General features: G+C 40.8%; 10 protein-coding genes across 20 annotated transcripts; 5 read left to right on the top strand and 5 right to left on the bottom strand.

Annotated features, from left to right (window-relative positions):
- The first annotated feature begins 26,311 nt into the window (after positions 1–26,311).
- Positions 26,312–38,290, top strand: sncb (synuclein, beta). The gene is made up of 6 exons (XM_034598007.1): positions 26,312–26,472; positions 27,566–27,699; positions 31,415–31,444; positions 31,734–31,819; positions 35,886–35,972; positions 37,507–38,290. Exons 2-6 carry the CDS (start codon positions 27,579–27,581, stop codon positions 37,534–37,536), a joined length of 354 nt encoding a protein of 117 aa, XP_034453898.1. The 5' UTR covers positions 26,312–26,472; positions 27,566–27,578; the 3' UTR covers positions 37,537–38,290.
- Positions 38,291–40,614: 2,324 nt separating this feature from the next.
- Positions 40,615–43,643, top strand: LOC117769223 (G protein-regulated inducer of neurite outgrowth 1). The gene is made up of 2 exons (XM_034598006.1): positions 40,615–40,988; positions 41,422–43,643. Exon 2 carries the CDS (start codon positions 41,452–41,454, stop codon positions 43,606–43,608), a length of 2,157 nt encoding a protein of 718 aa, XP_034453897.1. The 5' UTR covers positions 40,615–40,988; positions 41,422–41,451; the 3' UTR covers positions 43,609–43,643.
- A 2,030-nt stretch (positions 43,644–45,673) lies between these two features.
- cdhr2 (cadherin related family member 2) lies at positions 45,674–60,578 on the bottom strand. The gene is made up of 31 exons (XM_034598009.1): positions 60,445–60,578; positions 58,871–58,927; positions 58,722–58,781; positions 58,473–58,612; positions 58,325–58,372; positions 58,154–58,243; positions 57,871–57,960; positions 57,659–57,781; positions 56,951–57,097; positions 56,502–56,577; positions 56,300–56,409; positions 54,608–54,817; positions 54,380–54,529; positions 54,113–54,274; positions 53,970–54,031; positions 53,614–53,857; positions 52,442–52,681; positions 52,269–52,338; positions 51,599–52,183; positions 51,402–51,473; positions 50,016–50,065; positions 49,762–49,913; positions 48,657–48,753; positions 48,467–48,555; positions 48,312–48,383; positions 47,943–48,078; positions 47,082–47,203; positions 46,831–46,944; positions 46,584–46,655; positions 46,183–46,246; positions 45,674–46,097 (listed from the first exon to the last, which is right to left on the bottom strand). Exons 2-31 carry the CDS (start codon positions 58,923–58,925, stop codon positions 45,942–45,944), a joined length of 3,858 nt encoding a protein of 1,285 aa, XP_034453900.1. The 5' UTR covers positions 58,926–58,927; positions 60,445–60,578; the 3' UTR covers positions 45,674–45,941.
- A 2,333-nt stretch (positions 60,579–62,911) lies between these two features.
- Positions 62,912–75,668, top strand: rnf44 (ring finger protein 44). 4 transcript variants are annotated; one of them, XM_034598249.1, is made up of 11 exons: positions 62,912–63,281; positions 66,985–67,177; positions 67,646–67,868; positions 68,080–68,247; positions 68,707–68,880; positions 68,962–69,123; positions 70,367–70,482; positions 70,786–70,873; positions 71,295–71,416; positions 71,506–71,605; positions 71,696–75,668. In XM_034598249.1, exons 2-11 carry the CDS (start codon positions 67,071–67,073, stop codon positions 71,756–71,758), a joined length of 1,323 nt encoding a protein of 440 aa, XP_034454140.1. In that variant the 5' UTR covers positions 62,912–63,281; positions 66,985–67,070; the 3' UTR covers positions 71,759–75,668. The 4 variants fall into 4 exon arrangements, with proteins under 4 accessions (XP_034454140.1, XP_034454142.1, XP_034454139.1 ...); XM_034598251.1 differs by having other exon boundaries at positions 62,914–63,281; positions 68,080–68,199; XM_034598248.1 differs by lacking the exon at positions 62,912–63,281 and adding an exon at positions 64,843–65,282.
- Positions 75,669–76,963: 1,295 nt separating this feature from the next.
- faf2 (Fas associated factor family member 2) lies at positions 76,964–81,497 on the bottom strand. Its single transcript, XM_034598451.1, has 11 exons — positions 81,347–81,497; positions 80,493–80,561; positions 80,230–80,364; positions 79,903–79,979; positions 79,683–79,821; positions 79,489–79,574; positions 79,155–79,246; positions 78,573–78,750; positions 77,891–78,062; positions 77,631–77,774; positions 76,964–77,383 (listed from the first exon to the last, which is right to left on the bottom strand). The coding sequence occupies exons 1-11, from the start codon at positions 81,407–81,409 to the stop codon at positions 77,201–77,203; spliced, it is 1,338 nt and encodes a 445-aa protein (XP_034454342.1). The 5' UTR covers positions 81,410–81,497; the 3' UTR covers positions 76,964–77,200.
- A 737-nt stretch (positions 81,498–82,234) lies between these two features.
- On the bottom strand, positions 82,235–84,672 carry pin4 (protein (peptidylprolyl cis/trans isomerase) NIMA-interacting, 4 (parvulin)). Of its 2 annotated transcripts, none has more exons than XM_034598629.1 (4): positions 84,515–84,672; positions 84,287–84,354; positions 83,195–83,314; positions 82,235–82,659 (listed from the first exon to the last, which is right to left on the bottom strand). In XM_034598629.1, the coding sequence occupies exons 1-4, from the start codon at positions 84,549–84,551 to the stop codon at positions 82,501–82,503; spliced, it is 384 nt and encodes a 127-aa protein (XP_034454520.1). In that variant the 5' UTR covers positions 84,552–84,672; the 3' UTR covers positions 82,235–82,500. The 2 variants fall into 2 exon arrangements, with proteins under 2 accessions (XP_034454520.1, XP_034454521.1); XM_034598630.1 differs by having other exon boundaries at positions 82,380–82,659; positions 84,287–84,348; positions 84,515–84,653.
- Positions 84,673–85,691: 1,019 nt separating this feature from the next.
- Positions 85,692–90,661, top strand: nek12 (NIMA-related kinase 12). Its single transcript, XM_034598391.1, has 2 exons — positions 85,692–86,949; positions 89,711–90,661. The coding sequence occupies exons 1-2, from the start codon at positions 85,851–85,853 to the stop codon at positions 89,917–89,919; spliced, it is 1,308 nt and encodes a 435-aa protein (XP_034454282.1). The 5' UTR covers positions 85,692–85,850; the 3' UTR covers positions 89,920–90,661.
- Positions 90,662–100,027: 9,366 nt separating this feature from the next.
- Positions 100,028–103,759, top strand: drd1a (dopamine receptor D1a). The gene is made up of 2 exons (XM_034598390.1): positions 100,028–100,495; positions 100,797–103,759. The coding sequence occupies exon 2, from the start codon at positions 101,148–101,150 to the stop codon at positions 102,264–102,266; it is 1,119 nt and encodes a 372-aa protein (XP_034454281.1). The 5' UTR covers positions 100,028–100,495; positions 100,797–101,147; the 3' UTR covers positions 102,267–103,759.
- Positions 103,760–109,406: 5,647 nt separating this feature from the next.
- On the bottom strand, positions 109,407–120,656 carry LOC117769483 (homeobox protein MSX-2-like). Of its 2 annotated transcripts, XM_034598389.1 has the most exons (4): positions 120,026–120,656; positions 118,858–119,155; positions 116,473–118,175; positions 109,407–109,419 (listed from the first exon to the last, which is right to left on the bottom strand). In XM_034598389.1, the coding sequence occupies exons 2-3, from the start codon at positions 119,144–119,146 to the stop codon at positions 117,727–117,729; spliced, it is 738 nt and encodes a 245-aa protein (XP_034454280.1). In that variant the 5' UTR covers positions 119,147–119,155; positions 120,026–120,656; the 3' UTR covers positions 109,407–109,419; positions 116,473–117,726. The 2 variants fall into 2 exon arrangements, with proteins under 2 accessions (XP_034454280.1, XP_034454279.1); XM_034598388.1 differs by lacking the exon at positions 120,026–120,656 and having other exon boundaries at positions 118,858–119,323.
- A 10,435-nt stretch (positions 120,657–131,091) lies between these two features.
- LOC117769481 (cytoplasmic polyadenylation element-binding protein 4-like) lies at positions 131,092–142,022 on the bottom strand. Of its 6 annotated transcripts, none has more exons than XM_034598381.1 (12): positions 141,838–141,971; positions 139,812–140,931; positions 139,601–139,699; positions 138,830–138,923; positions 137,069–137,119; positions 136,344–136,367; positions 135,774–135,950; positions 135,429–135,518; positions 135,171–135,289; positions 134,484–134,598; positions 134,217–134,398; positions 131,092–134,059 (listed from the first exon to the last, which is right to left on the bottom strand). In XM_034598381.1, exons 2-12 carry the CDS (start codon positions 140,871–140,873, stop codon positions 133,832–133,834), a joined length of 2,241 nt encoding a protein of 746 aa, XP_034454272.1. In that variant the 5' UTR covers positions 140,874–140,931; positions 141,838–141,971; the 3' UTR covers positions 131,092–133,831. The 6 variants fall into 6 exon arrangements, with proteins under 6 accessions (XP_034454272.1, XP_034454274.1, XP_034454273.1 ...); XM_034598383.1 differs by having other exon boundaries at positions 138,830–138,920; XM_034598382.1 differs by lacking the exon at positions 141,838–141,971 and adding an exon at positions 141,379–141,820.
- Between the last annotated feature and the right edge of the window lie 1,109 nt (positions 142,023–143,131).

Genomic DNA, 143,131 nt, shown 5'->3' with positions numbered 1-143,131 from the left:
CTAAATATGTAATAGGCTGGCTATCTGCACAAGCTCAGGAAATTAAGAATGGATATTTAATGAACTGGTTGGAGTTCAATATATCACTTCAACATGTGCACATGTGTGGGAGGGAGAAATGGATGTAGAAGACAAATGCTGTTGGTTATGAAATGAATGTGCTTTATCTCATCATCAGAGTCTTAAATTAGACCATTGACTCTATAATGTCAACTCCTACGTCGGAGTTGTATGCAAAAGAAAAGTACTTTACATCTTACAATTTATCAAGCACTATCAAGGAGGAGTGAAATTAATGCATTACTGTATGTGCAAAGATAAGATTTCAATCCGTTTCTTGTCGGATACTGGAGTTGTGTGTGTATATGCTCCAAATGGTATTAGTCTGAAACAGCTCATTTAAAGCTATAATTCGCATGATTTTCACATTCTGTAGCCTAAATTTAGATAGTCGTAGCTGGAGGCAAAGGAGATGAGATTCTCTTGAAAATGTCAGCGAGACGACTCTGAGGACCGGTAGCTACAGTGACAGCTGACAGTGAATGGTTTGCTGACATTGTGCACAAAATATCAGTATCACATATTATGGTGATGCAAAATGAAATTAAAATTTCATGAATTATATAAACTATGATTTATCACCATAAATCTGCATTTCACGTCATCATGCTCCAGATATATCTCGGAGTGCTGCAGCCGCGAGGTTTTTAGTCTCTACCTTTTCTGGGTTGAATTGCTCCTGTTCATTAACATTGATTACGTGCGGTAGATCACAATTGTAACACGTTTTCACCCGAGCACCGCTGCTGTACACATTGAACTGCATTACTGGTGGAATGTAGGAAGCGAGACTGTGTGAAGAAATGGCATCAAACAAGCAATGCTATGGCAGGAGAGAAGATTAATGCATCTGCTTCATGTAGACATAATGTACGTTTGGCTCGGTGCGGGACATGAAACAAAAATAGTCACACTTTAAGTTACAAGGCTTGATTGATGATCCAGACAAGTTTATGCCACTAAATGCTTTAACTCCCCAAAGATGCAGCTCTTTGTTATTAGCATGACAGCTCATGGACTGTACTCCTTCAAAGGCAAAGGTCTGATAGGAAACTAAAATATCAAAGAGAGACCAAGGCGTTTTGTGAATTCCTCCTCCACACTCAAGTGCTTTCCCTTGTTGCTGAATAGAAATGCTTTTGATCTAAAACTTAAGGCCGCTGTGTTCTCAGCTGACAATGAATATTACATGGAAACAGCCTTGAGATGCAATTCAGCTTCCTGTCCTCCACAATGATGTCGCATTTGTCAACAGGAGCGGAGACCACAAGCAGAACTAGGGGAGAAAAAAAAAAAACCCGGAGAACGGTGAAGACTTTCTCAGGATTAGTACTGCAAATAGTTTAACTAGCCCGGGTGACAGCTGCTGTCACCTAATTGAATTCAGTAATTCATCATTCATTGTTTTTTGGCACAACAAGTGACAGCCTGATGAGGCTACAGCGAAGAATTGATTGATGAATGAAACCTATCGCTACTATCAAAGCGTGTGTGTGGGTGTGGGTGTGGGTGTGTGTGTGTGGGTGTGGGTGTGTGGGTGCTGTGGGCTCCCTAGCTGCCAGATGACAGGATGTCTGTAATTTCGGTTCCATCAAAGTCATGCTGAAATCACAGGTTGCAGGTGAAATCGCACACATCTTTTGAAGCTAGTAAATATGCTTTCCATGCAGTCTTCATTACCTTTCATATTGCAAGAGAAAGGAGTGAGGAGGAAGAAATAACCATTATGAAATGCAATTACAAGATGCTCAGGGGTCTGAACACCCACGCTGTGTATTGCATTGGGCCAAATTGTCTTTTTCCGCTGTGAGTGGATGCTCATACATATTGCACTGAGGAGAGATTATGTCAACTCATTTCCACCGGGCTTTGACATAATTTTGTGTAGTTTTGTTAAGTGTTACCTTTAAAACATTGATCCAAATCCAAACCAGCTCAAAAGATCATTTCAATCTGGCACTGCAGTTTACCATGTTACACAATCAGTCTCTCAATGCAGACACTGGTGCACTTACTTGTTCTGTTGTCTCAGATTGAATATGGCCATTGTTCACATCCAGAAATGATGATGCAACTTGTGCCTGCAGTTGCACGGAAATATTCCCCACCTTCTTCGCTCACTTGACATAAAAATAATGTCAAATGCAACATGTAAATTACACGCCATTGGTGTCTGCGCGGTGATCGTATTTGAAAACTATTTGGGGGTCCCTCCCCTACCTCAAGATAGTGACTGTTAAGGGTGAGAAGTGTCAATTTCGCCATTAACTTTTTGACCATTTTATTGCAACATGCGGGTTCTCACTGTACAGTACATGTTACCATTATTCCCTCTGCTGAGGAGGGTTTGTTTTCATCTGCACTTGTGTGTCTGCCTGTGTGTTAGTTAGTAGGATTTTGCAAAAACTATTGAATTGATTTTCATCTAATTTTGTGGAGGGGTGGGGCATGACCCAAGGACGAACCGATTAGCTTTCGGAGCGGATGCAGAAATTCTTCTTCATTTTCTTTAACACAGTGAGATAGGGTGTTAGCCTTGGCGGAGCTATGTGCTGTAACTGTCAGCGGTTGAATGCACTAACACAGTCTGTGAAGCAGGTGGGGGTTTGAGACAAGGTAAACGTTTTCTCACAGAGGCACAAAGAAATGACACAGTTTGCATTGCTGAGCTGCCAGTTATTGATTCGCTGGGTTACATTTATGAATGGGTAAATAAGATGGAGTGATGCTGTTGTGACGCTGTATTGACAAAGTATTAGCACTTATTCACATGGCTGTGATACATGAGCTCACTGTGCTGTTATAAGTCTTTTACAGTGACAATATGAGTAGCTTGTAAACTTTGTATTTTAATGCTGGATTTCCACCTTAAATCTTTAATTCAGAGTTATCAAATAAATCCTGTTTGGAGTAAAAAAAATAATTTCTCTTAAACTATGAGGAAGCAGTTCCAGCATCTTGAGAGCGTCTGCAGATGCAGTGGCACCTGATTACTTTCATCAACTCTTCATTAGTTATGCTTTAATCACGGATCAGAGCAGCTGATGCACCTGGGAGGGAAATGGTCTTAATATGGCTGCTGGCAGAGGAGCTCTCCAGCTGTTTGCTGCCCTCCAAAGCTATCAGCCCTCATTTGAGCCAATTGCCCTGCGGAACTAAATAATCATACCTGTAATAACCTCACGCAACCTCGAATGCAGCCGTGTGCTCCCCCAGCTTCGGCTGTCCTACACATTCTCTCCCTGTCTCTTCTCTGGCCCAAATCTTAAAAGTGCTGTGCAGGTCTGTGTGGAAACGGCAAATGAGGATGATTAATTTCTGACTCTGATCCGCATTTTTCAGGTTAGCTCACATGGTTTGTCACTGCAGTAAAGTAAGCATTTGGGAATCATTCAAATTTGTACTTTATCTTGAATTTTGGTTTCACCGCAGGACATGAGTAACTCAGCTTTCTCGCTGTGATGGACAGTAGATAAATCATTTTACACAAAATGAAACATTAACTCGGATCTTCAGGACTGACATTGTTTACAGCAGCAATATATATTGATTTGTGTGCCTGTACAGGAAATATATTTTGTGAATTATGCATTAAAAAGATTTGATTATCTTCAGAAGGGGTTTCTCGTAAAACTTTACCCATTAACTTCAAAACAGATGCCATAACGTGTGTTTTCTCAAGCAATAAATTTGACTGGTTCCTCTGTCAGCAAAGTGAGTTATAAAAATTTTTTTTTTTTCCCTGAACAATGCATTTTCATGTGCTCGGAGTGAGAGTTTACTACACTGACGATATAAAATGTTATGGTGTAGACAGGAAATGGCATGCTGGGAGTGTTTTGGAAAGTGTTTACTTAATTATGATTTACGTGCAACATAGTAAGCTCTCACACTGAGGAGCCCACATTTCGTTACATTTAAAGGAAGCTGAGATTAGCATACTGGACCTGTGTGTGTTGATTGCAACGACAGGCTTTATTAATTACAAGAGTTTCACGTAGAGATCCTTTTAGATGTTGATTATATTAAGGAGCATCTTTTTAATCCTTGATAAGTGCACAGCATAATGTTGCTCTCAGAGAGCCGCAGTCTGGTCTATCACATGACTTCATGACTCGGATGCACCGCCTGGCTTGTCCAGTGGCGTTCTTAATGAAAAGAGTTTAAAGCTTAAACTTTTCTGGACAGCTTCCCCTTTCCTACTTTGCCTAACAAGGTTGGTATTCATTTCACTTGGGAGCTTTCAGATACATTTTGGTCTCTGTGGTGTGATGAGGTGCCAAATCTACCAGGGGAAGGTAACTGTGTGCAGAGTCTGTCAGTGTGCGAAGGATCAAAGCCATTTGTAAAGAGCACACGCACATCAAACACAGCCCTGCAACGTGTTACCTAGCAACCCCAGACCAGGTGTTGCAGAGAATAGGAAATATTGAAGCCCACAGTCTTCCTGTTTTCTGCAAAGACAATTTTAAAGGAAATCGATAAAGCCGTGAATGTGAACTGCATGTGAGAGGAGTGAAGGAGCTCTCTTTTTTTCTGCACTACGGAGACAACAGGGGCGCCAAGAAGATAAGAGTGTAATATTAAAGACTGAGGCGGGCAGAAGGAACATATGAAGGAGTGACGCACATCCTCTGATGGATCACAATAATAATGCCCGTATCCTGACTATGTAAGGAAATGCACACTGAAGTGAGCAACAACAAAAAAAGTGACAGACACACACACACACACACCCTACTCACCAAAGAGAGGAGTGTGATAAGTGAAGCCAGCAAGGCCCAATTCCACTGAGTGGCCATGTCAGAATAGAGTTAGGCAATTAGGTGTGATGCAGCAGAGTACTGAAAGGGTGCAATGCTTTGAGCTCCAAGGTGAGGCCACTGGGTCCTCATGCAGCACAGGAAGCCCTTTATCATGATTAGAACACAGCTGTCATATTAGAGGGAAATTAAGCCGCACTACAGTCACAGGGATTAACAAGGCCGAGCAGCAGGCATGGGCTCCTGCTGTTAGCGGCAACAACTGTATCAAACCCCTGGCACTTTGTGAGGTCACATCCTCCGCGGTGAAGTCAAGCATAAGGGATGATGATGCCGTAATGTTGTTTGAAGTGCATCACTAGCGCCGCGATGCGGGTGAATTTATGATTTGGGAGCGCTAATAACGACCGCTCCCTCGCCTCTTGTCACAGCGGGGCAGGTTAGCTTTATTTACCTGCAAATGGTGATGGTCATTGCGGGGAGCTAATGCGAAAAGCATCAGGAACAATGTGTGCGCACAGCCCCCTCAGGAACACTTGAGGGAGAGACCACAGCGAGTGATGTGGCAAACGCGGCCGTCCCAGCTTGTCTGTCTTCGCCAGCAGAAACAGGTGTAAGCTGTGAACGTGCTTGATGAATGTTCTCTTTAGTGCCGGTGACTGACTGCCCTTATTCAAACAGCAGACAGCTCCTCTGGCTAAGTACTTTGGGAGCAGATACTGTACATGGCTCACACAGGCATACGGTGCAACCAGGCAGACGCACACACACAGGAACACGTGTGCAAATATAAATACATGCGGATATTTTTAAAATGCGACTGCATCACACAAAGCCCCAGTTTACCTCACTTTGATAAGAGGATGCAAACTGGGAACATGATCACTGATTGATTTTGTTTGTTGATGATAAGAGACGTGAACACCCTACCTGCAGCCTCCTCTGGGGGGAGGGGGGGGTGTGTGTGTGTGAGAGAGAAATAAATGCATCGATTTTGATAATAATTCCGCTGTGATTAGGCTGCAAGAGTAACAGCCTCGCACACGACAACTTAATCAAGCCAGACGAGGACAAAAATAGGATTAAAGACAGAGAGAGAGAAATGTGAAAGACATCTCTCTCTTTTCATGATCTATGAATAGAGTGTGAAACAAAAGGACAGCGGTAGATGGAAGGCCTGCGTGATGGAGACAGACTGCTCCCCTCTGGGCTGAAGGGATGACTGACGGAAACAAGGGGTCGCGATCTGACGTCCTCCTGACAAAGGAAATAAAGAGTCACATTTAAACAAAGACCTCGCCATCTGAACGCGGCTTTCATATCACTCAGTCTGACTATGAGAAGCATCAAAGGAAAATACACTCGCATACACATCAAAAGCCCGAGCAAACAAATCCGCAAACTCCGTGATTTAGAACAGTGCATGCGTTATTACTTTTAGGTTATTGCTTTTTCTTTTCTCGTCTGTCCTCTGACCCCATCTGCACTGAACTTTTATTTTGTTTCCTTTTGATCTTCTTTTTTTTTATGGTATGCACTTAGATAAAAAGCTAAAAGCAAAAGTTAGAGCAGAAATGGAAGGGAAGTTTCCAGTAGTGTAGTATCTGCAGGCATTCATTTCCTTCAAGCTACCAGGTAGCTAAACTGATATCGATGAAATGATAAACAAGATGTGAATGGGAGATAATGAGGCATTCATAAAAATTGTCTCTGGTGTTGTGGGCTGGGGAGCTGCATGTCTGGCGGCCTCTTGTAACCTTTGCATTGACACCCTGCCACATGTCCCAAAGAAACCAATTACTCCCTTGTCTGAAGCTTCTCTGCGGCTTAATACGCCAACTTTTATCCAAGCAGGCGTTGGTCCGGGGCAGTCGTCGTTATTCACTATTTAACTACTTATTCTTCATATTCCTTCTTTAATCTCACACATTTAGTGGCTCATACATAACAATGTTGCTTGCATTCTTTTTTTTACTCCTGCACTGCTGAATTAAAGATCCTTGGATTTTTTTAAATAATAAGCAAGTTAAGAAAACACTCAGGGTTTGTGGAGTGCAGAGATGTGAAGCTAATTCGGTTAGTGTGCTACATTGCTGCAAAAACAAACTAACATAGTAACATGACTGGTTCACTTGGTTCAGCAGGACAGCTGACAGGAGACTACACCTACAGTACGAAACCCTGCGCACAGTCAACCCAGCATTCTCACGCTACAGTGTATCCATGCAGCACGTTACATAATGAAGACTAAGCTTCATTAATCTTTGTTTTACCATGTCAGTCTTTATATAAAGAAAAAGTTTGTCCTCTAGGTTTTAATGGATAATACAATAGTAGTAGTATTTCCACAGCAAATAAAGCGCTGCACATCACAGAAAGAATACTATACTCACTTTAGTTGCCTTTAAAAGCTTCTCGTGGTCTGCAGCATGAAACCCTTTGAGAGAAGGACTCTTCTTGATCTGCCTCCATACAACTGAGCGTTCAACTGGGGGAAAACTCTGGATGCATATTTAGCTTTGGTTGTCACAAATTTCACAATTTTGAACCAGCCAGCAGCAGCGTGGTGTCTGGCAGGACGGTCTCAATGGGTGTGTGAGCATGAATGTGATTCTCTGTAATATTTTATCTTTATAGCGGATATATTTTTATCTTTGTTAAGCAGCGCTCCGTAAGACTTTCATTGTTGCTGTTATAACGGTCATTTTGAAGTCAGCTTGACATCATTACATTTTTTAAGATAAGGACTAGACCTTAAAAAACACTGGGCCGAAACTGACCCAGTTCACATGATAGTGGGGGTGTAACTTCACAAGAAAACCACACAATACAAGCAGCTCTTTTGTTCCTGTAGCTCAACAGGTCAAAACAACCTATTGGTACTGGGTGAACTAGTCTATTGGTGCCATATGGGTTCGATTTTTACCACTGCCATAAAAGTTATGTTTCTATAATGGCGATGGCTCTGGAGGAAGATTGGGTTGTTCTCAAACCATAAGTCAGGGATTCAATCCCCAGCTCCTACCTAACTTTCCCCTGACGGCTGTTCTGTTAGAGCGTGAATGATGTGAGATAGAAAGGCAAAGCATAAAGAAGCACTGTATGAATGTTTGTGAATGGATGACTGTGAAGTGCTTTGAGTGGTTGTTACAACTAGAAAAACCCTATATAAATGTTGTCTGCAGGATTAGGGCACGGTCACACATACGTAAATGTAAAGCAAAGCAAAGGGTCACCAAAGTTCGCCCCTCTCTTGCACTGATTGGAAGTAAAAAGGAGGAAAAGGTTCACCCCTTAAATATTTGCATATGTGTGACCACTGCCTCACTCAGAAACTACTGTACAAAGGGGTGGGGCTTGACCCCAGGAAGAACCCATACAAATTTGGAGTGAATCTGGTTAAAGGGGGAGATCTGGTTCACTTTCTTTAACATGGTAAGATTGTGCGTTGGCCTTGGTGGAGTTATGGGCTCTCTGAGGACCTTTCTAGTTATCCACTTAGTGTTCGTATTCTCATGCAAGCCTTAAACAGGGATGGCCAGTATAAATGAAAAAAACTCCTCTATCCATTATCTATACCGCTTATCCTTTGAGGGTAATGGTGAACCCTCTTGCTGTGAGGCAACACGAATAATCACCACACTATCATATTAATATTTATAATCTAATGCATTGTTGTTGTTGTTTTTGGCTTGTCTAACAAAGTAAACAAAGTACTTTGTCACATCTTCACACCAACACGAAAACACAATAATATGAAAACAATCAAACAGCATCTTACATTGCCGACCACGGCCTCATACAGGGCAGTGATGTTAGCTGGAGGCACAGAACCACAGTAGGGACAGTGGTGCTGGTAGATAGATTTATATGTCTGACAGTATATATCTTGAGACCGAGAACGTCTGGCACCTCAAACACTCAGCAGCCTTGTATCAATATACAGCCTAGCAGGATTGTATAATAATGTCAAGCCTAGCAGGACTGTATATTAATGCTGTATGAAGAGCTGTTCTCATAAGGAAAACATACATACGGTATGCAGGCCATCCTAATGTGATTCAACATGTCGAGTCCTCTCATTTCTCATTCACTCTCTCGCTGTCATACATCTCTGTTCTGGAGGATTCTTCACCTGAAGCACAACATGATTGAAAGCTGTTAAACTAATTCTCAGGTCCACAGTAATAAACCTGCTTCTTATTCAAAAATGTTCCCTAGATTTCCATTAAATTAAATGAGAAATGACTTACTGCTAAATGCATTTAAAATGCACATTTGTAATACAACATGCCATGCTCTCATTTACATCATGGCGACTGCATGGAATAATCGTGTACTTTGCTCCAGAAGAGACGGCTGCTTTGAGTTCTTCTACTATTTTCAAACCGCTTAAAATACTTTTTGTGTCACTCGGGCATAGGGACAAGTGCAACAAGGTCTAAACAACATCTCTGCTTGTGAGCAGATTCTTGCTTCATCAAACTTTTATCACTCCCAAGTGGTGTCGTCCTCTAATCGAACACACTCAGGACTCTGCCAAGTTTGTCACAGAGAAGGTGGATAAAGTAGAAATGTGAAGGTTTATCCTATTCGAATTCAATCTTATTGTGAGCAGCATATATGATATGACATGACAGGTAATGTTCCTTGTGACTCCTTTGTCATAAATGATCACGTACTCTGCTTTTCCATGATAAGCTGTCACCAGCAAATGATATTAGAAAAAAGCAACATAACAACTCATCCATGCTATGAAAATCTATTGAAGATAAGACAACCAAGAAGATGAAAACTATTCTGATGGATGAGGTTGTCCTGCTCATTCTGATTCATTTTGTATCCTGTGTTTTTCCTTATATCTGACCTCACAAAGTACATTTAACATTCAACCCCCAGCGGAGTCTGTAAAAGTGCATCAAGACAAAATATTTGGAGAAACTTATTTGTCTGTGTTGGTTATTGCATGAATGCAAAGCAGAAGCTCAGTTGTTTGTACTCTCGCCTCACAGCAGGGCCCGACCTGACCAGCTGGGGCTTTACTGTGGGGACTTTCCGTGCTCTCTTTGTAGCTGCGTGGGTTCCATCCTGTGGCTCCTGTTTCCTCTGGCAGTCCAAAATATGCAGGTCTTGGGAATTGTAACCGTGTGGGTGTGTGTGTGTTTGTGTTTCTGTGTGTGTGTTTGTGTTTCTGTATGTGTGTGTGTGTGTGTGTGTGTGTGTGTGTAGTATGTGTGAATGTGTTTGCCTATATGTGTTAAACGGGTGACCTGTGCCTTACAGAGTGTGTAACACCTATAGGCTGCAGCCCCAAGAGACTCTTAGCAGGATGAGAGGCGATGGACACAGGTTGGATGGATGTAACATGTCAATCGATTTGATCAAGAGTGTAAGAGTCACACTCAAGCTGTTTTTCACCTTTAAAAGAATGTAAAAATAATCTATAATATTCAATGTTGATATTGAATATTTACAAAAAATAAGTGTCAAGCCTGAATAAGTCATAGTAGACAGAGACCACTTAAAGTGTTAGATTGATGTAATGATCTGATGAAGCAGCTTTTTAATGATGTTGGTTTTTATGATTCTATACTGACGCAGCACTTTAATTTTCAAAGTAAGAATCCAGGTTGTGTGTTTTACTTGTAAAATTTTTACTTTAACCATCATACGAAAAGAAATAAAGCATCTCTGTCATTAATGTAGATCATTTGATTTGGAAAGTTCTTCTGCACAGATACAGTGAGTGCACAACTTTTCAGATGGAATTAGTTTAAATTCAATTTTCATGGGCACTAATGTTCAAGATGGATATCAAACACTAAACTATATCCTAAATGTTTCCGGTTCGATTCTGCCCAGTGACCACTGTTGACACCAACCTCACTCTCTATTTATGTCTGTGTGGTATTTACTGTGTATGTGTCTTAATTGTAAATGGGTGAGTGTTTAGGACACAAAGGCGCATAATTGACACCCGTGTTCCTCCCCCCAGCCCCGCATCCCGCCACTGCGGCTGCACCGAGGGAAAACACACCAAATGGCCACTTGTGACCGCATAACGGCATCATACAATGTCAACAATCACGTCTGAATTATGCAAAAAATTGGGTAAACAACAGACTGAGGGGCACAAATTGGCTCAACACCAGCTGTCTAATTAGCTTTGTGCTGCTCTTGAAAAGCAAATAAACAGTGAAAGCGGTACGGCCTGAAAGCCGGCCAGGCATCGGTTCGAAGTGTTCTGTTCCCCCCAGATCAGATGGGGCTCTCCAATTCTGCTTGCACAGAGAGAGAGAGAGAGAGAGGGGTTTCAAATAAGACACACAGATTAGATCATACGTACAAGTCCCCAGAAGGCCTTTGTGCAGTTATTTTGGTAGCACTGTAAAGACTCACAAGAGACTCGGGTGGAATTTACATTTTAATGAAGCCTTAGCTGATTGCTATTACGTGGCGTTCGCCGCAACTGCCTCGTTTAAGCTTACGTGGAGCACATACGCAGGAAGACAGCCTGGTGCACATTTGCTCACACAGGCCTGAAAATACACACACACATACACACACACACGCCCCACTAATTTAACACACTCCTGCTGAGAGGTTGTTGCAGAAACAAACTGTCCTGTAAACACAAGGGGAGAGCAGAGAGCGTACCCAGGAGTACATTACATGACAAAAACACTATTCTCTCCGAGCACAATGTGGCTGTGAAAAAAAAACATTTGCAACAATTTGCCTGTATTAGAAAAATAGAGGCCTTTTATATTATCTAGAACAGGAGGAGATCCAGTTAGAAAAAAAAATTGTGAGGAACGGGAATTGGGATCATTATTTTTGTCCTTGTTGTAACAGTGCGTTGACAGGCACAGCGATGAGTAGCAGGAGCTCCGTGACAAGTGGCACAGTGACGAGTGTAACTGACGAATTTTGCTCGACATGTATCATGTCAGAATCGTCAGGACTCGTCACTTCACTGTCATTTAGCAGCAGCCCGTGTGGGAGTGAGGACAAATCCCCATTCCTGCGTCGTTATCAGGCACCCCGCAGTCGGAGGCGTAACGGTTTAGTCACGTACAGGGGTGGCTGCTATCCACTAAAAAAGATGGTAGTGATGGCAACTCAAAAATTCCGGCCATCCATTACATTTTTGTAGGGTCACATCAAAACAGACTACAAAGGCTATTTCCTGCTGTGAGTAACAAATGTGCCGTGTGCTGTGGAACAAGAGTCCTGGCACTGTTTTAAAACAGTGATCAGCGCCTGCCTTGTAAATGGCACATGCAGGCTCGTGGCTACAGCCAGAACGGGAGACATCTTATCTGCAGCGCTCCCCCTCTTATCGCTCAGCCCCAGTGGAAACTATTGCCAGGTAGCAGGTTGTCATATGACACACAGCGCTGTGACAAGCCAAAGCTCAGCGTAGTGTGCCACACCACTGGCAGCTCCCATGTGATAATACAAAACAAAACAGCACCGCAGGGTCTCAGATAGCACCGAGGGGAAATGTGACCCAGTGGTGATTTGTATCTGCCTTATTAAAGACCTGACCTTGACCATGGGGAAAACTGGATTAGTCCGATTATTATTTTTTTTTATCTTTAACAATTTGTCGAGATGATGTTATGCTGTTGAAATGAAGAGCCTCTTCCTTTTCGTGACACTATTTTCTCCCTCTACGCTTTCTCTGTCTTGCATTTACGAGCATCCAGTGTTCATTGTCCTGTTAAACAAAAGGAAAAGCTGATGCAACAGTCTGTGGCCAGGCGTCTCTCCTTGGCACAACATAAACACAGCAGACACTGACTCGGCACTCGCTGTTGGGTAACACCGCTTGAGCAAACAGCACACACGCGCCAGCCATGCTACCTCGGTCGTAGACAAAGCCTTGCAAAATGTGATTGAGGGGATAAGTGCATCCCTCAGCCTGCAGCTCATGGCAGGTATAAATCCTTTTTTTTTTTCTCAAAAAGAAACACATGAGCATGTAATTTTTGACTTTTGGAAGACGAGTGCGAGGAGGCGTTTTGTCGAGGACCGTAATCATTTTGGATAGGCTTACATTTCCCCCGCTGTAAAGGGAATTTAATAAACATAATTAAACTTAGGTAGAAGAACCCCTTGGCTCATTTATCTGAGCAATTTGTGATATTTCTCAGATATCACCGAGCTACAATAAGCAGAACAGAGAGAACAAATCCTCACTTCTTGCAATAACCTTGGTGATGTTGACCGGGGTTCGGTTAAAACCCATTTTGAACACTAGTAATTGTAGAATGAGAAGTGATAGTCTCAAAGGATGAAGGCCATTTCTTGAACAAATGAATGGACATCAAATTGACCTTACATTATGAGGTGACTTCTCTCCTTCCTCTTCTCCCACATGGAACATTAGCGCTCCTTTTCTTTCACCCTCTTCATCTCCTCCCGTCCCCCACTTTTCTCGCTCATTTCCTCCTGTGCTCTCTACGTGGCTGGCTCCTTTTTCCCTTACCGCTAGACGGTATCTCAAAGGCCAGATCACCATGGCAACAATTAGTCACATCGTCATCACCCACACTTGTGTTTGATGGCTGTTTTTATTTTGGAGGGTTCTGTCGATGCACCCATACCTCACTGGTGGATTGCCAAGTAACCTGTTATGGTGAAGAAGGAACAATGTTGCCATCTGTTGGATCCACGTGTTTGCACACAGCGAGCATCGTTCGAAAAACACCCCAGTGTTCCTGTGATGTCTCATGACAGCCAATCACATGCCAATTAAGATCCTCAGAGCTGAATGGCTCAATCTTATTTCACAAGTTTAAAACCCACCTAAGCCTCAGGAGCAGCTTTTTGAAATGCTCATCACGCACAGTATCACTCCTTCCCCCTTTTAAAATAATACTAATGGAAAACAAAGATCCTATCTCCCTCTGCTTTCTGATATAAAATGCAGCCATACATACATAATGGTGATGTGATACCAGGTGGACTCTGGTCAAAGTAGAGTAGGAGTAGCTTGATGGCAGCTTGGGTAATTTAACATGGAAAATATTTGGGCTCACGACCAGGACTTACATTTCTTCATCAGTGCCTGCCATATTGTATATCTCTAAATGAAAAGAGTGCTGTCTTGCAGTGGAGCACCGACTAATGTGAGAGATAATATATTGGCTGAGATTTTGGCTGAGTGTTACCCTTGAAATCTTGGATCTGTTTCTGCTCTCTGGAGGCGCTAATTAAGTATTTTTTTCCCTAAGTCTTACCGTTAAGTGATGTAATGCTTCATAGTCACAAATAATTTTTCATGTGGGACAGATCGTTGCTCACTCACATACTAGCCAAGAAAAGGATGTCAGAGTGTTTACCTTCTTTATCTGGGTTTCTTCTCCAGATAGACAGATACTTCTCCGCACTGAGGTGCAGGAACAAGGCTGTTGCTCAGAGAACGTGCAATAATTTAATGAATTAAGAAGGTAAATGAACTCAGGTCTGCTGGGGGCATTTCTGCTCTCTCACCACAGGTGGGGACCCCTGCTGAGACACAGTCCTCGAGTTGCATATTAATTATTATTCTGCAGAGCTTGTTTAGTGCCGGATCTCATTGAACCTCTTTATAGTCGCCTTTTCAATATGGCTTATCCTCTAAAGATAAATGACCATGTCGCACAGACCAGTCACTGGCACACACATGTGTTTGCTTTCAGGTCTCCACCAAGAAAAGACAGCAGCTTTCCAGTTCTTGGACCATAAAGCTCTGCTGTTGCTTGCCAGACACTGGGAAATAAAAAAGACAATTGGTCTGCAGACCTGCAGATGCTCAATGGTCTTCTGTAAATTCACTGAGAACAGTCTTCATCTGCTGTGCTGCAGGAAAGGAACAACAGTGTCACTATAGTGAAGTCATGAATGTAAGCAAAGGTGTCATATATAAATATGATGCATATATATATATATATTTATAAGGCAAGATATAGTTAAGAATAAAATACTCTTGTTTCTAAAACATATATATACATTTATATTACTAGCTTAGATCCTATATCTTAGATCCTATATTTAAAAACATACTCCTCTTGCTCCTCTTGGTTTACATTGGGATTCAGTACCAGACCATTAAAAATAAAAAGGTTGTAGAATGTCTTCCATTTCATTTACTGTCAAGTACACTGCATTTTTAAAGTTTCTTCACCAAAGTGCTGCTATATTTGGCTGCATATTGTAGCACGACACACGCCTTGAGGTAAATGATCCCCAAATTCCTTGGCTTAAAACTCTGTGAAAATTTCTGCTTTGCAAATTAATGCAAGCACCTCGTTTCCTTTCATTATTTATTCATTAGGAGCAAATGTTTTTCTCTGTATCCATGCAGAAGCTTTTTCCCTTTCATAGGACTAAGAAACAGTAACCCAGTGTTATTTTACTAAATAATAAAAGCACTAACACTTATTCGTGTTTGAAGGCCATATATGCTCTCTACAAATACCCAATTGAAAACATTTTCTTCACACAGAGGGTTAAAAATAGTTTCTGACTTGTTTTCCCTTATTGCTAAGTTTTCTGTGTCAGGCAAAAGGCTTATTTCTCTTTTTTTCCTAAGCAAGCAGATTTACATAAAGTTTTATGGAAATTACCAGTAAAAAATGCTTCGACTGTTGATCCTTTGCCAGTCAGTTATTCAGGGACCGGGTTCAGATATCTTCAGATATTCTAAATATTAGTCCAACATTACATAACCGATGGAAACTACTTCAAGACAGCTTTGAGTTTTATCTGATTTAGGACCCCACAGGTTATAAACATTCATTATGGCTCTTGTTTTTTAGTAGTATTGAACTAAATCTGATCTTTAGGAATAGGTTTTCAAAAATCGGTAGAAAAATATTGTTTATGTGCTTTTAATGAGCTCTTGGTTAAATTTGCATTCTTTAGAACAGCTGCTTTTGCCAATTATCTACAGTAACTCATCACACCAGTCGCCAGACCCTGCACAACCCCATTTAATTAAGCCGGAATGAGATCCTAACATAGACAGACTGCACTCATTGTTAAAGCCTTTCCCGAACCTTTAAATGTCTGGTGTGCTAGACGTCCTCGAGACTGCATTGATCCTCCCGGGTACATTAACCTATCAATGCAGTAGGCAGTGTGCATTATGATTAAGCACATGGAAAACATCCACGTTCCTCAGTCAGAGGTCAGAGAGAGGCAGCTACAGTAAACCACAAAGCACAGCATGCATGGAACAAAGCCCTGGCATTAATATTAATGAGATGGACTTCTATGCTGTATCTATCATGGAGCAAAAATACCCTGATTAAGTGTGGCCGGCAGTATCATGGGGACTATGAGCCTATGGCACATTTGGACTATATAAGTGGGTCCGAGGTATCGACAGGGACACATGGCTGGACGAGGAAATAGCCGGCTGCTGCGGCACGGTGTAATTAAAGTGCAGGGGGCGCTTGTGGCACCGGCGGGCTCCCTGCCACGTTTCCCATTGACTTTCAACTGGACGAGGAAGGTCACCAGCAAGGTGTTTAGAGCAATCTGCACAAATTGTTGGACTGAGGCTTGATAATCTCCAAGGCTTTAATGGATCTCAGATCTGTTTACCAAGTGAGTGCACCTTACAAAGTCATTTGGCAATTGTTTTACCCTCTAACACAATAATAGAACTGGAATTGGCTTTTTGATCAATGACATCAGTGGTTAAGTTGATATATTCAATAAGCACGACAACCTTGAGCCTCATAGAATTACTGCGTGCGTGTTTGTGTGTGTGCACCTGTGAATTACAGAGGGAGGTGGGTGGTCTGTTTGTATTGTACCAATGAACTGTACAGAAGAAGTCAGGCTTTTTGTTTTGACGGCATTTGTTTTAATTTTCTCTCCAATCACTCATTAAGCTGCTGCGATGATGTTTGACCTGCAGAATATGTGTGAGTAAATCTATTTACATACACAACACCGTGCATGATGTGCACTGTGTGTTCAGCGCTGTGTGTTTATCCCACACTCCTCAGACAGCTGATTATCAGATTGAAGGTTACTATAATTATCAAGTGCTGGGCATACAGTTGTGTTGAAATATTGAGGAGGATATGGAGAGGGCTCAGCACTGTCTTGCATGTATAAGGCTGAATTTTTACTGAGCAAAAAACAGGGAGTTTGAGGAGGACAGGGACTCTGGACTCGCTGCCTCTGACTTGATCTGAGGGCTGTAATGTTTCCTCTGGTCTACTCTCAGGCATTAACGGTTGAATGGATGGGATTGGACATGCCTGAAGACTAAACCAGCCTCTAGATCTGCTCCCAGCAAATCTCCACAGCCTGCATCTTAAGCTTAAATAAGCACTGTGGTCACTGCACTCCCAATAATTTCCACAACACCCAAGTGTAAAACCTCCTCCCTCATTTGTAGCTCATTTATCAGATAGTTATGCGGTTTGCTAAGACAGAGACAAACCAAAAGGGAGAGGGCGGGAGACAGGGAAGGAGGGAGGCAGCTCCACTACACAGCCAGCCTTAAATAATTTCACATCTGTAGCAAAATCTCTGACAGGAAAAATGAGACTGTAATATACACATTATTTGAGGAGCCAAAAGCTGATAGTTATTGATGGTTATTGCCTACAAGAGTGCAAGAGTTCAGTCTCTCAGGCTGACACAGAGGGGGGTGCACTATGGTTTCCCAAGTCCTAAACAAGAACCACTTATGACTTGTTACAACGCATTGCAGCTCAGATGCAGTTGTGAAGAATCCAGTCTTTGGAGCCTTTTAAGAGAGGAATCTTTTTATGTCCGCTGCCATTTCTTTGTGATTGTAATGTCCCTGCAGCAAAATCCATAATTCACACTGATTTCTTTCTGGCCTCCTTGTCTTTCCCATGTGAAAAAAAAAAAGTTGAGAAATGGATTCCCCCTAAGTTCCATGAAAAAGTGTCTGATTCTCAGGCGAACAATGTGAACACTATTACAAGACTTGGCACAGAAAAGCCTCAAAGGTCTTGGCACAAAAGCCTGTACAAATTGAGAAGATAGAAGTGCAAACTCATTAGCTTACCAGGTTCCCAATCACAGCATTTTTTTAATGCCGGATGTCTCAGTCTATAGAGCTCTTATCTGATGAGACCCCTTTTGCTCAACTTCAAAGAACTCGGCTCTGCCTCAGAACTAATGGCTGATGTTTTCAGCACTGATTTTGTCAGAACATATATGAGAGATACCTTAAAAGCGCCTTTGTTCTTTTTAATGTATTTTCCCCCGAGCTCCCGTCATCAGAGCATGACAACCTGCCTTGTGTGTGCATTTAGGTGAGCACATGAGATGCTGCATCGTTATGCATGTATGGCCACTGTTTTGTGCTACAGTGTGACAAACTTCCCTTACAGCACTTTCTTCAAGCAATTTTACGAGCATGAATCTGCACCCATCCAGTGTAGAGATAAGAGGCAGCCAACATATTTCCCAAATGACATGCAATACAGCACCGACTTTGTGTTGGGGCATAGGCAGCGTGAAACTCATGAATCCGCCAGTTTGATCTTGCTTCAACATGCGGGGTAAATTTGAAAAGGCCGAATCTGAAACAGGGAAGTGTTTTCAGCCTTGTACCAGGTTTATATTTTGACATCAGTATACCTGTTTTTCACATGCAGACACTATGCGACGTCTGAAGACACCAAAACCCCAACCCTCCTGTAAAATATGCTCTTTGTAATGCAAATGAAGCCCCTGTAGACACGTTTGACTTATGGCATGTGAGCACATTTGATATTTGCTCTGATCCTTGTTTTCTGCAAACCCAGCTGGATGCCTTTGCTCCCGCCGTACCAAGTATTTAATCTGCAGTTTGAATATTATGATTGCACTCAATCCTGGATTCATTTACGTAAGTGACTGGATTCAAAACTGCAGCCATACGCACATACATTCATTGCACCGCGGCTATCAATGTGCTCCACTTTTAATCGTCCCCCTGGGTACACCATATGGGAGATGTTGAAAGATATACTGCTGTCATTCATGATTCTGTCATTTTTTTCAAAATGTGCTGCCTTGCACAATGATGGTGTAGGTAAGATATTATCCTATTATCCCATTATGGTTCGTACCTTAGAATCTGCAGCGTTCATTTTCAGACAGCTCGTCTCCTGCACCATTTTCATCCTGTGCGGAAAGAAGTTCCTCTGCGATGCTGCACTACCATCTGCTGGGGAACCTATGGGCAGAGACAGCCGCAGCAAATGTTCACCTCTCCTTCCACTTTCTCTCTCTCTCTCACTCTCACTCTGTCTGTCTGTCTGTCTGTCTGTCTGTCTGTCTGTCTGTCTGTCTGTGTCTCTCTCTCTCTTTATCTGTCTGTCTCTCGCTCTCTTTCTCCCTCGCTCTCCATAACAGAGATTGATTTCTCTGTCTGTCACTGATGACATTGTACGACTGCTGTGTTTAAATTAGCGACGGTCTGATAAAAGAATATAAATTAATCAAATCTCCCTGGACTTAAAATCGTACAATTCATTGACAAAATATATTGAAGTGCTGTAGCAGTTACAAAAGCCCCATTGATATGGCTTAAAATTGACAATGACCTGTGACAGCTCCCATTTGTGATTAGGCTGTCGTCTGGCAGTGTATGAGAGCAGAGTGCTGGACTCGTCAGAGACAGCCAATAGCCACAGCTGTTTGACTCCTCTAAAACACAGCACAACACATTATGTAATGCAATTATGCATCAACATTAATAGCAGTCAATTGTGCAGGAAACCAGCCAGCTGGGGAGGGTTTATATAACTGCCAAAAATGAACAAATAAAGGAGAAATGGAAAACCTTTTCCTGTAAGGAGCAAATCCGCAGACAGACGAACACACACATGCAGCCGTGTGAAAACCATAAATTGTCCTTCTGTTCATGTGGTCAGCCCTAAGACAGTTTAACAGATTGCATGTCATAATTGTAATATTGCTTCCAGGATGTCATATTGTTAATCTGTATAGCTTGGCTTCCATTCAGGTGCTGTATATCGAGTTCAATCATTGGTTTAAGTGCTGTCACACAGATCCATTGAATTAAGTCTGCATGCATAAGGAAGATGGAGATATAGCTTTGAGCACATTGTATGTACAATTTGCATAATGCATTTAATTTCAGTACATGTAATATTATAGCCACAGGATAGTTCCATCTGCAGACTATAGACTTGCCCTCACTGTGTATAATGTATCCAGAGGATCATAAAAACAAATATGTTAACAACAAGCGTTACATAAATTAACACACATTATCAAAAGCGTGGGTGTATTCTTAAGAGATATGTAGAGGTCACGGCGTCACGTTAATGACAAATACAGACGTGTTCAATGACCAAAACCAAATGCCGCACAAATCCTCTGTGAGAGCGGCAGACATTAGGACAGTCAGAGTGACAATAGGCTGCAGTGTGTGTGACGGAAACACTTTCACATAGGCTACAAAATGTTCCTTTTTCTTTTCCTGCAGCGTCCTGATGGTGAGACAGCATTTCTTCTTGGGCCATTTTGGATGTGGATGCTGAACTTGTGCTGGTTGCACTCGTGCACACAGACAGACACACACCCCGAGCCGAGTCTGCTCAAGGTGATGACAGCAGCATCCTGCTACGTCTAATAACAGCCACTCTCGAGCTGCGGAGAAGTGTCATACACGAGTAAATATTTCATTCTGAGCAACCGTGGGTATACATTAAACTGAATCGATTCATGTACGTCCTGGGTTGATATGTACCCTGGTTAGTGCTGTGAATAGTAATCACTCTCCTCGAGGAGATAAACAGTCTCTGCTGCCACCTAAGGGTTGTCAGGGCTACTTCAGTTTACCGATTATTCATCATTCCTAAAAGTGTTGAGAAGGCTTTCTACTCGAGGACCTGCAGCAAACACACCACCCTCTCAGTTTATGGCCGAGTAAAGAGTATTAAAGTCGTCTGGTGCAGTAAATGTATGTCATTCATGATTGCTTCAAAGAGGGAGTAAAACTCAGATTTGAAATCTCTCGCAGGCAGGGTTTTATTTTCACTCAGCTCTCATATGCAGCGTGTGTATGCACATGCCACGGGGAAATGACTTGCAATCTAAACAGCTGTAAATTTCAGCTGTACCGCGGCCTCAGCCCATGTCAAGATTTTATAACTCAGATTGATTGGACTTATATAAAGCTTGCAGTGACTGACTGACTCCACTCAATGGATCTGTAAAAGGAAAAGCATCATGAAGGAGCTCGGGCTGTAAAGAAGCCATAATGGATAGAGCAGGTTCACCGGGGGCTGAGAGACCACCACCGGACTGACGCTGAGAAATCTGACTGTGTTAGCGATTTCGGAACTGCACACAGACATTTTATTTCACAATTTATTTCCCAGGGTATAACGTGTGATTAATTACCTTTATTTGGGCCTGCTGGGTCTGTGGAGCCTTCCTTCCACTCTTAAACTCCTGGGCAGCACAATCATCTTCTGATGTGGACCGCTGAGCTAATATTAAACAAAACAGACACAGATATAATTCCATTTCCATGAATATGCTGCAGTTTAGAGGCAAAGCTGTGTCCTTCAGCGTGTTGTGCAAATGAATGCAGTGTAGTAAAAGGGTATTTGTTAAATGGATTGGAAAATCAACTTCTCACAGTCTTAACCACCGACCATTATTAGCAGCAAACAGCGAGCTCCTCTAATTCAAATAAAGTGAACCTGCTGAGAGGAGGCTTTACGAGGGGCTGCTCATTACAACCCTGTTCACTGGAGGAGTGTGAGGATTCTCTCACTGAGGGGAGCCAATCAGGACCAAGACCAACTGTGATTAAGTGGAATTATAATGGACTTCTTTTTTTGAACAGGTCACTTTGCAGTTTTTTCACTGGAGAAAATACACATCTAAACAACACAAACATAAAGGCTGTCTTATTAAACCACATTTAAATTCACTAGATCTGGATTTTAAATTGTTTCTGCACCACAATGCACACACTCATCAATATCAGTCCTCTGAACCTGCTCAATTTCTTTTCTTTAGGATCCAGGAATTATTCTCTGAGAAATCAAGGAAAACGTCCTATCCTCAAGAAAGTGAAAACAAACCCTGGATCTGCCCCCTGATCCAAATCCACACAAAAAATGTATTTCTTCTCACCATACACACATCCCTCCACCCAGTTTTGTAGTAATGTGTTCTGTAATTTTTACATAAGCTTGCTTAAAAACAAACACACAAACATACAGGGGTGAAAACACAACCTCCTTGGTGGAGGTAAAAATATAAATGGGGAAACTACTCTTTCTAAATAATCTTATTTATTTATTCATTGACTCTTTTTTAAGTTGCATAAGTGCATAACCACTGAAACTGAAATTATTTTTATTTTCTTATTAAAATATCTACACACGTTTGGTTCAACCTACGTTTATATGTTCAAGGTTTATGATGGTTGTGATCAATATGAAATAATCTCTTTAAAATGAAAAAGTGCCTCGGGCGAATGATAAAAAGATTAATTGTACAAAAACACTAAAAAGATAAATAGAAACTAAATTAATTTATCCACTGTGACTTGCTGTGTATGCGTTTGGGTTAACACTACAGCTTAAATCTAGCTTTATTTAAAGGCGTGTGTGTGTGTGTGTGTGTGTGTGTGTGTGTGTGTGTGTGTGTGTGTGTGTGTGTGTGTGTGTGTGTGTGTGTGTGTGTGTGTGTGTGTAAAGCAGCATCCCAGGTTTTAAATCACAGGATCCATATCAGCATGTTTTCCCACAATCATTATTCACCTCAACCGCTGATGTGACATCGATGAAATTAATACAAGTCTGAATGTGGCTGTAAATGCTGTGATGATTAAGATGTGTAATAAACTAAACCTGGAAATCATGTTTGAGAGAATTTGTGTTCCTGTAAACCAAACCTGAAACCAAAGTGTGATGTAACAGTAGCTGGCTGAAGCTGATAATAATATAAGCTGTTAAATTGACACGGTGAGTTGGTGAGTCATTGTTAAAGTGTAGGAGAAGGAATGGTCTTCATTAAGTGACATAATGTTATTGGGCTGACGTGGAACACCCTTCACTTTTACATTTGTAGCAGAAATTCTTCTTGACACAAACATTATCTGACTACCCTCCGAAAGATCTGAGGGGCATCATCTGACGTAAACATCACTGGAATCGGTAGACGAGCTTCCAAATATAGGTGAGAAATATATCTGAGAAGTTTTTTACTTTGAAGAGAATGACCTGTGGTTCAGTGAATCTTTAGTCCTGGTGCGGCTGATTCTCCGAGATACCGAGATGTTTCTATTGCCCTTGTTTGACCTGTACGTTGGATAAATAATCTTCTCTATGGACACATCTATACTGTGATAGACTCGTGAATTCAAGTGAGGACAACTGAAGCTCATCTTGTTAATCATTTTATTCACCACTGCGAACACCGATGAGAAAAATCAGAAATCTTTTAAAACATCTGTTCTGAAGATTTTTCTTCACCACACAGTAAAAGAGACTGAACTTTGCTAGTTTTGTGTTAAGCTGAACTAGTTTTTTTTTTGTCTAAACTGAATATGCACCATCTTCTGTGAGTAAGAACACATGTACTGTTAATTATATTCTTACAAAAATTATAACCAACTTGTTAGTTCCTGAATATGGATATATCCCACCTACTAAAATGTCCAAAACATGTCCTCCTATTTAAAAAAAAAAGCTGTGTGTGGGAGAGTAACTGCTGCTAACGAAATGATGGAAAACTTTAAGGATGTTTTAAGAATATTATTGTTCCTTGAGTTCCTGGAATCTAATCAAGGTGATTTAATTTATACAGCACTTTCCAATGAAATAAATGTTTACATTAAATCGTTTGTACAAACACCCACTCATGTTGACAAGGAACTTTGCTGTAACTGCATTGTGTTTATTTAACGCTGGTGATATCGTTAGTGCTCCGATTTTTGGGGTTATGATGCTGTAAATATTCCAAGTTTTTCAACAAAAAAATGTTGGAGCTATTTATTGTTTTCTGTAATGTTTAATATTAAACATCTATTCATTTACTTTTTTGTTTAATTTAATACAAGTAATTTGATTATGCCTGTAGAATCATTACTTTTATTTGGTTTTGGTAGTTTATGCTTTCGTGTTGAAGGTACTGGTCTCCACCTGATTTTATATGTATGGGCGGGCATAGGCATTTCTTATTTTCACTCTTTTATTTCTTTTTTAAAATTTCTATTTTGTATATAACTCTTTTAATTTAGTTTTGAATGCTTATTCTTTGTAATGTCTTATATTGCTTTTACAATTTGTCATGATCCCTTTTATATTTTAAGTAGAGCATTTTTAATTCCCTCATTGTTGAAATGTGCTAACTTGCCTTGCTTTGGGGTTTAGGCACCGGGTTGGGTTCATGGTTTTGAAGAAAGACAGTAGAGACCATTGCCTTTTGTTTGTTTGTTTGTTTGTTTGCAAAAACTGAGAAACAAATCACACAAAACGTGACACTTGCCTGGACACTGGACCTATTATTCCCTGCGCAAGATTCACCCCTCAGGTGCCTGAGACGTAGATGGATAACTCCATGTTTGCTAGCAGCCATGAGAGCCTCTGTCTTTATAAGAACATGATCACATGGTCTCATTCATAAACAGCTCATGTATTTTATATGCATATGCCTGCCCACATAAACTGCCATTACTGGCAATACTTCTATCATTTCCGTTGTCATTGCGGCTCTGTCTTCCACCTCCACCACCTGGCACGCCATTACTACAAAGCACCACAAGAGGGCAGATGTGTCTTACAAGTACAAGCAGCAAGTTGGGAAACGAAGCCAGTGAATTCATCACCCTGAGCTGACAGCAGGTTTTAAAAGATACCAGAATGTACAGTATGTAAAGTATTCTAACAGAAGCTGATATGAACCCCATTCCTCCTGCAGCTTTCCCCGCAGAGCAGTGAAGTGTTGGCTGGAGCAGATCAGAACCATGGACAGAGTCAGGCCTCCGTTCAGCACCATGGACAGCTCCCGGCTTCACTAGATGAATGAATGTATGAGTGGCCCGCATGTGACACTGAGGAACACGTCACGGATGGAAGGATGGAAAATAAGGTCTTTGTGATTGTTTAACAACACAACACCCAGACGAAGCTGCATTTCACAGCTCTTTGTCGCACATCATGGTGGTCCTACACGTGTAGGTTACCTCCTCTCAGCACGATGACACATCCACGCCCACGGCCTGTCATGCCCACAGAGACCAGATGAGAAGGGACAGGAGAATTCAAGGGGATGTAGCTATCTGGGATTTCCTCAACTGCAGGGGAGGGGGGTTGGGGCGACGGGGGATTTCGCAATCACTCGCTCACTACAACGAGGATGACGTCACTGTACATACGTCAGACAGAGGAGGTAAAGAAAGAGAGGGGGGGGGGGGTTGTCAGTGAGACGTGGAGGGGACCTGTGGTATTCAGGGAGGACGTGGTGAGGCGCGTGTTTTAGTTCCTGCCCGTTTTTTACTTCAGAGAAAGCGACATCACGGAACGTTCGATACTCTCCTCCATCCTCTGCTCTGATTGGCCGAAGGTGCGGTCATAATAAGATAATACACGAAAAATCACGCGAATCGTGGCCGCATAGTGTGGAATTGGAATTCGACACGCAACGTAGAAATCGCCTTCTTTTCAGGCCAGCAAGGAACATTAAACAGCCTATATATTCTTAAATGATTGTTTTTCTTTAATTGTTTTTGTGATTATGTGTGAATCTGTTTAAAGTATTACTTAACTTGCTGGTCTAAAGATTTATACACAGCACAGCCTCACGTGGCTTCATGCTACATTAATCCACCCCCATCTCTTCCACAGAGTGGTATCACCCTTACATCACGCTCATGCAGTTGAGACTGTTACACATAGTAGTGATGACGGGTTTTTAAATGTATCCACCACAGACACAAGGGTCCGTTATTTCAGACAGTAAAATTAAAGATACATTAAACTATCAGTTACACAGCATGGGGATATTATTTCTTAGTGAAAGCCAATACAGAGACATACGAGTAACAGAAGCAATGTGTGGTGTCAGTAGCACATTTAGATCCAAAATGGAGTCCACAAGAACCCATCATGCAAATGGCCTAAATCAAATATAATATTCCTTCATTCAAAAGAAGTACATACAAACAGGAGATGATCATAATCGTAGATAATAGTTGCAGCTCCACTAACTGCCCAGATATACTGCTGATATGTAGGCTGACATCATTGCACACAATTGGATTACTGTAGTTTAGTAATAATCCTTTACAGTCACATTACACGTGGACACCTGGAATAAGAGTTACAGTGGGAAAATGAGGCAAAGTGGGTGTGATAATGCTTCTTCTCCCTGAACCAGTTGACATCTGATCTTAGGGTGATCAATAGTGGAGCTAGTGATGGTGACAGGAGAGAGAGGAAGAGGAGGGGAGGGAGGGGGCGTGATAGACTGAGCCGCACCGTGAAGGGGGCCGTCCCTGTTGGTGGAGATCAGCCCGAGGAAGGCCCACCTAGTGATCATTTGAAGATATCTCCCATTTAGACGATAGGGAAGACTCGACTGTGCGACGGAATCATAAGGGGACAAGTCGAAGGCAATTTGTACATAGGTAAGAGCTCCTCTGTTTGTATTTATACTCTATGTTCTTCTTATTTTTTACACATATAGAGGTCACCACCATTCGAGGACCATGGCATGGGAGCGTCGTCATGGGGAGAAGCTGCTTTAAAAATACATCTGAACCTGTATTGCAATATAAACGTACACTGTGGGTTATATCCGTGTTCTCGTCTGGGTGTGTTCGGGTTTCTGGTGGAACATGAGCTAAATGTATTCAGTCGTGCAGGCGCGGGTGCAAACGTGACAAATGGTGGGCATGTAGTAATGTAAAGTTTGACCTGCGACATCATAGGATGACAATGTGCAGGATCGATACCTGATGTTAGGACATGGTCCCAGCTGCTCCTCGGCAGCCGGGCGTGTTTTTTAGTTTTTAATCCAAACGTGTCCGTGCGTGTGATCGGACACGCTCCTGTCACATGCACATCATTCCACGTTAAAAACTGTGATGCGTGCATATATATATATATCTCTCTATATATATATATATATAGATATATTTATATGTTTTATATTATACATTATACATTATATATTTTATAAATGTGTATATATATGTATATAAATATATTACAGTGGACATCGTGCCTCCCTTCCCCCAGCGTCGCTGTGTGAGTGCCACCTTCCAGTCACACACTAACATGCTGTGGATTCCCTTCTTTAACAGAGGCCCAGGCGCAGTCCCGTCATGTCGCCGCCACCGAGAGTAGCATTACAGGCGAGCAATAATTCATGAGCACCCCCACAATTAACAAAATCATTCAAGTCTTTGTGCCTCTGAATATTTCATGCATTGACGGGGATGTGAAAAAAAGGGGGTTGAATGCATGAGTGAACGGGGGAGGGGGGGTTTACTATAGCCTGATGGACTGCAGCTGTCAGGATCTGCCACAGGGGGCGCTGCTGTCCCCTTCTCCCATAACGTATGGTCTCATGTCAGACTGAAATGCATGGAGCCTGGTAGAAGAGGGCAGTATTGAAAGAATCTACCAATAGTTGTGTATTAATCGTGTGAGCCATGAAATCCACATGTGCACATCAGCTGTAGTGACTGCTAGCTGTTGTGCTCCCTCTCTCCACAGTAGCTCGGCCAAGATGGATGTGTTTATGAAGGGTTTGTCTAAAGCGAAAGAGGGGATGGCTGTGGCTGCCGAGAAGACCAAGGAGGGAGTCGCGGTCGCAGCAGAAAAGACTAAAGAAGGAGTCATGTTTGTAGGTAAGACTATTTGCACACGAGCCAACCAAGACTGCTAATGTTCCCGCTTCATGCAGGAGCAGCAACAAATAAGGTTGGGTAATGATTCAGCTCGGGCAGCATTTCCATATGTCCTGAAACAAATGGTTAAATTATACAATAACTTCCTGCATTAGTTTGAAAAATAGCAGAATTCTGCAATAATCCTTAGCAGGCAGATCAAAGGTCTCAATAAATGGAGAAGACAGCACCAAATCATACTAGAATACTAAATCCTACCAATAACTAAAAGGTGACAATATACCTTCATGGTTTCTTCTGTATTAATATATTTATTTCATCCGACTAAATGTGCACATTACAATGACAGATATTTCCCAGTATATGGTAAAATAAATCACTGAATGCACTCCTTTGGTCAATTCAATATAGTTTATAATGGCATCATTGATTTTCATTAACAATGAATGTCCAAGTGTCCCAGTGAAACCGAAGCAGCTAAATGGAATTCAGCCATTATTCATTTTATCATAAAACCTGTGCTTTTCTTTCTGTGACATGTCAAAATGTCTGCCGTGAAAAATGCTGATCAATATCTTATCTTACTGATGCAGGCTGATGCAGCGTAGTTCATCATACCAGAATCATAAATGTTGGTAGTTTTAGAGAAGATACTCTGGGACAGGAAGTCCTTTTTTGACATAGATGATGTGATGTAAGGCTCCGAATGTCCCTATGCCCTCTCGCCCCACTTGACTAGGCCACAGGCAGGAGATGGGAGCAGGGGTGGGGGTGGGGCAGCGGGATGTTGGGAGCAGCTCTTGCCACATGTCCGTGCATTGGTTGGCAGCAGATTGTTAAACAGTCTAAGCCCCTGATCACCTCCTGGAGGCATAGGCTAAAGGCTGCCTAATTTGTAATCTAACAACATACACAGATCTACACGGATCAGTCTCTGTGTCCAGATTTTCAAAGTGCAGTTGCCAATTATGTGGCTGAGATCATTGATTCGAATCGAAGTGTCTTGCTTCAGATCGTTATTTTTAAAAAAACACACAAATGGTGTTGAGGTAGACAGATGCCAGAAAGAGCAGCTGGACAAGGTTAAAATAGAAAGTGACAAAAACCAGTATCATATACAAAAGATCCACCAGCCCCAGTTCAGTGTCTGTTTTGTTTCACTTGAAGGAAATGATCTGTGTTGCTGCCCAATAACTCAGGATTTAAAGGTTTCAAACAATTATGTTGAAGCCTTATTGTCTAATATTAAATAAATTTAAACATTGAGTCTACATCTGCAATTAAGGAATCTTTCAACTGCTGTATATATGAACATTAAGATTATTTGCTTGATTATTCACATAACCATTAGGGTTTTTAAAATGCTCACTACAGGTAAGAGTCAGACATCTTCACATGGCTTGTTTTGTCCAATTAACAACAGTCTACAATGTAAATATGTAATAATGTAAAGAAAATGAGGAAAAATCCAGCACAATGTATTCAGAGGCTGGGTTCAGGTGATGCTTGACATTAACACTTCAAAAACGCCAATTAACTAATAATAAATGATCAAAGATTGTTGCGGATTAATTTTCTGTTGAGCAACTTAGTGTTTTCATCGCTAAATATGTTGCGTACCACACATTTTTTGACGTTACTTCATATATTTCAGTAAATATATATTGATACTGACACACATCGCCATGTGATAAATATTTTCCTCTGTACTCGCTGTCTGTGCCGGTTACCCTGCAGTTGCTCTGTTGGTGGTGAGTTAGTGGTGGGTGGGAGGAGGGCCGGGTGGCTCAGGAGACCCAGAACCCGACAGAGGCCCTGGACCCTGCCAGGCTTTCATTTGCCAGTGGTTCAACTGGTGAACTGTCAGGATGGTGGGGGAGCAGCTTTCCAGTGACACCCCCTGCTGGTGGTTCTACAAGCTTGCCCCATTGATTTGTTGGCCGGTTGCTTTGGATGCATCCAAGAGAAGGATAATATTCCAGGTGATGTTGTCAGATGTGTCTGCAACAAGATGGATTCGTATTCCCCCACATATAGAGCACCACGCCGCTGCCACACGTCAGCTCAGTGTTTGCATCCCGTGCGTGTTACGCCTCATCTTGCCTTTTGCCTGTTTTACACAGAGAAGGGAACAGAGCGTCTCTAAGGCATCTGTGTGCTCCTGCATGCTGCTTGTTGAGCGTGGTGGTGGTGGTGGTGGTGGTGGTGGTGCCCTAGAAAGCAGCCTCTGATTTGCTTGAAGGCCCTTCTTGGAGGAGGGGTAAGAGTGATCTGATAGGTCTGTGGCCCACCTTTTGACAGCTGCTGCTGCTGCTGCAGACCGCCCACCCTGCTGAGCGCAGCGAGTGGAGAAGGAGAGGCGGCGATGAGAACAACCCTGTTGTACTAGATGCCATTTTCTGTCACAACAGTTTCATTCACAGAGCATTTATGTGCATACTATGACACGCTGGAGTATTTATACAGTGCTATTTTAATAGCAGTGTAATTACTTTGTAAAAACCTGCAGTCACATCAGTGTCAGTATATTTAGTGTCAGTGCTTCTCTACAACAGCCACAGCCTCAAATTACATGACAAAATAACCATAATATTAATGATCTGTTTCAATTATATGATTAGATACTAAATCAGTCAATGTTTAGGTGATAATAATTTACATGATAATAGTAATAATTTACATGTGAAATGATCCTCATGGTGTGCGATGGTGTATCATGTCATTTTGTCCTCATTTAAAATGAACTAATATGTGATCATTTTGAAAATTAAATTAAATAAAAAATCACAAATCACAAATAATTTTATTGCAAAATATTAGACTTTTTGACTAATTTTTGTTTTTTAAATAAACACCTGAATGAGTTTGAAACACATTTATTAAAAATCATCTTTGAATCAGTTGTTTTTGTTCAATAATCCCAAAGAAGCTTAAAACCTATATATGATTCTCGTATATAAAATACATACAATACAATACTCATTGTAATTCTTATATCTTTCAGCCATAAGAACTGCAGCTATCATCCATGTGTGTGCTGAAATTGCTCTCAGATGTGTGTTCTGCTTTTAGCCTCGCCGTTTGTGGTGACGATTGTGAACTTCATCATCATTTCATTTCTCCTCACTTGGCTTTTAAAGGCCCTCTGGGACCAATAAGGCACGTGACTGCTGCACAGTAGATAGGATGACAAGGCTTGAGTGATCAGGACATCTGAGCACACACTAGATTGCCAAAAAAGCTGGATGGAGCACAGTGTAGATGGATGGGATCTGCCAAAGGTCGGAGAATTAAACAATGCTGGTGGCTGTGGTTGAAATTGTCCACAAGGTTTAATAACTCCTTGCTGGGATTGCGCGGCTGTGGTGGCAAAGCTGTGGCGAGCTGCATGGTCAGAGTTATGATGCTTGTTTCAGCAGATTTTTTCTTGACCCATATGAAAACTAACTGAGCAGCCGTTGGTCTACTTCAACATCAATGCATCAGGTATAGAGAAGATTTTAACTTGTTTTGTTGAAAGATTAAGTCTAATCCTGATGTTCAGACTGCAGAGACTTATTTCAAGATTTTGGAAAGTGTACAATTCTTTTATCTACACACACTCAAATGCACAAAAGAACCAAATCTCAATGCACATCGAAATGTCAAATCATAAGCGATCTTCAAAAAGAAACAGAACTCTTTCTGACTCATCTCTTTTTCTCTGTTACTTCAGGTAACAAGGCCAAAGACAGCGTGGGCTCAGGTGAGTTACCTCTGTTTTTCAAACGTTAACGTTGTTGCTGTAGCCATGAGGATAGTTTTATTACAGGAACAGGAAACTTCATGGCAAATTCATTATAGTGAAAAGGGAGGGAGAGTTTGTGTGTTGCAGGGGGAAAGCGTAAGTGGCCATTATGTACAATAATCTAGTAGAGAAACCAAGGAGGTCTGAGATCATGTGCATGCTTTTAATCTGTCTGCCGAATTGTTGAGATAATGTTACGAGCGTGTGTGTGTGTGAGTTTATGATGTTTGTGTGTGTGACTCTACAGTGGCGGAGAAGACCACTGGAGCTATGGGGAACATCGTAGCTGCCACTGGTCTGGGGAAGAAGGACGAGTTCCCATCTGACATGAACGTATGTACAATGTGACAACCATTATCTGTGCCTTATTATTATTATTATTAGTAGTAGTAGTAGTATTATTAGTAGTATTATTAGTATTAACATAAAATCAAACAACAACAAATAAGTTACGTGTTTAAAACACGTATCATGATGTAGACAATATCATTAAGTAAAAGCAAAATACAGTGATATAAATAAAGAGAAGACAAACATGGCAATAGATGCAAAACAAAAAATTACAATTCATTAAAGCAAAACAAACAACACACAGACATGACAACAGGGTAAATTTCAAACCAGCTTCGCTCAACAAATATGAGTAAAATCCGATAAGAGCAGACAGAAGTTAAGACGGACATAAGCAGAGACAGATATGATCAGCATGACAACAGTAGCACTAAGATCTATCAAACAACAGGCAGTTCAGCAGCAAACATACACAACTATAGAAGATAGCTCACACAATTAACTGTACTTTTACAGGCTATTTTATTTTCTATTATTAGACATGGCATCAGACACACACACACACACACATCTGCTGGACAGGGAATTAACTGTTAATCCATTTTGGTGTTTTCTTGTTTGTCCTGAAAAATACAGACGGGCAAAACTGAAATGCATTTTTTGTGATCTGTCTGTGGTCAGTTTAGTTTTTTATGCTTTTTGTATCATCTTTAATGTAAAGCTTACTTGAGAAGTGACTAGTAGAATCATTATAAAACAAAGAAAAGCTTGTCGCATTTAAGACGATAGAACCAGAGGTGGGTTTTTTTACAGTTTTTATGGATAAATTAACGTTGATCAATTTGTTCATCCATTTTTTTGTGACAATTCTAATATATTCAACCTCTCAGGATTGGGCAGTGTATAGCACAATAATGTTTTTTCAGCTAAACTAAATCTTGACCCGTTTATGAAATAAAACTTCAAAATGCATTTATAAGACATGAAAAGAAGAAGGTTTTTTCAATGGGACACTTCAGAAATTCAGCATCACATGTTCTATAAGATAGACAGTCTGATTAAGATGAAAGAATAGTTTAAATCTGTGCTTTTTACTTTTAACCACTGGGATGAGTCACACTAAATCATATGTCTCAGGCCCAAACTGAAGAAAACCTGATGATATCAACAGGATTATTTTTTTCAAACCAACTCCATCCAAAGCTACAGAAGAAATCACTTCATAAATAAAATCAGTTCCCTTGTAATTACACGCCAATAAGGAAGTGATGAGAAAAACTGCCTTGTAGTAACAATGCAAAAGGACCGAGCCTTCTCTTGTTTGTGCACACGACACGGTGCCTCTACAGCTCTCTGTCACGTGGGCAATTAAAAGGGAAAAAGGCCCGTTATCTGTTCCAGTTCCAGATCTCACTTACACTTGGCATCTTCTTGTGAGCTGTGTTCATTAAAGTCTGGACACGATCACTGGTGTAGCAGAGCCAAGTTTATACGGGTGATAAATCTGTGTGACGTTCCAAAACACAGTCTGCACTTCATCTATTTTATTCCTCAGCTGTCAGATGTTTTCTGTATTTTTAACTTATATAATAATATTGTTTTTTTTATTATTATTTTTAGATTGGCAGCTTTTATACAGAACAATACTCAAATCCTTTTTTTGTTTTTTTACATTTATTCATGATATAATAAAGATAATATACATAATATACTTATAGACCTTGTTTTACCCCTGTTTCTGCACTGCCTGCACAATATCCGCTTGTATAATAAAGCTCAGACCTGTTTCATTGTTCTGGCGCCTGTAAATTACCTGATCAGTGTCCCTGTGGGACTATCAGCTCTCCTCAACATACAGCCTTCATCCTATACCCTGCCTCCCCCCGATAACCTCTGTAAATGTCACTGCACTTTACACACTGTGATCCTGAGATGTGAGGAGAAAGGTTGAAGAGATTCGACTCTCCACGAACGCAGAAAATTGATAAAGCAACATTAGACCTCGAGTGTTTTCCTCCAATTCTCTTTAGCTTAAATGCACTGTTCGTGTGCTGTCAGCACGTTGACATTTCGTCTATCTCTGTCAGACTGTCAGTGAAACAGAGAGGTCCTCGTCTCGTATAAGGCTTCATCCTTCAGAGCTGGACCCTCTAATCTAGTAAATCTGACAGGCCGCTCTAACAGGCTTCTGTTGAAGGCACAGTCTGAGTGATAAGACTACTCATTTTAACACCCTGACAACAGACCGTTAGACCCTTGACACTGTTGTCTCATGTGCAGAGCGATGACTGTATTATAAAGATGGACGACGTGGCAGCTCCCCAAAAGTGAAGCCAAAACACCTCAATCACTTGCTGGTGTCTTACTGCATTGTAGATTGTAAACCCTGCCTCCTTTATGTTAGCAGTTAAAGTGCACACCAAAGATTTTTTTTCTTCCAAAGATGGTTCTCGTCATTTTAGATAGTTCTTATCACACTGATGTTTGTTTTAAGTGTTCGTGTTTCTGATTAATTTGGTTTTTATGAGTCATTCGACACTGTAAAAACAGAGTGAGACGTTATGATCGAGACAGACAGTCAGTGGCTCCTTGCTTCCACGATTTCGCCTCAGGATCACTTCTGTGCAGATTGTGGCTCCAAATGATCTCACCAGTGCAAGATGGCAGCGTCTATATCTGGGATAATCTAGTACAGTGGACACCATAGACTGTGTAAGAAAATGGAAGACACGTCTCTACTTCCTCCCATTATCCAGAATTGAAGCTAAAATATCCTGGATACGAACGCAGCCATCTTGCACATTTGGAGTCGGCACAGTGGCGATCGGAGGATGGAGCTGCAGATCGGAGGTCCCGTCAAACATGTGCTTGACCAATCACGGTTCAGTCTCATCTGTCAATCATGATGTGTCACCCTGTTTTTATCACATAGTTAATAAAAACCAAACTAATCAGAAAACACTTGAAAATGCATCAGTATACCTAGACTAAAATATGTAACTCTAAATAATTAAAACATGTAATTTGTATTTTTTATTTTAGAGAGATTTGTGCTACTTAGCGTGAACATGTTTTCATTGTGTTTGAATTTCACCTGAATTCAAACATTTCACGAGTGGTACACATCATTTATTCCCCCTCTGTTGTGATTGTGATACAATACACAGTGTTCTTCATGTGGACTTTTTCTCAGGCATCGATCCGTCTGATCTGTGTCTTAGTGCAGGTTTCCTATTGTGTAGCATTTAAGGCCATGCTAATCGTGTTGGGGGACTTAAAGCAGTAACACCAGCTTGATACAGCTCAGGATTATGGTCTCTTCTTCTCTGACCTAATTGACTTGATTAGTGCTGGGTTTAAAAATATATTTGCGGCGACCCACTGGCTTTGTTTTCAGGACCTGTAGAAGCAGGTGCGGCGAGGATGGGGAACTGTCTGCTTCAGAAAGATCTCAGAAGGGGATAAAGTACAGTTTAAACTAGAACTGTCAATATCAAGTCAAAGAATAGTGATATTCTCTGTTTTTCAAAAGAAGAAAACACAACATATATTTACCTGCTAACAAGGGTTGTCTGGTGCCTGGTGAATCTGATTAGCTCGTGCTATAGAGCTCCACTGCTCCCAAGAAACTATTAAAAACCCATTGGTGTGTAGTTCAACGTTGTTCCTTCATTACCCTGAACACGCACTGTAGTTGAATTTAATTTAATCCCACTGTTCTAAATACCCACCAGAGTCCACAGCTGGAAATAGCGTCCAACGAGTGTTGCCCTATTTACCTCAGTGCTTCTGTTGGAGGAACTTTTACTGATAATTACTGTGTCTAGAAATTAAGAAATGATTCATCCTCATGTTCTGATGAATTACAATAAAATAATGTATTCTGGATGTATTGCCATTGACAGGAAAGTTGAGACATAAATGAATGAATAGTTAAGATCAGATACATCATCTCCACAGCATTCTGGGTAGGAAACAGAATCACAATTTGACAAACAGGTTTAGAATATACGTTTAACCAGATACATGTTTATGTGTATATGCTGGTGTTACTGTGGATATTCCTCTCTTTACCCTCCCCTCTCTCTCTCTCTCTCTCTCTCTGCAGCCTGAGGAGTATGGGCAGGAGGCCATGGAGGGCCAGGGAGAGGCAATGCTGGAGCCAGAAGGAGAGACATATGACGAGACCCAGCAGGTAATCAGCCTGCACGACACAACGTGCACATGTCTGCTCTACGTTGAAGCATCTCACGTCTCAGTGTTTGAATTAAGCTCTGTGATCAACAGCTATTTGTTTATTGCAAAGGAAAAAGCTGCAGACCACAGGCAGGGATGAGTCCGTTCACTTACAGCAGACCGAGACTCATCAGTATTCAGCAGCTCTGCAGGGTTACACACATTTATATCTGTATTGCATTCTAATGGCGCTCCACACTGCCCTCCACTTCTGTCCCACACAAACGCCGCTGCTCCCACTGATGTAATTCTTCTCGCCCCTGGAAATAAAAACGGAAGGTTTAACAAGCCGATTGCCACATAGCGAGTACAGTGAATATAGCACCACCTACCTACACGGAGCTTTAGATGTGTGTGTGTGTGTGTGTGTGTGTGTGTGTGTGTGTGTGTGTGTGTGTGTGTGTGTGTGTGTGTGTGTGTGTGTGTGTGTGTGTGTGTGTGTGTGTGTGTGTGTGTGTGTGTGTGGAGGAAGGATGCGAGTCTGACACAGATGGCTATTTTTGGAATTTGACTGTCAGGGGCGAGACAAACTGTGCAGAACCTATTGCTCTAAAGGCAGATTTTAAATGGCTTTAATTGTATATAAAAAATATCCCTCAGTGTGTATTATGATTTAAAGCAGAAACCTACAATATTTACGGTTAATTTTAAAATATTCAGAGTCAGCATCAGTTAGAGGAAGATTTAATATTAGATTTGACATCATCCGTGATAATGTTCAATTCATTCAGTGCATTTGCTCGGATTTTCTCTCATTTCCACGTAAAGCCTCCATCTGTGGATTATTTCTTTAATCATTTGAAGGAATAAAACAGGGATATTTGCTGAGAGGCAAATTAAAAGTGATTTTCTCAAAGGCAGTAGCTTGTATCATCCATGTCCTCCTCCATCTCTCTCCCACTCCTCCGCATCTCTTTCCCCTCCCCCATCCTTCACTACACCAGCAATGTGCGAGCATCGTCTGAATGGGTGTGGTGATGACGCGCTCTGCCTCGCTGCATTGTGGGTAATGTCAGGGTCTCCCTGCATTGCTGTAAATATGGAGGCTGAGCACTGAGTGAGTGAAACCTTCTCATAATGGATGCAGAGATTTAAAAGAAATTCATCTCTTGATGACCCAAGACTATTTTTAATTTCATGGAGGCTGTGTTATGTTTTTGTACGATCAGGTGTGAGGAGGGGGAGGCGTGTGCAGGGTTACAAAAATGATGGGATTGTGCTCACGACATGTCATTGAGGCTGGTGCAGGCTGGTGCTGCCCTCTGCAGGCCACACAGAGACACTGGACCAGCAGAGGAGCTCAGCGATGATGGAAAGACATCATTATCTGACAGAGAGCGATCTTGTCTTACCATAAGCTCTCTGTCTCCTTAAACTGATTCAAGTTGAATTGTGTGTGATTAGGAAATTAAATTCCCACTGATGAATTTAATCTGCAGCTTCTCTCTGTGGGACCTTCCTGTCACTGAGAAATCTCTTCTTCTTTTCCCCAGGAGAGCCAGGATTACGAGCCAGAAGCGTAAAAGCATCAGTCCAACCCACCATCCAACCAGCAGCACAATAATATTTCTAATAATAAAAAGGACAAATCTTAAAACTATTATAATCACACCCCTGTTGCAAAAAACAACAAAAACGACAAGCATTCCCACTGAAAAATGTTCTTCCTTCAAGACAAATCTTTTATTATTATATATTGTAAATGTCATGTTATTAATGTAATGTGTTGGGTGTAAGTATTTATTGAGGTGTAGGATTTCTCCTCTCAGTCTCATTTCCTTGATTCCCTCCCAATGAAATGAGACTAGAGCCAGGGCTTGTGACTTTGTACTTGTGTGTATGTGTATTTAGAAATGTGCAATAGATGTTCATCATCTTCCAATGAGACATTGGGAGAGGAAAAAATAAATATGTCCGGTTGCAAACAGATATGAATACAATAATATCCCCTAAGTGTCAACAAAGCCTGTTTGTGGGTCTTTTCTTTTTTGCATTTCTTTGGAGATTTCTTTGAATGTTTTTGAAGTAAGAGTTTTTTACATTGTATCTTTATAGTTGCTTGTGAAATCATTCCAGTAAACTATCTGTTAGAAATGGACAGAGTATACATGTTTGTGTGTGCGTGTGTTTGTGTGTACTGAAGATTTTAACAGTCAATATATTATGTCTTGAAATCATAATGGTTGTCATATCAAAATGTGCTTTAAATTGCAGGACTTGTCAATATTAAGGTTTATGTGTTAAGCCAGACATACAACTCCTCTGTAAATAAAAAGTTAAAAAAAAGGAAACCATTGCTTAGTGTCTGATCGTGTTTAAACTCTGTTGGCTTTGACCGCTCTTTAGATTTTTAAACCTCTTGTGAACATTTCTGTTTTCCTGCGTGTTGATCTAAATGAGGATCTGTTGTGCATCGTCCTGGCATGCTTCTCTTTTTGCTCGCTCTTGTCTGTGGGTTTGATCACAGGGTTTAGTAGAATCTGCTGAGTGGGCTCTGGCTCCTGGCAGGACTCTGCCATAGTTGGGATGCCAGTCTGAATGAGGACTCTTTGGGCGGGTCTTTGTCTGAGTTAATCCGGCTGGAACGTGCAGGCTCGCTGGTGTCTGGGCCCCAAACAGAGGGTATTAAACAGCAGCTCCCATCGCTGCCGGCTCAGACGGATGTGTGGACCCCGCAGGGACGAAGACAGGAGACCATGGCCTCGTTTAAGAAGTCCTTTGAGAGCCTGAAAGGCACAAGCCAATCGGCTGCAAAAGGAGTCACAGACACTGCAGGTACAGAACTACATCAACAACAACAAAAACTCCGGTCTGATAGACAGAGAAAATACTTCGTCAATTGTTGTTTTTATCCTTTACAAATGTTTAAAATTGTGGTATTGGAATCTTAAAAAGCAAACATGCCAACTGCTGTAGTTTTCTTCCCCTGAAGTCACTGTAAGTCCCTGTGGTGTGTTTTCAGTGCAGGCAGCTCAAGATGCTGTGCAGCAGGTGGCAGATTCCTCCAGAGAAACAGCCAACACAGGTAATGTGCCCACTGCTCTGTCTCTGAACTATTATGATGCGACAGTGGACATTTCATTTTCAGCAGGCTACAGCTAAAAGACAGATTCAGGCTGTCAGAGGATGAAAAGGTTATTTCAGAATGTTCTAAGAGTTTATTACTTTGAGTATGAGAAATGACAAAAGTTTAATAGTTTTAATCAGACTACTGAATAGGTCTCTTCTGCTTCACTCTGACTCTTTGAAGCTGCTCAAGAAGCCAGCAGACAGACCCAAACAGCCATAGGAAAGGCTGCGGACAAGGCCACGGACACCATCAAGGAGTTTGGACACAAACTGGAAACCAAATAATTCATAAAATATGAACAATTCCAGCTGGAGCCAACTTTCCTGATCATCCATAGGTCATAGACAAGTAGTAATTGTTGGAATGGAAGTATGTTGGCATCAGAAAACCAGACAAAAGATACATAGTGTGTTCACATAACACCATACAGCTAACATTCCAAAGGAAATCTTTAGAAATTCTTGTTTTCCTGTCACATTTCCCATCATGTGTTTCTTGCTCTTTCATTATATGTGACTATTTTCGGAAATAAAAACAGATATCACATGTTTCTCAGGTTTGTAAAAGGTGATATAACACTGTCAGCGGATGCTGCAGAAGTTGTGTATGTGTGTATGTGTGTGATGCATCCTGTTGTTGTGAGCACTCATCAATGAATCACCACGGTCACCAACACATTGCGGAGAAGACGGCCTTTGGCAGGCTGAGTGCTCCTGATGAGAATGTGATCGGAGCTGTCTACCTTGGCCCCTCAGCAACACACCTCCCTCCATCACACTACGCGGTTGCCAGGCAACAGCACTCCCGAGGCGGCTGGGGATTGGTGGAGGCCTTTTGAATTAATGGTGAGCCTACTTCTGTCAGTACACAGTGTTCTGGCCGTGCTGCAGCCCACCACTACAGCGAAACCTAGAACGGAAAGATTCTTCCCAAATAAATTAGGGAAAAATAAAAAAAATCCTTGGTTCCAGACAATTTACTGGCGGCGAGCAGAATTAAAGAGGCTCTAAATAAATGTGTGTCGTGAAGCGGAGAGGGTTGAGTGGGGGGCGAGCGGAGTGTGAAAGACGAGGTGGTTTATAGGAGTTTGTTTGTGTGGGAGGTGCAGCTCAGCTTCCTCCCGGCTCCTTCAGCTGATCTGCCCTGTTGTCTTTCATGTGCTCTCTCAGTTGCAGCAGTACTAATAGAATATTTCACAAATATCTTCTGCTACAATTTAGTTTGCATTCGTCTCATGGTCCTGAAATGGGACTTGGATAATCTATCATCACAAAACTAAATCTGGTTTTCATTTTAACATCCTGCTTTTTTTACTATGATTAATCAATGATTTCTTTATACTGAGAGTGGTCAGACAAATTAACACACACACACACACACACACACAGACAAATAAAGAAGAGAGAGAAAGAGAAATCAATCCACTGTACACTTCCCTACAAACTGACCACTTTTATCTGCATGAAGCTTTTATCACCACTTCATGACTCTTCTAAAAATGTCTCCAATAAAGCCAACTCACAGGTTCATCTCTCGACTCACAATCGCCTCTGTGTTGCTATGAGAACCTGCAGTTAATTACTATGATTTACTGATGATTAGAGAGCCGAGCAGAGATTTTTTGTCATTACATTACCACTCACTGCCAGAAACCCGACCGTGGTTTCCAGGGAAACTGGAAATGTGAAGCTTTTCAATAGACACAGCCACAGCTTAAAGAGCGAGGGTTGCCTAAGACAGATTCTTCTAGAGACAAACCTGTAGCCACTGCAAATCACTTCCAATCAACAGGGGAGATGTACGGACATATGCGGGGTCTCGATCAGCGCTGAGATTTGTAATGCTTGACCCAAATCATCTGAGACTGAGCCATGGGGAGACTTCACTTTGACTCGGACTGCTGAGGTAGGTCTTTGACTCGTGATTTCCTCCACTGCATTTCATCATGTTTGCTCACGTAGTTAGAAAATAGAGCCCTATGCTGCATTCCTGTGCATGCTTTTATGTTTATGTGATTATGAACTTAAATAGGATTTAAACATGAGCTGTGTGAATGGTCTGAGTCATAATCAATCAGTAAAATGTTCTTAGAAATCTGAATAATAGTGTTTAAAATGCAGTGTAATGGTGTGTTGAGTAATAGTGAGAATGCCGATTACATTGGGAGACTAAAATAAACATGAATAATTTCCATCAAGTAGTAGCAGTGATGTAACGTGCTGCACGTCTGCGTCTATCGCAAAAACAAAATGTTTTTCATCCTCCTCTCGTGCTGAGGCTTGTTGTTACAGTCACTGATTACGAATGGAACAAACACTGCTGTGTTGTGCCCCTGCAGGCACTTGTACTACTTAAATGCAGAGACAGGATGGGAAGTCTTAAGGACGAGATGAGAGGTTTCAGAGAGGACCACCAGCCTCACGACAAGACAGATGATGGAGAGCGTTCAGGTGGCTCAGATGACAGCGCCGTGCCAGAGGGAGCTCAGATAAACACAAGTCAAGAGTCAACAAGCCGAGGGGAAAATGAGCCAAAACGACACACGAACGCCAGCCATGCCGAGGAGGGAGGTGAGAGCCCGACGTCCAAAGATCAAGTGCTTTCAGGGGAGGATAGAGATAATCCTGACTCCATACAAATTAAAGACTGCACACAGACCGATGCCACCACTCTGACACAACAACCTGAAGCTGATGAAACAACCGCTCATCCCACAAACATGACAATCTGTACCAAGTCCCTGAAGAATGGAGATGCTGACATTCAGAGGGAAAAGTCTAAGGATAGTAGTGTAGGTCCGGACAGAGAAAAAAAGCCCGAAATTGTGACTGTCCTGGTGCCAGCAGCAACAGACCCCTCCAACCCACTTTCTCCAGACCCACGTTCCCCAGCTCCTTTTGGACAGCAACACATGCGCACGCAGGTGAGCCTGGAGGTCGTCCAGTGTCGCTCTGCAGCCACCAGCCCCATGACTCCTCCCGAGGGCGTCCATCCCTTCTTCTTCCCAATCTCATTTGGGGGACCCGGAGCTGTGGGCTCTGACACTAAAGATGCCGAGCTACAGGTGGGTCAGCAGGTGGAGTTCTGCTCCGTTGCCACGTCCCCCATGACCCCAAAGACGCCCTCGACCACTGCTTTCCCCGAACTAATCGGGAGGGAAATGGTGCAGAGGGGGGAGCCAGTGAAAAGATCAGAGGAGCAGAGGGAGAGCGATCGACAAGAGAGTTTCCCTGTGACAAGAAGTCTGACAGAAGCTGAGTCAGAGATAACCGCAGCTTTGAAATGTGCCACATCAACCGAGCTGAATGACGGCTCCAGCTCTGCCAGCTGCACACAGCCACAAGTTACTGTGGAGGATAGTGATCGGCAGAGTAAGCAGCAGAGGATGGGAAGCATGGATCAGGACATTACAATCCTGGTCACCCACTATGGCAACAATGGGGAAGAAGATGAAGAGAATAATGAGTTATGTTCTTATTCCATTGAGCCAGAGATGGTCAAGATAGATGAATATGAGGAACTCGGTGAAAACAAGAGTGATGGAGATGAGAAGATCTCCACAGAGGCTGATGCTCCTGATCAGGACACGAATCCTCCTCAAAGCAAAGCTGCAGAATCATCTGCTCCTGCCAGTGAACAACCAATTACCAATAAGAAACCTGACAGTTCAGAGGGCAGAGAAAATAAAGATGTACGTGACGAGTCTGCGACAAAACCTCCCGTCCCTGAATCTCCAGCTCCCTTCGGCTGCCACAACATCTGCACACAGGTGAGCCTGGAGGTGGTGCAGTGTCAGTCTGCGGCCACCAGCCCTATGACCCCTCCTGAGGGGGACCATGCCTTCTACTTCCCAAGCTCTATTGGGAGATGTGGGGCTGTGGGTGCAGAGACTAAAGATGCTGAGATGCAGGTGGGTCGACAAGTGGAGTTTCGTTCAGTCGCTACAGCGCCCATGACCCCGAGAACGCCCACCACCACCACGTTTCCCGAGGTCATGAAGGAGGCACGTACGGAGGAGAAGATAGTGGAGGAGGTAGAGGTTAAAGACGAGCAGGTTGAGGAAGAGGTAGAATGTGAAGAGGAGGAGAAGGTAACTGAAGAGAAGAAAAAGGAAGCAGAAGAAGAAGAGGACCAAACAGAATCAATAAACTGTAAGGAGAAAGATGAGGAGAAGTGTGAGGAGCCGGTGCAGGAGGTGAGCTGGGACGATAAAGGGATGACGTGGGAGGTGTATGGGGCTGTGTTGGAAGTGGCCGTGCTGGGCTCAGCCATCCAGAAACACCTGGAGAAGCAGGTGAAGAAGCAGAAGCCGTCCATGCCGCCCCCGCCTCCTCTCAACCCCTCGGCCCTGCCCCCCTCAGAGGCCTCCCAGGGCGGGTCGGGTTCAGGGTCGGGCAAAGGCAGGGCCGGGAAGAGAGGGGATCGGGACGGGAAGGTGAGTCGACGCAGGAGAAACCCGTTCCGTCAGCTGATGGAGAACATGCACCAGCCTCACTGCTGCTCCAGAGCTCACACCACCGAGTGACACGAGGATGAAGCAACAGGGCTGGCTGCAGGGAAAGAAATCACGTGACATCTGGTCGGTGTGGCTGTGATGCTGTGAATATTGTCTCGAAAATGTGAGAAGAGAATCACGTCCTCACACAAGACAAAAAAAGCACAAAGGCATTGAATACACACATCAGCCATTCAAGGGTTGTTTTTGTTTCTCTTTTATTAGATTTCGCTTTTTCACAGTTTTTCTGGGACTTCTCTCTGTAAAACCTGCCACATTGACCATGTTTGGAAAAATTAGGGTTTTATGTCATCGTTGGCTCTTTTCCTTCTCGTGCTTTTCACCAGGACCTTTCAATCGTCCACTGAGTCATTTTAGCTGCTGCTTTTTTTTGCCTCTTCTTTTTATGCACCTCAGACAATGTGATGCCATGGCAACCAGTGATCCTTCTCCTGGTTGCTAACAAGCTCAGCACTGAACGGCGTTGACAGAGGGAGAGATGACTTCAGAGTGACAGTTGATGATTGTGATTCATGACCTCCTGCTCCGTCAGCATGTTCTCTGGGTCGTTTTATTTCAGACATGTGGAAATTTGAATTTATCAAAATGTTGCTTTGTGTGTGAGAGGAGTCTCTACCATCAGCGCTGGCTTTTTGTATGACTTATATTCCGCTTTTAGATTTGGCACAATGACTTGTTTTTATTATGAAAGAAGCATAAAAATGTACTGATGACGAGCACAATCAGGATCATTTTGGAAAAGCAATGACTCGTGTTATTACCACTTTACTGTATTTTAATGCCATGGCGAGTGATTCAGTTGTAAATTTTGTGATGAAACTGTGTTTTTGATTCAGAGGATGTTACAGTGTCAGTGATGATGGTGTTCATACATTAGTGGGCTGAAATCCACGCTGGAAGAAAATGCTTTTATTCACAGATTGCACTTGTAATACATTCATTTAGATGTCAGTGAAATTATCCGTTCAATCTGCTGCTTGACGTCACAAAGTGTCACTGCATGAGGTTTCATTTCTGCAACAAGTGTCTCAAACCATGAGAAAACTCTTCTAACAGAACGTTCCTGAGGTCAAACCTTGAGGCGGACATGCAGGATTTCATTCATACATGATGTTAGATTCTTATGTGTACCTCTTGTTTGATTTTCTTTCTAGTAGCATCAGCTGTGACAAAAAAAAAATAACATTGTGTTGGCATATCTTATAAAATAGTTAATTTCAAAGCAAACCGAACAATTTTTAATCCATCGCTTAATATACGAACAAAATAAAGTTATTCATGTGTGCAACAAATAATGGTTTTGTTTATTTTTCTGTTGATTGTGTCTGGATTCTCTCTGTCTAGATCAGGAGTGAGGAAATTTTTTTCCTGTCAAGGTCTATTTCAATTATTGACACATGTATAACATCCAGGATATAACATCCAAGCTGATATTTTCTTTTATCACAAAAAATTGTTGCTCTCATAGGTGTTCTTTGTATTTATGAAGGGCGGATCAAACGGAATCATCGGCGGAGACAGTTTGTCTCCCCTCTCCTGGTCTGGCTACTATTGTAAAGAAAGTTTTAAAGGAAGAGTTTGACATTTTGGAAAGTCGCTTTGTATCGTTGCTGAGAGTTGATGAGAAGATGAATACAACTCTCAGCTCTGATCATTAGATATGAAGCTACACTTAGTTGTGCTTAGCTTAGAATAAAGACTGGACAAAGCTGTCTAATGTTCAAGAAACATTTGTGTGAATTACACAATCATCTTCATTTGTTTATTATTATTATCATTGTTGTTGTTGTTGTTGTATTTGAGATTCTGGAAGGCTGATTTGGTTTTCTTTCTCTTCTCTGCTTTAAGTTTTTTAATTTAAGCTAAAACGGACTGATATGAAAGTTGTATTACTCTATATTGTTTAGGAAAAAAGATAGTGTAGTATATGATAGTAAAATGGTGTCCATTGTATTGTTTCCATAGTGTGTAATGGTCACATGCTTACATTTTTTCTTAAATTTAATGTTTAGTCAAAGCAAACTCACTTCAGATGCAAAATTCAACGTAGAATCTAAATAATATTATATTTACTTAATATTGGTCAGAACACAAAATCATATAAAGACAAGCTCTTAATGCAAAACTATAGGCTCTATTTTAAAGATCTAAGTACATGGTGCAAGTGCATTTACTATTTAAACGCGGCGCAAGATGGGAAAACGACAGCAAGGAAATTTCTGTTTCGCCAGGCGCAGGATGAGGCCCTATTTGTTTGATTAGTTATTTGGTCGATCTGGTCAGAGAAGCAACATGTGTCCATCTGAAGCCTGAGCTTGGTGCCTCTCTCTTCATTCTCTCCATCACAGGTCTGTGGTGCTGAAGGCTGGGTTACTAAAACCCATCTGAGGTTGGTCTCTCTTCTGTCCCCGCTGGGCCAGCGCTGCACCCAGAGGCTCAATGTACTCTGGTGGTCCGCTGTCCTCCTCCTCCTCTTCCTCTTCCTCCTCGATCATCAGCTGATGAGGAGCAGGAAAGAATTAATATTATAAGAACATCATTTTCTAATAAAAGGTTAAAAAAAATTTAAAGATGTAATCTCACCATGTTTGTTTTTATATGATTTCCAGGAAGGTCCATGTCATCAGTGTAGTCGAGGGAATTGAGACTTAAATGAAAAAAGAAATCTCAAATTATTCCCAGAACTCAGACTCAGTCATTTCCTAAAGACAATGTTTCTTTTCTCAAATCATTGTAGAGGTGTTTGGTTTAGCTGCAGGTCACATGACACTGTTGGAGCTGGAACCAGCTCTGTGTCACAACATGCTGCCGTGAGCAGACTGTGACAAAATGTTCACCTGGAAACCGTCCCACTAACTAACCAGAGAGCAGAGAGAGAGGCTGCGTGTCACTGTGAGCCACCGCCTTGTCAAACTGGGGTCACCACGCAACTACCATCAGCAGATGATGGAGATGAGCACGGCGGTCAGGAGGGTCGTCTTTACCTGACTTTGTCCACATCTGAGCTCGCCTCGTCCAAGTCCAGGACCATGTGCAGGTTGAGAACAGGATTGGCTCTGTCAGGGAATAGTCGATCAATCAATCAGATTTCATTTGTAGAGCACTTTTCACACACACCACCCCCCAGAGCAAAGTAATATAAACAGGATCTGAGGTAACTCATATTTCCTATTGATCATTGTTGTTCACTGTTCATATTCCTTTGTTATTGAGATTCTGTTGTCTCCTCACCCCTCCATGGTGTACTTGTTGGTTCCAGGCACCACAGCGCCACCCTTTTGGTTGTCAGACGTCACCATGGACGCAGAATTCATAGCTTTAGCGGCCTTTAGCTTCCTCCTGTAGCTGTAATATGAAGCGAGCGCATACGTCAACTGACACCAAACCTCTCACAATACTTTTAAAACTATAGGACATGGGTCTTTGCTGGGACAGACAGTATGTTTTTGTCCCGTCCCTAACTTTATTCCCCTGTTCCTTACCTTCTGCGGGTGCACATGAGAGAGGTGGTGAGGACCGCCAGCATGATGATGAGGCCTCCCACCATCCCCAGCAGAATGTACTTCACAGGATCTACTTCTGGTTGGATCACAATAGGTTGCCCCTGAAACACAAGGAAGAAATCGGTCTTTAGTATGTTGTTGTCTGTAGACCTATGAGGTTTCAATTACACCTGTCAGATCTAACATTATATCACTTCAAACATAATAAGATAAAAACATACTATAATTATCATTGTTTCATCTTTATTTGTGAATAATCTTGAACTTCTGCAATAAGCTCATAACTTTTGATTATTTTTTCTAATATATTAAAATATAGTCAGAATTCAGTCTTTCAGTGTAGGAAGGCGTTGAGACATAATACATCTACAGGTTCCAGATACAGGTTTCTTGTCATTAGATACAGAGGAAGCTTTTGAAAAGGTGCAATGGACATTTTTATGAATGGGTAAAACTTTCATATAACAGAGAGAGAAGGTTGTCTATCATCAGATCTCTTATAAACGATCAAAATGGAGCCTTGACATTTCAGATCTTTTGATACCACATATTCCCTGTTGTAACCTGAGGTCCTCAGTGAAGGCCCAGAGGTGACCGGGCCTTTTCTGTCAGGGCTCCCACTCTTAGGAACAATCTCCCTGAGGCAAAGTCCTTATCCTCTTTTAAATCTATCTTAAAGACACATTTTTGTAGGTGTGCTTTCGTCTAGTTCTGATTTTACCACCTACTGATGATTTTATTTTTCAGAGTGTACCTTCAAGAGAGTATAACGAGCTCACAGAAATTGTATTTAATTTATAAATAATAATAATAATAATAATAATTTAATTTATTACTTACAATGTATCTGAGGCCAAGGTCAGCCAGTACAGGATAATGCTGAGGACCAGAGACCATCCTCTCGACTTCATTAGAGGTGAGAGCTGTCCCGTTGGAGTAGACGAAATACACCACCATCACAGTGATCGGTGAAGCTCTGAGAGGACAAAACACTTAAAAGACTGAACTTAGGTTTACAAATCTAAAATCCTTATTGTCAACTACCAACATCAAATAAGTGATCCTCCATAATATGACTGTTTTCAGGCAAACTTGCCCCACCTAGTGGACAAAAACTGAATGTCGACAAGAAGAGTTTCTGTCAACAGCAGAGAGTGTTTTATGACTGTATTCTGATGTAAGGTGATGTGAAGGTAGCGGTGAACTTGCCTGGATGTGTCACCAGTGTCAGGCCTGATTGCAACAACTTCAACAGCAGCATTGGTGGCAGCAGTGAGCGCCCTGGACATGTAGAGATCAGAGAAAATACTCAGTCATTAATGAGAACAGTATTAAGTTCTCCATCATCAGACGAATATGTTTACCTGATGATTTTATCGCGATCCTGTTCAACTTGCTCTACGGTTCTTGTAAACTGAAGTTCGACTTTATACGATTCATCAACTGAGAAAATCTGCAAAATAACAAACAGTATAAATACAGGCTGCAGTTTTTGTCACTCTGGTGTTTACAAAGACAGACAAGCTAAAGCCTCATTTTATTTCATTCCCTCACCTCCAGTACGATACTGCTGGAGAGGCCACCAGTATCAGTTGCAGTCACCGTTACTAAATATTTCCCCTTCAGGGACATTTCTAGTCCCTCAGTAGTTCTGTGGAAAGTTGAAGAAAACATAAGAGCAGTAATGGACACAGACACCAAGTACAGACACGTAAAAGGCCTCGTGTCTGTCTTCTTTATTGTAGTTTTCTGTCTTTTTGTGGGTTGTTTTGTGTTGTTATGTGTTATTATGGTTAAGGGACTTTTTCAGCTAAAAAATTCTGTTTCTTTTGGTCTCCTGTTTTGTATCTCACTCTTTGTGTCACCTCTGGCTGTTTTGTTTCTGTTCTGAATTTTAATGTTAAAGGGAGAGTTCACCCAAAAATGATAATTCACTCATTATCTACTCACCACTGTGCAGATGGAGGGGTGGGTAAAGTGTCTGAGTCCACAAAAGACGTCAGGAGTTTCAGGGGTAAACAACATTGCAGGCAAGTACAATGAAATTGAAGTAACTGGTGACCACTTCTTCAAACGTAAAAAACAACAAAAAAATATGCCTCCATACTGTGGTGTCATCCAAGTGTCCGTAAGCCTCGACATTCAAATTCAACTCGAAACGGCGTCATTAAGACCATGTTTTTAGTCTAGATGTCATCCTAGATGTCTAGAGCCGCGTTCACATCCGTGCACACCGCACAAGCTCTTTTTCAGCTACTTTCTGAACCTCTTTCTAGTGACTTGTGTGTTTTTCTTTTTTTTTTCATACTTTATTTACAATGTGGAGGTATATAACAGAGTGTTTTATTGTTCACCTCTGGCACTCTTGTCATTTTGTGAACATTTTGCATCTGTAATGATTATGTGTCTTTTGGTGAAAATCCATCACTGTGTAGTTTTTTAACTGACTTTTCAACTATCGATATTAACAGTCACTTCAAATGCAACCCAAACACACACACACACACACACACACACACACACACACACACACACACACACACACACACACACAGACTCACACACACGCACCAAAAGTTGTGAGAACACCCACATACATGTTTAGAGCTGAATAATTTGTACTAACTTGTAAGATGCTGATGGATTATTGTTTACTCACTGAATAATCCCAACATAAATATCCTTCTGCTGTGTGGTGACGGCCTCAAACAGCATCCTTATGTTACTTGTGTGATTGTTGGTGTCTTCGAACTGGACTGCTGTTACTTTAAAGTCAATCTGCCTGTTAACTCCAGAGTCACCATCTATAGCCTGAGAGCAGTGTGAGATACAAGCAAGAATGCTTGGATGTCATTTTACATATGTTATAACAGGCTGAAATCACGTAAGTAATTTTTTCCCTTTCATACTCACAGTGACTCCTGCAACTGATGTCCCTTTACTTGCACTTTCAGACACCACAACTAAAGAGGGGAAAGGAAAGGTTATTAGAACAGAGAGTCTCCAGTTAAAGGATACCTTTGTTTATAATTGTGGATGTGTACATAAATGACTCTCGGTCCGATAGATCACATCCGCTGGCTACAATGTAATCTAATGGGGCAACTGCAACAGTCTATGAAATGTCCTCTTCAAGAGCTGTTCATCTCCAATTAAAGGCTCAAATAGATATCTTAGCTAAGATAATAATTGGGGGTCAGAAGCTGTGTGGTTGGACCAATTAACTGGTGCGCTGGAATGGTGGTCATGCCCAAGAAAGTTGGCAAGAATGTGCGTCTGATTTACAGAAGAATCAGCCAGGTACACCACATTTATTACCCCCTTCGGCCGGGTCCAATTTAATCACCTCCCAATTGACACCCGAACACTTCCAGTGCATGATGGCTAAGGTCATAGAGGGATTGGAGGGTGTGGTCTGCCACATCGATGACCTATTGGTGTGGGGGCGGGACAAAGGAGAGGACGCTCGACTCCATGCTGTGCTACAAAGATGGGAAAGATCAGGCATCACCCTGAATGTGGACAAGTCTGTTTGCCCTGACCCAAGGAAGACTGGGGCATCATGAAAATGAAAGGGCCCACAAATGTTGGTGAGTTGAGGAGCTTTCTCGGGATACTCAACCAGCTGGGAAAGTTCATCGTTCATCTTGTTCTTCATCGAGCATGCCTGCTGAAGAAGAGCTGATGGGGAGCGCCAACATCTATGTGGATTGTGTCATGGATAGTTCCTACTTACAGAATTTAGAAAGGAACACATCTTTCAAAAGAAGGGGATGAATAATCCTCTGAGGTCTGACGAGACAAAGGAAGTCTACCCGTTGTTCTCTAAAAAGGGGAGATGTGGTATTTTTGTACATCATATGTTTGAATATTATATCTTAAATGGTATATGGTCTGTATTTATATATCGTTTTTCTAGTCCTGATTACCACTCAAAGCACTTTACATTACAGGTTACTGCCATTCACCCATTCACACACACATTCATACATAGGCAGCACTTTTTCTATGAGGGGCAATTTGGGACCTTCTGGTTAGAGAAGTTAGAGACTGCTCTACCTCCTCAGCCACAGAGAAGACGCATATTGTAGTCGATAGGACCTGAAAGGATGTTAGTTTGTACCGGGGGGAATGTTATTGTAGGGACACAGACGGGCAGGCTATGCTCGGTTAACAGTCTTTGTGAAAATTACTCCTTCACACAAACACGACAGCACCCACATTTATAAACATAGAACCCAGGTTGAAAAATACCAGAATTCCTCTTTAAGGAGTCACAAGTGGAAAATAACTACAAACCAAATACAGAATTTGAGGGAATGAATTCAGGAGCGTTGTCGTTGATGTCTTCAATGTTGATCACCATTTGTCCTGAAAAATATCAAAGTAAAGCATGGTGAACATAGTGTGTGTGTTTGATGATTTTATGCCTTTACTATGCTTTTACTGCTTTGATTTGATGATCTTTTGTTATCTCTAAACAGCACTGTTCTAACCTGTTTTAACACTGTTGTTTTCCCCCTTCTCAGTGAACTCGTCCACCACCTGGACCTCTATCACCGCCTGGTCACACTGTTCATAGTCCACTGTGTACGACAGGTTGAGTCTGACTTCCCCCGTTGGATCGAGGATAAACCAGCTGCAGGGTATCAGAGAGCCGTTGCATCTGCATTTGATGGATTCCAGTTCGTAAACCAGTGAGTGATTTCCGTCTTTGTCCTGGCCTGTGAAACTCCCAATGGCCCCACTGACAGTGGTGTTCTCCTTCACCGTCACAGGCACCGTGGGCGTGAACTCAGGCCTCTCGTCGTTCACGTCCAGCACGTACACCTCCACCGTCGTTACAGCTTTCTTTTGCTCAAAATCTATTGCCTCTACCCTCAGTCTGAATTGCTTCCGAGCGCTCTCATAGTCCAATTCAATGTCGGGGTCCACGGTGATGTTCCCCCTGTAGCCCCTCTCGTCTGCAAAGGTGCGAATGATGAAGCTGCCGAAGCTTCCTTCGATTATGCTGAAAGAAATGCGATTGAAGTCTGTCGTTTGGTCCAAATCCTCAGCATAGACAGAGCCCACGTATGTACCTGATTTTAACGGAAAGAAATACAAATTAAATCTAGTCACACAATTCTGAACACCTGAAATCCATTTGCAAACTTTAACACTCACCTCTTTCTCCTTCTTTAACAGAGAAATTATAAGAGACGGCCTCAAATTGCGGAACATTATCATTGATATCCTGCATGAAAAGAAGACAGTAACAGTTATCATCTTCACCAGGGAGTGGCAGCATCAGTAGCATCACAGCACCAGAGTCTTAATATGAATTTCTGAAGTCTCACCTCTACATTGATAATAACTGGGACCATAGAGGACAACGGGGGAGTTCCTTTGTCAGTAGCAGTTACGTTGAGTTCGATCCTCCCATTCAGCTTCGGGTCCAGGACCTCTCGATCCAGCTCGCCTTTGTTTCTCAACACGCCAGTGTTTGGGTTGATGGTGAAGTTGTCACTGTACCTGCTCTGCATAATTCCATACACGATTTGGCTGTTTTCTGTATCAGAGTCGTCGGCATCAGTCGCCTTTCCAAATGAGAAAATTAGAGAAAACTGTTAGGAAACAATGTGCTTTATGTAATGTTACTACTACTGTAATGTAAACTACATTCCTGGAAACATGTGGACACCCTAAAAAAACCATTGTATGTGACTTGAAACCACTAAATCCCAAACTATGGCCATTCCTTTGCAGCAATGACACCATTCACTCCTCTTGGTGTCTGTATATGAATACTGTGATATACTGATAAGCTAAAATCTTTAACTCGTCTGTTGGAGCCTGCAGGTGGCTGCTGGGGTAGTGGGGGAGCTGGGGTAGTGGGGGGGGCAGGTAGTGATGCCTGACTCCACAAGCAAAGGGATGAATGGGAAATCTTTGCAGTTTAAATAGACTGCCAAATTGAGAGGGTTTGTATGACAGACAATAGTAGAGAGTGAGGCAGTTTGAGTTGACTGTCTGAACAAGCTCGCAAGCATCACTCCAGTAGTGAAGCCTGGCACACACTAGATCAGGACTCAACATGTTGCGTGAGCATTCATACATAAGCCCAGTCAGTCACTTTGGTCCTCCCAAAGCTGTTGATGACACATGAACTGAGTCCATCACTTATGTCGATCATGAGTCTAACGGTGTAAATATGTGCAGTACCTTTTACAAATAGCACAAATAATGAAAAACATCCTCATAATTAACAAGGAGGGCACATTCCTCTGCCAAAGCCTAATAGTCCCCTTGTGAAACAATATTTAAATTCAATAGATCAAGATTTTTACTTGTATCTTCACCAAATTACACACACTCGTGTATATATTTATATCAAGATCTAAGAATTATTCTCTGAGAAATCTATGAAAATGTTGAAAAATGCCCTTTCTGGTATTATTAAAGAAAGTGAAAAAAAACCCTCCTGGATGGTTTGCTGTTTACTGTTGTCTTATCATTCTGTCACTGTTACCTCGATCTTAACTTCAAGCTGTCCCCCCTCCTCCACAAACACCAGGTAGGAGTCTCTGTTGAAGACTGGCTTCTGGTCATTGATATCGGTCACAGTGATCTCCAGCACTGTGTTGCCGGGCTTCCCGTCTGTGTCTCTGGCCTCCAGAGTCGCTGAATACAGAGATCTGACCTCGCGATCCAACAGAGTCGCGTTTTTCACATAAATTGTGCCCGTTTGTGGCTCCACGTCAAAGTACAGTCGTCTGGCAACACAGATACAGACAGATGCAGTCAGTGATGTTGTCAGGGAGCATGTAAACAAACCAAACTACATTTTATTGGGTATTTGAGTGCATTTTTTGAGTGTAGACATACATGCTGTCTGGAAGAAGTCTGTAGGTGATGTTGCCTTGATCCATTGTGTCAGGATCCTCTGCCTGGGGAAAAAAACAATATGAGCTTATCTGAGAGTTTCTTACACTGTCTGGGTAAGAAAAGAAAATAAGTTTAACACGTACAGTGATCGTGGCCACTATCGGCCCATATGGAGAGTGCTCAGACACATTCAGCTTATAAGTGTCTTGTGGGAACGTGGGGCTGTTGTCATTGGTGTCCTTGATGGAAATAGTAACTGTAGCAGTGGAGTTGAACGTGGGTTTATCTTCATCTATGGCAATCACCTGTACACATGGTGAGAGCAACACATTAGCACCTTAGACTGGTCAAAGCACAAATATGATAACCAAATGAAAAATAACATGTCACAGCCTGTTTTGAACTCTTACCTGCAGAACTATTTGCTTTATCTCTTCAAAGTCCAGCAGTTTGGGCTGCTTGACCAGCAGCTGAACGATACTATCTGACGACGTATATTGAGGTTCCACAGAAAACACGTCCTTGTCAGTTCCCTCCAGGATTAGTTTAGTGCGGGACATCTGTGAAAATCCAACAGAGATTATTCATGCTCCATCATGATTGTGACTCTTTAAGTATTAAATGTCATATTTTCTTACCTTATCGGGGTCTTTGACCGTCATGTTGATGGATACGGACCCCAGTGCGTGTTCAAAGACCTCTCCTGTGAAGTGGCTTGCTTTCACACAGGAGAGGCCTTCACACTTATAAAACTCAGGCCTGTTGTCATTGACGTCAATGATGCTGATCAGTACATTTGCTGTGGTGCTGGCTTGTGACCCGTGGATGTTTGGTTTAGACTCAGTGGCCTAAAACATAACAGAGAAGAATCCTTTTACTTTTTCAGCTTAACATTATTTTTAAATAACATGTTCTCAAATAAGAAAAAAAAGATTCTCAACGAGACGAGACTCGTAAACATTTGTGTCATTATTTTCAGCTAAGATATACAGTATGTTCAACATTGGGTGTAATTTTCAAATATATCACTGGCAACATTGGGAGGCTGTATGTTGCATTTATTGTTTTTGCTTTTTTCACAGATTTTTGTACTTCCACACATCAATTTGAAGTGAAAGAAAGGACTCAACCTCAACAAATATTTGCATAAAATCATGTTTTGTTTTCTGTGAGATTAGACAGACACCATTCTTGAGACGGTTATGTTGTATGTATGATTGAGAGGAGATTCTGCTTCTGTCCTAAATTCAATTATTTTAACTTAGGTTCCTCGAGCAAAGATGGCACCTTCTTCACAAATGACTTTTCTGCCTCCTCACCTCCTCCTCTCTCATGATGAACCATGCAGAGGGGATGACAAAGCTGCGAAGCCTTGTCAAGATGTCGCCCCCTCACTCAGCGTCACTCCTTGAGTTCTTTGCCATCACACCCTCTGCTCTGGTGTCCAGAATTAATCTCCTTTTGACCCTTTCTTCATCCCCCTGTGCTCGACCACCATGTCAACAATGTCCCTGTTGTCTCACATGATCTTCAAGCTGACGGAAATTTCCTTTAAGATATTGCACCTACCTAGCCTCATACTAGTGTTTTGTTCAGATATAAATACAATCAAAGAGCAATGAGCAGTTTGCTAAAACTAGATGTTTTTTTAAGTTGTGAAGGGGTCACACGTGTTGAAGTTTGTCCTGATATTTATGTAAGTCGCACAGGTAAGTTGCTGTGGTGCTGTCCTGCTTTGCATGAGTTAGCCACATAGCTGCTGCACAGGCGGTGTTGCTGTGAAATCCCCAGGCAGTAATTTTCTATTGCTGTGGTTAGTGCAAGTAGGGTCTTTGGAGACAGTTTTAAAGTGGAAAAGTGGCGCCTGAAAGTTGTACTTTGTAAATGTTCACGTTTTTTTTTTCTCCCAACTGCAGCTTTAACATCTTATCTTGATTTGACATTTTGGGAAATATGCACAGTCACTTCCTTGCCTAAAGTCAGATAAGAAGCTCTGCCACCACCTCAAATGGTAACTCATTAACATGGTGTATCTCATTTTTTTCAATCCATACAAACAGGAAAACACAGCGTCTCCATGTTAGCATGAGCAGAGGCTTGTGATTGGTGGATTTGAAGGCTAATTGGCTGTTAGCTTCATGTTTAGTATACTGGAATGAGAGTGATCTCGATACTTTCATCAAATCTAGCAAGAAACTAGAATAAATGTATTATCCATAATGTTGAACTATTCCTTCAATTGTGGTACAAGAATGTTAAATCAACGGTTCTTTTTTAACCCAATGAACTCAAAATACACTCATTACTATTACTTCACTTATTTACATTACCTTTACAGTCAGGGTAACAGTATCACCAACAAGTTCTCTGTCAATTGGTGACATCACAGATATGATGCCATTGTCGCTTGAGATTTTAAACAGGCCAGCTGTTGTCGAATCTGTCAAACAAAAAAGACAAACCATTTATCACTTGCTCGCTCTCACTGCAAACAACACACTGTTTTATTTTGTGCAGGTTGTTGAAGCTTACTTTCAATGCTGTAGTTGATAACATCATTAATTCCTATGTCTTGGTCTATAGCAATCACTTTAAACACAGGTGTGTCCTGTCAAAGAAAAAAAAAGGTTTTCTGAAACTTTAAGCAGCTGAAAGTCTCTTATTTACTCACAAACTATAGACTGTTTATGGCACACACAATATGGAGGCTTTTTGTCATATCACACCATGATTTGCAGCAGAAAATAAAAAGATTGTAGATTAAAGGAGACATATTATACTCATATTCAGGTTCATAATTGTGTAGTTACTTGAAAAGGTTTATATGCTCTAATGTTCAGAAAACACATCACTTTCCTCATTCTCCATATTGCTGCAGCTTAGTTTCCTTTTTAGCTGAATGGTGAAATGCACTGAATCAAATAAAGGCAATAAAACTATTCACCCTGCATGTACCCAGAATAAAATTCATCCGCACTCACCACCGGATAGTTCTCCTCAACTCTCCCTAAATAGGGAACACCGATGAACTGTGGGTCGAGATCTGCGACGTCCTCAACCGAAATGAAGGAATAAACAACACTGGAGAAATATTTTGTTTCATTATAATAACACCGGCCCCCACCATCCTGAAATCAAACACACAAAGGTATTGAAACTCAAAAAATGTACGGCTACATTTAATAGAAGATTCTATTCAATACAATAGATCATTGATTGCTTATGATTATTGATTAACTAACAGATCACTCACAGGATAATAGATGGCATTACTAATAAGCATGATGGTTCAAAACTGAGCATTCAATTGTGGCAGCATGGAGGCATGACTGAAGCACAGAGTATAAATAACAAACATAAATCAAGCTGTAAATGGTGCAATATGCTCCCCAGACTGATGTTAGATAATATCATTAATACATAATATTGAACATAAGAACTGTTCCCTATATAGGAATCTACAATTTTCTATGATACATTTGTTGCATAGTATCATGAGAAGCTTGATGCCACTCTCTGATATATTTCTGCGTAGCATGAAGTTACAGTCAGAAGATGGTTAGCTTAGCTTGGCATAAAGACTGGAAACAGGTCATCACTATAGGTTTTAAGAGACGAGATTCTGTGTTTCATCAAGGACAAATATATAGAACCAAATCCAAACTCAGCGGTATAAGCACAATACTTACTGTTGCTTTGATCTTAAGACGATAGAAACTGCTTAGTGAAGTATAATTCAGAGGTCCTGCTAATTTGACTTCACCACTTGTGTTTCCGATGCTGAACACACTTGATCCTTCATTTGGAGTAACCTAGAAAGCAAAGAGCACTTGAACCTTTCCTTATATTTATGGATCATCAGAATATGATATCAATAAATGAATTTATTGAGGAAGCTCACTTGATCAATGCTGTAATAAACAATACCAGCAGATGAAGTATCTGCATCCACAGCCCGCACCTTAAACAATGATGTGCCTACAGTGGTATTCTGATGAAATAGAGAGGGATAAAAACAAGAGGGAAAAAGATTTAATTCAACACAGGAATGTCTCTCAGCATTAAGTGAAAGCTAATTCTTACATCATGATGGATTGTTATACTGTTTACATATTATTTTTTTTATAGAAAAACTGAGTAATTAAAAAGGTTAAGATAACTATTGACACAGAGGTTTGACTTACTTCTGGAATCACTTCATCATATGAAGCCTCCTGGAATATGGGTTTGTTGTTGTTGGCCCCTATCAATACTAGAGTTAACTCTCCTGGTGTCTAGGACAATGCAAGATGCAATCGTTGAATACAATGAACAAAACCAACATGAAACAGATGATTAAAACTAATGTCACTTACCTTATTTGGACCATCAGAGACAAGAACTCCAAGACTTAGGAAATTACCCTATACCAAAGTAAATTCAAAAACAAATATATAAAATTGATAAAACACATACACACAAAATAAAATGATGTTGATGACTGAAGGATATCTCCTTCTATACCTCGGTATTTAGCGGAAGTTCGAGTTCTACAATCCCAGTGTGTTTGCCGACACGGAAGTAAAAAGCATTGGGCCCAGTGAGTGAATAAGTCAGGTTATCATTTTCTGCGTCTGTTGCATTTATAGTAAACGCATAGCCATCTGTAGAAAAAAACAGTGGTGGAACATATAAAGTTGTGCAGTATTTTGTGAGGCATAATATCACAAAACTGAAATAAAGGCAGTTCTCAATATTTCACACACACTATACCTTTGGGGATGTCTTCACACAAATTGTAAATAACCTTGTGGATTGTAGGACTGGTATTAGCTGCAGAAACAGTATATGAGTGTTAGGTAGAGATGTAAATAGGTACATAATGATAAAAATGTAAAAAAAGAACATAACTGAACAGTCACCATATGTTAAGCTGATAAGGCACAACAGTAGAATACTTCCTGGGATCCCCTCCATGACTGAAAATGAATAGAAAAATAAATGTTATAAGCAAAAGAGTTAGATAGTGACCACAACGAGAGTGACCATATTGCTGTTTAATTGGAAATGTTTACCTTGTGCACCATAATTACTTGTGCATATTTAATCATAACCAGAAGTGAACTCAAAATATTTTGTGAGAGATGAAAGATGACAGTACATCTAAAACTGAAACATTGTCACCCAGCTGGTAGCGTTAGATGAAAAGTCAGACGAAGACTAAAGTCAGGAGGATTCATGCACTGGGGACCAGGAATAGCTGGACAAAAATTGTATCCAATAATTTGGGAGACATTTCAGTCCACCTCAAGTTGGTAATTGAGAGACCAACACAGCCATCATCTTAGAATTGAACCTCTCAAATATGGGGCTTTCAGCCCTTTCTCCGACCATTGTACCTTGAAAATCATGTTTTTTTCCTCTGGAAATAACATGAACAACATTCAAAGCATTTTAAGATGTAAGATGCAAACAGACATATAACAATTACAGTAATCAAGCGCGGCCATTTCTGTGGGGTGAAATTTAACAGTATATTGCACTTTTGACAACACCCAGATTAGTAGCATCATAGCTATGATGTGACATCACTGGATAATATGTTGGAAAGTTTCATTTACAGAGAATGAAGAGCAGTGTCAGCTCTACGCCCTCATCGAATCTTTAACACTGATAAGGTTAGAGGTTCACATAGATGGTTAGTTGGAGATTTACATTACACAAAATTATATTTAAGTAAACCGGAACTTGAACAGCAGATCATTTTGATCAAACATGAACATGAAATAAATTCTAATGACATTTTTGCTATTTTACATAACACTCACCTGAGAACAAAACATATAATTCAAGTGAGAGAGATTTTTGAGGATTAAAAATGTCATTCCTTGAAAAGCCCTTAAACTTTTCAAATTACAGTTGAGGTAAATAAACTCGTAGGGAATCTTAACAGATCAAAATCAAGATGGATATTTTACACTTTCATTTTACAGTCATATGTAAGTTTGAAATTTGTATTAAACATTCATTGATTTTATTTTATGAATGTTTAATGTTTAATGCTTAATGTTTAATGCTTATGGCCATTTCAAGCTTTTCAAATGTTTGCCAACATTAGTTCCACTGTTTCTACCTGATGTGTAATTAAAGTTGCAATCTGAACGCTTTTGATGTTTTGAGGATCAGTTTTTAATAAATGTGAGAATAAACAGATTTTTAATGCTGTAATTTCTGAGGTATAATCACTTTGGTTGCTCTGCGCTTCTTAGAATGGTTCAATTTGAATCTGTTCCTCTCACAATACAAACTGTATCCTATGTTATACAGTTTTTACCACAACAGATTTAAGTGATACATATATTCCCTGTCCTTACAATATCAGCACATTTTACATTAGCTCTCTTTGTGATCCTCACAGAGCTGTGCAGACTCTATAAGCAACACACTGACACTCAAAAAGCATAAATCAAATATAAAATGAAGCAGTCAGACTTACCAGAAGACGTTCATAGGGAAGGTTCTCTTTTACTGATGCCTGGATGAGACCTTTGGCTCTTGTTGCTCCCAGTAATAACCGTCACACTGTCGTAAATATAAATGATTAACACATACACGAACGCGCTGGCAATAATCCTGGCACCTAACCTCCTCCTTGTGCTTGTTTGTTGAACAAAAATCGCAAAAGCATCTTACTAAGGGCAAAAAGTTAAATTGATCAACTTTGCAAAATATCCACCTGTTGTTATCCCTAACACATGGACACATTATAGCTGTTGATAGTACTAACAGATAAGTCCAATGCAGCAAGCTCCTCTCCCCATTATTGTCTGGTCAGCCCACTGGGGATACAGGGCATCGTGCCATACTGGGTCACCAGTGTCCATACCAGAGCCCCAGGAGCATGTGAACTGACCTCTTGTCTGAATGGCTGCTTCTGTTGTCTATGGCAACAACAACAACAGTCTATTTGCCTCAATTGAGATAAACCAATGTGTCCATGCGGCCTTTCTAAAGTGTGCTTCATCAGAAGCAATCATTGGACCGATGCCTTGTTCAGATTTGTGCACCTCCCTAATGAGACCCCCCCACCCCCTGCCTGTCCTTCTAATTAAAGAGCCTTACACAAATGATAATCTGCCCGTTGGCTTCCTTCATTATCAGACATTTACCTCAAAGCAAAAGCACAAAACTCACGCTGACCAGTGCATTTTTTTCAGTTGGGATCCTTTAAGAAATTAAAACAAAGTTTAAAAGCCTTACATGAACATGTCCACTGAATAATCGGGGACAGCTAAATGGTAGCACAAGCATGCTAACATGCTAACATGCTCACAGTGACAATGCAAACAGGATAATTACCATGGTTACTATATTAGTTCGGCATGGTAGCCTACCTAGCATTAGCTAATTAGTACAACAATAAAACGATTAGCATCCAAGTGGACTCCCTCTGGATATCGATGAGTGATATCCCAGGAATCTGGTACCTAATCTTATCCTTATAGACTTTGGTTTATAACTTATAATATTAAAAAGCAGCACAACCACTGCTGACCCTTCAATGTGAATGTACAATATAAATGGGTGGAACTTAATAAAATGATGCCAAAGCAATTCTAGTCAACAAAATCGGACTGTAATGTAAATGATTGAATGATTTGAGGGTGTTGTCTTACATAGACAAGATGATAAAAGTAACAACGCACACAAGCTTGCAACATAACAAACATGATTTTGTAAAGAGAATGACAGATCGAAATAATGTAATAAAAATTGACCAAATTCAATGAATAACTAATAATATATTTTTAAAACATATATTCTTTCTATTCTGTTAAACTTTATTTATTACTATTATTTTTCTCATTCCAGTTCACAAAGGTGTTGTCCATATTATTCCTTGTGGAGGAACTAGTCTACAATCTAATTATTTTCCTTTGGATTGAAGCCATTTGTATTTTTGGCTTTTGGGGGAATTCTCTGTGTGTACACATTTTCTTACGTGTAAAAACTATGCAAAACAAGCACAGCACATGCAGATATAAGAACAGTATCGCAGACAAAATGTAATTAACATTCATAATATTGCTAAAATGTAATTACTGATTCGTTGAGTTTTAGATCCAGCTTTGCGTGTGAATTTTACATTAATGGAGGAACAACAACATGAGTTGCTGGGCACTAGTCGCTCTCCTCCCACTTCAGTCCACTCAGAGGCAGGGGTGGGTCTTCTTGTGCCCTGATTGGACAATTTGATGTTGTCTGATTGGATATTAAGGCAAAGACATAAATACAGCACTGTTAACAGCCATAACTCAGTCATTTTTCACACTATCTGCACAAACGACATATGTATTTTCTTTGTCAAAGTCCTCTTGCTCTGACAGCATATCATTTAACAACATGCATCAGAACTTACTTTCCTCTGCTAATGCACTTAATTCAGCTCCTACCAGACCAATGCATTTCTGATGGAATCAAATATTTCAGATAACTTCAACCTCGCTCACATGACGTAACTCACATTAAGTTTGCAATCGTTATCTTTCCGGTTTATCCAACTCTCAATTCAACTTTCAGCTGTTTCATCGAGCAAATTCAAGCCAGAAATTCAGTTCAGTTCAGTTTGTGTAAACGGCAGCAATCCCACCAGTTTATTCGAAAATTGAGAGTGATCACTCCGGACATGTTCTAATGTCAGTTGTTAACAGATAAACTTAAAGCTGATCATTTGTGACCAGATCGCCCAAGATATGAACAGGGCCTTACCAAAACCTATGGCTACAGTTTTTTTTATATATTCCACAACTACATTTATCGTACAATTGTAATTCATAGTTACAAAATATGTTACGCTATTAAGGCTTACTTAGTAATAAAGGGTCTTAGTAAGCTTCTCCCCGTGGGTACAAATGAACGCTTTTTAATCAGGAAGTTTTCCAGCCACACTGAGCTGCTCTGGTCTGTGTATTACGGTAAAAATGGCAGCCCGGCGCCTGCTCTCAGCTCTGGAAATAAGAGACACGGGGGTGTAACGGGGAACCGCAGAAACTCTAAACACCCGTAGGCCGGATTACCGACTCCTACAGCGAACAGGTGGTGATTACGGGAGTAGCCTCGGGGTCGTAAAGCCCCAAACCCACACAGTATCCAGACAGAGGGTCGTGGTATTACGACGGTGTGATGTTCCGCACCTTTTTTCGCAGCAGTGGTGAAACCCACGGAATGTTCCACACGGGAACAGCTGACCGTGGGATGCCGCACTTAGCCTGACGAGATGTGAACACTACGAGGGAGATATCAGTGATCATATGTTTGCATATTAACAATCAGGTAACAGCTCTGCTCCTCTTTCTGATCGCTGCTTCTGGCCTGGATGTTGTTTTGTGGAGGTTTGCAGTGCGTGTTTACCGGGATGTGGTTAAACGGGTTATTATGGCTGTCATCCTGCTCAACCTCCAGCCCCTCCTTGTTTTGCTGCCACCGAGTGCGATATGTTGTAATGTTTACATTTTGTCTCTGTGGCAAACCCCTGCTACTCTCCTCACCCAGCTCTTCACTATGGTGCTTTTTTTTTAACTTGCGGCTCAGCTCATGAGACTGGATATGTCCCAGTGCTTTGCAGCTTGGCAGTCAAAACACACGAAGACATTATTTATGAACACTTACTTGACACACCGGGCCTGATGTGAAGCATTTAAAGGCCCATTCAAGCTCGATACTGCTCAAGTTCAGCATCACATCACATTATTTCGCAGCTTGCATTCACTGTCCAGCAAAGACACTAAATGGAAATGTTCGTTGCTTGTTTCCCACTTGAACAAGCAAGTGCAATATTACATAATCAGCTGGGTAGTCCACAGTAGGACACAGTGGCCTCCAGTGACAGTCCAAACAGACAGTAGGCCACAGTAGAGTTACAGACCTACAATAACACAATACCAAATACTAATTCATTCTTAGGGTATGAATGATCTAATGCTACTTTACATTTTATTTGTTTGAATGTTTGTCACAGGAGATATGCTATAATGTAAAATTCCCAAACTTTTTCAGGTTGATTATGCATAGATTGCTAAATATTCTGTATTTGTAAATAGTTGGGAACACCTTTTCTGATGAGATGATATTGTGCTTACAATGGCAGCCAGTGGAGGAATAACTGTTAACATCGTTTACTGTGGCAAAACCACAGTACAGAAATACTACATCACAAGCCCTACATTCAAAATTTAAATTGACAGTACAGAAGTATTGACCGCTAAATGCACTTTAATTTTCAAAAGTTAAAGTACTTATTGTATACAGTGTCACCTAATATCTTTCAATTATTATTTGCAAGCAGTACTTTAACAAATATATATTTTAGGTGGAGTTATCATTTTAATTACAGCTGGATAGTTTATTCTATAACACTGAATCATATTTTGTGAAATTGGTTTGTGTAGAAAATCTTCACTTGAAAGGTTTGGTTGACTTTCAGTGGACTTGTTTATAAACTACGTAAATAACAAGAACTGCTAGTTTTGATACATCGGCGCCGATAGCAGCGACTGTCTGGGTGTCTCATTGTACAGTCCTGTCAGTGTTACTTAGTATCACTTTGTTAGTATTATTATCATTATACAAATTTGTAAGCAGTACTTTGACATATATTTCAGGTGGACCTATATCTGTAATTGCTTTATATACTATCTGTATGCCGTCATCTATAATGATGCATCCTACTTTGTAAATGTATTTAGTGTATAGAGTAATTACTTGAAAAGTTTTGTTGACTTTCAGGGGACTTTTTGTCTATAAACTAAATAAATAACAACAGGAACTGTTTGATAGCAAAGTAGACTGTCTGGGTGTCTGCTGTCTGTGTTTGCTGCCCGCTGATTGGTCGCTCTGGGAAAGGGGGCGTGGTTTAGCCATAACAATGCATTTCAAGGCACATACACGCGCCAAGGAATGTTTCCCGTTGCTGTGTCGTTAACGTTGTCGTTTCACGAGTGTAACGGTTTCTCGTGCTCAGGCGAACGTAGCCGTTAACCGACAGGACGCTCGGAAAGTTTCCGGAGACAACGGATTCCCATATGCTGCAGCTGGAAGCGTTGTGTTAGCTGGTTAGCGTTAGCAAGCTAACAGAAGCCCTGTCGGGGACATTGTCAGGATCTATCGGAGGAAACAGCGGTCGATTGGGACTCAGTCAGCGGCAGTTAGTGTCCGGAGATGGTGGTCGGTTAGACGAGGTTACACGCAAGGATACGTTGATGGGACACGACGTTCGGAGGCTGGAACACCTGCCATCTCCCCCTTTCTCAGCGAGCAAGCAAACTAGCTAAGAAAGTAAGATGTGGGCTCTGTTGTTAGCCAACTCACATGCTAAATGTGTCCTTGCAATGCTGGGCTGAGGTGCTGTGTTAGCTACACGGGCAAATGCATAGTGATAACCGAGCAGACGCGCTAACCACATATTAGCATGCTGGCTAAGTAGCTCGCCGCAGCTGAGCGCCGCTGTGTTTGGACAAAGCGTTAGCCTAGCTTGGCTCAAGTTAGCAGCCGCGCTTGGTCAGGGGACGTCGAATTAGCGCCTGAAGTGAGGAAGTAACGGCTGCATCAGCGATAATGTTCCTCATGTCCGCAGCGGGGTGTGTGTGGCTCCACCTGAGGCTCGTAATAACCTGTGTAACTGCACAGTGGCCTCCTGTGCTGTGAGGTGGCGAGCAGTCCGCTTGACCTGCCACATCTTTTGTTGTTGCTTTGTCTCTTGAGCACATGGCTTTCCATGTTTTTGTTCAGGCAGGCTACAGCGACCCCTATTTATTCTGTTCCGGTATTAATTACACTGCCATTTAATCATAGAACTATACATTATTTTGATCCTCAGCACATGTAACATTGTAATGCCCCTAATTAAAGATTTTAATAACGATATGTATTTTAACATTTGTTTCCTTCATGACATGTACTATAAATGTAGTTTTACATGACCTAGATCTCGACCTGTCTCCCTGGTGACCTGCAATAGCCAACATAATGTTATTTGTCTTATGATAACGCTGTCTTATGCGTTTTAAACATGCCTGTCCCTTTTCAAGTATATTTTCTATTAATAAAGTTAGAATTTATTAGACGGGTAGTTTCATGTTTATGTCATTATTAAAAGAAGAGTGAGATTATTAAGTGCAATCAGTTTAAATTATTTTATTAAAAATAATAAAAAAACATAATGGTAGTTATCATACTTACAGGTTTAAAGGTTAAGGTAGCCTATTTTGCAAGGACGAAAACCCCACCTGCACTGATCACAAGAGAGAAAGTACAGTAGAATTAGATATTATCCAGAGAAATTACCACAGGTAATTTTTTGAAATGCAGCTTTCAGTGTCATAATCAACTGGACTGGTCTTGCAGACTTACTTACTTACCACATAAGTATGAAGAAGTTGGCTGATGCATGTGCCTTAAGTACAGTGTTTGGAATCTAACCCCATTTACAAGAAATCTGGAAAAAAGCCTGAAACTTAAATGTAGCAGTGAAATGTATGATAGATAGATCTGATTAAATGAAAATATAATTTCCTGAACACTTTCCTACTTGCTTACTCTATATGACCTCTGTATAAGGTCCTAAACATTTTCTCTATTCCTTATATTCTGAAATTTAGGCCAATTTTTAAAATGGCATCGTTTTAAGTTAAACCTTGACTGCAAAGAAGAGGGTTGTCACCAAAGTAGCGTACCAGTATCTTGAGTGATTCACAGAGAAATGACGAACAATGTAACTAGTATTTTTTCAACCCCTGTTTTATTTGTATAAGTATTATATACTTATAATTTTGAACATTTCTAATCCTTGTGGGGAAATCTGACTGGCACTGGACACATTTCATATGTTAACTGGCATATTCCTGCTGTCAAACAATGATTTTTATTTAATTTCTCAAAATTTTCTGAGTGACTAGACCGTTGATGGATAAAGGATATAATTTATAATTAAGTGTAAGAAGCTAAATTGATTATTTATCTATTATGGTTTTTTTTGCAGGGTTAAGACAATCAGAGGCCACATACCAGTGCCTCCACTGTACAGTTTCCTTTCCCAGAGTGTGACTCGTCTGCACGACGTCACCAATGCGACCATGGGAAATAGCAGTAAATAGGCTGCCACCAACAGCCCCCTTAAACCCAAGGAGGTTCTTTGGAGAGCCCTGCAACGCCCCAGTGCATCTCAGGAGAAGGTGAAATAATCTGTCCTTTCTTTACTTATTGCAGTTTTGTTTTAAAGACAAAACATCAATATGGACATTTTATTCTTAAATAAGAGAATGTTAAACAATATTCAAGCCCCCATGTAACTCATTTCAACATAACCAATCGCTAAACAATATGCTTGTTTCCTCACATGCAAGTAATTGGTTGTATATGCTCATATAGCAAATAAGTTTTAGATGTAAAAAACAATATACCACTAAGCAGTTGTTGTGACGGATTCGTTTGAAGTGTAAATTACTAAACTTTACTTTATACCATTTAAAAAACAAACGTTTAAGCACATTTAAATGGAAATGCAACTGTCCACCTTGACCAAGGCAATCAAGAACGAATTTTAAGGAAACGTATTTACCCGGTATGGTTGGTGTGAAATAGGGATAATGTGTTAAACCCGTCTCTGGCAATGATGATTTTTCTTCCCAATAATCTTACAGTCCACCTGTGAGACGCCAGTGGGGGAGACGAGACAGACCTGTGCTGCACTCTTCCCTGGTCCAGGATGAGAACTTCCATCATCTGCTTTTCTCCCAGCATCACCAACAGGTTCCTTTAGATGAGTCCAGACAATACAGCCACACCAGCACACCACCACGCATGCTTCACCCTGCTGCTCACCTGCCCCAGCAGAGTCCCATCATGGTGGATCTACATGACCAGGTAAAAGAAGCAGAACAGCCTGGTGGGGAAGGAAGTTACAGCATGTATTAAATATGATTTGCTTTCCTGCCTGAACAAATGTATGTACAGATTTAATATAAAACATGCAGAGTGTGGTGCAGTTGTATATTAGTTATCTTTGTCAGACAGTCTCTGTTTTATGAAGATTGTGGAGTCACCCCATCTCCCCCTCCCACGTTTGTTTTGAAAGATGCACCAGGGACCAGTTCCAATATCATACACTGTTACGACGGTGACGACCCACGGATTTCCTTTCCACACCGGGCAGCCCCTTCCAGGGTGCAACACTCAGCAGCTCCCAGCATGCTCGGTAATGTTCAGCGGACAGCTCTCTCTGCTCTGCTGCCTTCCTCCTCCTGTGAGTTTGAAAGGGAAGAGCCCAAATGTCAGTGGCCTCCATGTAGCACACCATACCAGCCATGCAATCTGTCACTGTTCATGACTAAGAAATTAAGTGCTGCTGTAACTATGCAGGATTTGTTTTGTAGTCTTGATGTTGCCACTGTTACTAATAGCAACAGTTTAGTCACAATAACTTTGTTGTACATTTAGTTCCTTATTTGTGGAAACAGACTTCACAATAACATCTTGTTTGGTGTAGTGGTAATATTGTCAGTACTTTGGTTTTATGTAAATGCCTCTGTTTACTACAACATGCTTTCATTATGACTGCCTTACTATAAATTTAAATGAGCTTATTTACCTTGGTTAGATTGAGGCTGTTTCAAAATATTGAGTTTGATTATTGGTATTAACTTAAAAGAAAATGGACTAAAATAAATGTTTGTCTCTTCTTCTTTTTTTTTCCACTCTTCAGCTCATACAGGCATGTACCATGCAGCATATGCCAGTGTCTTATCAAGCCTTTCCACCCCTGATCTCCAGCGAACATTTTGTATTGCACCCAACCCCATCTGTACCCCCCCACCAGCCGCCGCACCTTACTCCCTTGAGCCAGTTTCTCCCTTTACAGCCTCAGCACCCCCGCATGGTGAGTTGTGTATATCTTACACATGTTTATATAAGTTGTGTGTATATAGTCTTATAGCAATTTTTATCTCCCTCCTCTCAGCCTCTGCAGAGGGTAGAGAATGAAGTTGACCTAAGAGGGGACCAGCACCCGCTAGGGACCTTCTCCTACCCTCCCTCTCATCACCCACCAGCGCTGCCTCCTTCTCTGCCCTTGCAGTATCTTCCTCAAGAGCCTCTGCATCAGGAGCTTCCTTTCGGAGTGGTAAGACAACTTCTCAGACATTTCACAGGGATATTGGCTGTGTACCTACAACTATTAAATAAATCAGGGTTTCTGTGGAATTTAAGGTCTTAAATTGTCTTAAATTGGCTGCTAAGTCTTACATTTACAGGCTGTGCCGTTAAGGCTGATGGTAAAATTGTCACGCACAGTGTCTTTCCATAAAAACATCTTAAAAACTTTAGTCCTGAGACACTGCCAGTTTTATTTTTCTAATCGCGTAACACCGGTGGGTGTTGATTTCTTCTACGATATATGTAAATTATTAATGTCCGCAGAGCAGGACACAGCGCCACACAATTCCCAGTCTTCCAAATCAGTGGTCAGCTATGGGACTGCAATGAGCCTTGTAATGCCTGACAGTGTCAGTGTGGTTCACACACTACAGCTGACATGTCTCTCCATGTCAGCTGTAGTGTGAGAACCATTCAACAGCGTTGTTTCTTAACACAATCAATTGACTGCAAATGCTGCTGGCCAGCTTTAATGGACACTAACATTACCTTGGCTCTTCTGGTAGGTAGCCTGTGTTTGTCCCTCCTGCCTGCCGTGGCAAATCAGAACTTTATTGTGTGGTCGTGAAGTTTATGTAATGGATAAGTGAGCACTTGGATTTTTTGCGACATAATAGTCATGTGATAGAAAACTAGTTTTATGTTCAAGTCAATGAAGGTTTATTTGCAGACATGACCATAACATTGTACAACAAACAGACTAATAATAATATAATAGTAACAACAACAACAATGGTAATGACAATGATAATTATAAATCAACAGGATATTAACAACAAAAAGAAAATAGACGTGTGTGTGCGTGTAAAGTAAATTTATTTATAAAACATTTCCTCTAACGTCCTCATATTTTGAGCACCCTGTCAGGAAGTGTTACAATTTTACTATAATGGCGATTTGTCAAAAGCAAAAGTAAAAAACAAATGTTTACATCAAAAAGCCACTGAGGAACCTGAGGAGGAGAATTGATATCAATATTGTGCATTGAATAGATAAAGTCGCATAACTGCCTTTCTTTGCAAAGGCTGTACATTGAGCCTTTAACAGAAATTACAAAAATAATAAATATGACCCTCCTAAGTTGTTTTTATGGAAGACATCAGGGTGGATATCAGGATATCAGATCTCGACTTATGTTTGTAATTAAAAAGTGATCTTGGGCTACAAAAGGTTGGTGACCACTGCATGAATCTGTTTGTGTTTCTTGGCAGCCATATCCCCACATGTTGCCCCGACGAGTGAACGGACAGAGATACCGGTTGCAGCAACCACTCCCCCCTCCTCCACCCCCTCCAGCTTACTACCCAGGCTTCCTCCCTTACTTCCTGTGAGTACATGGAAGGACCTGGTTATGAAATATAGAAGCATGAATCATGCAGTTATTTACTCATAAGTAAATTCATGGTTAATACTAATTTACTGGCCTCAGTGTTTAACTATTTTGTGTCAGAATACAGCAGCTGAGTTTGGTTTAAAAGTGTCTTGTCCTTGTGCTTCTGAATCCCCTCATGGAGTGACAAAGTGCCAGAAACAGTGATTGACTGTAGTAACCGCTCATTGCTGGTTTGTGTTGCTCATGATCACAGTGAAGTTTGCTCAACAGGTTGTGTCTCTCACTTTCTCTGCTCAGGTCAATGCTTCCTGTGCCTCCGACAGCAGTGGGCCCGGCCATCAGTCTGGACCTGGATGTGGATGATGTGGAGATGGAGAACTATGAGGTGAGTGTGGTGGTGAGAGGAAAACAACATGAAGCCACATGTTTTCACACACGAAATATACAGGTGGCTCCCCCCTGTGGAAAACATTATTCCCCAGTCCACGCAGGTATGGCAACATGTCGATGGCTGCCCCTTTCTGAGGTTAGATATCGTCAAGCTAACGTTAGCTCAGTGTGAGGGTTGAACCTTGGCTGTGATTGGCCAGTGAGCGCAGTCCCCAGAACACACACAGTATGCTCTCATATGCGCTCTGTACATGTAGAGGGCCAGTAAAAACTATGTGTTTTTTTTACAATTGGGCTGGACACCCTAAATTCTTAGTGATATGCTGCCCCCACCCTAAGTTGATAGTTGATCAGTTTGTACAAATCGTCCTTTTAAAAGGTATCTTTCTCTATTTTCACTCTCTCTCTCTCCGTAGGCATTACTGAATCTGGCAGAGAGGTTGGGTGAAGCAAAACCACGTGGACTCACGAAAGCAGATATAGAGCAACTCCCGTCCTACAGATTCAACTCGGAGAGTCATCTATCTGAACAAACGCTGTAAGTCTTTTCCGCACCTCTTTGGTAAAACAAAACACTCATATTCAGTATATTTACATCCTTGTAATGGTTTCCTCTCTTCCTCTCAGGTGTGTTGTGTGCTTTAGTGACTTTGAGTGTAGGCAGCTACTTCGGGTATTACCTTGTAACCACGAATTCCACGCCAAGTGTGTGGATAAATGGTTAAAGGTAAGTCGATTCCGTTTAAACTAAACATTTTTTTCTGTCTTGTTTGAGTTCTGTGTTTTGTACTCATTGCTGTATGGGCTTTGCTTCCAGACCAATCGTACTTGTCCTATCTGCCGAGCCGATGCCTCGGACGTTCACCGAGAGGTGGAGTGAGAACTGTCTCTGAGTGCTGAACTGGAAAGCTGCACACACCAGAGTCTGTCCCAAAGCTGGGGACACCTGCCACCTTGCCTGCGTCCTCCAGTAAATATAGCTTACCAACCCACCACTCCCGCCCCTTTCCTAAATAATAAGCAATCCAGGATTTTTTCTGGAGCCTGTTGTACCTCTGCTGTGCTTCATGGTCTGAGTCTCATGAAACCCACTGCCTATTGCAGCCTATAGCCAGAGTTCTGGGATCGCCAGCCAGTTCTTTCTCTGCCCCCTCGTTGCAGATTCCAAAGATTTTCCCTACAATGCATTGTTTGCTGCTTTTGTTTACAGGGTTTTCATTTTTCTTTTATTGGATTTGGTCGTGGTGTTCATGAATAGTGAGCTTCCTGCATTGGAGGAGGTGAGTCAGGAGCGTGGAGGATCGTAGGCTGGACACCTTGTGCAATTAGCAGAAAATAAATAGGAATACTTCAACATGGGTATCTGTGTTTGGAGACGACGCCTGACCATCATAGATGCATGATTGTGTAAGGTGTTGGACAAATTCTCTTGTTAATAATGTATGTTCTGCAATAATATTGATCATTTCAACAGTTTTACCCTTTATTTGTTTTAGATTTTGCCAATGCTCTTGTGAAAGTGTGACTTGCTGTGGTTAAATGCAGATTCGGTTCAGCCTGAGGTTATGGGACATGCAACTGTGGTTTATCTTCTACCCCAGATAATCCACTTTGGAACACAGATCTGTGCAAAAGCAGTCATGGATTAATGGACTGCGTCTTTTTAAGGGTCATCTGGCATAACTGCACAAGTGCTACATCCACCCTCCACGTCAGCATTGTTCCTCTGGCGAGTGTGTACTTGCGTGTGCATATTGTGTGTGTATGTTTGTCCTGTTCACAGACCCGATGCATTGTGTAACCACTGGATACAGGGCAGCATGCTAGGATTTGCATGAACTGTTGATTCAGACTAGCAATATTTTAATCAAGCATTGCCAACAAAATGTATCACACAGAAGCATACTAAAAGAACTGCTTGTTTATTCAGAAAGCGCCATGAGGGAAGACTTGCATGTGGTTCCACCTGACTGTGTTTAAGGATCGGAAGTCCTCTTCTATTAAGGGTATGCTGTTGCCATAGAAGCTCTGGAGGCCTGTGCAGAAAGCATATATGTGCAGTGAGTGGCAAGTTTGACATGGACATTTTCTTGCCCTCTATAGGAGGACCGGGCTTTTATTTCTTTGTCTGTGAGCCAAATCCACGATACAGAATATAGCCTTACTGTTCACGATTTCAGATCTGCCTTCTTATGACCTTGACAAGCACAAACCTATTACTAACCCTGAAAATAATTTGTGATTTCCACTTGTTTGAAAGTATGTCATTTAAAAAAAAAAAAAAAACTTTATTTATTGGTTATTTCTTCTAGATAAAATACATTGAAGGAAACAGTTGGTGCACTAACAATGTTTGTGTATGGTATGTGTTATATTCTGGTTACTCGGTCAGGTCATTGTCTTGGGCCATGGTTATGGTGTTGTAGAAGAGCAACTGTATGTACAGCTTCAGTGTGAATGCTTTTAGATCAACGTTTGAAGACAGAAGAATGTTGAAAACCCTTGTAGAAGTCACTGGTGACGCTCCACGTTTTGCCAGCTGTCTGTGTATTCCACCGTGCTCGAGGCAGCCTCTTAAATGGCACAGAGCTGGAGTGTTCAGTGGTGTAGAAACACTGTAAGGACTTCTAGTCCCCTGCTTTTGTGTTCACACAAAAAATAAGATATATTTGGGGAGGGAGGGAGAAGGAGCAACAAATGAAACTTTTTTGCATTGATTCACTCTTGTCTCTCTAGCTGCCCCGGTTAAGCACTAACAGGCGGTCGTAACCTTTGCTTTTACGTGTGACGGGATCTTGCCTTTTACTTTACTTTTGTTTCTTAAGTGAATGTGAGTCTTTGACGTCTGTGCCACCTTCGAGAGAAAAAAGAAGCCATTTAATGAGTTAAACCCACAGCTTTGAGAAATTAACCTATGTGTACATATCTATTCGCTGGCATATATTGTAAGTTAAAAAAATATCACTCAGGGCCTCTCAGTATATAAAAAATAAAGGAGAACAGTCCATTTGAAATGGAAAGGATGCCATGAAAAGGGTATATCTGAATTTAGTTTGGTCGTTTTCCTCAGACCCATATAATACTTTTAATGTAATCAATTATAATATTCTGTTTTGTCTGAAATAGTAGATATTATATCATTTAACGACAGGCATGCAAGAAAAACAGATCAGTAAATATGTTATTAATATTCACTGAAAAGAGGCAATGTACACTGCAACTCATTACTAAGTGTATTATTCAAAACCTGTTTGACTTTTGTTCTTGTACTCAAACCATATGTTGAGACATAGCGGTGTGATCCCATTCTAAACGTGCCGCGCTGCACACTATCCTACCTAACTCACTCCACAATCTACTTCAGATGGTGTTGCATGACTTTTTTTAAAGAGAAAAAAAAAGTTAAACCAGGTGTGTTATAGTGGAGGATATCTCGAAAATCTGGTGGGGACCTATTTAATGGTGCACAATATGCATGCTTGTCGACCAGATCCCAACTGATTTTAGCTCTAGTTGGCTTTGGATTCTGGGGGTTTGGATCTTAACGCTCAGCTGATAACTGCCATGCATTGTACTGCACACATTTGTAATAGAACTGAATGACTACAAGATTTTATTGCGCTAACTTCATTTTATAGAAAAAAAAAAGAAGAAAAAAAAAAAAAATGCTGGTCTTGAATCCAGAAATTCTTACATACATTGTGTTACTGTTATTGCCCTAACGACTGAAAATAACATGCTCTGAAACTACTGTAGTTTATCAAAAGCCATAGTGAAAAGGTGCTAGATGTTCTGCTTTTAGGTATGAAAACTCACTTGCGTGAATGCAATAGTTTGTCATGGATCCCATGTATTATTGAAGCATGTTATACTAATACCCCTAAACAATGTTAGTGAAAATCAATATAGTTTAAGGGATTAAAAAAAGAATAGTGTTGTCATACTTATTTCAGTGTAGTACTGTGCCTGCCTATCAGGCTCTTCCTCTCAGTGTATCAATATCTTAAAATGTATTGTTCACATATAGATACCTTAACTCATGTCGGTGTTAGCGCTATTATTTCTGAAATAAATATTGAATTGACAATATTCAGATACCCTGTTAAATACAAAGAGATGCTCCCATTATAAGGCCTAGTTAATGAAGTAACTTTTAACAGCAAATGAGAATAGAGTCTTGTAGTCTTTCTGTTAAGCGTTATTGAAATAATCTCACAGCTTGTGTGGTGCAAAAATGTGTTCCAATGAGCAGCTAAAGTTTATTTAGGATTTGTGATTGATTGCTCCTTAGACGCCATTTATTGTTTACCAATGATTTTTGCTGTGGTGGGATAGTGGTTTACTGTTCTTACTCTCCCTGGCCTCTAGGGGTCCTTTGCCTGAACACCAGTCTACCCACCCGCCAACAGAGCCAGGGGCATGTGTTCTGTGTTAGGCAGATATTTTGCTTTGGTACTTGCACATTTACAGTTACCTCATTTTTTCCATGTTTGTATTGAGGGGGGTGGGCGGGGGGAGAAAACAACTAATATATATTATATATAGGAAATGGTTCTTATTGTTATAATTTTTCATTCCATTGGAATCATATTGTTTGTAGCATTTAACATAACTAGTTAGTGTATTATATATACATCTGTATACTGTTTGAAATTTTTAAGATTTGTACTTTTTTTAAATGAAAGTTGCTAGTTATGCTTTACCAAGTAGTGCAATCATATTTTTTTTTATTGTTGTGGCTGATCTGAGAGGGTTGTTCACTAATAAATGTATGATGTATACCAATATCACACTTGTCATGGTTCATTTAAAGGTTAACCTGCTGTACTTAACACTAATTATGATACTGATCCCATCAAGTGATGACATTTCTAACAAGGGATGCTAAACTGAAAGAACAAAAAAGAAACAAATATCTCAGGAGCCATATATGTAGAAAACAGATGTCAAGAGAGCTTTTTGTAACAAGGGCCGATACCAGTGTTGATGTGCTAAGTGATTTCCGCAGCGCCATATAAACGTTGCGTCCTGCACCACCACGCCTCACCTGAACACTGCAGATTTGTGTGGGTCATATGTGAAAGGCAAACTTCGGAGAGACCCAACTGTTACGTACGTTCTCCAGAGTTTGTTTAAAAATGGCTTTAGTTTCTCCTTAGGATAATGTTACACATTAAATCATAGCACAGACACACAAAAAAAATCTGCTTTTCCGATAGATCTCCTTACATCAAGCAAGTTGTACATTCTCAATAAATCCATGTTTTTAAAATGTTTTTAATTTATAGTTGGAAAATTACATCTTTACATGAGCCCATTTAGATGTTACAGGCAAAACAGGCATTTATGAGTAACCACAGGCACACTATGGGCAGACTTGTACTATGCTAGATAAAGCCACATGTAAAAGCTGTGGCCTTTGTTAAATATTGTCTTTTTAAACTTCATGAGCTTGAGGCAGTCTGCTTTACATAGTTACCAACCTGCGTTTGGTCATTATATGACAGATGAGTCAAAAAACAAAGAAAAAAAGTAAGGTAAATTTTGGAGGATTTAAATATCTAACTTATGTACAGGTCATAGGTCATGGCTCATTTAAAACAGGGTTCCCATATTTCCTTTATGTCCGAATCCATCAACCTGTTCCCTGAAGTAGTACATTAGCTCTCCAGACCACATTGATTAACAATCACAGCAGTACCGAACCAAAACCAGGTCTGTGCTTGTCATCCACTGAAGGAGGCGTGTGTGAAACTTTAGGCAAAGAGGCAGAATGAATTAGGACAAAATGGAGCAAACATCAAGAAAAGCAAAGGCATTTACGCCATCATAGAAGTCTATACTTTCATGCTGCATCCCGTGTGTATCCGTATTATTACAACCTGCTTCCTCAGTTTCCCAGTTGACATGGATTAATTTAGGAAATTGTTGTGGTTTTGACAAAGCTATGCTACCGTTTAAGTAGGTGATTAATTCATTTGCTGCAACATTAACTGGTAAGGAAAGACAATTAACTGTTAACTAGTACAGATGATGGAAAACACACCTCTCTCTCCACAGGGATATAAAGATGAGTTCAAGGAAGGACTTGAAGAAATATTTATTTGATAAAATTCAAGACTTTCCAGGCTACTGGGAACCCTGTAAACACAACCAAACAAGGACTGGATGCTGGGTGGTTTTGATTAGTCCAGGTAATGATTTTATCTCAATAACCCCCTTGTGCATAATGGCCATTTGACAAAAGTAAAATGAAAAAGGGTAGAGGGCGGTTGGGCATCGAAGGAAAATGTGTTTCCAGGTAGAGGAGGTGTGTCATCTATTAATCATCCGTAAGGTCCTGAACAAAAACGACCTCGGAGCGGCTGAGTCCTGCCTCTTTCAGTGTGGGCGGGTTGGGTTGCTCTTCAGTCGGGAGGCAGGGCAAGACTCGGCGAGGGAAGTTTGTAACTATCTGAAACTTCTCGGGGGTTTCTTTCAACGAGAAAAGGAAGTCGTATATTACCTGAAAAAGAAGATAAGAAACCATTCACTGAAGAACAGTATCTGAGAAGAAAATACTTAATTCAGATGAAAGAACTTCAAATTAAAAGGTGTCAAACCACCTTTGACCCGTATCAACATTATTAAGGTTGTGAATAAAATCTATTTTTGCTTTGACAAAATGTAATTCCATTGGGAAACCTGCAGAAAACTACTGGATGAGAAAAATTGTCCAGGGCCGTCTGAGTCTTGGTGACTGTGGTACTCACCGTCAGAGACTGCCCAAACAGGAATCGTCTCTCTACTCGTGTGTCATTGGGCAGCTTGAACACTATTTTGACACTCTCTGGATCATCTGCAGGCGGCTCAGGAGGAAGACATTCTGACTTCCTCTCCTTCTCCTCTTCAAGGTTCTGGAGTCACAACAAAATGTGACAACATGAATCAGAAAAGATTTATAAATCAAAAATGATTGTTACGGTCTGTATGTTTATAGGCATCTACAACGTAAAAAGAAAATAAGACCCACTCTTCGTCTCCGCTCCTCAGCGAGAGCAGTCTGTAGAACCTTCTCCTCCTCTTGCCTGCGCTGCTCCTGCTCCTCCCTTTTCTTTCTGTCCTTCTCCTGGTCGGCAAGGAGGGAGGCCAGATAGGCCTCATCCTGCTGCTGCCGTAGCACTTGTGTCTGGTTCCTCTCCTCCCTGATTTAAAACATTAGTCATTAACTGCACAAGAATCCGCACTGTTTGCCGACCTGAATTTTCTACTTAAAAAATGCTCCGTTGAGCATGTCTGTGTTTTTTTAATAGAAAAGAACCCCACATAATTTTCTATATCGGATTTAGTTTTTTGTGTCCACTATGCTGATATACTATTTCAAAGAGTCAGTCTGGGAATATTGGTAATATTGTGCTGAAAAAAAATATACCAGACAATAGCATGGTTAACATTTTATGTGGTATATAAAGGCAAATTAAAAAGTATTAAAACATTTTTTTTCAAACTGTTAAATTAATCTGGTGCTCGGGCAGAGTGTGACATTAAACAAACTTTTCAAGGGTTTAAACTTCAAAATGAGCATTAATGCAGTTGATCCAGACAGTCAATCATTTGAACTTCAATTAAAACATCTAACTCCCAGTTTGTCTTGCATTAGATGAAATGTATAAAAGGAAAGTGGTCAGTTATTATCCATCACTGACTTCTCTTACCGTTCAAGGCGCTCCGACATCAGATATGTTTGGTTGGCATCCATGATGAAGGTGAGCTGATTGATGAAGTCCTCCGGCTGAATCAGACCCTCGAGCCTTCCCACCACTGTCATCTTGCGATCTTTCAGCATAATCATGGCCAGGAATGGATAGGTGTTCTCCCGCAATGCTTGAGACACTGGAACACACCCAGATATAACTGTTATAACGCAGTTTATTACTATAGACGATCAATTCACTTACACATACAAATAAATCCACATATTTATAATAATACATTTGTATAGAGCCATTCAAGGAATTCACATTATTAGATGTGAACAGTTTCAGTTTAATGTATCAATTTTTTGTTCTCCAATGAACACTTATGAAAATAATCATCTGTTCAGCTTTGACTTTCTGTCATTAGGTCCAAAAAAAGTTTGAGTTTGTCTCACCCCTCTTTCATACAGTAGATACACGTGTGCATGCACCAACATGTCTGATTGCTACCAAGCATATTTTTCATGATCACATTACACAATTTCACAGTAACAGCTGATCTAGAAAAATGACACGTTCAATAACACTACATTTACGTACCTCTGTAGCCCTCAGGCTTGCTGGTTGAGCATGCCCAAAAGAGCATTTGTGTGTTGAGGAAGGTAATGACCTCTTCTGTACATAAGGTGGAGCTATCGAGAAACAGATCAGCAGCACAATTATTTATACAGATAACATCTTTTGTATCTGCACATGGTTAGAAAAAAAACTGGAATTATGTGAATACATACACAATTTAGAGTTTATGTGCTAAACCATTTAACCAGAAGAATGTGCTTTGAGTAAAAACTAAAATGCATAACGGTACAAAACAGACAACCGGTAATATGAAACACTTCAGGTCATAGAGGTAAAAAAAAAAAAAGTATTATACCAGCAAAACTCATTAGTGTCTTGATGATCATCTCCATGAAGGTACACTAATAGGTAGCGGAGCTCCCGTTTGGCATCATTCAGTGCCTGCACATATCACAGTGAACAAAATCACAACATGTTGCAGTTTATCCTTGCTGTATGACTGAACTTGATTCAAAAATTGTGTTTCTGCCAGCATATCTTTGAACGTACCTGGCTGTATGTCCCCTGGTAAAATACAGGGTGTGCCCGACCATACCTCTCCTCAAAACTATGAATGAAGGACACAACGTCTCCGACAGGGTCTGTCACGCGACCACGCGGATCTGGCCTGATGAACCGCAGGGCAAACCTTCAGGAAAAAGACACTGCGATGGTCAATTACCATCCTCTATCAAGCAGCTACATGTATAACTCAATGTGCTTGAATTACCTGAATATGTCCAGAAGTGTGTAATATGTAAATCTGAATGGTAGCATTATCAAGTAGTAACTCCATCCTAGTAATCCCTGAAAAGAACAGTCAATGCAGTTTTTCAAAAAGAGAAATTGTGAGATATGAGGCATGTCCTAGGTTTTGTGTAATAACAATAAATTAGAAATAAAGAAATCACTCAGAAGTTTTAATGTTATAGTCATATCCGAGTGATACCATTAACAATGATACATAAGGAAATCTAGGCAAGAACGGACATCCTGTATTTTATTTTGTGAGGTGGAAAAAAATCTAAAGAACCAAAGTGAAAGTGTGCAGACCTACCCTGGGTTGTGGCCTTGACACGATGTAACTATATACTCTATGGTCTGCTGTATTGACCTGTAATGGTCTGGATGGTGGAGGGTTAAACACACTGGGAACTCCTTCCTGCTCATTGAGTCTGTCTTGTACTGCAGCCTGAAACACATCATGAGTAAGCCAAGACAAAAAAAGGCAAATTAATCAGAGCAAGAAAGCACAGTTCCCATAATCTATTAAGAATAAAGATGTAGTACAGATGCACGAAAATGCATCTGAGACTTTACCTCTATGTTCCAATTATGCTGCTCTAATGTTCGGCGACATTGGTCCATTGACTCCAACCCAGTTAGGTCCTGATAAACATGAAAAAAGTATGATTTAGGTGCTCAGGTTGCACCGAAAGGCAAAGATGTGAAAAATGAAGTTGAATTGGGTCATTTGTATGGTTGATTAACTACCTTTTAGTTACACAGCTACCTTATCTCAAATCTAACGTCAAAATGAACACAGTAAACATGTTTAACACAAGAAGGCTCATGCTAGCTAGCTCTGAAAAGTCGACCATCTATTCCATCGGAGACTTCGAGAGCTTTACAACAGCTACAGAGTAAAACGAGAGGAAAGTTGCATCATTCACATCGGCATAGAAATGATTGTTTGAATGAACAGGTCCAAAAACAGCTGGGAAACTTCAGTGACAGCTCCATCATGACTGCTGTGCTAGTGTGAACTCAGCAACTGTTTCAGGAAGCGTCAGTGGTGAGCTAACGTTAGCCAAGTTGACGTCAAGTCATAAAATACAAACAACAAGCACCACGAGTGATGCTGATGAATAAAGTTGGAGCGGCTGTATATCTGCGAGTAGAACACACGACGGTGCGTTGTGCGAATCCATCCATGGCCCTTAAACTGTGCTAACTTGTTAGCTACCTTTGCTAATGCTAGCTAGCTCCGCTAACGTTAGCTGTGGCTCCAGGAGACGGCTACGGTTTGGGGTAACGGTGCCGAAGTTGACTGAGCAAAAAGCGCTTTAACACGCACAAATTCTCCTGTTCACATTGATATCGAGTCAACGGGACAGTGTTGACATGAGACGTTTCAAATGGACGCTTGTTAGTGTTGTGTTGAGGCTGTCTACCTGAAACTGGAGGAGTTTTTCAGTCTGAGCCTGGGATAATTCTGGCTCCTCTGGCGCCGCCATCTTACCTCACCAATCATCCAGCAAGTCGTAACAACGTCAGCTGCCTTTTCCCGGTGCGGGCCCTGCTGCCGGGGCCTCTGCGGGCTACCGCCACCTGGCGGTCTGGATGTCACCACGCCCGCCAATGTTGGTCAGGACTTGTAACCAGGGACTTAAAAGGGACAGTAATGTAGTTAGGGAAACCAGCAAATTCTTTCTAATATTAAAATCATTGTACACACACAGAGTCAAAATATATTGTATATTAATTTTTTTAATTAGTTACTTAGTTGAAATACATAAAATGAGAACAAACTACTTAATGCTACCATTGAACAGTCGGTAATTGTGCTGAAACAATTATCTGATTAATCAATCAGTTGATCAACAGAAAACAAATCTGCTGTTTTTGTTTAATAATTAGTTTCCTTTGTCTTTATGCAACAGTGATCTAAACTATCAATTTAATTACATCACCTTTCTCAACATTTTGTACTCAGACCCACTGATGGAGATATTGAGAATATAGTCAGCTGATTGAATGATAATAAAAATAACTATTGGCTGCAACCCTACTCAGTATTTTGAACAACTTTCCTTGGTAAATGTTAGCTTTCTTTGTTATCTCTTATTTACCAAATCAAAACAGAAACATGATCTTATCAACGGTCCTGGCTCTGCCATCATTTCAAATATTGGTTGTACAAAAAATGAATGATGTGTAATTCTTAACTCTCTCAGAAAGACTTTAAAGCAGAAGTTGTTCAGGCCGAAACTTCCTCCAACAAGTCTCTATGCCACTCTTTCTCACACCCACACCCACACAAACACAAACCTTACACATTCTGTACTACATGAGTGAAAATTAATTTATTTGGCCTTTTGTGGTTTACGTTCCGCAAACATTATCAAAACTGAAAAGAAAAACCCAGGTAAGTATGTGAGTTGTGTGTACACATATGTACATTTCACAAAGAAAAACCTGGCAGAATTACACACGTCTGTTTTTAATTATTATCGTTATTTAACATTTAGCAAAATGTAGAGAGGTGAAAATCAGAAAACATCATTTCAAAATACAGAATCTGCGTCCCAATTTCCACCGTTGAGAGTCACTTTTTCCCCTCAACCATAATGATGTGGTAGCCAAACTTAGTCTTGACAGGAGGGTCTGTGTAGACAGGTTTATCCATGGAGCTGACAGGCAGGGCAAATGCTGCATCCTGGAAAGGTCCAACCATCGATCCACGCGTCATCCATCCCAGATCACCCTGTCATCGTAATAACAGTCAGTTACTGTATACACCTGATATGAGTATCAAGCCGGAAATAAAGTGACTGAACACGAGCAACAAATGTTTAACTGCACTGAAAATAGTTTTCCAGTGCCTGAGAATACATGAGTGTAGTTGTGGTGCAGAGATGTTTAAAAATAAAACATATTGGAATAACTAACCATGAACACAGTGAGTAAAAAAGTAATAATCATCAGTCTTGAATTTATTACCCTTCAGGAATCATACTGAGGTTTCGGTCTGTATATCATAAACAGCATCTCCAATCCCATAGTTATAATTATAACCACCATTGAAGATGTCAGTAGTTTTGAAGAGCAGACTTTAGAAAAGACAGTGTCTGAATTCAGCTCCCAGGATAAACGACTAAATACATACATACAATGGAACATGATAAAAAAATTAAATTACAGAAGAACATCACTGTGAAGTTTTCTATGGTATAATACATGCAGTAACTGGTTTGAACCTGAGTAAAACTGAACAACTAATTATAAGAGCATGTCCTTACTCCTTGTCTTGCTTTGTCTTCACTGTACTGTGATGCCACTTCACTGAAACGGACGCCAGCCTTCAGCTTCTCCATCGCCTCCATACATTTTCCATGTTTTTCACAAAGGATGTGTCGAACCTAGGAACACACACAGTAAGAGCAAAGAGAGACCTGCAGGAATAAACAACAGGTAGGAGACAATAACTTTAGCTTTTTAATATCAATGCAGATGTTCAGCTTAGCAATGATATACTTCAGAACATTGCATCAGTGCAAGGCATCAAATCATGATTACGCTGATTCAGGCCGGCAGTTAATGTTCACATCAAACATCAGCACAGGGCACAAATATGATCTCAGTGGCTTTGGCCATGATGTGATTGTTGGTGTCAGATGAGCAGTTTTGATATTAATAGAACTAGTTGGAGCTGATGGTTGAAAGGCTGTGGTTACTCAGATAAGAGGATGTCACACCTTGTTAAAGCCCTATGAGAAAAATTGTCATTTGTGAATAAGGGCTATACAAATCAAATTTGATTGATTGATTGATTGATTGATAACCCCCCCTTACAACGTTGATAAGCAGTTGGGGGGGAAGCATCAATAAAATTGATGCTTGTCTATTCGTGATCTTACGGTTAAAGTCCTTGAAGCGGAAAAAAAAAGGCCGGAGACAAACGTTGAAAGTTTAATGACACTTATTATGGGCGTTTGCTTTGACACTGATAAGTTGCTTTTGTTAAATACATGCTTTTTATAATCCTTGAGAGGTAACACAGACATTTCACCCCACTGTCTGAATGTCCAGTTTCAGAAGATTTTACTGCAGAATATCTCCGGAAATAAAAGGCAAAGTTGGCTACTATGTCCTTACGGCACCCATAACGTGCTCATTTGAAACGCTGGCGTGGCCGGGGTTTCACAAATATCGGAACACATGGTGGGAGATCTATAGATTAGAATTGCGTGAGGTGACAAATGTGCTGACACGCAACTCTACCACACATTCACACTGTCACTGTGTAATAGGAACTCTACGGGGAGAGGAGGAGGAGGAGGAGGGGGAAATCCCTCCTCTCAGAATGAAACCACTGTAAAATCAAATGTTACCTTCACAGCGGTGCCTCCTTTGGCTGCTTTGTCTTTCTTATCCGCGTCTGCGCTTCTTGCGGCTGCTCCTACACAACATACAGTTCAGCCACAGCGACAACACAGTCACGTTCAAACATCAGCACTGCATCATTGCATGGAAACATGTGTGACAGGTTTACGCTACAAGCGGATAAATGTTGCTGGATTTAAACGTACGAAACACAAACACAGTGAATATTCACTCACCTTTCTCACTTTTACCACCTTTACCCTTTGGAGGCATTTTACTCTCAGATAAAGAGAAATTCACAGAAATGTGAAACAGAGAAAACTACCATTCGCTCAGGCTCTGTTGTGACATGCGCAGGTACCTGCGCAGAGAGCGCAAACCCCTCTCCTTCTTCAGCCAATTACTGGTAGATTACAGTTAGATAATGTCCACATCGCCACCTAGTGTCATTCACCCATACTGCAGTTCAGTAAGTGGTGTATTTAAAGGTAATGTTTAAATACCAGATTTTTCAAGTTGTTCATTATTGGACTCATATTGTTAGAAGCACAGTGAAACGTACTTATATGAGAAAACCTTTCTTGATGTTATCTGGGCTGTTTTAATGTTTCTCCCTTTCTTTTTTGTTATCTTGTCCAATTGTGAAGCACTTTGTAACTGTGTTTTGAAAAGTGATATATGAATACAGTTTATTATCACATTATATTTAAAAGTAAAGATGGGAGCTCACCTTCTCTAATTAAGGAAATATATCTTTAAATTGTATTCCTTCTACATTCAAGTTAATTTCAAGGTCAACCCTAGCCTATAATATCACAGTCATATATTTGTTACTGTCTTTTTAATGTGAGTAGCCGACTTAAAATGCATTTCTTTATTGATTCATTTAGCAGGGACGTAACATTACTTTTTCAGCATCAATAAATACTGCTGTAAATGTGCCAGAGTATAATAAACAGATTTAACATGTATTGTATTTTACAATGTTGTTACAGTTCTTACAATTTTGAAATGCATATAATAGACAATGTGTGTACTGTGTAGTAACCAAAATAGCAGCCAAGCCATAATTACATTTAAGTAAATAAATAACAGCTAGGGATGAATAATATATCAGGAGATAAAACAGTAATGCTTGTACAAATTAAAGGTTGTGTAAAGCACTAAACAAGATGCAAATTCTTATTTAACACAAATTATACAAAATGTAAGACCAGTATGAAAGACAAAAGAAAGATGTATTTTTTTCAAAATATAGTCTTAGAATAAGGAACAATAACCATTTTATGTTTATTATCATTTACATTTATCTGTAACCTTGAAACAGTTGTGAGCTACTGATAAATATCTTTTTAGAAAACACAAAAGCAGAACAGCTTTACTCTCTGACTGTTCTCCTATCCAATTTCAGTGTCGTGCCAAGGTGGTTACCACGACAACAGTACTCAACACAAGCAGTTACCTAGCGTCCGTGGACAGCTGCTTTCCTGTGTCATGTAGAGCCTCATGTATAACCTCTACATGGTTTTACTTGTTTAAAATGGAACTTTGTTCGACGGCTTCGGACAAAACATGGAGCAGTATGAGCAGGTCCTGTGTTTGGGCCATGGAGGAGCAGCAGACGTGTTCCTGATGAGGCATGTGGAGCGGAAGAGCCTGCACGCAGTGAAGAGGGTGAAAGTGGAGGAGACGAGAGCGACAAAAACCCAGAGGGCTGTTCTCCAAGAGGCTGACATCATCAGGAAGCTGGAGCACCCTCACATAGTGACATGCAGCGACGCCTTTGTGAGCTCTGACGGTGGATTCATTTACATTGTGATGACTTACTGTGATGCTGGGACGTTAGACGACAAAGTAAAAGATAGGAAACCAGGGGAGTTTTTCACAGAGGACACTGTGATGGGGTGGTTTGTGCAGGTGACTACAGCTGTAAATTTTATACACATGGCTAAAATACTACACAGGGACATCAAAACCTCAAATGTACTGCTGACAAAGCAAGGTGTGGTAAAGTTAGGGGACTTCGGGATATCCAGAGTACTGACCAACACAGCTGATCTGGCCTCCACATGTGTCGGGACGCCCAGCTACCTCAGTCCTGAGCTCTGTCAGGATGTCCCCTACAGGGTCAAGTCCGATATCTGGGCTCTCGGCTGTCTGCTGTACGAGCTCTGTGCTCTCAGGCCTCCATTTGCAGCCTCAAACCTCATGAGTCTGTTATACAAGATCACCAGAGGGGAGTATGACCCCGTGCCTGACGTGTTCTCAGATGACATCTCCTCTTTGATAAAAAGGATGCTCAGCCTCGACCCAGAAAACAGGCCGAGTGCTGCCTGTGTACTTAGCAGCGCCTATGTGCAGATTCACCAAGAGAACATCAAAGACACAGAGACTGACCCTGCTCCCGTGGGGAAGAGCTGTGACATTAATACAGGAGGGAAAAACTCCTCACTTGGGTCACAGGTCCTCAGCCAATCACTCTTATGGGAAGAGAAAGAACACACTATCAGTGATGAGGAGGCGGATTGTGATGATTTGTGTGTCGAAGGAAAGAACCACTGTGACTGCCACTATCCTGAGGACTTTGACGAAGATGATAGTTTGTCCTCTGTAGAAGACTGCAGCGGAGACTCAGCGTCTCTGATGAGGAGCGATTCTGCCGAGCCCACTGGTAATGTAGTGCTGGACACATACACTGAAACATCTTTTAAAGGTGGTTAAAGTCGGATTATTGCTTTAAGTTTAAGTGCCAGTACCACAGTGTAAAAATATAGTGTATCATTAAAGCAACACTACTTAACTTTTACTGAGCAACAGCGCCCTCTGCAGCCACACAAGGTGACTTTTCTGGGCTCTGTCTAAGCGATTGAAGCTGTTTTGAGGCTTGAACTGCACAGATTGCCTGCCGAGTTGGGTCCGGACTTTTTTCAGAGTTTGCATTTTACATATGAACCACGCAGCAGGTGATTCTCCACTCAGACACGTTCACGACAACACAGAAATCTCCAGGTGAGGGATGGAGCAGCAGGCAGAGGCAGTATGTAATCTATACATTTCGCTTTCGGGATCACATTTTTGTTTACAACACATCCACAGCAGTGTCAGACCTTATCGCCAAAAGCTCTCTTGAGATATTCGTTCACGTTTGTGTATGGCACCGCTTTTTGATCCTGAGATATTTGTTTTCTTTTTCTTTTTTTTTTTCAGTTTATCTTCGGTCATGTGATAGAAATATCATCAACACGCCCCCACTCACTTACAATGAATCCTCCAGAGGATCTCCTGCTGTGTTCTCTCATGGGCTCATTTGGACATTCTCCAGAGAAAGTCTAGAATAAGGCTCTCACTCTGGCATTTGCGTTCACACACTCAGTGCCTCTGGAGAATGTCCAAACATTATCCGGAGGTCAAAACACAAACAAAGCCACCAAACTCTGTCTAGAATTCTTCATCTGGTGAGGAAAGAAAACGCAGAAACCTCAGCGAGAGTCACAAGTGAGGGAACTCCAAAGAGTGGGGTCCCTCACATTATAATTATTATTATCTACTACACAATTAGATTGTATTTTATTAATGCACCAGAGCATAAGTATCGTTTCACAGTTGTAGCTTGTCAAAATGGAGCCAGTAACACCCTTATACACACAGCTCTGGAGTTTTTCATTCCAGTGGTTCCCAAGCCTGGGTCGACCCCCTCCAAAGTGTCACATGATAAACTTGGGAGATGATTAATGTTGTAGGAAAGATGAAAAACAACAGTCTCATATGTAATTCTGAAATCATTTTTAGGTTTTAATCCTCCCCAATCATTTGTTTATCTGTGAAATTATAGATTTACTTCTTTGAGCCTTTAAATTAAACCAACAAATACGTTTTGAAGTCAACTTTAAGAAAATACAGCTTTTTGTCAGGGATCACAAGCCAAAGAAGTTGGTAACAACTTGTTTAATCTTTAACAATGTAGTTTACTTATAAGTGTCATTTTTTAAATCTAATCCTAATCTGAAAAAGTTACTACAACTGTAAAATGAATGCAGTGCAGTGAAAAGTATACCATTTATCTCTGAAATGTTGTAGAGCAGAAGTATAAAGTGTCAACAAACGGAAAGTACAAAACTTGTTTGTTTGTTTGTTTGTTTGTCTCATAGGGCTTAACAAGGTGCGACCTCCTCTGTCCTAAACCCCAAACAAGAGTAAAGAAAAACTACCAAAAAACAACAAATAACAGGTGGAGAAAAACGTAGACGGACAGAAGCACAATAGATGCCGCGTGTAGCTGAACACATAAAAAGAAATTACAATATTTACAACATTGATTTGCAGGTGTGTCAATGTTTAAAGTATTTACATGAGAAAATGTCAGATGGAAATGAAGGGAGCAGCAATGACAATTGAAATGGAGGAGTTATACACAGTAATGGTAGAATATGTGAGGAGCCATATTGTATATCAAACAGTTTTTACCTCTTATATTGGTGAAATGTAGACTAGATACTTGATTAAACTGTGATTCACATTTTTAAACAACTATAGATCTTTGTATTATAAAGATGACTAAGAGTTTGCTATGGCACTGCAGAATTTAGATAGTAATCAGCAAAAATGATCTCATTGTGAGATCATTTTTGCTGATTAATCATTTAAGGTTTTGTTCACATTTTGAGATTTTAAGATTTTCTTACAAGCACCAAAAGTGGCATACAAGACAAGTTCAGTGTACTGGTTATAGTCAGGAAAGTGTAAAAAGGTTCTTAAAAACATGTATCCCATCATAACAAGCACTGATTCAATTTGTTTTTACATTTTTCTACGACTGTTGGTTGGACAAAATCTGCTATAAAGTTTCTAACTTGTTGAAACTAAACCGACAGTTCTCTGGCCTAATGAGGTTTTATTTGAAAACAAAAAAAAACTTGTTGAGTCATCATAGTCTGATTTAGCATCACACAGTATCAATCATTACAAAATTATATAAAATGTATTGTATCACAAAGAGCCCCTAAGGTCCTGACAGGGTAACGTTTATTTTTTTATCCTTATCACAAGATAATAACTTGTTCAAACAAGATAAATAACTTTGTTTCAAGGTAATAATAAAACTTGATTTGCTGAGTTCTCTCCATCACAGTAACTGTGTGCATCTGAAGTTGCATATACATTTCTAGTAAAATATATTGTGTGCAAAAGATAAAAAATATCCCCATTTGGGACTTAAGGGGCTCTGTAGTATCCGTGTGAAGCTCAGCAAGCCTATTTATTCTTTTGTCTGTGAACTATTTTATTCACCTTTGTGCCCTTTCATCAACATTTGGTAGTTTTACAATAAGTTCTTCTAAAAACGGTTTTATGATCAACCACAAAAGCCTTCAGTCTTGGTATCTTTTATTCTGGTACAACAGTGGCAATCACTCAGCAGGTTCTTTCTCTCTCAGCCTTTCAGGAGGTTCCTGAAATTTCAGAACAAGCTGACTATCCAGATGACTTTGAGGAAGATGAGGAGAGGGAAGATCATGGGGATGAAGCAGACCCAGCCCCGGCTTTGGCTCATCAGCAGCCACATGATGATGGAGTGGACGAGTTTCAGCTCTGTGATGCTGGAGGACTGACCATTACGCTGAAAGCACTCAAGGAAAATGGCTGACAACATCACTACAGCCTTAAAAATCTCCCATCACAGTGGAGCACCATCTGAAATACAGAGAAACAGGAAAGATATCGGGCTTTCTCTGTTGTGCCTGAAGTTTTACTTGATGCTCAAAAACAGAAGTTTAGCTCATTGCAGCTGTTCAGTGACGTAAATACTCCTGAAAGCAGTTTCTATCTTGCATCATGAGAAGTGATGTAATGGCAGCATAAGCTACTAGTTGTTGCAACCACAAGGATATACAATATAATTTACTTTTTAACAGGGCTTCCAAATATTTAATTTGGTTCCAAAAAGTATTATGCATATATACATAAATACAATATGTTTCAATTCTTCATACTGTATGTACTTTATTCTCTCAATTTTAATTTTCACAGTTTTTTATCTGTTGCTGCACATTTGACTGAAACATCTTTTCTTCATTTTTATCCTTGGATCAAAATTAGATAAAAGCACAAATATTCATGTGGTTATGACTTTGAAGGAAGTATGTGGTAAATGGAGCTCACCACAAAGATGATAACACATAATATGAGAAAGACATTACCCAAAAAAATGGAAATTGGACTCTAGAGTACAGGTATGTGTACAATGAACAAAAATGTAATTAATTTAAAACAGTTTTTGTTGTTTTGGCCTCAAAAGCTGAATACTTGTTACTTTATCACTTAATTCGAGTGTAAGTTGCCAATAAGCCTTTTTATTTGTTATTTTATTGATGGAAAAAACGATGCCCCGATGCGAATTGACCAAAATAATAACTGTGACAGCTTTTTTTTGTTTGTATTTGAACATACACAAAACACTTCATCTGAACTGCTGCTTCAGTTTTGATGGAGATCTTTATTTTTTTCCTCCGTGAGTTATCCCAGGATAAACAACACCTTCACACGGATACAAATGCATCATGGGAGGAACACGCAATAGAATGTAATACTATTACTAAACCTATGTTCAGATGATCATTCTTCTTATCTCCTTTTTATGCCTCCGCGCCGAAAACGGAGACATCATTTTTTCAGGTTGTCCGTCCGTCCCATTCCCGGGAACGTGATATCTCAAGAATACCTTGAGGGAATTTCCCTTAAATTTGTTACAAATATTCACATGGAATCAAGAATGAACTGATTCGATTCTGGGGGTCAAAGGTCAAGATTTTCTTATATTTTTCTTGAACATGATATCCTAAAATTAGCTTAAGGGAATGTCTTTAAAATTTGGTACAAACGTTCACTTGGACTCAAAGATGAACTGATTACTTTTTGGTGCCTGAAGGTCAAAGGTCAAGGTCACAGTGACTTCACGTTTCTGTGAAAAACTAAAGAAAGCTTTGCACATTTGGCGGAGCAGGTGCGCAGGAGAGGGACAAGTTGATCAAAAACTGCAAAAACAGCTCCCGCACACTTATTCACCATTTCAGGACCTCATCAGGCAAACATTTTGTGATAACGAGAAGCCATCTTAATTTGGGAGCGGCCACAGATCCACCACCCAATCACATTCCCTGTGCTGAAAAAAACCACAGGACAAAATTAAATCAAACAAGCATGTTTACAAAATGAACACAGCTTTTATCATTTATAGGGGCTATGACATTAGCATGTTAGGGATACATGCCATGGTACTCACACATGTGGCTTTGGCCCCTCTTTAGTCATCTTTAGGATTCATCATTTGAAGCTGTTGTCCTTAAAAACACACTTGGAATGAAATGATCATTAGTAAAAAAGTGTAGGATTTAAAACTCTTTTATGGCAAATGTTCCCAAAAAGTATACTTTCTGACACACACACACACACACACACACACACACACACACACACACACACACACAGTACACTGCATGCACTCTGAAACAACAGGCAGGTAAGATGTGAAGCAAACAAGATTTGAATTTGGCAAGCTCAGCGGAAATGTAAGATTCATATTTTATCAAACACGATCTCTTTCAAGTTGACCAAAGTTTTCGCACCGTCAGCAGTCTCAGGTTCACCCACGTTACATTTACAAGCAATACAACATAGGCTTTCCATGAGTTGATACTGTCTGCACACACCACGGCAGAGGTCTTTTTCTGTGTCTCTCTACCACACACAGAGGTGAAACATTTCCCATCTGAGCAGAAAGTCGAACCGCATTAATCATCAGACGTCCGTTTGGGGAGATGATGTCATTGTTCAGTGTTCACAAGCACTGTCCACAGTCTACACCAAAAATGGACTGCTGAATGGGCCCTTGAGGTCACAGGGTCTCTACACCTGAACCTCTCGTCGTATAATGTACTGGAGAGTTCCATTTTTTGTCAAAACATTTGCAGTTTGAAGAAGTCACAACATAGAAATGATTGTGACAACTTCATGAATTGTGTGTTTCTGGGGGAATGCAAGGACAGAGAGTCTGTGAGGTTACAATGCCCAGGGGCCCATCTTCTCATGCCCTTCAAAATTAATGAAACAGAGCTACTCTTGTGCAGCCAGCTCCGAGCTTTATCGGGTCTCCTTTCAGCAGTTGTAAAATTGTAAAATCTACTAAACTAAGTCAAGATTAAACTGTGGAACTTGGTCTTGGAATTGTCACAGCAGACACATGACTGGAGATACCTTTTCTGCCCTCCTGGGACTTTTTCTCCGTGAAAAGATTCCCCAGTCATCCACAAACTCACACCTGCAGACTCATCTGATTCCTCATCCACTGATGGTGTTACAGACAAGAGCACCCCAGTAACTTCCATGATGACAGATGTACACTTTTTAACCACAGCCACACATTATGATGCAGTGTGAGTCAGGAAGTCAAAGCTCCACAAAGATCGTAAGAGATAGAGCAGATAACGTTTAGAAGAAATGCACATTTTTTAAAATAAATATTCAAATCAAACTGTAGTTTCTATGTTAATGATATCTTGTGTTGAGGTTCAGTACAGTTTCAATTTATTTCCATCGTGCCAAATTACGTCATACATTATCTTGACTTTGAAACCATACAATACTATGAGAGAAACTCAGCAATTCACACAATGAACAAACGCTGGGAGACAGTGGAAAGACAAAACTCCTTTTTAACGAGAAGGAACCTCCACACCCAGACTTGGCTACACGTAAAATCAACTAAACTAAGTGACTGAGATTAAACTGTGGAACTTAGTCCTGGAATTGTCACGGCAGAGTGGAGATATTATTTCTTCCGTTTTAGGGACTTTGTGAAAAAATTCCTCTGTTGTGCCCACAGCAGTAGCCCTGTTCTCCTCAGTCATCTGCACACATATCTAACTCCTCATCCACTGATGATGTTACAGACAAGAGGTAGTTGCTCGTTTTTCAACTGCATTCCAATCCCATCCCCTGATTGCTTTTGCACGACTCTGGCTCCAAATGTACGTGATAGTAGTGTTTGTATCCTGGATATTTAAGCTTCGTGTCTTTATATACAGTCTAAGATTTCAAGCAATTCAATTAATCAGAATGTAGATTTTCACATAACTTTGTTGTTGAGTTGTTCAGTCAGATGTCACTTAATTAATACTTTCATTGAGTCAACGTTAATAAGCTATGTTACATGCGGCAGTAACGTAGTATTATTGCCATAAAGGTTTGGATACTGGCCTTTTTTCAACCTATTAAGGAATTATTTTACTCTTCTAGAAATTCAAATATCTGCAGCCCAGTCCCACACTGCTGTTGCAAACACTGCAGATTTATGATTTTGACACTGATACAAGTCTGCAGTGGACTGAATTTATGTGAACTGCTATCAACAGTGTAGTTTGAGATTGTCACCTTGAATATGGCTGTTGGGAAAGAAAGCCCCTTTTATATGTTACAAGTGGTTTATTTCTTTCAGTACATCAGTTCTTGTTGAGGTCAGATGTTTCCACCTGCTGCACACTGCATAGACTTCAAGTCCCAGTCTTAGCTGCTTGACTTTAGTGAGCTGATGTAACATTATCCGTCTTCAATGGGCTAAATAGTATTTAAAGTCTGTCAGTAAACTTTAGACTTTTCATTACCGTGGGAATTTATCACGCAAATTTATTTTCCTCTCATAGTTACATTGTGGATCACTGGTGACGGCTATGTGTGGCCTGATACCCAGAGAGCTGCAGAGACCTTGAAGGTCTTGAAAATTACTTAGGCCCCGATGCTTCAAAGCTTCTACCATTGCTGTGATAATGGTGGGATTTTGGTTTGAAGTTGCTTGAAGACCTTGTTACTCTTAATTCAAGGCTGTCTGATATAACATTATATTACATTATTAACACACAGCTGGGAGTCTACTGTGCTCCCACAGAAAAACTGTTGATGTCTTACATAAATGTAGGACCACATTGTCATGTGACAGCTGCTATGACACAGATCTGCAACATAGAGTGTTTTTTAAAGATGGATGACATGTAAGTTCCAAAAAGCGAAGCAAGAACATCTCAATCTACCCCTGGTGGCTGGCTGCAGTATAGGTCATAAACCCTGTCTTAAAAAGTACATTTTAAATAACCTAATTCCCAAAGATGATTTTTGTCATTTTATCTAACATGTTGGCATTGGTTCCCAAACCAGAGTGATTCACGTGAAAAATTAAATAATCAGTCATAATAACAAACGTCAGTTCTATTTTGAATGCTTTTTTTGTTTTGCCTTTCAAAATCACTAAGGTCTTTTTTTTCTATTGGCATTGCAGAGACTCAATTCATCACATTATTGCTCAATCAGACACGCTTCAAGCTGATATTGTACATGACAGGCCATGTGTGACATGGCCTGTGGCTATTATTTCCCCTTATTAAGTTTCATTGAACGTACTTTACTACTCTCATCACTGACCACAGTTTGAGCAAGGGGATATCCCAACATGTCTGGCTTTCTTTCTAAATATCTGTTGCAAAGATAGACCAAAAAAAAAACTAGCATATTTCATCAGTATTTTCTAATCCACTGTTTCCAAGAAGAAACTATGAGCTCACCCTTAGTTAAATGATTACGTTGTACCGTTATACAAAAACATGACCAAATATTTCCTGACCACAGAACCTGACTCGTGACAATGTTTTCTGAGTTAAGGAGGGGACGAGGGACAGAGGGGTCTCTGTACTTTCTATTTATTTTTAGACCATTCAATACTTTGCTCTTGATTGTGGTTCCTCTGGTCAAAGACCCCCCCCCCAAGTTATCTCTTGCATTCATGTATTGTTGACCACACAGTGTTGACCTGAAACAAACTGCAAACTGATTAATTTGTTTAAATGTCCAGTGAATAAACACTATCACTGAATTTTTATAGCTAAAAAGCTAACTTTTTAACTGCATGCAATAAGTTACAGTGGTGCTGTGAAGATGATTCTGTTCACTTTTTATATCTGAGAAGTTAGGTTGTTCAGTTCCAGTTAGAAATAACATGATTTCTACAAATTAACACAACAAAATAAAGTTTGATGTTGCTTGTCTGTGGCTCTTGTATTAATTTTAATGCAAAGGCTTAATATCTTTCGAGAAACTACATATGTAGATGATGTTATTGTCAGATCTTATTGAAAAATAAAGCGAAGCTTGTTGGAAATCATTTACCATAAAATTTGAGATTCAGGTCTCATGTACAATTTGAGCGTTACGTAGCAATCACATTTTTGACTGATCATTTGTATTTCCAGGTAGGTGGAGGATGCTGACATCAGTGACTTCCTTTTTCTGTGTATATAAAGAATGGGCAGAGACACATCACATCAGTAGTCACACTTAAGACAACCAAAATAAGCTGTGAAGGAAGAGCGAGAGAGAGCGAGAGAGCGAGAGAGCGAGAGAGAGAGTGATTGAGATCCCTGCAGTATGATTAAGTCTGTGTTTGCCCTTGTTGTCCTGTTGCATTTATGCTACAATGCTGAGTCAAACTTCAACCTGAACGTGGAGATAATGGACAGACTGGAGCAACTCCATCAACTCTACAAACAAAAAAAAGTCAATATCACATCTGTAAGTATCCACACTTCATTTGATTTAATGCTCTCATGTGTCTCCTGTGTCTTCACTCTTCATGACTCTTCATTTCATCCTCTGTCAATTAAAGTGGTCACCATTACTAAGTACATTAATGATATTAAATTCTGTTCCTACAGTCTGGCCCACTGCGAGTGCCAGAACCTAGGGTGAGTGTTGTACCTTAACTCGAGTTGAGTTCGATTCAGGAGGCATGCACCCAGTTAACAATGTCCTGTGATTTTTCCACCTCAGTCTTCCTGTGTGGGCGTCTTCACCAAGGAGCTGAAGGACCTGCTCAACAACGTTAGCGTGTCCGACGACTACACGAATCTTATCCAAGAACTTAAAGCAAACCTGCAGACTCTGGAACCACATCGACAGGTGAGCCAACCAAAACCCAAATTTCTCAAAAGTTACCGAGCTCTGAATGTTGCATCAATACTGGGTATCCACATGAGACGTAACTCCAAACCTCTTTCTGTTCTTTTTCCAGATTGAATGCAAGTGTGTAAAAATGATCAAAAACAGCACGATGGTCTTCAGGAAATACATTTTTTTCCTCAAGAAACTAAACAACCCAAAGAAAAGATGAAGGTTCTCGTCTGTTTTCAGCTCTTCAGCTTCACTTGTTAATAAGAGCGTTCTCGTAACTTAAGGTGGCCAGTGAGTGTATTCAATACACATGTTTATGCAGTTTTAAATTAAAAAATGGCATTCATGTATTTATCAGTATTATTTATGTTTTTATTCATTAATGTATTTATTTATTTATATGCAACTTTTTTACTCAAGAATCTAATATGATGTACTCTGAGTCGGACAAAGTAATTGTCACAATGTGAAAAACATTATTTCTGTTTTAGAAATGTTGTGCTGCCTTCTTGAAATAAATCAATCACTTTTCACGGAATGCTTGTGAATCCTCTTGAATTTTAAATCCTATTGACTTGCTGCTAAGTTTTGTTTGGATTTCAAAGATAAAAAAGGCCCAGCAAGAAAGAATAATTTATATAAAGTAAAAAATCGATAAATAGTACACAAGACACATTAAATAAAGCACTAATGGATCTTTTTCTAATTTTTGAATTCATAACTGAAATCTTAATAGTCTTCCGATACTTACAGAGTATACTGCCATGGTGCGAGGGAAGCTGGAGGCAGAGGTGTTGTTAGTGAGGCGAACACAATTAGAAGTGGCTCAAGGTTCCCCGAATCCTTTTTTAACCAAACGTGTGAGGCTCACTGAGGACATATAGAGAAGTGGCTAAAAAAAACAGGCAGCGTAAGAGAGACCTGAAGTGAATCAAAGTCCATTTGATCTATACTACCCACTTGGAGAACACCAGGATATGACACGTTTGCCTGCCAGCACACGAAAACACACAGACTGATATGAAGCTGCACATATGCACTCACACAAACACAGCAGCACAGAGAGAGAGAGGGCTGAGGATTTGAAACGTTTTGGCTCGTAATACAGCCGGGTACCTGTCATCCTGCATCAGGGCAAAAACACTCCAGAGTTCTGTCATGACTTGAACATCTACACAGAGGATCTGTGAGGATTCAAATCCCTATCAGTTCGAGTCTGGACGAGAGCATGTGGTGTCTGAGAGATGATGTGAAAAGAAAATTCTTCAGGTACAGATTCGCCCACTTATTCTCAAAAAATGTTTTTGTCACATCTCACTGAAGAAGCAGAATTGGGGTTTCTGGCACAACTTCACCTTCACTTCCAAGGTGCATGAAGAAAAATCACTCAAGCAACACCTGCCATGCACAGAACAAGCCCAAACATGGTGACGACCTTGACGACAGCCACAAGCCAAAACATGTCCCTCTAATATTAAAACGTTTACAAGTGTTGCAGTAGATTTTATCTATTTCATCACATTTCACTTGTCTGAATAGAGGAAGTGACTCAGTGACTCATCACATTGTTAGAAGAGTAAGATTAGTAGACAATCAGTATTTTTAAGAAACTGGAACTAACAGCACATGCAGCAGCAGCAGGCTCTGTCTAGCACGAGAGCCTTTGAACCGCACTGGACATGAGTTAGAGGAGCAACAGCTGTAGCTTTGAACATTGACAACCTGCAGAGCAGGAGACAAGTGGAGAGAGACGCTCTGTAGAAGGTCCACAATGCACTGCAGGTCGCTCTTCTATCCCTGGTCTCACCTCTGACCTTTGAACTCTGGACCCTGACTGGCTGCCAAGACTTGTATGCCCTCAAGGCAAGGCAGCACTCACAGAAAGAGACCAGGGAAAGGGCAAGAACGTGCTGTCATTTTATTAAAGCATGAAAAACAATTATCACACAATCATTATAAATCAGAACTGCTGATATGTTACTAATTTGCTGTTTTTTAGGCCACTTTGAGATGATTTTTGGAGGATAGATGTGAGCAGAACACTGTGAGGTGGCATGATTGTGAGACAGTCAGTTTGAAGTTGAGGTTATAGCTTTATACATTTAGGGAGAGCACACCACTGCTGTGCTTGTCCATTCACAACAAGGCTACAACTTGCAGTCGGTTAGTGAACCTTTTAAGCTTTGGTTTTATTTCTGTATGGATTATATATGAACAAATGACATATTACATTACGAGTCGTAAAGGTGGTGGTAAATTGATGTTGTTTCCTTTGGACAGAACCAAACTGCTTCCTTCTACGTTGGGAACCAATATGAAAGAGGGAAACTCGTCAAGAAGTTAAAGTAAAAGTCCATCATTGGAGATCCAGGATCACAGCTGCTGATCATGGTGACATCTGATCGTGGATTATGATTACAACTAGATTTATTAGATATACAATATGCCTGCCCACATGTACTACCATTATTGGCTACACCATTATCGTTACAATTGTTGGTACTGCTCCTTCATCTCTGTCACACATTTTCTGTTATATAAATACTTTAAACATTGATGCACCTCTCCATTTATGTTAGATGCTGTCTTTTCTCATAAATGCTGTAAATATTGATATTTTGTTTATGTGCTCTGTTTTCACACAACATCTATTTCACTTCTGTCTCTGATAATATGGCGGGTTTTTTGATAGTTTTTCCTTACTCTCGTCGAGGGGTAAAGGACAGAGGATGTCACACTTTGTTAATCCCTATGAGGCAAATTGTAATTTGTGAATATGGGCTATACAAATAAAATGTTATGACTGATTGATTGATATTCCTTTTTCTTGATCTGTATTTTTTAGGTATGTTGCTGTATCTATACAACTAGTAAAAGTATTATTTGATGGACTTACAAATAGCTCTAGACCCCTCTACGTGTTTGTTGTGGGAAATACTTTTTTTTTTAAATTTGAATATTATAATGCCTATTATTTTTCAAAATGTAGTACCTACATTATCTATGTAGCTTATAATCTGGACGAAAGACTTGGGCAGAGTGAGAATAAATATGGTAGAGGGGAGTTCATTGAGTGAACATACATGTTATTTCCTTCTTTGTAGCAGTCCTTGAGTCTCGTGGGTCCAACCCATCTATTGAATGTCATATAGAGTGGATGTTTGTGATGGAAAAGGGTAAAAGCTGCTTCTTTTCCTCCTGTCAGAAGTACTTACATCACTGTAAGGTGACAGCTGGCATGCTTCCCATGATGCTCCGCATGCGAGATACCAGCTTGAGCTGAAAAAAACAACTAGGGGTATGTGCTGACAGATATTGCCAGGATTTTTACAAGCTGTGCACAAATCATCAGTCAGAGAGGACAGAAAAGATGACTGTTGCTGAAGGTGACATCGTTCTGCACATGAAAACAAACAGCACTTATGGATGAAGAATGAGAGTGTTTGTTCTAATCTCCTGTACTGGGCGTAAACCTGTCTTCTTATTCAATATCTATTTCTTTTATTTAAATATATTCCTGAACATAAGTGAGACCTGAACATAAGTGAATCCATCTTTATTTCCCTCTCCTGACGCAATTGTTCTTCTTCTCCATTAGGTGGCCTCATTAACCCACTTCCCTGCGTGTTTGGCCCTTGCACTGATTCAGTTTTATAACCAGCATCTTAATTTCATCGAACTAAAAGTGAAGATTTTATAAGGTCAAATTTAAGAGAAATCCCCGCTGATGACAGGCGGGTGTACTTGGAACTGTGGCATTTTCCAACCTCTACTCTCTGCGTAAGAGGCTGACGATCATGCTGTGCGTAAAGCAGTGTGGGAGAAGTGGTCGTCTGGGGGCTACACTCACATGCTCTCACCACTTCTTCTTCTTTTTTGACCTCTTGAATGGAGCATAACGTCAGAGCGCCGGTTCATTGTGACACTGTGAGCCGACGGAGCGCACGGTCTCTGGCCGCAGACGCGCACTGAGGCTGCAAGAGGACGCAGCGGGAGCGGTGATGGCTGAGTGACATTTGAATCCTCCTGTTTGTATTATTTATCCGTGCACAGCAGTCAGCGATGTGCAGCCCGTCGAGGACAGAGTCGGACTGCTCTTGGGTCTTGTTTCTGTCGAACATGGAGCCTGGAGTGCCCTTTGGACGGACTTTGCGCTGTGAAGTTGTTACTGTATGGAGGCGATCGGACATTTATTTTGAAATAATACACCAGGCTTCAGCTGTGAGTAAGAGGTGAGTTTGATGATGATGATTAAAATAGCCACTAACTGCATTTAAGGCGTGTAATGAAAATCAGAAGGCGTGACACTTGATTAGAGGCATGTCTAAATAATTACAATGTGCCCATGGGAAAATCCTGCTCTGACAGTAATAGACAATAAGGTATTTTAAAAAGGATCATGGTCACTACACAATATAATCGGCTTTAAAAGTGGCCTATGCATATCAGGTCTTACATAAACAAGAAATTACAATAAAAATGATAAGGGTAACCCTTACCCTATTTTAACACATTTCTTTCTTTAATCCACAGAGCTGCTGTTGGCTTTAAATAGCAGTAACCTCAAATTACAGCTGTTTGGGACCTACAAACAGGGCAGAAAGGGGAGCTACTGAGACACTGAGGAATTAAGTTACTGCTACCTCTTCAACACTGCAGCTCAAATGATGTCAGATCTAATTTACAATGTCAGGGGCCAAATGTCCAACCCAGGATGCGTTTGCCTCAAACATCTAATCTTTCAGCATGCATCGTGCAGAGATGGAGATTTTTGTGCGAGGCTGCAGCACTGGAGCCTTCTAGATTGTAATCCAGTGGTTATAATGTAGCACAACTCCTCAGTATGACTTGAAGGAACTCTCGCCAACCTGCACATGTTCAGGGATGGATCTCAAGAACTTTACAACGGTCATCGACAGTGGGTTTTTGGATGAGGCACCATCAAGCCGCGTCCTAACTGGCTGCTTCCTCTCGCTGCTCATCCTCACCACCTTGCTTGGAAACATTCTAGTTTGTGCGGCTGTCACCAAATTTCGACACCTTCGCACAAAAGTGACCAACTTTTTTGTGATCTCCCTGGCTGTGTCAGACCTCTTGGTTGCCATCTTGGTGATGCCGTGGAAGGCGGTGACAGAAATTGCTGGGTTCTGGCCATTTGGCTCCTTTTGTGACACCTGGGTGGCTTTTGACATTATGTGCTCCACAGCGTCCATTTTGAACCTTTGTGTGATAAGCTTAGACCGGTACTGGGCCATCTCTAGCCCCTTTCGCTATGAAAGGAAGATGACACCCAGAGTCGCCTATGTGATGATAAGTGTAGCCTGGACGCTGTCTGTCCTCATTTCCTTCATCCCAGTGCAGCTCAACTGGCACAAGGCCCAAACTAAATCTCACAGAGCTCTCACTGGGTCGTCTGGCTCTTCAGGTTTAAATGCTACAACTTACCACAGCCCGGAGAACTGTGACTCGAGCCTTAACAGGACCTACGCCATCTCAACGTCCTTGATAAGCTTTTACATTCCTGTCGCCATAATGGTGGCAACATACACCCAGATCTACCGAATTGCCCACAGACAAATTAGGAGGATATCTGCCCTGGAGCGAGCAGCTGAAAGTGCCAAAAACAGACATGATAGCATGGGCGGAGGATCCAGCATCGCAGAGTCCGAGAGCTCATTCAAAATGACATTCAAGAGGGAGACCAAGGTGCTGAAGACTTTGTCGGTCATCATGGGGGTGTTTGTGTGCTGCTGGCTTCCGTTCTTCATCCTGAATTGCATGGTGCCCTTCTGCGAGCAGTCGAGTGGAGGGGAGGCTTTCCCCTGCATCAGCCCCACCACGTTTGATGTGTTCGTGTGGTTCGGCTGGGCTAATTCCTCCCTCAACCCCATCATCTACGCCTTCAATGCAGATTTCCGCAAGGCCTTTTCCATCCTGCTGGGCTGCCACAGACTGTATCCAGGAGGCCACAATATAGAGACGGTCAGTCTAAACAAGAAATGACTCATGACTCTCTCACAGCACTGACTCATCCTTAATGCTAAGAGTCCAAGCATTCCTGTTGAGGCCGGTCTGATCAACTTCAAACGAGGACACTGCTCTCTGTGCTAACTCTTTGTGTGACTGAAGGATACAGTGACCCTCTATGTACCCGTGTTTGCATTAGGCGAGAAGCCCACCTGTGTGCAGACATTCAGACTGAGCTTTCCATGTTCATTATGGTCGCTACACCGTCTTCAAATTGTAGAAGCTCCAGGAAGAGCAGAGGGGATTTGGGGTATTGAGATTAAGACTCTCTGCTGTTGCGCCAGGGAGCACAGCGGTGCTGACATGCCTCTGGGATAGATAATCCCATGACTGGGCTGCACACTCCCTAATGCTGTCAGACACTGCTCTCTTCAATACCATCACACACACGTACCCAAACACAAACACTGTCAAAACATGCCCCTCTAAATACAGTGTAGTTGCAGCACTCAGCATGAACACTACGACAAATTATACGACAGCACCCAGAAATATTTGTAATCATTTTGTTAACATCCGGGGCTCTGCAAGGGTTCCTTTGGTAAAGCATCAAACCAAATCCTATTTTCACAGAGAGGAACATGTAGGGTAAATTCCATCCACAAGCAACTGTTATTTATGTCTCAGAGTTGTTATTTATATATTATCAAAATGAGATGATATCAGTATAACTTTAAATTAACTGTCCTCAACAGACTTAATTTTTTTCACTGCTTGAAAGTGTTTTATGGATGAGTTTCTCATATTACGTTGTGTCCTGTAATTTTCATAGACAACAGCTGATTACCTCTACTACGGAATAGACAAAGACCAAAACAAGTTTTCCCTGACTTATGGTGTCTTTGACTGTAAACTTTGTTTAGAGGCTGAGGCAGAATTGTAATTGAATTTCGTTTGAGTAAATCCATTTATATTTGATTTTTAAAGTAAATTAGTAAAGGATAATGCTGGATTATTACACATTGGGTCATATTTTTATAGGTTTGGTTATCATTCCTATTATCATTTTACTCCCCAAGCTAATCACAGAAGAAATCTGGGAAATACTGACATCACCACAATAAGATCAAACAAAGTAGTACAAGCAGCCAGACCATAAGACAAGTCGTAAACCAACAGTTTAGGCAGGATTATTGAAGCCACTTTATTTAGGGAAAAACTGAGAGAGAGCACATCAAATATTTATCACAAATAATCCTTGACCGCGAAAGGAAAAAATGAAATACAAACTAATTTCGTTTGAATGAATTCTTAACGAACGGTTTGTTCAAGCATTTCCATCAGTCGCTTTTATTTTGTTAGTTTGAAACCTGGGATCCCGATTGTCTGACTGCTGGTACCTCATCTTGTGAGTTGTATTTTCTTTTAGTGATGTCATGTGTTCCAAGGTCCCAGGTCTAATATAAAGTTGTAACATTGAGGACAATATGCTGCCTCATAGTGACAAGTCTCCAGGAAATCACTTCACCTGGTCAAGGAAATCTTCCCACAAAAAAATTATCTTAAAATCACAACTTACTGTTTTTATACTTCAACCAATTGAGACATGTTCATTAGTAAACTTTAGAGGTGCTGCTACATTTTTATCAAACCTTTTGACAGAGCAAGCCGAAGCTAATGTGAAGCTAATCACTGGTATCAAACTTCTCATCTAACTCTGTAATATCATCAAATGTCTGTTGAAACCCTGAAAAGAAGACCCAGGAATGATCCTCTAAAGACAAGTATTGTCGTGGAATGTGACCAAGAAGCAAGGACATCATTATCAACCATTACCTCTGATTTGGTTTGTACTGTATTTTGTTTGAGGTACTGACTCACTCTATCTGGTATAGCTACAGTGAGCATTAATGACATAAACAAAAGATGGCGTGTGTACGTGACTGTAAACAATCTCTTTAGAGTATTCAGTTGTTATAGAGGTGTGGCCAGTGCATTCATCTTGTTATATTATTTTCATAACAACTTCAGATGACAGTATGTGCTTCAGCCATGTTGAAATATCTCAGTGGACAGCTTAATAAAAGTGTACTTGTCCAGTTTCATGAAGTCCACTGTTTGTGTGTGTGTGTGTGTGTGTGTGTGTGTGTGTGTGTGTGTGTGTGTGTGTGTGTGTGTGTGTGTGTGTGTGTGAGTGAGTGTATGACTGTGCAGCTTTGACCTCCACACATCAAACTTCCTCAAGCACATTTCACACCAGAATCTAAAGGGTAAAACCCGATAGGACCAGCTGAGTCTCACATTCAAAATTTCACTCTCACAAAACTCTGGTGTTCACGTGTGTGTGTGTGTGCTCAGTCTGGTTATGTATTACCATCATTAGCAAAGTGAAAGGCCCAGTCTGTGGTGAATAGCCTGGTACAATAAAATAGAGCAGCCACTGTGACACCTCTTCATTCCCACTGCTTTTACATTACATTACATTTCATTTAGCTGACGCTTTTATCCGAAGCGACATTACAATAAGTGCATTCAACCATGAGGGTACAAAGTAACTGCTGGTTTTGTGTCTTTTATTCGTTGGATTAAAGATGTTTTTAGACCCTTAAATAATTGATGTATTTTGGGTCATAACTGAAACAGTGAGACAGAGGTGACTGTAAGTTTCAGTTTTCAAGGGTTTAGAAACTTTTTCAACATGAAGATTTCACCTGTCACATAAATGTACACACCCTCATGTATTCAGATTGAGAGAAGGAGCTTGAGGTAGTTGAAGTGTGACGCGAGAGCAGACAAGGATATGTCATGGATTTCATTTTAAGAGAAGTAGTTGAACATTCCCTCCCGGATCTGTCTTCTGTTTCTTAAATGATCAATGAAAATGTAAACTGATTTGACATCAGGCTTTTGCTTATTAAAGATAATGAATATCTCTGTCGACATGTCTGGTCTTCAGTGAGCATAAAAATCTGACTTTGATTCATGATAGCCAGGCGGACATTTTAGAGTGATTAGAACAGCAAGTCTCAAGGCGATTTAGAGGATGGATCTTTCAATCAAATTTACTTAATTCTCATGAGAAATATGACAAACTGTAAGTACTTTGACGATGACAATTTCTCTCCCTCTCTTTCTCTCTCTCACACACATACCCACACACAAACACAGTCACTCACAAGCACACAGGGTTGTCCTTTAAAGCCTGCTTTCTCTGGGCCCCGGACTGTCCTTGCCTCTGTGAAACCTCCTCAAGCGTGCCACGGGAAGGGAACAGCAATTAATTTGACTGACATCATTCAGAGTGATGGCTGAGGTGGCGACAAGACAGAGTTTATGTGTGGGTGAATGTGTGCTGTGTGTGTGCGTGTGTGTGTGTATGTGTGTGGTTCAGCGCAACTATCACCTGCTCCAGCGCCCAACACAAAGTCCCTGCAATGTCAACTGCATCCTCCGTAAACAATGACAATTTGTTTCCTTTCACCATCTTCTTTTTCTTTTTCTTTTCTCCCAGTAGGGCTGCGGGGATTCTCAAAGCGATACTGTCTCTCTTGATTGGCACATCGAAACAGTGATGTTAGACATGGCAACTTCAGATGATGCTAATGACTGGCCCTGGGGAAACGATTTACTGAGACAGGGAGAGATAAAGAAAAGGGGCAAGGAGAACGATAGAGTCTTATGTAAGTATCAAGCAACGGCAACTTAAAAAAATAAGAGTCTCAAAGGGATGCTCTGTAAATATCACCAAAGTCAGACTGCTGCCACTTCTCCCATGAAGCGCCCTCTGTGGTCACATGTCCAGAGGCCCACCTGGACATGTGAAAGTTAATGTAGTTAATCCTTTCCTTCTGACCCTGTCCCTACATGTGGCATCTTTAGGGTTCAAAATACAACTAAACTGTTTGCAATAATCTGTATAGCTCTTCATTAAATACTGTATGTATTATTCACAAGCTATCATAATTGCTTTAGTGCCTAATGCATTTTTAATACTTCACACAACACGAGAATGGGCATAACTGAGAGTGAGCGTGTTGGTGACTGGTACTAGATCAAGTGCATCAACATGTTGACAGACACGGATGCACTTTGCATGATGAAAGATGCTGTTACGCTGTTGGTCTGTGTCTGGTCTCCTCTGTGAGGTGAACAGATGCTCTATAGTCATTTTCCACAGATAGGAGTGGGATATCAACATGACAAGCACACAACTGGGCGCTACTGCCGCACACACTTCATCCTGTAAAGTCATAAATAGAAAATGTGTTAATTTCAGAGCTGCAGGAGTCTGTCTTTGTAAACCATGGAAGATGAGAAATTCCCCAAATCTGTAAAGACGAATCAGATTTCACCAGTCGGCTTTTTAATCCAGAGCTTCAAAAATAGATGCGTAAACCCCTGCCGGAGACGGCCCTGCACATCTTTTGACCTTTAGTGTTCGTCCTTTGTGGCAAGCCCCCCCCCCCCATTTCTCCTTGTGTTAGTCTTGCTCTTCATTCCCCTTTCTTATTACATCCCTCCTCTCTCTTTCTCCACCCGCGCTCTGTTTACTGTCTGCGCTGCGGGCCACTGGCAGTGCCCCGTTGCCATTCATCACTCCAACTGGCTCCAGTGGAGCTTCACTCATTTAATCAGGTTTTTCCTTTAATTACTCAACTATCTGTAAAAGACAGGAAGTGAGATTGAGTGAAAGCCAGGAATTATACTTGCATATGAAGGTAAAGTGGACGCAACAGGCTTCTAAATGACAAGAGCACTGCAGCTGTTCAGTAAACATCTCCATTAATCCACTTATCTAACTAGCACTTTCACATTTCACTTCACTCTCTCTTTTATATTCAAAACCCACTACCTTGTTCTGTTTTATTTCTGGCTTCTTAATATCTCTGCAAATCTGCTTGTATGTTGCCTAAATCATACGGTGTCATGGAGTGACCTCTACTGGAGATGAGCCAAACATGGAGATGAGTTGACCTGGGTCAGATCAAATCCCGCACAGAAATAGAGACAGATTTTATAAGTCATATATCTATTTATAATTTCTAATATCGTCCTCATCCTATTACAGACGGTCACAGAGGCAGAGTTAAAAAATAATAAGTGAATCCTGTTAGATGAGCAATAATCCAGGTCAGTGAAAGCAGATCAAATTATACAATGAATATTAAGCTGGGTGCAAATGAGGCCTGCTGATGAAGAGGGCTGATGTCCACTCGAGCAACGCTCCGCAGCTTAGCTAGAGAGAGGTGCTGTCTGAGAGAGACGGCTCTGAGCGGAGATCATGCTGGTAATGATGCCAGTGTTGATGCTCATGCTGGTAGGATGCCCCATGGGTGAATTGTGACGATGCTAATGCTAATCAGCTAGCTTGTGGGAGGGGTGCAGATGTGTCTCATCTTTTTAAAAGAGTACAACATGGGCACCAGGAACTGACATCATCTACATTTCTCCTGACCAGAGCTGTTGCCCAATCACATTCCGCCCTACAGTCCATATGAACTCCCCCATCTTGTGGCGTTAACAACCTTGGACCTCAGAATTTTCTGAAATCTTGATTTCCTCGAACTGTGAAAGGAGGTTATGTTTACATTGCCATTTGTCTGTTAACAGGAATATGCAACCGACTTTACTGAAACTTAGTCGAAGGGAGGGGTATTGGCCAAGGAAGAACCCTGTAACTTTTGGAGCTGACTCAATTAATGGGGCGGATCAAGGGATTTTTTTACTTTCTTTATGAGGTATGCTGTTTTTCCACATTTTTGTGAATTTCTCAAGAAATAATGATGAAAAAAGCAGGTATACTAAGCGGGCTTATATCTATGAGTGTGTACAATTTCTTGTAGCCTGTTTGAATATATGGGGCCTTGGCAGAGATATATGCTCTACTGGGTGTCTTTTTTTTATTTGAAATTTCATTACAATATACGACTGAGAAAAGGTTGATATTCCCAAGGACCTCATCTTTGTCCTCTGTCATTGTTCCTTTGTATTTATTACATTTACTACGGCTGCTAGCTTGCAAAATTTGTATCATCTATGGTTTCTAGAAGCTGACAGGAAGGCACCGGGTACACAACTTTATACAACAACATGTGCTCATAAGTTCCATTTGAAGGCAGCATTAAAGGTGTTTGTATATAGTGACAAAATCAAAGATGCAAAGGGTTACTCGTCTTGAGGACTACACATAGTGAACGAGTTGTAAAAACATAACCCTGATAATGTCGATTCAAAAACGCTTTGTATGATGCTAAAGTTTGTAGTTGGAGTTAATGTCTGGACATCTCATCCACTGCTTTCTTCATTTAATCTGTTTCTTGTGAGTTCGCTGACAATATAATCACTGGAGTTCTCCTTTCAGAAAAACATGGCTACTGTGCTCTATCTTTATGTGTGCTAGATTCACATTTTTGTGGAGGAAACCTCTTATTAAAATGTATTTTGCAGGAATAAGAGAACAGAGAGGAAATGGAGAGGGAGAGTAAACAATAACTACAACTACTGCTGGAAACCATTGCATATTTTTTAGGTTCTGCTCTGTGCATCCAAAAAGGGGATTAACAGAGCGAAAGGATAGTACAGAAGACCACTCAGCAACAGACATCCCAGCCGAGCGATGACACAGTGACAAGCTGAACAAACATCCCCAACAGAGAGACAGAAAGAACAGGAAGGAGGGAGAAGAGAGAGGAGGGAGACAAGGACTGCGGATGCATGAGAGTTGAGAAAGAAACTGGGAGCAGACTTTGACAAGGTGCACAATAAGAAAACAGCTTCAAAGCACTTGTGGTCCTCTCTGTCCTTGAACGAATGAATAAAGACACAAAAACCTTTTATTTTCTGCTCATCTGTGTTGAATCAAATGATTTATGCTGAGTAGAGACCGAGACAACAGACATGATCTTTTCTAATACTGCGGTGTCATGTACGGATGAAAGAAGAACGAGAGATGTCCAGAGGGGAGAGATCATGTTCAAATTCTGCTCTTTAAGCAGAAGATAAGTCAGGCTGAAAATTCAAAGGCAACAATCTGTGCTGTGAAAGTTAGGCTTCATAGTATATTCAATTCATGATCCAGTACTTTTAATTAGATTAGAAAGTTTACTTTCAACTTTTCGACTGGATTTACTTTTGACAAAAATGTTCAGAAGTGAAATTAAACAGATCACAGTTTCTTAAAGGCCAATAACTTTGGACTTAATAGGCTCAGGAAAGAAATCTTGACCAAATCTCGTAGTGATTAATTGTGTTGAACAATTTTTTTTAGATCTTTTATAGTAGTAAAAGTAAAGAATATGTTTTCTGACAAAGTATTATATATATATTTTTTTGCTGTTTTCAATTTTCAATTATATTTTAATATTTATGAAGCTATTATTATTTCTATTTGTAAGAGAACAAAGACGGTGATAACGTTGGAATTCATGAAAATATTTAACCATAATCTAAAGATGTTTAAATTAATAAAAAGCAATTTGACTCCAATCTCTTTCATTACTGCTGAAGCCAACGTGGCTCATTATGTTTTTTTCACCTAACTGATACACGATGCAATAAATGAGTCATTACACTTTTGTGTTGGTTGACAATTCTATAGGAGGGTAGAGCAGACAGCAGACAATTTGGTCTATATAAGGAAGGCAGTTGCGAAGCAGGAGCACAGCGGGAGCTTCTTTACCCTCTAGAAAGTTCAGATGGGACCACACGAGGAATCCTGCTCACAGACGCACACATAAGAGACACAGCTGTGACATGTGACACAGCGACATTGGCTCCTTTCATTTGGTTGTAGACAATGAACTACATAAACTTTCCATAAATTGAGCATCCCATGCCGACCATGTGAAAAGTCAGCATGGTCGACAATGATATCACTGAGAGAGAAAGTCATGCAAGAAAGGACGGCTGACCGCTTCTCTGTGGCCTTCACCTGACAGGCAGATTTCATTACAGTTAAAAGTTGTTGAATAACCAACAACAGACCAGGAGAGGAGCCCGTGCAGCCATCTGTTCTCTATACTTTCATATAGCGGCTACATGACAGCAAATAAAGAATTGAGCTGAAAGAAAATCTCAATATTTACCAGCTGACCAAATGCTGCTGTAACCCATGCAACCTGCAGTAAGCTACCTTTGGGCTTACTGTGCATGTAACAGTAATATGACTCACATAAAACAAATCTCATTTCCCTGCTGCTCCTGCACATGGAGGTCAAACCTCAGGGTCAGCTGCAGAACGGTCTGCAGGCAGCTGGTAGGGGTTTGACGTGCCGCTCAAGGACACGACGGCACAGTGGATACTTAAGGTCTGAACCCTTACACTGATGATCTATACCACTTGACATGTTTAAGGACATTGTGTGAGAGGAGGGGTACACCCTGGACAGGTCGCCAGCATATCGCAGGGCCCACATACAGAGACAACAACCATTTACACTCACATTCACCCCTACAGTCAATTAAGAGTCTTCAACTAATCAAACCTAGATCCTCTTTTTTTTTTTTAATGCCTTTTATTTTGTATCATCATATGTTGCGTTTACAATTTGTTATGATGCCTTATATACATTATGTGAGGCACTTTGAATTGCCCTGTTGTTGAAATCTACGACACAAATAAACTTGCCTTGCCTTGTTGCGTCGCCCTGCTGCCACATGACCCCCATTTGACAGCTCCAGAACAAGACAAGATAGGCTTTCCAGGAACGCTCATCCAGAAACTGGAGATTGGTAATGGACAGACTTCTCTTACGTTGTGTCTTATTCACAGACGCTGATGATCAGTGTGGGGACACTATATAGCACAATTGATCCACAGTGATTTAATGGGCTGATACAAGTCTACATCCTCCTTAGATATATCAAAAGCATAGATCATAGGTTCTGCTCTGTGCAAAATTTGGTATAAAGAATGAGAATCAGCCTTTTTCTTTGTTTGAGATAATTCTATTACATTTTTCTTTAACATTTCTAAATTACACTGAGCATCTTTTTTGCATTATGTTAATAATAATCAGCCAGGCTCTAGTAAAATTGACGTCTCGCAATTTCATTCAAATTGCATTAACAGTTTTGCCTCTGGTTCACCTACTCACACAAACGAACACCAGTGGCATCAAGGTACCATGATCGATGCAGGTCTGATGCAGTTTGGGGTTCAGTGTCATGCCCCTGTTGGCCTGGGCACTCTAGTCTGAGAACTATTGTGTGTCTAGAATGTCGATTCATTTACTGATGTAGATTATATCCAAAGTCAGTAAGAGTCATCCTCCGGGGCCAATGAGTGTCTTGGCCAAATTTCAATCAATCCATTAAAATATGTCAGTCTGGACCAAAACAATGGACTGATCAACCGAACAAAAAAGAAATGGTTACATAAAAGCCAACAAGGGTTTAAAGATACACGTTCAACTGTAACCCTTAAAAAATAAAGTCCTAAGGGTTTACATCAACACTGGGGAGACAAAGAGCAGGAGAGGAAGTGGAAAGATGTTTTTTCTGAGGGCTATGTTAATCTTCTTTAATTTTCCCATCTGGAAGTCTGTTCCCCTGCTTAGTCCTCATTTTATTCATCAGTAATTCAATATGTGACTAGACAGGGGGCCAAGCCTGTGTTGCTGAATTATATGTCATATAATTTGTCTTATAATAAAACATATTCACCATTATTGAATCTGTTAAATGTGTAATTTAATAATAATGGAAAATAAAATTAAGCTCAAACCACTTACAGTCTCTCATAATGTTTTACTGGGGGTCAAAATGACTTCTACATGCTGAACTCTGAAACTCACAGATGAACTTGAATGACACAGATGATGAGGCAGTAACAAAAATGGAAACATAACTCGGATTTCAGTGCTGGGATCATCTTGGATATACAATCTCGATCGCGTGTGTCTGTGCACATAAGTCTTTGTATTTCTGAGTATCTGGTGCATATCTCATGCAAGCGAGTGTGCACTTAAGTTACCAGAGAGTGTTGGAGGGCTCAGTCTCCTTCAGTACAATGGAGGCCATAGGGTAGATTGATGACTCATAAGATCTCAGGAGACTGAGCGGACACACAGATCTGTGAAGAGACACGGACAATGGTGAGAGCTACAGATGGAGCCGCTCTGAAAAGGCTCGGACGGAGGGGTATAAACCTCCCACGGGGCAATGTATGGATGTCACTTTGAGACACTAATTCAGTTGACATTGGTGGGTCCTTGTTGGGAGAGTCACTTCAGAGCAAAATAAATAAAGGTCTAATCTAAAATTGATGGCTCTTTGCAGGCTTTATAAACGGAAGCAAAGAGGGCAGTACTGAATGTACAGGACCGTAAACAGTAACTAACATGAAACCTCACGCTGTTCTTTAACCTCAGAGGTCAACAGTGATGTTGAGTAAAACTTGTTCCTCTCAGGCTATCAATAGAGCATTGGGGCTCCACAGCAGCAGAGACATACAAACTTGTCAGTGTAGACAATGCTGGGCCAGGGCTTATGGGGCGAGAACAGTTTTGCAACCATAACACCCTTGGGCTTAAAAAAAAAGAAAAATCCATTGGGGGTTGAGAGTTGGAGAAAAGGGCCTGAAAAACAGAATGTAAGAGAGAAAGTGACTTAAAAGGTACATGTGTTTCAAGGCCTTAAATATTAGAAATAAAGCTTGTTCTCATTTTGTAGACTTCTTCCCTTGTTGCCATCAATGCCCCAGATCTACAAAAAAGACCCGGGAGGAAGTGCTCTGTCTTATAACCTCAAAGCCAAAGCTTTTAGGTGTGTCTTTATGTTTAAATGGGTCATGTTGTTTGATTGAAGGAAAAGTCTCTTGAAAACCAGCTGAAAGAACTAAACAAAAGGCAGAAACTGCTAGAGGTGGCATTACTCTGAGAATGGGGGACGAGGGCTGCCTCAGTGTGTGTGTGTGTGTGTGTGTGTGTGTGTGTGTGTGTGTGTGTGTGTGTGTGTGTGTGTGTGTGTGTGTGTGTGTGTGTGTGTGTGCGTGTGTGTGTTGCAGTAAGATCAAATTCTCCAAGTAAGGAATCTGTCAACTCTTTACTACAGCTGAGCCTGGTGCCTCAGTTTGTCGCACTTTTCCCTCAACAATCAGCACACAAATCGAAATTAACAGCAAAGTAGTGAAGGTTGACTGTGTGCCTGGCTGCATTATGATCAATAATAGCATTCTATCTTTCATGCGACATGAAATACAAGGGGTCAGAACAAAACTGAGACAGTAGAGGAGGGAAAAAAGACATCCAGAGATTCAACACTTAAAAAACCATGGACAGCGACGGAAGATAGACCAGGGATTGTTCAGGGAAACACACCTGCTCCCCCACTTTGAAGACTAGATGAAAGCATGCCCTTTAATTACAGCACTTCGAACAACCCAAAGTCAATGCTTTTTACCTCTGTGGCCTGTGAGGTGTGTGGAGTTACTCTCACACAACCCCACCCCTCCTTTGTTTGTCATATCTCACATTACTGCTACCCTTGTGAGAAGTGATCCACAAATATGAGTGTATTTCTACGGTGCAATGAAGCGTGCACTGTATCTCAACTTGGTTCCTGCGTGCAGTTACATGGCGAAATGTTCCTCTGACTCTCAATTTTGCCTAACAGGGTGGGACAGGAGAGGAGCAGGGCAGTGAGGAATCCCGAACTTGCTCCTTTTTTCTGTGAACACGATGGCTCAGGCTGCTTTGTTTGGCTTTAAATGCATTTTTAACAGTTAAATGTATTCATGAATCATGTGCAGTCATGTTTAATGAAATGCCAGTCTGATAGAAGTAATTAGATGGCTGCTTATTATGAATATTGTGAATATTTATATAATATTTATTTATTCTGAAACAGAATTAATCTTATTCTCAATTTGAGTTGATGTAACACTGATTTGCAGTGATGCATGTGTAAGGACCCAAATGCTTCTGTCCCTGCAACACTGAATTCTAGAAATCCCCCGTCCCCCAAACTCATGCCATTTACCACCGGCACAACACGAAACAATTTAATCTTTTATTCACCACCAGGGCACTCATGATGAATTAAACATACATTATATAAGAGCTTGTGGATTCCTTATTAGATAACATGTAAACTTATATATGAGATGATACGTCATTACCTAAACAAAATGTGCAAAAAATATTTTTAATGCCAAGAATAAGTGAATTAATATGAGAGTAGTGTGAGGAGTTATGTTGTTGAAATTAGGGAACAGCAACAGTTGGGAAGCTGCTACACCTTGTGGATTAATGAAAGAACTGCATATCCTTAACATTGGGAACATCATTTATGAACTGTAATGTACATTTGTATGGCTATTCAGTTATTTCAGAAAGTAGGAGAGACAGACTAGTAACAATAAAGATATTATCTAGAGTTGTTACCAGGCGGCTGGCAGGAGAAACTCTGGAGACTGTGCGGAGCAACTGACATGGTCATTTGCGTTCTTACATACTGCCCCTCCGGATAATTTCAGGAAGATATCCGGAGTTAAGTTCATGTCTGAAAGCAACTTTTACTAAATTTAGTAAAGGAAATCTCTTGATTTGTCTCAGTCAGAATACTGAAAAATTATCTTTGAGAGCATTTTGGCATAGACTTTGTCTGAAGAGGGTGATTACTGCTATGAAAAATTCCTTCAGTGTAAATTGTTTGTATTTATATAGCGCTTTTTCTAGTCTTGATGATCACTCAAAGTGCTCACACATTCAGACAGTGCATCTATTCGCAGCACTTTTTTGTTCTACGAGGGGCAATTCAGGGTTCAGCTTCTTGCACAAGGACACTTCGGCATGCAGATGGGGAAGACTGGGGATCAAACTACCGACCTTCTGGTTAGCAGACGAATGCTCTACTCCCTCAGCCACAGCCGCCATATAGACATATGGACTTGTGAGTATTAATAAAACAGAGAGAACCTGTCCTTTGAGCCTCTGTGAGCTGTTTGGACAATTAACTCTCATGGCTGAGGACATAAGATTTGCATGATTAAAAACCTCCTTGACTACTCTGTCTGAGAAACTCCGATTAGTTCCGTCTTTAAGTTCTTTAAAAATTAAGAAATAATGTTATTCTTTCTCAAATTATTACTATTTTGTGTGATTTTTATTCATTTAATGTTTTATGTTTATGCATGAAGTCATTTTAAGACCCAAGCTCTTTTTGTTCAGGTCAGCCGTTCCACTTTTGGCTGTGATCACTTCTTCCACTTAAGTTTCACAATGCAAACATCTGCAACTGGAGGCCATGGCACAATCAAAGCTTTTAGAGGCCTCACTATCAGCGTAATGCTGGGTTTCATTTCAAAATGGAGGGAAGCAAATGGACTGTGAAATATGTGCTAATGGCGACAAGCTTTCTAAGTTTACAGAGGGAGATGGGGAGAGGAAGAGAGAGAGACCATATAATGCCTTGTTCTGTTATCACCAAGTCTACACGTGTAATTTCATAGTGTTGTAGAGTCAGAATTTAGAGACAAGGACAATTAAACCACTGCCTGCAGAGGGACAGCCTGGTATAATGCTACGTTACAAAGTTCACTGAAAGTATACAATTTTAAAAATACAGCTCGCAGCACATGAATAAATCTCTACCTCTGTGATATCAAAAGGCAATATGCAATCAAGACAATGTAAGATGTGCTATTTGCAGAAAACATCATTTGACATCTTAAGAGGAAACTTGGCTGGATTCATTTTCATTAAAGAGTACAGCACCTCTTAACTCAGACCACCCTGTTTAACATCCACCCATGTGGTCTACAGTGGAGCCCAACTCTCCTCGGTATATGTGAGGTGCATACAGTAATATACCCTGCAATCTCATGTGTAAAGCTCTAAAGCAGATTAGTAGGTAATACTTCAGTCCAACTAATGTTTTGATCCGTCATGTACGGCTCAACATGAAGAAATTCAACAAAAGTTTAAAAAAGATACCGACCGAAACATGCAAATGAAACTTGAAACTTTGATGTGTCATTTAATCATTTCCCTCAAATCAAATGATGCTTCACTGTTTAATTAAGACAAAGTTGTCTTTTTTAAATTCAATGAATCACAGAGGAACTCCTTGTTAAGTAAGATTGCTGCACTCGTTAAGCCCAAATGATCTACTGCTGAGTGGTGTGGTCAAGTAATCAGCTTAGATCATGTAAAAACTCCCACAGAGGCAAGTTTTGCATCCTCTATAGGGCAATAAGGATTTATTGCAATAAGGATTTATTGCCCTATAGAGGATGCAAAACATGGAAGGAGCCAGAGGCACAGAAAATGTGATTTTTCAAGATGGAACTAAACATTTATTTCCAGAGTTAGAAATCCATCATGCTGCATTGGACTTTTTCATAGAATACATTCTAACCTGAAAGTAGGAAACAGAAACAGGAACACTTGAAAGAAGAGGGACAGAGTTTGTGTTATTAGTGATAATAGTCAAATTGATCCAAGTCAAAATGTCCGTTGTGAAAAGCATCTGTTTCAGACAGCAAGATCATGAGATCTCTTCTGAATTTACAAAGTGGGTTCACTGTCACCCAATCTGGCTGAGTTCACACCTCAGCGAGGAAGGAAAACCACCTCACCCATTACTTGAGGACTGCAGAGACATCCCAAATATGCCTGTTCTCCACAGAAGTTTATAGGTTTCCTGGAAACATTAGTGTTATAATTTCTAACCACCCTGAGCATTTGTGCAAAAATACACAGCACAGAGAACGGGGTGTGGTCCGCCATAGACAGCCACTTGGTGGATGAGCAGGACACAAGACGAAGCAGCTGGATGTCCGAAGGAGACGGGACACCAGGCTAAGACAGCTGCAACACCCATTTAAAGGTTGTATATTACAGGACAAATGCATTTGAGAAAAGCTGGTTTTCACAGCGATCAACTACTAAGTACTGTATGTTTGCCACAAACAAGCAAAGAGAACAAAATAGAGGGTGAACTAAAAGCTTAATATCAAACAAAAAATATTAACTTTTTTAAAAAGTTGATATTTAACATGAAATATATGAATCTGAGGGTTATCATAAACTAATATGTGGCCAATACTTTGGCTTTTGTACAAGCATGCACTTCACTTGGCCAAACTGTCAATTCTACAACTACAACATTTTCTCAGAGGAGTTTATCTTCATTCAAAGTGAGAAATAATCATCCAGGACATACAAAAAGTAGACAATCAAAACTCTAGAATATAGGCAAACTGGTGTTTAGGACAATAATATGGTACATGTGGCCTGATCAATATTCCCTTCATTACCAGTGACCCGTGCTGAATCAGCATTGACAAACGTCAAAGAAAGATTGCTGGGTGCTGTTTCCTCGTCCATCCATAGTCTGTCTTAACAAAGGACATTTATATATTGTCCTTGATCAAGAAGCCTCAGCTCCAGTTTAGATCCTTTGCAGACAAGTCTCATAAGGTGTATGGCGTGATGCATGCTCATTTACCTCCATAAATATTCACAACATTTTGTTTGAATAATGCAGCTCGCCTTCAGGAGAGGTGGAAAATTCTGTATCCGACCTGTGAGGCGTACAAGGCCAGATGTGCAGCAGGGAGGACGGGGCTGCAGCTGTACGAGCAGCCCAGTCCGTAGAGCGCTGCTGAACGGGCCTGCATGTTAACACTGAGGGGGAAGGTTAAAGACGAGAAGCCTGGGTGCAGCAAAGTCTTGGGTCCAACACCAGCTGCTATTTTGAGTTTCTCCACCTCGGCCTCCTGAAGCCTCTTGGCCTTCGCGCGTCGGTTCTGGAACCAGATCTTGACCTGGGTCTCAGACAGCGATAGTGAGGAGGAGAACTCGGCCCGCTCGGCGATGGACAGGTACTGCTTCTGACGAAACTTCCTCTCCAGGGCCAGGAGCTGCGTGGTGGTGAAGGGAGTGCGAGGCTTGCGGTTGGTTTTGTGCTTCCTCAAGGAGCACACTGGTGGACTGAGCTGCCCTAAAGGACATGAGAAAACAGTGAGGCTATAACTTGGTTGGACTAATAGAAAAGTTGATGTGTTTAATATCCAAGTAGCTGAATAAGGCCTGAACCGATTAGTTGATTATTAAGTTATTCATTACTAACAAAAAAATGAACTGACAACACATTTGTTGTTAATATTGATTGATTTATCGAGAAAAATCCTGGTTTGCTGTTTCGCAAAATGTTTGTCTGCTACTGTTTTCCAATTTATATGGGAGTAAACTGATGGTATATGGGTTTGGGACAGCTAATGGAAAAATGGAATGAGTAAAAGATTCATTGAAAAATAATCCGGTTTAAAAATATGTCTCGTTTTTAATTTCCAAATACTATTGGCACAGCCACAAATAGAAGAAAACGAAAAAGTATTGAAAAGCATTTTTAAATGTATTTAAATTATATTATATTATTATTTGTTCTGCCTGTCTCTTTCCTTGTCTAAAAAAATAGCTGAGCATTGATACATATGACTTATATGGATATCTCCTTAAATTATTTATCAGCTATAAACTCGCTATAAAACGGATTTCTTTCCTTCTTTGCTATTACTTTGATATCTAAAACGTGAGGGATAGTCCCCAAAGAAATAACGATCATATAAACCAATATTTAATAGCAAATCCGTTCTGATGAATAATTCAAGACAAACACTTACGGGGTGGTGTGGACATGTTAATGGGGCTGGATATCCAAGACGCCCCGTCCCCTTTCTCCGAGGGTTCGCTTTTGACAGATACTAAGTGTTGGTGGAACTCAGGCCCGATCTCCTGATCTTCATTAAAAGCGTCATTTCTCTTATCTCTGTCCGACGGCTTCCTGTCCGACATGAGCGCCTCCACGCTGAAGGGCAGACACGACACCTGCGCCCCGCACCTCTTCAGCCGCGGTGGTTGTTCAGCCTCGACTGTGGGAAACTCGCCTCTCCAGTCCTCTGGCGAAGACATGCTTTTCTTCTTTTGACAAAACGATATCTGATCCCAATCCAGAAAACACACGCGGCGCTCACACGGAGAGAAACTCGGCTGTTACTTGTCCCTGGTTGTCTCAAAGTTGACAAAGTTGGAGCTGGAAAAACTTTGGGAGGCACTCGGGACTTTGAGCCAATGATGCGTCCTGATCCAGGGGTTTGGGGGTGGGGGGGCGGACTTGTGATAGGACGCCGTGTTTGGGACGCTCTGAACGGGACTCCTGTGGGGCCACACCCCCAAGCAGACAGCAGGTCAGCCAGACATCACATCCATTTAGTGACAATTAGGAAAAGCAGTGAGACTGGTTCGTGAAGAAAGCACACGAGGCTTTGTCATAATTACAGACGTCAACAGACCGAATGCTGACCAAATGTTTGACACTAAAAGCACAGGAAGATAGATTTGAAGTTCTGGATTAATGCATGAGAAAAGTTGACAAGACTCAGGCCTTGTATAGTGGGGGGGGAGAAATCCACTTATATATGCTTAACTCTTTCCCATCCTTCAATTAGGCTGGTGGATGAAAGGCATCAGTGGGACATCTGAAGAGCTGTGTTTCCACTTAACAAAAGCTGATAGAGCTCCTAATTCAAGCCCTGACTCGAACGACCTGACACACCAATTGTGGGAGAATCACAATGGTAATCAATGAGCATTACGGTGCTTTTAAAATTCAGACATCACTGTACGGCAAGCACACACTTAAATGTGAGAGTCAGTTGGGAGATAGATTATGGTTTTGGGCAGGCCTTAAAATGACTGTCATTACATTGTTATTATTAACACCTTGTAATTAGGTCTGTGGAATCCGGTTCTTTTAAGCAGGATTTAACGGTAATGAAGGAAAATTGCTACCTTCCTGAGGTGTGTGGCGCCCGCTGCGATTAGTCCCAGTCTCTGCTCTGCCGGTGGAGACAGAGGCGTCTCGTGCCTGTTTGAAGCTCATACCTGTAGGGCTCTAGAGTATTAGGAAACATCATGAGAAGTGGAAAAGCAGCTCTGCCCTTCCTAAACACTGCCTCCAACCACACACTGATGGGATTCATCACTGGAGCTAATGTAATGTCCTACACACCAGACAAAAAGGTGCATGCATGTCAAAACTCACAACAAAAGATGAACAGTGGAAGATTTAATGTCGTACTGAGTCAGAGTTCATTCAGGCAAACATTCAACACAACATGCACAGCTGCTGATGCAAAATGAAAGTGCTTATTGCATGCTATGTCCTATAGTCCAAGTTTGCTTCTACAGTACACTCTCCTGTCTGTTTCCTTTACTATGTGTGTGTCTCATTTAACAACAGATGCCCACACACACAAAGGCCACCTGTGAATTGACTGTCCAGAGCTCTGTGATCAGCCCTCGAGAGACTGTGTGCTCTCTGTAATCAGCAGGATTACAGTGGCATCATGGGCTCAACTCCCCAGTGCCTCAACATCGTTTGTCTTTACATAGTAACCAAAGTGTGTGCACGCAAACAAAAACGTACCTGAAAATAAAGACTTGAACATACATCAGTGTGATAAGAACTACCTAAAATGACAGAAAGCATCCATGTATTTATTTGATGTGTACTTTGACTTTTTAATTTGGTTCATGTCCTATCCACTAACATGGAGGAGATGGGCTTTATACTGTAGCCAGCCACTACAGGGCGATCCAGATGTTTTGGTTACACTTTTGAGGAGCAGTCATGTCTACGATCTATATTTACAGTCTTAGTAATTGACTTATTTTACTCACTTTTAAGTAGGATTCAAGACCATATCATCATGAATGCGTGCATATAATGTTCTAATTATACATGTTTTGCTCAATAACTAGAAAATAGGTATTAAATTATTACTCTAAAGTAGAACATAGGCTGTCAAGCATTTTACCACTGGGATAGGATATGAGAAATTCTATAAAAACTATATGTTGTGAAAAATATTGCTTTGCTTAAATTTGAATGTAATTCAAACTGGGTTACAGCAGTCTATCATCATTATTGTAGAATAACATTCTTATTAAAGTATATAATAAAAGTATTGACAAGATTGAGCATTAGCTAGTTTTGTTATTTGCAAATAACCAAAACTAGTCAGATTTTTAGATAAGTTTAGGGTAATACAGCTGTGCAAAGGCAGCCCCCTATAATCTGCCACCAATGTAACATGTCTCTGTAGTCAACTGCATAACTGGGACCAATTAGCTCCCTGCTGTCCACCATCATGAGCGCTGAGACCGTTTCTGCTTGGTCTCTGGAGGAAGACACACAGGGAAAGTTAAATACAGAGCTGGTGCAAACTGACCATCCCACCAAAGGTTACACAGTCAATGTATGAATGGTGCAGAGCAGCAGTGGAACAGAGAGCTAACGTCCTCAGCTCACACTGATTGCCCCAAACACCAATTAGCACTCCTCTCTCTTCTGCTTCACTTCACCTGCATTAGCTCAGCTGGCAATAGTGTGGAGAATAACACTCCACACACATGCACACATTTGCTATAAATAGTTATAATCATTAAAAACAGGTTTAAAAACATTTTTAAGTCTCACAGGGAGTAAGCTTGTTTTGTATGATTCTATCTATACCCTTCTCTTCAATGTCGTGCCTAAAATCGACCATAGACCGTATAAAGCTGGACAGTGTGTCTCCATGTCCTCCAATTATCCAGAAAGGAAACCAAAATATTTCAGATACCAATGCTGCCATCCTGCACATTTGGAGCCAAAGTCTTGACAGTAGTGACTGGGAGGATGGAGCTGCAGTAGCGGGATCCTGTTGATACACTACACGCGCTTGACCAATTGAGTCAATGAGTCAGGCTCAGCTGTCAATCGTGACATTTCGCCCCATTTTTATAGCATCAACTAACTAATTAAAACCAAACCTTTTGGAAAAATTACCATTTGAACATACAGTACATTGATGTAACTACAACTACATAATATGATATAATGTGTCGTTTTACTTTTGTTTACACTAATATGGAGGAGGTGGGATTCATGATCTATACTGCAGCCAGCCACCAGGTCGCAATTGAGATGCCTTGCCTGAGCTTTCATCTTTATATACAGTCTGTGGTGTCTTACACACCAAGTGAGTGAGGTTTGCATCTTCGACACGCAGCAACATGTTCAAGTCTGAGTTAAACACACAACTGCACACATCAACCCACAAACTCACTGTAGCCATCACAGACCAATCAAGACTGAATCAATTCTTCATCTGGAGACAGTCAAAATAAACTACTCGTTAAAAAAAACTTCAACTATTGTTTAATGCCATTGTAAGTACAGGGTAGGATGGATTACAGCAAAAAAGTCAAACGAGCTCTTAAGATGTTAGTCCCAATACGGAGGGGAGCTTGTTTGGGGTAAATCTTGGCCTTGATGCCTTCAAATGAGTCCTATGTTGTAAAGCTGACACCCACCACTCCCAAAACTACGTATTTACTGAAGCACTGTTTTTAGAGTGAGCTTTCTTACACAGCAGTCCTGCTTTTTATGTTGTATTAACATATACCATACCTGTCGACTAAAAAGCAGAAAAGAAATGCCATGATTTATCTTTGGGTTCATTCAATGTCACAGTTGGATCTCTGTCAGGGATTCATTGAGGGAACTGATGACGCTTATGTGAATATAGTTTTCATATAAATGAAAATGGAGCAATAAGGTTTTAGCACAATTTAGAACGAAACTGTGGCAAACAAAAAAGTACCCTAATTATATAGACATATATTTTAGTTTAATAAGTAAGAATAAGTAATTCAGCAAAACATGGTAATTAAACACAACAGTAATGAATGGAGATGACATTGTGTATTGTGACTTGTGATAACAAAGGATTAACAAGCTTCAATCTGAGTGGATAATTAGCTTCTGGGATGCTATAATCAGATATGTTTTCTTATTACTGCTACTTCCGGTCCTTTCGTCAAAGTAATCATTGCGTCATGGTTCGTTGAGGGATCTTCCAGCACCTTTGTTGTTTCCACTGTTGTTTGTAGCGAGTGACTAATAACAAAAAATGCCAAAATGAATTGTACTAAATCTCTAACTGATGAAAGCACGGCATTAACACCTTTTTTTTTAACTTTGAAAACAAACCACAAAATATTCTCAGTAATATTATCTTACAAGCGTATCATTATTATTCCACCTCAAAATGAGCTGCGGTCTCGTAAAGGTTCCACAGTGCATCTTCAGACCACATGAACAATTGTGAAATATTAGTCAGCACCATCTACAGGGAGTGTGATTGACGTGTTTGTGGGCTCCTCCAGGCAGAGTGATTACACTGTTGATCCACGGGTAAAACATCACCTTCACAAAATTATGCTGCCACTCTTATTATGGCCTCTGAAGATGATTTGATGAATGGCAGAGGTCATTCAAAGCCAGAACATATTTAAATATCAATCTAATAATAACTAAAATTGCAAGTATATGTGCCCCAGTCAGAAAAAGATTTATTGGTGGTTAATAACATTGTGTCATTTTAGTGATTTACCATTTGAGGTTTCCAGTGGATTCAATTATAGGTTGTTTATGTAAAGGTACATGTTGCTACACAACAATAAACATGTTGATTCATAAAGAGAGACCTTTATGGCAAGGACAGATTACAGATTAACGAGATCAAGAGTCTACAGTCGTGTTAACGGCTCTGTGAGACTTAGGCACAACGGCTTTGAGCTTAAGTCTAACATAACCATGCTATAATATGCTCACATAAATAATGAAAGGTAAATCCAGGTGCCTGTTTATAATTTGTTCTGTGTATTTTGCTCTGGGATTAGACTTGTGTAGAGATTGTTGTTCTGAAAAATTGTACAAAAAATGAAACTGAATGATTCTGAATCATCAGTGTAACTGTGAACCAGGACTTAAAATTTAGCTGAGGGTGTGACTGAGTAAAAAACCTGGAAAGTTATGAATATCTTAGCTTATTTTGATCTCAGCTGAAAGGAGTTTAGCATTCAACAAAAAATCTGTTTGTCCTTCCGGAGTGCATCGTCAGCTCGGAAATCTTCTGACATTACAGTGTCCTGTTTCTCACACTCATCTAAGTCAGGAAGTGGTAAAGTAGGTGTTAAAATAGAAAACGAAAAAGAGACGCACAAGCACCACCAAACTCTTGACTAGGATGCCAAAATTGTACTAAACCAAACATGCAATCTAACCTGAGAAAGCTGCTAAGCGTCCACACAGGGGATTTGCATTATTGAGTTGCAACAACATCCGTGAAATTATGTAAACATGAATTCGAAGGTCAGCCCAAACAATATTTAATCTGCAACTTATATTTGCTTCATATTACATTTTAAAGCTTAACGTCTTTTATTCATTTCTCCAACACATCTCCCATTTCTGCTGACTGTGCTACTTCCTGAACTGGTTCAGAACAACAAAAACAGCTGTTTTTAAACTGCCTAACATCCCGGGGCCTCCTCCGCCAAGTAAACAATGCAGCAAACCGCCGCTCTACAGGCTCAGCAGTCTGAAGGTACAGTCGCCACAGTCTCCTTTCAGACCACAGCTCTGATTAAAAGACCTGTTTAACTGCTAATCACCACGACAACAGTCATTTATCCTCAACGCTATAAAAACACTCACAATAAATTGCCTGTTTACTTGTTCAAAACAACCAGATCTATTTGCTGCACAGTAAATCAACCCATGAACTTGATGATTTGTTTCTGATGCAGAGTTAAAGCGTCATTAATTTTCTGAAAAGCTGAATATAATTACATTACTCAGTACATCCAAGCCGCTAGTTATATTACTCAAAGGGAACTGATAATGACCCAAATCACTTTTTAAACAATGTTGTTTAAACCAGCAAGTTTTTTGCTGCAGGAACTTTCAGAAAGTAATTAGTTTGAGTGTAACTCAAAAAGATAGGCCCCAGCTGCTAATGAAACGGTGGCGGTTTAAGGTCAAGAGAAAGTTACTCACATTAGTGACCACAGGTACCCAAGGATTACACCAACTCAAATGTAGACATACATCTGAAAATCCCTATAAAAAAAGCTACAAGAAACATCTTTTTAATGTTATAAAATACTTGCAGCTGTAGTACATATGGGTGGCACACTATCTAGCGGCATCTGTATTATAGCACATACTGTACTTCAAGAGGCAACACATGAACTGTAATGAGAACTCTGTTAAGGCTGCCATGTTGTGTTCAGGGTAGAAAAGGGCTAAAACAACTGGCCTCTAAACACAGAGGCAATGAGGCTCATCAATCAAAACATTGAGAAACTGCAGAACAATTTAAAGTTAATTGTCCATGGTTTAACAACAATCATTTTACAGTTAAAATAATCACAGCCATATGCTGCTCTCAAGTGGATTTACTGATATAAATCCTGATAACAAGGGGGAACCTGAAACCTCGGGTGGCAGATTCATCACTGAAACCTTCGATAAACGAGTTCAGGTCAATGCCGTTACTCAAAATTGTTAACCACTTTTTAATTCATGCTATAAATAACAATAACTGTGACAAAAACACTTTATCATGAATTTATCCTGCATTATAGGATAATATTATATATTAATAAATCAAATAATCATATCTCCTTTAAGCTTGTTTGGTAACAGGAGCCGACAAATTAGCAGCTTTTGTGATCATATTAGCTTTTAAGACAAACTGTACTTAGTGAAATCTTCTTTAATTCATAGTAGCACCACACAAGCCGCTATTTGAAATGTAACATTTTTCATTACTGCAACAGATATTTGTTACCTGATGCTAAAATTGCTTGGTGCCCTTTCTGTTGGAAGGTAGTAAATTGACTTCACTATAAGAGTATATTGTATAGTGTTTTGTGACCAGGAACTGAAAGTACAAAAGACATTGATGCAAGAGTAAGTGGTGCCCTCTGGTGGATAAGAAAGAGAGTTTTACCTGAGATAATGTAATAGTAAATCCTGTAATGTGGATGGACTCAATATCATAAATAAACTGTCTTTGTATTAAACTTTATATTTTTGATGAAGTTGTTTGTAGAGTAAATTATATTTTTTTCACTTGTTCTGAGGGGAAAACATTCATGTATTCACAAGTACAAATACAAGTATTCATAGTAACGTGAATTGATTAGCACAAAGATTTGAAAATAGAATCTTTTAATAAATAACACTGTCCATTGAACCTTGTGTAAGATACTCTTCCTCCTATTGTTTATGGTCTGACAGCACAATACTAGTAAGCACTTAAACCACCAAACTGCCTTTTAACAATGGTTTTCAACAAAATATGTTTAAGGAAGTAAATGCATCCACTACTGCGAACAGGGGAGAAACACCGAGGACATCTTTTAGATAGAGTGATGGTATCCAGCTATTTCAGTGCAGCATCAGTGGGCCTGGGTGAGGGCGGCGAGTCTCTGCCTGATAAGCTGGTTCTCCTCCATCATCCTGGAGGTGGTTTTAAGAACTGCCAGCTTGGCCTATCCAGGACAGGAGTCACATCCCCAGCAGGAGAGAGAGGAAGGAATAAAAGCGCTTGATAGTTTAGTTCCTGGGTCCAGTGAACACAATGTACATGGGTGGTTGTGTGGTTATGAGGAGGAGCACACACTAACTATGACTTGTTCTGGTATTAAAGACCAAATTCAATGAATATTTACTGATACATTCTCTGCACAAACATTGTGAAATTAACAAGTAACAAGTAAGCAAACAGTTGGCTTTAGATAATATTTTACTGTTGCTTGACGCGGAAGTGATTGTGGCCCGTTAGTTAATGTTTACATCCAAGATGCTACAATATAACTAAAAGCCAAACAGGGAGTGGCCACAGTCACAATCATGTTTTTTCCTGAGGAGTGTGACTCACAGCCCACCCTTCTGCTTTTTGTTACCAATGCAGTTACTATCTTCACTGCCATAGAGGATTGGGGGGAAACTAGTCATATTCAAATGTATGAAAATGTCAATTATGTATACAGTGATGTACATTCCTGGATATGTTTATGTTCAGTAGTTTCTAAAAAACTGTATAATTTGCATGGGGCCTACCTTTTCCTTCTCATTTGTGGCTTTGTTAGTGGATCTTTTGGAGAAGAAAACACCTCCAATGGCATCTGTGATCAAAATAAATGTGAATATGAGGTTTCCTCTGCTAACAGTGCAGTCTACCCTTACAGAGAGCAGGTTTAAAGCTCATTCATGCTTAGTTTTGCCATCTTTGTATAAAGCAGATCCACGTTAACTTCGAGGGTGGACACCATCACAATCTTGTCCACAGCAAAAAAACAACATGAAGAGCCTCTCAGGTTAATCAAAATGTATTTTAAAAAAAGACTTGAATATTAGTATGATAATTAACTGTAGTTAGCTGCAGCAATAATGTATAGGATTTCTTTATGACAGTGGTTCACAGCATTTTTAGCTTGCGACCCCACATGACCTTTTAATAACAAAGCAATTTATGTACAGTTCAAACACAGAGACATGTTTCCTTCTCAGGTAGTTTTCTATTGGTGGCCCAAAGAGGTGCATAATCAGTATTACACTAGAAAACAAAGAAATCACATAATTATAAAGTTTGATATTTACTTATTTTTAGGGACAGTGACAGTGAATGAAAGATTACCATATTTTAAACTTAAAGGGGACATTGTATGCCCATTTTACCACAAGTTGATATGGTTCCTTGGGGTCCTTGGGAAATGTCTGTAACATACTTTGGTCAAAATACCACAAGGATCATTTAAAACAGCACCCTTTTTACCCTGTCTAAAACAGCCCTCCACAGAGTGACCTGTTTTGAGTGCCTGTTCCTTTAAATGCTAGTGAACCAGCTCCCCCCTCCCCCCTCTCCCCCCATGATTTTAAACGATATAAATTACATATTTTATATGATGTAAATTATCAAATATGCATCCCATACTTTGTATTCCCCTTCTGTTGTCCTGGAGTTTTAATTTTCCCAATCACATAATTAAATGTCCCCCTCTGCCCATCCACTACAAGCACACAAGCAGATAGACAGAGAGAGAAAGAGAGGGGGGGGGGGGGGGGGCTATGAAGACCATCATTTACCCCCGAACCCCGACATTCAACGGGTACAACAACAAGCGGAGAAAGCAGAATCGCGGGCTGACCTTATATATACAGTCTATGGGGCTGACCAGCGCGGAGAAATGCGCGTCCCGTGTGAACAGCCAGGCGGCTGCGCGCTTGAGAACGGCGCGGCGCGGCGCGGCGCGGCGCGGCGCTTCCGTGTCCGGTGTAAACCCGGTGTAACGAGTGTGGGGAGACGGGGGGGGGGGTGAGGTGGGGGGTGGGCCAAGGCCATGTAGGGAGACCAGTGTATTGTGACGACACAAAACACAGGAAGCTCATTCCAGTCACTCAAGCATGACGTTTCTGACTTAGAGGAACCATAACAAAACGCACGAGTGTTTTTTTTCCCAGAGTTTTTGGGTTGATAGACATGCCAGATCCCCACATTAACGTGTAGAAGCACTAACAAAGTGGAATTTTCATGATATGTCCCCTTTAACATTAAAAACTTTTTTCCGCACCCCCACGATAAACAGTCTCAAACTATAAACTGTTATTCTTGTCCTAAAACAGGAGCTAAACAACTAGCACCAGCTAACATGACAAGTTAACTTCTTAGAAAACATTAGCAGCTAAGAACGTAGCTAGCAACAGCTAACTGGACTGGCTACCTTCCTAGCCATCATTAGCAGCTAAGAAGGTAGCTAGCAACAGCTAACGGGACTAGCTACCTTCTTAGCAAACATTAGCAGCTAAGGAGCTAGCTAGCAACTGCTAACGGGACTAGCTACCTTCTTAGCAAACATTAGCAGCTAAGAAGCTAGCTAGCAACAGCTAACGGGACTAGCTACCTCCTTAGCTATCATTAGCAGCTACATTACCCTGGCTCCCTCTTGCGGTCACAGAGGTCCTGTTTTCGGCGGGCTTCGACGTCCATCTTCCAGGTGTTTCATCCTCCTGTGTCGCCTTCTTCTTGGGTAACCTGTAAGTGCTGAATTTTTGTAATTTGACTTTTAAAATAAACCGAGGTTTTCCACCTCTCTCCCTCTTGTTCCTGCACTTGTCCACCTGCTGGCACTGGGACTCAGGCGGGCCCATGGTGGGGTCAGGCTGCGGTTCTTCTCTTTGACTGGAGCCCAGCTGAGAACCAAACCTGGGGACATACGCAGTCTTAGCTCGAGACATCTCCCTCTACAACTCTAAACTCTGCAGGTAACTCCGACTAAAATGCCACCACAGACTGGGTTGAAATATGAGGAGTTTTTATTTACTAGGGTTTTGTTGTAGCACTGTCAGCCTGCAAGTGGCAGTATAATAATAACTAGAGAATTCCTCCCTAGAGGACAGTTGAAAAAGGTGAAATCTTTCACCTTGGCAACTGTCTAAGACATCAAAGATTCCTTTGATCTATGACCACCTAATTATGTGTGCATGCATTGCAGCACACATAATTAGTATGTACAGTATATAATACAATAACAATGCTGTTAAAAAGTATTCTAAAAAATACAAACAGAAATTAAATAAATAAAAGCCTAGATAAAACCAAAGAGACTTCCTGGTCTGTGTAAATAAAATATTATTTCTGGTAGAAGTACATTTTGAGGCATTTCTATCAGCCTGTGTGGGTAAAATAATTTTAAAAAAGCAAACCATTCAGATAAAATCAAAAGAGGCTTTTACCGTAGAAGTGTGTTTTAAAAGTTGATACTAACACAGCCAGCATCTCTAGACTTTCAAATGGTGTTTATGTTTGGCAGCATTTGTGAGGAGGTCAATACAAGATTGGACAAGCTTTGTGACATATTGCTCATGACAACAAATGGCTATCAAACAGAACTTTAAGCTTCAGTTAGTGTGACAGACAAGCAGTCTGTGGCAGTATTTCTGTAGCGATATGCCGAGGTCCAATAATACGATTTCAGTTTTATAATAATTCATGTATTTCACACATTCAGCTTTTTAAAATCAGACAGGCAGTCCTGTAATGAATCCAGCATGGTAAGATCAGTGGACTTAAGAGGAATGTACAACTGCGTGTCATCTGCATGACAGTGAAAGGAGATACCAGGTCTACGGAGGACCTCACCGGTTTTCTGTACAATATGATCCAATGTGCAGCTTGCATTTCAGAGTTTCTGTTATACAGTAAATAAAATAATGTTTTTAAGTTAATCTATAAGCCCATCTAATGAGCCTCGGGTAAATGTATGCCCTGACAAACCATTACGATGCATTCATATTCAAGGAGCATCTTGGAGATCATTATAGTTGTTGGACGAGACAATTTAAATCAGTTGTACTGCAGCTTAATCGAGAACAATGCATCACATTCTATCGGCCCATCGTCAGGTTTTTTATGTGAAATCCTAATTTGTAGCATAGTTAGCAACTATAGATACATATACTACCTGTGGATTGAGTGGAAATGTTTCTCTCTGAAATTATTTCAGTATTAGGTGGAAAACTGCAGTATAGCTTCCAAAAATGTACTTAAGTACAATATTTCCTGAGTAGATATACATTCCATCAATGTTAAGAACTAATTCAAATCACGACTGGACAAAAACAAACAAACATAAAACTAACCTCATTCACAACATTTTGTTGCATGCATACATTCATTTCACTTGATACAGGCTTTTATTAGACAAGGAAACGGTTTGCTGAGACACAGGACAGCAGGTTTAGGTGAGCTGAACAGCACCCACTAAGGCCTGAAATAAGCCTCAGCCTATAAATACCTCTGACCTGATTTAACTTAGCTCACCAGATGTGCATAAAGCGTGCTCTCACACAACAATGGCATCCAATGCGACGCTCTGTTTTACGCGAAAACCTTTAGGAGGTAAATAGATCAACATAAGGCCTCTAATTAACTGCTGTGAATCAACATTAGGCAAAAAACTCTTCCTCACAGCTGTTTTATTCATTCAACATCTCACATTACAAATACTTCAAATGTATGCATACAGTTACAAACAGTTGGCAGCAAATTAATATATGACATTAGATCTTTGTTTTACTTCAATACTACAAACCAACTATAAAAACTGACGTCTGTATTGTAGCGTAAATTAATCAGGAAGAAAATATAAAAATTGGAACTTACGTATAAATGTCAAATGACTGAATAAAAATCCAAATATCAGGTAAAAAAAAAAAGTTAATAAATATAACCTTCCCAGCATACAATTAAAAACTTGAAATTTTGCAATCAAGTAATACTAACAGACATAATATTCTTTTCATCTGAAAATGTGGAGCACAATACAGCAATTAGAAAAACTAGACACACGAGTTTTAACACATCACCCCAAAAAATATAACAAAAATCTGATCAAAATGATAGTTAAACATTTCAATTGAAAATATAGCAAATACTAAATACATTATCGACCTAGTATATACAATGTTTTCAATCACAGTAGCATGGTTGTAGCAAAATAAGTAAATAAGCACAAAACTAATGTTTAAAAATAAATTCATGTATAAATTACTTTTTTTTTTTTTCTCTTGCAGACATCAGCATGAACAATAGGAAACAAATGATGTGTAAATGACTGCATGGTCTATATGGATTAAATGACTTGCACTGCAGAGACTTGTTTCTGGAAAGAATAAGTATTGCACATAATGGCTCAAAGTTAACTTGCAACATTAAATCACATTCAGGTTATGTCCCAAAGCATGCCACATCACAAGGGGGGGGGAGGGGGGCAAGTGATCAACTCTCCTCACCTATGTCCTACTGAGTGTCCTCTACATTACAAAACGCATCCAAAGTGTTGTCACTGTGTAGATTGCATAAACATCACGTCTGTGTAAGGAAGGCAGACTCCACCATGTAAAGAGAGGCTACAAGAGAGGTGATCTCAAAGAGAGAAGGAAAAGAAAGTCAAAAAGAGATCTAGTGCATTACATTAGGTCCTGCATTAACACTAGCCATTGTATTTCTGTATTACATTATGCATGCCAAGAATAAGTAGAACTTACAGGCAGTTCCAGAAAGAGGATCTAAATATTCAAACAGCTGATATCCACTCCGGTGATAGAAGGGAAGAGATCACGTTGACCAAAGCCAAAACATTTACCCTAATGATAATCTTACTGAGTGCACCTAGGAGCGAAATATCAGAATATATTTTCAAGACTATCAAAATCCGTTTAGAAAGGTCTTGTCATGCCTTAGGATCCTGTTATGTTTATTTAGGACAGAGGAGAATCCATATATGAATAGCTAATGATAGCCTTTTTTTTTTTCTTTTTTATCTACAGAATCACACCAATGCACCAGACAATTTTCAGATTTACCAGCACTTAAATATATAAAAGCTAATTGAAAATTATATTAATATCATTCATTTTCTTTTTAAATTAAGTTTACCATAAATGCAGATCTCTTAGTAACAAAGGTACAAAATTATTTTTCACCAAGTGAAAAAAATGAGGTATTGCAAAAGGAGTTCTCCCATCTGTGAAAAATGTGCCTAAAATGACTATTGAAAAAAATATTTAGAAAAGTAGTGCATAATAAATGTTTATATGTTCATGACAAAATAATCAGCTATAAAACACTGTACAAAAATCAGCAGGCCATGTATAAAATAATATCTTTATCTCTGTGACAGCAAATTCTAGCTACTACCATATCCAACCACAACACTTGTGATAGAAGCTCCAGTCATGGTAGAGCGTGCAGTGGTACACCATGAGGACAGCTCAGGGAGACTGGACTGTGCATTCCCATTAGTTAGTACTACATTAGCATGTTAGCTTCCAGTGCTAATATCCCTGACAATATAAAGTGAGCAAATACTACTGCCAATACCTGAGCCCTGAGGGCTGTGTCTTTATTCGCTGAAACCCAGAAACCAAAACTCCACACAACTCCAGCCTCTCCCCTGTCACACGACGAGAGGACACAACATTATCCTGAAAACCCTCAGATCAATGTTTGCTTTCGATGATGTGTTTTAGGCCAATCTTTGGTTTGCCCTTTCTGGTTACAAAGTGTCAACTTTTAAACCAAGACCTAAAAACCCATGCCAGCAATCTAAAGAGATTTTCTATTTATTTTTTTTTCGAAGTGGCCAGATGCTATACAATGAGCTGCTTGAAAAACTCAAGTCGTCCAACCGTTTGAAACGGTGTCATTCCTCGGTTCAACCCAATGTTTTGCACTCAACCTTTGGTAAATGGTACAGTTGTTTTCTAATCCTGTAAGCGCAAAGTAAGAAAATGCACCCTTCTTCAACTCAACTTCCAGTTAGTATACTGATTTAGGTATGATGAACCTCACTTAAATTTTATGTTACTCTTGACAACAAATGTAAGCAGCTTTGCCAGCTAACACGAAAAGAAAGTACAGTCAAGTCAGAAAACGTCTAAATCCAAATCTAATGCATCCATATGCTCATGCACACGTTAAGTCAAAACATAAATGGGATTTCACTCTCTTCTTAGCATTTACTTCTGTTAGAGGGCCCAATTAAAAAAAATAAAAAAAATAAATTATGTTTTGTTTTTTTAACTTAAAAGAAAAGTGCATTATTTTTCATATCATAGCCCGTACCCCTTACCCAACTTCCCCTTTCTCAGTCCCTCCCCGAACCTGTGTTTTCACCCTCCCTTGCCCTCTCGCCTCAGTTCCAGCGGAAAGAGATGTGTCGTGGCCGATCCCCTCCCTCCTTCACCAGCGGCTTGTGGAACTCGCGGCCGGCCCGGGAGTGGATGGCTGCCCAGCAGTACTCACAGTAGTACTGCAGACAGGTCACGTTAGCGCAGAAGAAAGGAGCAAACTTCCCCCCACAGCGGGTGCCCTGGCACTCGTCACACAGCTGATCGTCCAGGACATATGGCTTCACTTCCACCTGAGGCAGAGGGTGGATAAAAGGAAAACTGTTAAAATGGAGGTGGAGAAAAATCTGAATGCGTGCACAGCAGCATGTTAGATTGATGGAAATATTTGATCAACATTCACTTTTCATTTACACCTGAAAGGAAGTTGCTAACCTCATATGGACTCACCCGTTTATCAATCTCCCCGTGCTGCAGTTGAACAAATCGGGCACTAATGGCTGCAATGTAGCTTTGCTGATTGGAGAAGGCCACTCTTCCCGCCCCTTTTGGATACTTGAGTTCAGGGTCTGTGTCGATCCCAGCGTAACACACTCCCCCATACAGACGGTCCATGATCATGGCAAGCTCCACTGAAACAGCAACACAGAATGCAAGTTAATGAAATCTCAATCAGTAATGGGAATGAAATACATTTAGGGGTCTTCACACATGTACCTGCACGAAGGGGACGAGGGACACCTCCTACAAAGATGGTCTTCCTCGGGTCCAATGGCTGAGAGCCATCCATTACAAAATCACTGTCATTTAGGTTCCAGGGTCGGATCTGGACCTGCAACAATGAAGATGACAAAAAATTATTTCTTCCAGTCCAGCTCACCTCCTTTATGAACAAGATAGATTATTTATTATTATATAAATTCTCTGATGCCATTTACTGATATTGGAAAAAGTTGTTGGTGATGGTGGCTGTGGCCTTTTACATCAAGCTCTTGGGATCACATTCAAATAGTTTAGATGCACTAATTGTCGTCATCAACTGTGCCAAAAGGGTCACGTTTTTGCCAATGTCTGTTTGTTTGTCCAAAGGAATACACAGAAACTACTGGGACATGGGCCAGGAAAGAACTCATTACATTTTGGTGCTGATCCAGGAGTTTTTCACTTTAAGCGTGAGATGGGGTGTTTTTTTGACATTTTGACAGATTTCTCAGGGAATAATTAATGGATCTTTAAATTATCACTTTGGTATTACTGCAAAGCCCTAATTTTACTCAAAACACAGTTTTACTGAACTTTACAGTTTTTTGGGTCAGACAATAAAGCAACGGTCACTTGTCTTATGTAAACATTTAATTTAGTTTTGTACTTGTTGGACAAGATGGAGCAGTTTAAGAGACTCACAGGCTTGTCTTTGATGGTGGGGCTAGAGACACACAGGTACAGTTTACTATCCTCCTGAATGCAGGCATCAATCAGAGCCTGAACAGAGCTCTCGTCTTGGAACAGCAAAAATGCGTATCCTGAAAAAGTTTGACAAAACAGAACAATGAGCGCACAGACAGACACACACACACACACACACACAAAACGGGAAAATCATTGCAATGCTCTTAACTCAAAACACTCAAACCAATATACTGTTCAACAGGTTTGACTCACCTTTTGGTGGGAAATAGGACTTGCTCTCTGCCTTGTGAGGCCAGTCTACAAACAAATGACCAAACCGACGGAAACTGGCAGTGATCTCATCTAAAAAAAAAAAAGAAGAAAAAAATCAGCAATAATATTATCACCATCAAAACTTACTTAAGTAACACTTATTACATGCAATAAAATCTAACGAATATATGATTTAAATATTATTTTTTTACCATCCGTTCATTATGGCCACCAAAGTAAATTTATCAATATTGTTCATTTGTTTTAGCCTATGATCTACAGCAATGTAAATGATAACAAAAACTGAGCTTAGTGACACACTGTATGGCCGTAACAAAACTTTACCTTCATCTATGTCTGGGGGCAGACCTCCTACAAACACCTTGCGAGAATATCGTTCCACACGTTCACCATTGAGATGGGGGAAACAGTGAGCTGAGCCAAGGCCAGGAAGCCCCTGGTCACCTGACTCATCCTCTCCAAAAGAGCGCTCATCCTCCATGGGGAACAGAGAGGAATGACCTAGTGGAGAGAATGACCTGGATTACACATATGGCCTCAGCACTGGTTAAGCTGAACCAATGTTCAAATGTAACATTGCAATGAGCAGAGAGTTTGATTGGTGGTAAATGCATTGAATTATTTTAAGAAATACATACAAAAGCAGCCATGATTACCATTTTGTAAAGACAAAGTAAAAGCATGAGCATTGTCACTACTAGGTCCTGCGCGGGGAAACCTATACGACTTTTACTCCCAACAGAGAAAGGGGCTTTGACACTGACAACAATCAAGGCAAAATAATCAATAACAACAACAAGATAAAGCAGACAAACACAGAAGCAACACAAAAAAAAACTCAGGGATCATTACAGCTTGACAATGAACAAATTAAGACACATTCACAAACTTTACCTCGTCTTCTGCCATAACTTCTCGCTGCATGTAAAACAACACAAAACACTTTTGAAATGGCTTTTTTGAAAAAGGCCCATCATAAAAAGATGTAAAACACACTGACTGGAAATGAATTTGTTGATCACCAGACAAAATGGCTGCCGTAACAGCCATTCTGAGTTACCATTGGCCAAAATGCTCCTCATAAAAATGTCGGGTTATCCATTTAAAGGCTGCAACATATATAATGCCGGTATACATTTTTACAGTATAAACTAGACAAATGGAATCATTCAATATAATATAGCTCTCTCATAACCCCATTGGAAAATTGAAAGACACTAATTGGTGAGTGGATTTTTCATAACACTACAAATAAATTGAATTCAAGTCTTTACTTATCTTATTTTTGCTCTTTACCGTCTCTGTGCAACATTATTTTTCTACTTGAACTCCCTTTGGTCAGCCAATTCTTATGCCTACCACAGCAGTTCAAATGGCAATAAAACAAATCATGTGACAAATAATTTTTTTTACAACTTGTTATTCAGCACATCTCAGCGTGGTTATGATATACAAAAGTTTAAATTTTTATTTTATATGAGCTCACCAAAAGAAAATCCCTATGACCTACTTTTAAAGAGATCAGCTAAGTATTGAATGTATAAAATGTATAAAATGGCCAGCATTACTTTTTATCAGCATTTGATATGCGTTGATTTCAAGCGCTGTCATTTACATACCATTCATAGGTAGAGGCCCGTCTCCACCCTGGTGAGAGAAGCTGTAACGTCCTAAGTGACAAAAACAAAAGAGACCACAGAATACTGTCATGAAATGTTAATTATAAATATATAAATTTCTTTCTTTTTCATATAAATAGCTTCTGAAACAAAGGATTATGTTGACACACATTTCAGGACAGTATGAAGTTTAGTAGACAGGACAAATCGCAAATATAGTTCAGGTTATTCTCCCATGTTAGAGTGATGTGATATATTCGATGAGAATACTGAAATAAGTTCAAGGACTATAAAACTATAAACCATCACTAGATTATTGAGGAAGCACTCAAAGAAAGAAAACACAAAAGTGTATGAATGATCAAAGAGAAGTTTCGGAGTATCATCTGGCGAAAATGTGCATCAGTAGCATTCGCTGCCATGATGGGAAAAGGCTTCTTTTACATTAGACTGCAACAAAACTGAAGTGCAATGATTTATTAATGAGAGCATTAGCTGACATCATAGAGTCTACACTGCAAAAATGCTGCAGGTGATGGTTGTCATGAGGATGAGACTGAGACGTCATGTAATACTGAGCTCCTGGGATCCTATGAATTTCTCCGGAGTAGGGCGAATGTGTGAACACAAGAGTCAGAGTGAGAGGCTCCGGGTTATCTGCGGACTTTCTCCGCCTGGCCCCCTAGTATAAAGTCCGTCGAAAGTCAGGAGAATCTGATGTGGGAACACAGCGGGGAATCCCCCACTGTATTCACCACGAGCGAGTGGGGGAGTTGATTATGCTTCTAACACATGACGGACACAAAAATGTATCACGGTGAAAAAGAAGACGTCTAGAAAGTTTGTGGCGAAAAGAGCTGACACCGGTCTACGTGTGTTGTCAAGAAAATCAAGTGACCTAAGAAGCAAATTTTATATGTCACTTCCTTCCTCTGCACCATTTCTCGCCTGAATAATGCAGAGGATTTGATGCTGTTGTAAACACGTTTGTGTAGATAACCTCCCGCTGCATTGTGCATGTGGGAAAAGCAAACTGCGGGTCAAGTCCGTATAAAACAGAATCTATTGAAAAACAGAAAGAGTGGGGGAAAAAATTATAAGGATATAAATAAATATACTGTTATATTCTAAATTATATCAAATTTGGGTGATAACTGTGTATTTTATTTTTGGCCTCAGTCTGGTGTATACACCTTACCTCTCCCAAAAAGGTAGAAAACCCTACATATTGTTAAAATCTGCAGAAGAAAAAATATACTGCTTATCTGTCCTGAAATATAAATGACAAACTCCATGGCCCTAGTATGAGAGGCCATTTGACTGAGTATCCAAAAGAGGTCGGATTAAGAATAAACATCTTATGGACAAAATTATGACAAGGAAAAAGTCTAATGACAAGTAAACACCTGCTAACACTGATTGAAAGATTCTGTAGATTGACAAAACATCAAAAGTACAGAATTCGAAGTTGTCCATTAAGCCAATTTTCCTAAAGGTCTTGACAAAACCAAACATTATGAGCCTCTCCAAACTAGTAGTAACTACATTCCTGATGTCCACTTGTTAAAACAGGCTTCTAACGTTTAGGAGCCTGCAGCCAGCATGTTCAGCCTAAACTGCTGCTGTCACCACTATCAGTTGCCAGCATTTTGAAATAATAACCAAAATTCTCCTCGCTGTCAAATACATGGCTGCATTGATCGGCAGCCAGCGGTCAGGGAAACGATTCCTTCCTCATCATTGTTTAGTTTGGGAACCAACCTTTCAAGGAATCCTGCTCAGCCCTCATAATGTCAATCAGCGAATTCTCCAGAGAGTGCATACTGAAACCATCAAAAGACCGGGTTCTCTCCTGCTGAAAGAGAGGAAGACAACAATTAGCCAACTCACTTCCCCAATCACATCTAAAGCAGCACAAGTTGTAAGAGCATCGGCATAGTTTGCTACATTACTAATTGCTAATAAAAAATAAACTGCAGAGAATATCCCAGTCTAGGCCTTCAGAGGAAAGCACTGTTAACAGAAAATGGAACCCAGAGCGTGTCACAAAAATGATCACCTTCTTATTTCTGCTATGAAAATCATATATTATGTTATATTATAATAATATAAGGAATACAGCCTAAGGTGAAAAGATAAATTGGCATTTCAAACAAATCCAGAAACAACAGAGCCATGATGAGTCATTCATAACGCATTGTATCTAAATGGGCTTGGAGCATGCAAAGCTGCAGTCGAGCACAAGACTTCTCAAATCAGGACAGGAGGAAGGCCATGTGATCAGAGCAGATGATAAGAGAGCTCTCCTTCACCCATATGACCTAGATAAGTGCTCATACACAAGCACACACAATAAGTTTCTATTCATCCATTTGATCATGTTTTTCTCAATGGCTCATTTGTTGAATTTGATACAGATGAGCATGTTTAACAGGGTTAATATCATTGGCCTGTGGTGGGCAGATAAACATATTTACATTTTGCGGCCATGTAAGACCACAGTCCAAGTCCACTTTTGTGTGATATACTCACTTGGAAAGGGTAGATGCTGTCACTGCGGCTCATGCTGTCCTCCACCCAGCCCTTGTGATTGAAGCCAGAATTATTTCTGGGGAACTTCTGAGAGGGAACCTGTGTGGACAGATAGATGAGTTTCCTACAAGTTACCGAACCAAATGTATTGCATGGGATCATATACTGTACTAAATCAGTTTTTAAGAAGAGTTGTGACAGTCTCATTTACCTGGTTGTTAGGGAAGGACTTCTTCAGCGGGGAGATGGAGTTAATGCCCGACATACCTCCACCTACCCCCCGCCGATACTCTCGCACCCCCTGTGTGCCTCCCCAGCCACCATACCCACCAGGGCTCCAGGAGGTGGATGTGGGAGTGGAGGGACTCTGGTAGCTTCCCCAAGGAGAGGGGGGTTTATTCTGGGCAGTAGTGAGGTGGGGAAGCTGGGTGAATGGTCCGGTGCGGTGGGGGTGCGGAGGGAAAGACTGCTGGGGTGGATGAGGGCTAGCTGGGGAGCGCCTGTGCTGCTGTGGGACCCCCTGACCGTGGGGGTGGTAGTGTTGGGGGTGAGGTGTGGGTGCGTGGTGCTGAGAGACTGGCCCGATCTGCGGGGAGAAACTCCCCCCCGCACCAAAGCCAGGACCTGCGTGGTGGGAGAAGTTCTGGAACAGCAGGGGAGGTCCGTTGGCGTTGGAGCCAGCCGGGCCAAAGAACCCTCCTACATCTTCTCCGACCACTGGAGACTGGGTGGATGGGACAGCAGGGGACCAGTTGTTGAAGCTGGTCAGCGAAGATGAGGAGGTGGACTGTGCAATGCTCGTACCCATTCCCAGGCTGTCCTGGTAATCAAACCCACTTAGCACTGGGGACTCCATCCTCAGCTTCTCTTTGCCACTGCTGCTCTCCAAAGAACCCTTCTCCAGCGAACCGTCCTCAGGGAGTGCACCCTCAAGCTCTCCTAGGCCTCCCCCAACCTCCTGCTGGCCAGGAGACAAGGCCTGGGGCTGGGACTGGACCTGAGACTTCTCCTGAATGTCCTGGAGGTCCAAGGCCTTGGACTTGTCTGACTCCAGAATCTCATCTTGCATGTTACTGTGCGGGGCTACGGCGGGGAACAGCCAAGCGCTGCCCCCATTGGTGGAGCAGGTGTTGTTTACGAAGGAAGGGGGGCTGGGGGGGTTGGAGGGGTGGTGTGGGTGCTGGGGTTGGAGGTGAGGAGGGATCCGCAAGGGGAAGGCAGATTTGTTACCACTGCTGTTCTTCACCAGAACTCCAAACCCGTAGTCCCCCATTTAGGACACCCAGTGATCTTCAGTTGACTTTTGGCTTTCACCGTCTTTTTTTTTTATCCTAAAATGTAGATGAAGGGAGGACAATAAAGGGATGGTGGGTGGGGGGGGAGGACAAAAAAGCATGAGACAGTTAATTATTAAGTTGATATGCTCTCTTTAAAAATAAAAGACAAGCCTGACCAAACGCAGTGAACGTGCTTGGGCTGCACCCTGCCTTGTCTTGTGATGCAATCAATGAGATTAAGTCATTGACTCGCCTAGCCATTGAAGGCCTACATGAAATATAACACTCGGATATAGCACAGGCAGCCTGGAACCAGCGCAGGCAGCTAACAGGCTGACGTCTCCAAAGGTCGTTCAGGCAGCTAGCAGCAAAGCTAACAGCTGCTCCGCCACCTTCCATGTGCCCTATTAATCATGCAGGTCGCAGCAGTCATTTTTAAAGTGCGTCTTTGCATTGCAGTGCAGCCATGAACGCTCAGCCGCCGCGGTGGCTCACACCTACCGAGTAATCGTCGTTTGTTTCCAGCGATGACCTCCTCGTTCGCGACCATTTAAATACAGGGAAATGTTGATGACGTCTGCTCTGGATCTGGGGTAGCTCCCTGCACCGAGCCGCTAGGCTAAGATAATAGCTTGATAACCGCAGCAGCGACCGTGTAGCATATTTTTTCTTCGTGCCGGGGTGAAAAACAAACGCACCCAGCGGCTACAACATCCCCCGAAATGTCGCTAACGTTCACGGCCGCGTCAACTCACGACAGCACGACGGATCAAATTCACAGGACGTGACAAGTTGTTCACGGTGTGTGGCTCTTTAAACGACCTCGTCTGTTTCGTGTCCTGTATGTTCAATGTCACACAGCCTACCGATCCCTGTCATCAGTTTTTAGACAGAATACTGCAGCGCGGCCTCCTTCCATCGATCAGCGTGCGTGTTTAGTGACACGTCGGGCATAGCTACCTTCAGTTCGGCGACATGACCTTATCGTTTTGATGATGCCATATTTTAGCGTTTTTCCTTTTTCAGCATTTCCTATGCGGCCGGTGTAAATGGTCTCCTCTCTTCTAGATGACAGCTGGGCCAGTCCGGAGACACTTCCGTCTACAAGCCCCGCCCCCGCCCTCAGCCAGCAGCCATTGGGCGTCAGGATTTCCCTGAGAAGCCCCGCCTTCGATAGCTAAAATCTAACAGCTGATTGGATGGTTGAGACGGGGTCACGCCCACCGCACGCCTCCTCAATGAATGGCACATGCACTCGCGACGTTCTCCTCCCAAATAAGGATGCCTTCAAATCAGGGGGAGGAGCTAGTGCAGGGAGAAGAAAATACAATGATCCAAGGAAATTTAATCAAAACCTTCCGCCTATATATAGTGTATATATAGTGTACATATATATATATATATGTACGTCAGTGGAAAACAAAGGGCTAAATCTAAGGTGCAGCACTGGCAACCATTTCCTTCAAATGCAAATAAGTACATTTGTTTAAACAAATGTGTTTTCCCCTCACCTCAGAATTGCGGTGGCCGAGAGAGCTCAACACACTGCAAATTGAGAAAACACATGACTTCGCTACTTCACAAAGCGTTGAACTACAGCCAGGAACTACATTTCCAGGGTCGTTTGCTCTATTTTCAACGCATTTCTGTATTTGCATGTATTGTGAGTTTGGGAGCCAATCACTAGCCTGCATGTTGAGCCTTAACACCTGCTGTCACCACAATCAGTTGCCAGCATTATGAAATAATAACCACATTTTTGAAGCGCATGTGTTGTCAAATTAATGGAAAGTAGATAGATAGATAGATCGATAGATAGATAGATTCAACACACCCCCTCAAAAACAATACCACATAACAATCTCATGAAAATAAGCTGCTGCTATTTTAGGCGCTCAATCGACCTTGAGAGCTTGATTTAATTTCACTTTAGTCAGATCTGTGCTGTGCAGTAATCACACCATCATATCACATCTTCACTGAATTGACTACAGATAGTAATATTCAAATGGTAATGTGGTCTCCCTCATCAGATGGCTATAGTTGCAGGCCAGAGCCTCACATAGGTGTGAATTTCTCTTAACTGAAGCTGACTCGTTAAAACTGTAATGATCATTCAGCAAGAGAGGAAAGAGTATCCTGTTCAGATGAAGTACTCCTGCTGGGCCGGCAGTATACATTTACACAAGTGGGAGTAAGATTACTTGTGCTGAAGCAGCTCAAGCAAAAGTAACATATATACGATGCTAGCAAA

The sequence above is a fragment of the Hippoglossus hippoglossus genome, chromosome 10, assembly GCF_009819705.1.
Source record: "Hippoglossus hippoglossus isolate fHipHip1 chromosome 10, fHipHip1.pri, whole genome shotgun sequence".
Taxonomy (NCBI): Eukaryota; Metazoa; Chordata; class Actinopteri; order Pleuronectiformes; family Pleuronectidae; genus Hippoglossus; species Hippoglossus hippoglossus.
The sequence above is the reverse complement of the archived record's forward strand: the minus strand, read 5'-3'. Positions and strand labels throughout refer to the sequence as shown.

Bases quoted from the DNA above. Each gene is read 5' to 3' on its own strand.
- sncb (XM_034598007.1), top strand. From the start codon at position 27,579: ATGGATGTGTTTATGAAGGGTTTGTCTAAAGCGAAAGAGGGGATGGCT. The intron at 27,700-31,414 runs GTAAGACTATTT...CTGTTACTTCAG, and splicing joins AGAAGGAGTCATGTTTGTAG to GTAACAAGGCCAAAGACAGC. The intron at 35,973-37,506 runs GTAATCAGCCTG...TCTTTTCCCCAG, and splicing joins CATATGACGAGACCCAGCAG to GAGAGCCAGGATTACGAGCC.
- LOC117769223 (XM_034598006.1), top strand. From the start codon at position 41,452: ATGGGAAGTCTTAAGGACGAGATGAGAGGTTTCAGAGAGGACCACCAG.
- cdhr2 (XM_034598009.1), bottom strand. From the start codon at position 58,925: ATGGAGGGGATCCCAGGAAGTATTCTACTGTTGTGCCTTATCAGCTTA. The intron at 58,373-58,472 runs GTATAGAAGGAG...ACTTTGGTATAG, and splicing joins AACTTCCGCTAAATACCGAG to GGTAATTTCCTAAGTCTTGG. The intron at 50,066-51,401 runs GTTTGTAGTTAT...TCCCCTCTTTAG, and splicing joins TCCCTCAAATTCTGTATTTG to TTGTGGTGTCTGAAAGTGCA.
- rnf44 (XM_034598249.1), top strand. From the start codon at position 67,071: ATGCGACCATGGGAAATAGCAGTAAATAGGCTGCCACCAACAGCCCCC. The intron at 69,124-70,366 runs GTAAGACAACTT...GTTTCTTGGCAG, and splicing joins AGGAGCTTCCTTTCGGAGTG to CCATATCCCCACATGTTGCC. The intron at 71,606-71,695 runs GTAAGTCGATTC...CTTTGCTTCCAG, and splicing joins GTGTGGATAAATGGTTAAAG to ACCAATCGTACTTGTCCTAT.
- faf2 (XM_034598451.1), bottom strand. From the start codon at position 81,409: ATGGCGGCGCCAGAGGAGCCAGAATTATCCCAGGCTCAGACTGAAAAA. The intron at 79,980-80,229 runs GTAGGTCTGCAC...TGTTCTTTTCAG, and splicing joins TGTCAAGGCCACAACCCAGG to GGATTACTAGGATGGAGTTA. The intron at 79,575-79,682 runs GTACGTTCAAAG...TGATATGTGCAG, and splicing joins ACCAGGGGACATACAGCCAG to GCACTGAATGATGCCAAACG.
- pin4 (XM_034598629.1), bottom strand. From the start codon at position 84,551: ATGCCTCCAAAGGGTAAAGGTGGTAAAAGTGAGAAAG. The intron at 84,355-84,514 runs GTGAGTGAATAT...TATGTTGTGTAG, and splicing joins AGGTGGTAAAAGTGAGAAAG to GAGCAGCCGCAAGAAGCGCA. The intron at 82,660-83,194 runs GTAAGGACATGC...TTACGATGACAG, and splicing joins AAGACAAAGCAAGACAAGGA to GGTGATCTGGGATGGATGAC.
- nek12 (XM_034598391.1), top strand. From the start codon at position 85,851: ATGGAGCAGTATGAGCAGGTCCTGTGTTTGGGCCATGGAGGAGCAGCA. The intron at 86,950-89,710 runs GTAATGTAGTGC...TTTCTCTCTCAG, and splicing joins CGATTCTGCCGAGCCCACTG to CCTTTCAGGAGGTTCCTGAA.
- drd1a (XM_034598390.1), top strand. From the start codon at position 101,148: ATGGATCTCAAGAACTTTACAACGGTCATCGACAGTGGGTTTTTGGAT.
- LOC117769483 (XM_034598389.1), bottom strand. From the start codon at position 119,146: ATGTCTTCGCCAGAGGACTGGAGAGGCGAGTTTCCCACAGTCGAGGCT. The intron at 118,176-118,857 runs GTAAGTGTTTGT...CATGTCCTTTAG, and splicing joins TAACATGTCCACACCACCCC to GGCAGCTCAGTCCACCAGTG.
- LOC117769481 (XM_034598381.1), bottom strand. From the start codon at position 140,873: ATGGGGGACTACGGGTTTGGAGTTCTGGTGAAGAACAGCAGTGGTAAC. The intron at 139,700-139,811 runs GTAAATGAGACT...CTGTCCACACAG, and splicing joins AGTCCTTCCCTAACAACCAG to GTTCCCTCTCAGAAGTTCCC. The intron at 134,060-134,216 runs GTGAGTCCATAT...CCTCTGCCTCAG, and splicing joins ACGGGGAGATTGATAAACGG to GTGGAAGTGAAGCCATATGT.